Source organism: Arvicola amphibius, chromosome 11, assembly GCF_903992535.2.
Source record: "Arvicola amphibius chromosome 11, mArvAmp1.2, whole genome shotgun sequence".
NCBI lineage: Eukaryota > Metazoa > Chordata > Mammalia > Rodentia > Cricetidae > Arvicola > Arvicola amphibius.
The window spans coordinates 87007478-87151656 of record NC_052057.2 but is presented as its reverse complement, the minus strand read 5'-3'; positions in this window follow the sequence as shown (position 1 = coordinate 87151656).

Genomic DNA, 144179 nt, shown 5'->3' with positions numbered 1-144179 from the left:
GAACGGGAGGAAGCCCTTTAGAATAAAGAGATGAATGTGGCCTGGTTCCCCAGAAAGGTGCTTGCTTCTGCAAGGCAAAGCGTGATCCTTGGTCTTCTGTTATGATATCAGGCTTTAAGGGAGCCTGGTCAGAATACATTAACTGTCACAAATAAATCATGAAGTCAATACGTACATGTATAGCATTAAAATAGCTTAAAGGTTTTGACTGCCAAATTAAGATGCCCATAAAGCTAAATATATATATATATATATATATATATATATATATATATATATCCCTAAGTAATATTTTAATCTATATTTGTTGAAAGAGAAGGCATATTACAAGACAGATCATACAGTGCAAGTCCAGGACTGTAAGAAAACAGCATCTGTGTAAGGGTGGCAAAAATCAGAAAAGATATCCCCCAAAGATTAGCAGTGTCTTTTCAGGCGCTAGGAGCAGGGAGATTTTTGTTTTCTTCAACCTTACCTATATTTTTCTCCAGCGAATACATTTAATTAAGTAACAAAGGATATATTAGTATCTAATCTACCAAATATTTCTCAGAACTCTTTTCCTATGACCTTAGGATACACAATATATTCTTACTGGCACTTAATTATCTCCAATATGTATTTACATGTCCCATTTATTCACGTCTTCTGCTCTTATATTTACATATTTCCCAAATGCATTAATGTTTAGCAAGATATAACACAGTTAATCTTTAGTTTGTCTCACACAGAAGAGAGGAACTGGTGAGTTTTGAAACAGAAAACAAGGATCTAGTGAACAATGAAACAGAATTTAACTTTGCACATAGAGAAGTGAATATTTGAATCAATGTGGAGGGGTTGATATAGGATGTGACCTGGCTATATAAGAAGAAGAGAAGGAAAGAAATTCATAGGAGATACGTTTGGAATGTTAAGCAGGGGTGTAGACTAAGGGACCATTGGTGCTGCCTGGCCAACCTGGTCAGAACAGAAGCTGTGGCATTCATTGGAAGAACGACAGCAAGTCCCACAATATTCTGTACTGGTTTTAGAAGGCTGCTTTTCTTCCAGTGAGGAGAAAGCTTGGCCTGTTGATCTGCTTAAGGAGGGTTTATTTCCTTATTTTCATTGAAAAGACTAGCTTTTGGCAGAGGCAGTCTCAGGGAGCTTAAGCCTCAGACATCACATCAGCGACAGCAGCTCAACCACACTTACAAAAATTGAATGAGGTGGGTGGATTTGAGTGGCGATTAAGCATGGCTTTTCCATTGCTAGAAGGGGAAAAAAAAAGAAAAAAAACCCACCTCATCCAAACTATTCACTTGAGAAAAAAAAAAGAAACAACCCACACATATAGATACATGTAACACAGCCCTCTGTGGCATCTCTATTCTGGGTCAAACAGGGTCAAGCTGTAAAAGAAAAAGATTGCTTTCCTGGTTATTTAGCAGTTAAGCAAAGGCAAGGATCCGCTAGGTGTTGAAAGAAGTGCCATGGAGTCAAAGCTGAGGGAGGAAGCTGTGCTCTTGGTGATACAGCGAGTTTCCGTCTCCATTTTCTGATTAAACAAAATACTTTGGTGGGGGCTTTATTTTCTTATTTATTTCCTGGATAATAGATGCTCTTCCTTGGGACACGTGGAAAACAGCTTTTAGCTACTTGTGAACGATTAATTTTTCCATTGTAATTTTATTAACAGTGAGTAATAAATCAGCATTTCTATTTTACTTAGGGGGTCGGTTCCAATCTCTGGCTCTGATTTTTTTTTTCCAAATCCAAATGAAAATTTGTAAACAAACTTTATTTCCGATTAGTCCCCCACCTGACAATTGGAACTTCTTAAGACAAAGGTCAGAATGGTTTCTAAGCAGCAGCGAGACCCCGAGTTCCTGTGGCCCAAGGCTTTCTGTATTCTACTTCTTCATCTTATGATCCAGAGCTTGGTGTTTTCTTTTGATCTCCACCACTGGTCTCAGTGATTTAGAAGTTAACTGTGCGCTGATCTTCCAAGAGTGTGCTGGAGCCTCGGGTCAGCCCATCGTCCTCTCTGTGGAGCCAGGTGGCAGAGATTCCTGCAGCCCGGGTCTCCTAGTTGTGCAGCAATGGTACGCAAGGCTCCAACCGTCAGCTCCTTCCCGCACGGAAATCTCTTCTGTTCTCCAGTCCGTAGCTCACATCATAAATGCCTCTTCTCCATAAAGAGCCGAGGAGGGAATTATGCAGCCTGCGCTTACCTGAGAAACTAAAGACCATTAATTAGGAAGGTGCTGCTGGGCAACAGGAAGTGTTTCATTAGAAAGGTTTCAAATCTCAGAAAGTAATTAATTTCTCTTTGGAAGGCGATCACGTTCTTTCTTCTGGTCCCTTCACTACCTCGATTGAATGGTTGGAGGCAGCGCAGAGGGAATTCACCTCCTCTCTCATTAGCCCTCCTAATGTCTCCCTCTTTTCTGTGTTGCTCCCCTCCCCCGAACTTTCATTTTGGCATGAGTGGTGCCTTCTAGGGATTTGGGGGAGGGACGTTTTATTGCATTTTTTGTAAGAATAAGTTAAGGAATGTTTTAAAAATGTAATATGTAGTAAGTGGTATCCTTCCTCCCTTTCTCATCCTTTATTTTTCTCCTCCCTCTCACCCATCTTTCCCTTTTTTCATTATCTGTTTGGAGGGAGCAGTTATGACGATTCTCTTGCTTTAGTCTCCCAAGCACTGGTATTACAGGTGTGAGAGATGGCTCCTGAAGGAAGTAAGGCAGATTATTTTAAATGTGCATCCACTCTCCATAGGTCTTCAAAACCAAAACACCCTCATTTGTTAAAAGGATTTTTAAAAAATTGGTTACAAAGACACATTAGGAGAATTAGATATAACACACGTGGCAGATATATGAGCACCCATGCATCTGCTTATCCACACACATATGTATGAAGGAGACAGCTTACAATCTTATGAAAATACTTAAACTCCAATCCGCTTAAGAGAAAGGGGCTGAAGAGGTGGCTAAGAAGGTAAGAGCATCTGTTGCTCTTGCAGAAGACCCAGATCCAATTCCTAGCACCCACATCCCTACCACTCTCCTTATCCTCTCCCATCTGTGCTGTGACTCTCACACTTCTGTGTATTTTTTTCCTTTCACAGATAGCCATGGGTACTATGTTCATAACAGCCATGTCATACCTAGAAGACATCATGGCATAAAACCCTTCCCTATCCTCTGGCTCTTAACACTCTTCCTGCTCCTTCTCCATGCTGTTTCTTAAGCCTTTGGGGTGTGGGTGATACAGGTGTCCTATTTAGGGCTGAGTTCATAAAAGTCACTTATTGAAGCACAATTAATAAGAACTGAGGGTCAGAAATTGGGGTTCAACCTGAAGCTCCGAAAAGCAAAACATCCAGCTGATGCTTCTTACCTCGACCTCAGTCTGAAATGGCGATCCTGTCTCTAGGAATCCCAGAATGGGACTGTGTGTTGAGAGCTGTTTCCTCCGGTTTTATAATCCTCTTTAGGGCTGGGATCAAAAGGCGTGCACCACTTGATTAAAGACATGGACCACCTGCTTTCTATGGCAACTAGTGTGGCTACTGGGATTAAAGGTGTGTGTTGCCACAACCTGTTTTGTAAGGCTGACCAGTGGGACTATTTTACTCTCAGATCTTCAGGCAGTCTTTATTTATTAAAATACAATTGAAATGCCACTACAACTTATTCTCAGTATTTCGACCAATTGTGATCTTTGTCATTAACCATCTCCTGCTGCAAAAAGAAGCTTCTCTGACCAGGACTGAGTGTAGCTCTGGTCTATGGTATGAATATAAATACATAGACGGCCGTTTGACTGTGTGTCCCTTTAGCAAAACGCTTGTAGATACCAGCCCCCTCTGGACTTCCACAGCCCTACGCGTGGAGCAGTTTTACAGTATCTGGCATGTATTCCCTGCCATAGAGTGGGTTTCAAATCCAATCGGAACAAATAGTTGTTCTCATAACAGTCCTGTGGGCATATCTTGCCTGACAGTTTGCTACTGTAACCAGTTCAGAGGGTGGGTAACACTGTTGGTGGCTCTTCTCTCCCAGCAGTGTATGGCACCCTTAGTCTTTTTTACAGTTGCGATCTTTCTTGCTACAAGTGCTCCTGTCCCATTTAATAGATAATGGCATTTAGAGATGAAAATGGATATTGCATTAGATCCTTCCCCTTGCCGTGATGAAATACCATAATCAAAGTAACCTTTCGATAGAAAGAAGGACTTATTTGTGCTTACAGTTTCAGAGGGATGGGAGCATCATGGCAGGGAGTCAGGGTGGTGAGCAAAGGCAGGTCAGCTGGAGAAGGATGCTGAGAGCTCCCACCTTCAAACCCAAGCCTGAAACAGAGGAAGGGGTTTGACATGGAGAATGTCTTTCAACTCTGCCCCCAGCGACTTCCATCCGCTAATGGGGAAACACTTCCTTAACTACCTCAAACAGCACCACCAACTGGGGACCGAGTGTAAATGCATGCACCTGTGGGGAACATCTCATTCTACGTGTGTGTGTGTGTGTGTGTGTGTGTGTGTGTGTGTGGTGTGTGTGTGTGTGTGGTGTGTGTGTGTGTGTGTGTGTGTGTGTGTGTGTACTGTGATGAGATGCCTTTAGAAAACCTGCGTGTACGTGCATGTGTATATGTGTATGTTAGACATTGTGAGCTCATGGCGAGACCTAGAGTTTTAATCTGTATTTACAAATCTCTGTACAATTCTTCCTCCATTACATCTATGAGTGTCTTTTCAGCAGTGAGCCCTTTGACTTCTGGCAATGCCAACACATTTCGTTCCATTTGCTCATCGCTTCAGAGTGCACAAAATAGTTTCACACGCCTTTATCACTAGAAAAGCAAACCCACTATGACAAGTCTAAGATTTATTTGCTATTCTGGAATTCCTTAGCTAGTAGTTAAAAGTAACTTGAATTGGCTCTTCCTTTCACAGAGCACTCGCTCTGTTTACTTAAAATATAGTTTGGCTCACTTGTTTCTGTTTGTTCTCAGTGATAGATTTTCCGAGCTCCCTTCAACTTTGTTGACTGTAAACTTTCCAAGTCAGAATATCACAAAATGTGTGTGTGTAGCTTTGCTCTTTGCTCTGTTCGCTTCTCTTCACCACTGCCACCTCCACTCAAAATTTCTTTCTGTTGTTCTTTCTTCTCCACTTTGAGTGAAATTGAAGTCTTTCATTCGGTTACAAATGTTTGAAAGTCTTTTTCTTGGTGGATTGACTGTTTATGACTACTGTTTACTACAAAATGCACATTTATTTTAAAAATTTTCATTTTATATCAATAATATTTGTAATATATTGTACAGATTGCCATCCCAATTTGTCGTTTGTCCTTTGGTTTTTGCTTCTGGTGTTTATGTCATGAATAAATAAAATTTTTCAGGTTGTTGAACACAGGCCAAACATATTTTAACTTGAAAATGTGAAATATGAAGCAACCAAAAATTTTTGAACACCAGTGTGATGCCACAAGCATCATATCTAGCCATATACAACAACAGCTGCAATAAACAGTAAGTACTGCATAAAATTACTCTCAGGCTATATTATTATGTGTAAATGATACATGAATGAATTTTGTATTCAGGGTCTGTCCTACCTTCATTTCTGTTCTGTGATAAAATGTCATCCAAAGAGCCACTGATGGAAGAAAAGGACTTATTTCACAATTCCAGCTTAAAGTTCACTGTGGCTGGGAAGTCACAGTTGCAGGTACTGGGAACAGTAGCATCCGCAGCGAACAGCAGCGAATGAACGCTCACCAGCTTGCTCACGCTCACCTCAGTGTCTCTATTGAGAGTCTTGGGAATGGTGCCGCCCACAATGGGATGACTCTTCCCACATCAATTAATTTAACTGAGACCATTCCCCATGGGCGTTCCCACAGGTCAATGCAGTGTAGACAATATCTCATTGAGACTTTCTTCCTCAGGTGATTTTAGGTTGGATCAAGTTATAATTAATTCCAAACCGCCACAGAGTCCTAACTTGAAGATATCTCATTATTAATAGACTTTTGCCAAACTAACACAATTTCTATTTAAAAGGTTTACCTATTGGAAGACACAATAGTCAATTAGGATATGGTCTCAAAGATCATGTGGTCTAGAAGTGGTTACGCCATTCAAGTCTACTTAGGTTGTATACAAACAAGAAGTTTGAGCACTTATTTTGGATGACGGCATGTCAGGAAAGATTATACAGAGATTATATTTAGGCTCAGCTTTGGAATGTAAGCTCACTAGATAACAGTGAGCATTGTGAGTTAGAGAGGTGTGGAGAAAAGAACATTACATCTAGGGTCACCAGTTAAAGGGACTGACAGCAAACCAGATGGGCTCTTGGAACAATTCCATAAATGCCTATTGATTGGAAATCTCCAGAAGGAAAAAAAGAATAAATGGAGAACCAGAGGTATTGCTCTGTTGGAAGGATTATATGTAAGATCATAGTTCGTACACCAGAACGGATGTGGAAACCAGAGTGTGGATTGCTAAATAGAGAAGTCTCCTGATGTTTGTTTGGAAATTTTACATGCAGCTCACAATCTAGCCATTGCAGGTTCACATACATTCATTAGAAACCGCCTCTAGGAACTGAGTTGTCTACTATTGCCGGTGTATTTCAGTTTTGGACTGCAGGAGAGACTCACAGCAACTTCAAATCAGGTCTAAGTGTGAAAACAGATGCTGTGAATCTGTGAAGAAAGCAGCCACAACACGAGCCAATAAAGTGCTTAGTTAAACCCCTGGGTAGCAGTTAGGTGAGTTTGGAAATTTGAATGCCTCTTTGGAGTCCACAATTTATTTCTATTAGGTTTTTGGAGAAAAGAAACTTATCAGCAACACACCATCTCTTGCAATATCTGTCAACAAACACTTCCCTGTTTTTGCAATTATTGTTTAGAATCTTCATATTTTATGGGGCATTTTGAAGCAATTTAAATTATTATGACAAACATGCTGCAGAAATACTCTACGATTCTGTAAAAATTTCCGTTGGGCTTTCCCATTTTTGGTTATCTTTTACCTATACGAGAAAGTTTATTTCCCTGCCTTCTAAAAGCTTAGACTCGATCAGCTCAGCCTACACTCAGTATTTAAATTGAAGCTCTCATGGGTGTCAGGCAGGCTACTAAGGAGGATCCTAATTCGTATGCTGCGTTCTCGAAGGTGCAACCAGTGTCTAGACTCCTGAGAGCTGGATGTCAGCAGGCTTTAACACAGCAATTCTCAATGTGGCAAATGTGGGGGAAAGCCACATCAAGGTCTGGAAAATGAGGGGGGCAGCTGTCTCCTAAAACACAGGAGACCTAGAGAATGTGAAGTGTGGCAGAGACCTTGTGGTTCCCATCTGTTCACAAAAAAACTTGGGTGAATATTTTTTTGCTGGTTTCTATTCTCTGGTCTGTCTCACGATGTGCGCTTACTCTTCGCAGCATCCCCTCCACGTGCTGCATAGCTGAGCACACGCTGCTCCTCCCAGTTTGGGGTACGGCTGTATCGTTCCCATATGGCGTTAATAATGTCATCGTGTGGCTAATGTTTTCCACTTTACAAGATATTCTGCCCACATTGTTATATCTGATCCTTGTGAGAAAGCCTGCAACGTAGTTAAGATTTGAATTTTCCAGCAGGTGACTGATTTTACTAACGTCCCCCAACCCAGATTACACAGCCCGTGCATTAGAACTGGATCCTGTGCTTTTCACCCTAAGTCCAGAGATCTTTCTATTAGTCTTTAATTTGCATTATCATTTGTTAACAATGACTTTCGCATGTGACTTTGGTAAAAGGAAACATGGCAGCAATAAAGATGTGAAAGGATCGCATTTCGTGGGAAGATGAAAATGAGAGCTGAGAATTCCCTTCTGTTGCTGTTCTGGTTTCATTATAGTGTGGTAGGATGTGATAAGAAGTGAAGCAATGATTACATCATTGTTTTGTATTATATACACAGCCAGAAAAATCACCTGAGTTCTTTCTCCCTCTCCCTCTCTTTCCCCCTCTCTATCTCTTTTTTTGTGCTGACAATTAAATCTAGATCCCCGTACATGCTATAATCAGATGTCTGATTTATGAAATCTGGGAAAGAAAAAAAATACATCTGGTTTCTGTTTTCAAGTCGTGTGTGTGTGTGTGTGTGTGTATGCTTCTCTGTATGGATGAATGTATATCTTTTTACGACTGTGTCTGTGTGTCTGTGTTTCTCTCTGTGTGTCCATCCTAGTTTTTCTCAATATAATTCTTTCCAGTGTTTTAACTTTTCTCATTCTCTCATTGCGAAGTGTTGATGCCTGTCTACCCTAAATCCAGACTGATGCATTTAAGCCCACACACTTTGTTCATTAGATGGTAGTGTATGAATTTTACTGATAACTTTAGTTGGGTGCAGAGAATATTCTTGAATGAGTTCTGACTGCTGGCTACCCCTAATCACTGATAGTGACACAGTCAGTTGGCAGGTTTGGCTCTTCTGGGGAGAAAAGACAGAAGCTGACAAGAACAAACCCTTTTTCCTTGGAGGTGTGATTCCATGAAGAATTCTGTGTCACAAATGAGCCTAGCGTTCTTTATATTGTCTGCAATGTCATCAGCTCCAAGGCTGAGGTTTACTTCTCATTATTCATGTTTATTTGGCTTAAAGTAAATTAAAAATCAGACTAAAACATTGGATATAACACAGATTTTGCAGATGTATCTGTCATCTGTGCTACTGCCTGGGAACTGCGCGTTGATTTGTGCCGTTCGGTTCTCGGCAGCCCGGCTGTCTCAAAGGTCAGCTTTCCACATTCACAGCAAATGAGGGAAGTTCTGCACAGTATCACGGGTTGTCCAGCTCCAAAGATCTTAAGGACAGGACTTCAGTAGTTCGTAATTAGCACAAATACAAACAGATTAGCAACACCGAAGAAGCTCACGTTCTCTGTGTCGCTGGGCTTCTCCGCCATGTTCCCATTTCGCCCTGCAGTCGATGGAGTGGAACAGTATGGGATGGAGAGGGTGATCTGGGCACTAAAACACGGGGACCCATTGCTCTCTGATCTTGACATCTTGTGATCTTACGTCTTGTGAATGTAATGGGACCAGGCGCGCGCATCTGCAACTCCCTGCCTCAATGGACTGGAACTCGGTTTTAGTTACTGTTCTATCACCGTGATATACTGGGCTGACAAAAAGCAACTTAGGGGAGAACGGGTTTATTTGCCGACTGACTGGAGACTACGTGTTCCAGTACAGGAGCCGCTGGAGGACATTTCTCATGCAGACCTTGAGCTGTGAACCAAACAAACCCTTTATTTTTCAAGTTTCCTTTGCCAGGGCATTTTATCACAGCCGCCGTGGGGTAAACCGCGACATCCCCTTGTAGAAAAGGGTGTGTCCTAAGCTCCTGTGCGCCCCTACTAGCACCTAGTTTTATGCTATCTAATTGTAATTCTGAAATACCGCTGGAGCACCCCAAAAAGGAGGGGAAAATGGAAAATTGAATGCGAAGCTTCACAGCTTCCATTCTGGATTTCAGTTCTAAGTGTATAGAAGTTTATCAGGTTGTACCATCCATGAGTCTGGGTAATATAGGTGAATATCATTTTTATTTCTTGCTAAGGTTTTAAAAATAATACAGCTCAACAAATTTTAAAAAGTATAAAAAGATAAATAAACGAGGAAAAAGAAAAAAGTAACTTAGCAACTTTTTGAGATGGACTGGAATCTGGCAAAATTGTCCACGTGGGTAGTGTTAACACCGGAGATGGCTAAACGTGACTCTGCTTGGGGAGCCACACCCATGCTCTCTGATTTGTTGTATTTTCTTCAAGTGCCTCTCTTTCTATTAATCTTAATACTTAAAACCTATGTTTAAATAACTTTTAATAAACCCCACCTTGCTTTATACTGTCAAGTCCTAAAACTTCCTAAAACTTTTTTGGACTGAGGCCAGGCCTTGTTTCTTGCCTGAGTTGAGGTGCCTAGAAAAATCAAGGGAACTACTCAGGATGCTGTAGGTGACAGATGAAGTCATGTCTCAACCGCTACCACCACCGACAACTTGCTACTATCATTTTTAATTTGAGTCTGTAATCTTACTAGTTTGTCTGGGAAGTACCGAGCACATTGAAAGTCAAGTTCAGTTTTTAAAAAATACACAATTTGAAAGTGAACCGTAAATTGGATCTCTTGTATGCTCTACGAATCAGAGGTTCAGACAGACAATGTAGGCTTGAGTTGCGCTGTAGTCTTGGTTAAAAGGCAACAGCTTGTGCCTGGGAGTCATGTATGCGTCCACACTCTGTGTGCACAGATACAGCCCCTAGAAGGGCACCCTGCAGCCGCTGGAATCAGGCAGGAAACAAGGTTTTACTGAGCATCATGGGGCAGAAGTTTTCTTGTAGGGCTTGTCATGGGTGTTGGAGTAACTAGGAAACAAGAGCGGAAATAGGAGTGGAAGGTCACCGGAGAAGAGCCACGGGTTAGTGTTGCTGGACCGATGGCCGTGCTGCACAGGTCGGAGCATGGAGGACTCTGCACTGCCCCACTTGAGAAGTCAGGTGCCCCAGATGCCCACGTGGAGCTGCCGAAGGGTCTCTGTGGAGCCCGTTCCTCTCTGTGGTCAGCTTAGTGGCAGATAGTATATCTGGGTTACTGTTGGCCAGCAGAGCCAGCGGCTGTGCAAACAAACTGGATGAAGGGCAGAGGAGGGTGAGGACCATTGGGGCTCCACCAGAAACCCCTGAGTCTGACTGTGACTGCCTTCCAGGAGCAAGGGCTGCTGCTTTAATTCTGCCTTCTAAATCATGTGCCAGTTGGTCCTTTAGTCAGCTTTACTCTGGACCTTTAATGTTCTCCAGTAAATGCACAGAGCACAGGGCAACACTAGGTTATGAGACCCTGTTGGACTCTCTAGTAAGGGAGTTAATTCCTATGGTCAGAAGTAGCAGCACTGTTAGGAGTGTCATTTGGGGCCTGTTGAGAGGTTTGCCCTCTGACAAACGTCCTTTCTATCTCCCAATGAGCCTTCACTGATGCCTAGGGCTCACACTACTCATCTCTAATATGAGTTAAGATATTACATCTATAAAATTTTTCCAACTGAAATGGAAAATCTTACTGAAAGAGTCAATCTATTAAATCTGATTTGCTTGCTGTTTACTGAAGCATACCATTTCCTTGATGGCCTAGCATCTGCCACGGCTGTGATCTAGAAGACAACCAAAGTTCCTGTGTTGTTTCAGAGTGTGAGGCTGAGTGACTGTCCTGATGGAAGCCCACAGACACACGGAGAGTATAGGAACAAGAGGAGAGTATGCAGAAGTAGACGGGCCGAGACAAGGGGAGGGGATAGAAAGGTCACAGGTGACATGAAAGGTAGAAAGGAGCCTGGGAGCATGGCACAAGGAAGGAGGAAGAGTGGGGAAGAAGTGTGGGGGGGGGTAGAGAAACAAAACTAAAGTTTGATTTAAAATAAAGCCCTAATAAAACTCAGTTCGTTGTAAGTTAGCAACGACAACAACAAAAAGACTTTTCTTTGCAAGAGTGCTGAAGTTGAAAACCAGCCCACACGAGATGACACTAGTCATATTTGCCTTTGGGAGGAAACACCAGGATCATTTCATTTTGAGCAGGTGTATAACTGCAATCTTTTGTCTTTAGTGCCGGAAAACCCAACGTGCATTCAGAATTCTCACTTTTCACACACCCTCCATTGAGCTTTGCTTGCTCCAGTGATAACAGTTGGGATGGAACCTCGAAGGCCTGGGTGTTTAGTGTGTCCCTTCTTAGGCCTTTCCTCCCATTCCCTCCTTTCTGAGGTACCTCTTTAAACAAAATGCAATTCTTATTTCTGTCTCTGACCACTGGCAAAGTGGCTTCCTGTCAATCACTTTGAGTGCCCTCCTCTCAAGGGGTAGGAGTACTGACAGCGTGGGCATCTGCAGGCGTTTATTCATGTTCTAGTTACTCTCAGATGTGATGGACCAGAGCAAAATAATGTAAACATGAAAGATTGACATTTGGGGCATGCAAGTTCTCTTAGTTTAGACATGAGACAACACGGGGAATTAATAAGGGAAACTGGCATTCATTTATACGGTGGACATTTGCAGCCTTCTCTGCTAAGTTGCTAGCAGAAGGTCACAACTCTCTGCCACAGAGGTTGCTCGGAGTGAGTGGCCCTAAAACCAGTTCACTTTCAAGCATTGTTTAGATACCGTCAACTCTGTGGCAACAGAGGGGTGTCTTGTTTCTTCTCTCCCAGCCCTTCCCTCGCCTGAATCTTTAGCTCACTTTGGAACATGCACATGCTCCCTTTCTAAAAGCACGCAGAAGCAATAAATCAGCCAGTTAAAGAAGACCCAGCGAGTCCCACACAGATCGATTTCACAGGGAGGTCGATGGGCTGCTAATAGAATTACAACTACCTGTCAAAACAGGGAAAATATATCTGTGACGGTGACAAAGGGCAGATCAATTTGAGAAGAGGCTTTTTACTTCTAGAAACCTAGATGTGGAGTCCATGGATGACTCTGTAAGTCTGTAATTGTGGGTAGAAACCAAACATCTACCTAGACTCTGGGGCTGAGGTTACATCAATGGTTCTGGGAGAACACAGTCTGTTCTCTTTTCCTTAATGGAGTTTGTCTGATAACTGTAACAATTTGCCTTCTAATAGATTATATATAACACAGAGCAATTGCCTGAAAGCGTACTTTATTAACTCTGTTACCTAAATAAGTTGGCCTTGTCCATTAAATAAATTACATTCCCACAAAGTTAGCACTTCTACTCTCTTCAGACAGTGTGCATTGCCGAGGACATTCATCTGGCAGATTCTTGTCCTGTAAGTCAACTCGGTCATTTTCAGAACTTTATAGACAGTTGACAATGTTACTTTTACTAGGAGTCTCTTCTGTGTCCAGGCTCAGTCTCCTGCAAAGAACTCAATGAGGAGTGAAACTCACAGTCTGGATCCATTACGAATTAGCAGGATGTTCCTTAGGTCCAAGAACTGGTTTCTTTCTTTCCTTCTTTCTTCCTTCCTTTCTTCCTTTCTTCCTTTCTTTCTTTCTTTCTTTCTTTCTTTCTTTCTTTCTTTCTTTCTTTCTTTCCCTTCCCTTCCCTTCCCTTCCCTTCCCTTCCCTTCCCCTTCCCCTTCCTTCCTTCCTTCCTTCCTTCCTTCCTTCCTTCCTTCTTTCCTTCCCTTCCTCCGTCCTTTCCCTCCCTCCAGTCCTTCCCTCCTTTCTTCTTTTTCCTTCTTCTCCCTCTTTGTCTGTCTCTCCTTTCTCCCTCCTTACCTTTCTCTCTCTGTTTAAATTTCTTTAAGGATTAATTTAAAGAATTCAATATGCATTAATTTAGACTAGTACCATGGATTTTCTACAAAACAGACACAATCAAAAATAACCCTCTGTGACACAACAGTAATCACATGGGAATGAAAAGTTTGTGGGAATGTAATTTACATAGTGGACAAGACCAGCTCACCTAGGTAATGCAGCAAAGTGTGTTTTTAAGGCCACTGGTCAATTATAAGATAGTCTTCTCTTTTACCATAATCAGGAGGAGATGCAAGTGTCATGTTTGCCAAAGTCCAGGAACCCAAGGTACCCTAGTTAACAGGGCTGCTCCATCAGCGGAGGAGAGCTGCTGTCTGGCAGTGTAGACAGACATGAAGACACACAGCTTTGGAAGCAGGTACATCTGCATTCTGGTCCGTTACCTGCCTTGAGTCACTGGCCTGGAGTGAGCTGCTTCAGCCCTCAAGCCCAACTCTTCTCTGTTGCAGTGACATTGATGGCACTGAGTCATGTCTTTGCTATGATGTATTTACTATAGTGAGGGCAAGAGCTGGCATGCTAGACCAACTGTTTCCTGATACAGAAGGGGGGGGACCTACGACACTCCTTTGACCATTTCACTTAACTCTGCGGAGCTAGGCGAGTATTTCCCTGTGCTCTGAAGTAAGCCCACCTCCACGTCTTCATCCTCCCTTGTTATGCCTCTTGAGGCTCTTACTGCCTGGGGAGAAGGCAGAGGAGTGTTTGCTGAGCCACACTTGTTGCCTGGCCTCAGGGCCAGTGACCCAGCCTTGTGGTCCAGCCTGATCTTACAGACACCCACTTTCACTCGACTCCCACAGTGAGTGGCAAGGGAAGACACACGCAAGAGGATCATTATGCTTCAGAGTGTTAACTACCAATGGTACATTAAAAAGTTGTCTTTTATGAAGGCTGAAAGCTTTCAGACTGAATGAACCCCAATCCGCTGTATTCAAGGACTGTACTGGGTAATGAAAAAAAAGGCACTAGCTTTGTAGGAGTCTCCATTACCAACTTACATCTACATATGTCCCTTGTTGGGCCCAATCCCTATTCCTTGTTCATGTAGCAGTTTGATGCTATGTTACCCTCATGTCCCCAAATCAGAGCTATTGCATTAACACTGTCCCTTGGAACAAATAATTATTAACCATAGCCTTAATTTTTAATTTTTATTTTATTCTATCCCCCCCCCCCCCATCCATGCTTAAGAACTTATGTCTGAGCCGGGCAGTGGTGGCACACATTTTTAACTGCAGCACTCGGGAGGTAGAGGCAGAAAGATCTCTGTGAGTTCAAGGCCAACCTGGTCTACAAGGCCAGCCTGGTCTACAGAGTGAGTTCCACGAAAACCAGGGCTACGCAAAGAAACCCAATCTCGAAGATCCAAACCAAACCAAACAAAAATAACAACAACAAAAACTAATGCGATGACTCCATAGTTGGGACACTTTTGTACTGTCACCCTGGGAACCTGTCTTCATCATCATAGTGGAATGCCAAACCTCATTTTGAGATGAGAGGAGCAGCACGGTCTTCCGACCCTGTGCTGGATAGTTTAAGTACAAGGGAGCAGAGGAAGAGCGCTAGGTAACTAAGCTCCATGAGGGTCCTTGTGCCGAAGTTCTTTGTGCTCTCTTCGTCTATGCTCAGTTCGCTTCCGTTCCTGGGAGGTGACAACGTTGGAAGCAGTCGGTGGAGGGGTTGCCAAGGTATTAGCTTTGTGGCAGACCAGTCACCCTCTGGTCTCGCCTGAAACCAGAGTCGGAGGGCTTGTCACCGAGAAGAAAGAGCATAGTCTGGCTGGTATCTGAGCAGCGTGGGCTTCCCTCGTGTTTCTGAGGAAAGGAGGCAGGAGCAACGGAGGCTAGGGCTGGGGCCAGCTGCTGTCATTCACTTGCCGCTCCGTGTTAGTCCGGATGATGCTTGGTGTGCATCCTGCCCTGCTCTGCCTTAGGGCTGCCGCACAGTAAGCGGCGAGAACGGCTGCTAGGTTGCAAAGGGTTAAAAAAACACTCTCAAATTTAAAAGATGTATGGTGCAATTATCACTTTTTTGGATCAAAGGTGAGGCCCTGTGAGGTACCGTCACTCTGTAGCCAGTGCGATCATTTCCTTCCCTGTGGGTCCTTCCCTGCTACCTCCATCCCGGGGACCTGTTGCGGCTATCTCCTCTCTGGCAGGCTTCAGACTGCGGAGGGAACCCTGGTTAATTGCTGAGCATCTCATCAGAATTGTAAAGGTCAGTGATAATAGGCAACAACTTACTCATGTTTAAAAACAGCAGGATGTGACAAAGGCAATTTATCTTGATAAATGTGCTTTAGAAAGCCGCTGCGCGTGTTTCGTTTCCCTCGGGCTCTCTGTCCATCTTCATCCACTCCTTTCCCTCGCTCTTGGCTCCCCTCGGTTGTAAGGTCTTGATTCTGTACTGTCTGCTCTCCTACGGCTCTCCCTCACACTGTAACAATGCCCCTGCCTTTTGGTTTCCCTGTTAGGCCTCCTACCCCCTCCATCGTATCTGATTTCATTCTTTAACTTCTGTCTCGTATCTCAAACATTTAAATGCCCCTTTTCCATTAATAAAACTGAAGGATTCTTGGTGTTGTTACCATGGTTTCATGGCTTGCATTTCACTTGGTTCTCTATGACCTCCAGCTCCTCTTCAAGGACCTAGCCAATTATTTCCATAAAAACATAAATCAGAGAGAGCACAGGTGCTATCTCATGTGAGCTCACAAGCAGCCCCTCTGGGGTGCTTTGTGCCAGGCTTTCCAGAGTCACCTCTGGAGGCTGCAAGTGTCCACCGTGCCAGAGTGCTGCATGACCCCCAAGGTTCCTTTCTGCCTTGCCTAGTTCCCCTCAGAACCAAGGATATTGCCCTGTGCCCCACCTTGAACCATAAACTAAGACCAGAAGAGCACCCGAGTGCTGACATGACCCAGGCTTTGAGCGGGATGAGAGGGTGACAGGGAGTTTGGTTCTTCTGGTTCGCAGAACATTTGTGGGCACGCTGTTCAGGAGATAGCGCATCCAATGCTGCCTGCTGGCTCATGTGTAATAATTACACTGTACTAAATCATACTTTTAGATGTTGTCTGTACAAATGAGACCACTGAAGAATATTCATTTCCTTTGTAATGCAGAGACAAATCCCAAACCTGTTACATGTCTGTAGGGTCCCCACTCTCCCGACCTTCACACGCTCATCCTCTACCTTCCTTGTTTGGTGTTCCAGCCAAGCTGGTTTCCTAGGTATGGTCTTTGCTCCGGCTGGTCTATCCTCTGGGAGTCGGTCCTCCATCCCACCCCTTGGGCTTCTCTTTCCAAGCTTAACCTGTTTCTCAAGGTGCAGTACCATTTCCTTAGCACGCACACTCTGACATTATCTACATTCCCTCCATAGAAACTATGATAAGAGAAGGTAACAGACATGGACCAGGATCACTGTTTATACTCCTTGTCCCCATTCTAGAAGACCGCAAGGATCATGTTCTTTTTCTACATTCTGATCCTTCCCAGGCCTAGCATATAATAAAGTAAGTATTCCCTGTTGTCTGGATGCTACTTATGCTGTATGAGCCAGTTCAGTTTTCACCGTGATTCTATGAGGCAGGAGTTGGCCAAGCGCTGTTCCGAGGCCAGATCCCTCCCATTGCTCGCTGTCAACGGAGTTTCCTTACAACTAAGCCATGATTGATTAACATATTGTTTATGATAACGCCTGCTACAATGCTGGACATAAGTAGTTACGAAGAGGCTATTTTTCTTGGAAAAACCAAGACATTGAATATTGGGCCCTTTATGGAAAAAAGGCTGAGCTCTACCACAATAAAGTGAGGCAGAGACGTGAGGGTGACCTAGCCGTTGCTTTTGTCACCGTGTCGATTGCTGGGACTGATTTGGCTAATGTGTTGGTTTGAACCAGAATGCGTAGGCTCATGTCTTTAAATGCTTAGGCCCCAGTTAGTGGAACTATTTGGGAAGAATTGGGAGGTGTGGCCTTGTTGGAGCAGGTGTGTCACTGGGGTTGAGGTTTCAAAAACCTAGACCAGGCCCAAACCTGCCCTCTCTCTGCCTGCTGCTTGACAATCAGGTTGTGAGCTCTCAGCTACCGTGCCAACGCCATTGCCTGTCTGCTTCCCACCATGATGATAATGAACTAACTCTCTGGAACTGTAAGCCAGCCTCCAGTTAGATGCTTTCTCTTGTAAGAGTGGCTTTGGTCATGGTGTCTCTTTGCAGCCGTAGAACACTGACTAAGCCAATGTAGTTGATTGGGAAGGTTTTTCTTTGTTCTTTCACCGGTGACTCCATGTTCCTTCTTGAAGCTGTGAATTAGCTTGAAAAAGACAATCTTCCCCTTCAAAGAAGGACTGCTTCTCAGGCAAGAGTATACAAAGAGCCAGGCTCCCCTGATAAAACCTCCCAACACTCCAGGCAATGTAGCATCTCCATTGCATGGGTGAAGGTACAGAACATCTATGAGGGTACCTAGGCCTGAGCAATTGTAGCAATTGCTGGGGGAGAGGAGCCTCACCGATTGGCTGAGCTGCCTCCAAGTGGGTCAGGAAGCCTGGGGACCAGCTTTGCAAGCAGGGCTGGCTTTGGGGGATGCAGTTGCCTTTGGGTCATTCATTTACCTGTCATCTTCCTGAAAGCAATCTCAGACTCTCTGGATTTCTACGATAACTTGGGTGGAATTATTTCTTTGGTTTGTTCCCAGTGCCTTGCGTGGGGTAGATTGATACTTGCTTAGGCCTCCTGGGAGAAGTTACACAGCACTGGAGTTCAGAAGGGAGAACTGGCCGAGGGGATGGATCAGTGATATATTAATCAGGATTCTCTAGATGAACAGAACCCACGGATGAATGGCTACTGAAGAAAGTTGTAAGTTGGCTCACGTTAAAATAGCAACAGCTGCTGAATCACACCTGAGAGCTGAGAACTGGGGAATTGCTTGGTCCTTGAGGCTGGGTGCTCAGCAGTCCCAATCTAATGTCCAAAACCTGGAAAGTTCCCGGAGAACTGCTGCTCCTCTATCCAGGATGGGAGCCTGGAAGTTCTGCTGTCAGTGAAGGAATCAGCATCAGCCCGAGGGCAAATCAACTTGACTGAGAGGGAGAAGGCCAACGAGCAAAAGGTGAAATGAGATGAACTTCCTTCTGCTAGCCCCCACCCCCATTTTATCTTGGCTGCCATGAAAGTTGCTTCCCATACTTGTGGTAGGTCTTCCCATATCAATTAAGCAAATAAGACAGGTTTTCAGCTGAGGCTTTCTACCCGGATGCTTCTAATTTGTGACAAGTGGAAATCAAAACCAGCTGCAAGAGTGGGTGGAAGTGCAAATGTGCGGATCTGAGTTCAAATCCCTGTAACCAATATAAAAGCTGCACACATAATGCAGGTGTCTGTAAACCAGTACTTCTCTGGAGAACTGGGGAAGAGACAATAGAAGCACTGGACGTTCAAAGGCCAGCTTGCTAGAAGGATGCAGTAGGAAACCGGAAGGAGAGCCTGCCTCAAAATAGGTGGGAAGCGAGGAATAGCATGAAGCTGTCCTCTGATTTCATATATGTGGTGTGGAATACAAGTATCTGTTCTCATACACATGAGTACACACATGCACGCGCACACACATGCACCACACACACACACAACTGAGATTCAAAATCAACACACCCATTTTTCATTTCCCCCCAAAACTGAATTTCCTGGCTGATACAAGTCTAAGGGGGCAGAGTAAGTTTACACCGGAGAAGTGGTGTCTGGGTGTGGTCTTTGAGAAGGAGTGGGACTCTGTGATGGGAAGAGAGGATGGCAGAGCGCAGGAGGAAACGCAGAGGCTTAAGAGAGCTTTGCGAGTGTAGAAGAAAGCTAGTCAGGGTGACCAAAATGTGGCGATGGTAGCTGGGAGGATGAACTAGTAGAAAGAAAAGAGGAGCTGGAGTCGGGAGAACTCGCCCGAGCTTGACCTTGCGCTCCTAAGTCTTTGATCTCTGCTTTGCCTGCACATTTTCCTTTCAGGTAATTAGGTGGAACTTTTGTTATAAATATATGCTCCATAAATTATCTACATGTGTCATGGTATCAATGCTATTTTGTAGTCATCACAAAACATATAAACATGGGTGGGGTATAAAGTCAAGCTGACGGAAAAGTGACTTTCAAAGTATTTCTATTTTGTTATTAATGGTTCAACAAAACTTTTGGCTTCTGGGTAATGATATTAAATGGGTGTTATTTAGTAAATGTGCTTAAGTATATTTGAAATCTTGGTCTTCACTTAGGCAACTGTTCAAAGGTACATTTTTAAGACTATTTCTGTGAAAGGATGGCTCCAATGGTGTCCTAGCTGAATATGATAGTGCATGGATTCACACACAAGACATTCACCACTGACTTTTCTGACTTCTGAAGTCGCGATCTATCAGCCTATCAGTTATGTGAAGGTTTTTTATCTCAGTTTACCCACTGTGCTATTGCCCTTCCTGCTGCCAACTGCTATCTGTTGATTGACAAGTAGATTTGAAGGTAGTTTATTCTTTCACAATGTGTTCATCAACCCCCCCTCAAATTGTTACTCTGGAAAATGATAGAAAGAGCAGGAAATTGTAAGTTTCAGTATTAATCTTTGCCAGTGATCTACACTGTTTCCACTGACCAAGTTCCTCTAACCATAAAAATGTTTGTTTCTGATATGTTCACCTGCAAAGAGATTCTTGCCTTTGCCTGGCACTCTTGCCTGGGAGAGGAAGATTTTGCGTTTAGTTTTTGAAGGTAAACAAATCCATCCCAGTTGTGGGTCAGGCAGCTTCACTGTTGAATTTCACCTCCTCTTTGGGTAAGAGAACAATCTGTCTTGCCACTCATTGGTATCATAGCACTTTCTTTAGTTCTCTGCTTCTCTGAACGGTCTCTTTAAGATGCTTGTATAGCAGGTGGTGGCTAGTTAAAAGTAATACGCACAACCGGCCAACCGCAGTAGCATGTAAAAAAAAAACGTATGGCTGGGGGCTCCATGATTAAGTCCTCCAAGTTAGCATGTATGTTAAATAATAGAACTGTTTTCTTCTTTTTGTTTTTTAGGTAAATCCGAATAGAAGGTATCAAATGCTCTTCTCATTGCCCGGTAGTTTACCACTCCTCCCTTGGGCATGTTCTTATTATTTAGGAGATCACTGTCTGTGTGCAGCAGAGCAACCACACATTACAAGCGATATGATCAGCTCCAGTTTGGTTTTTTGGATTATATTTTTGTGCTTTGAGTCTAGACACTTTAAGCATTCCCTAAGGTTTTTACATATTCAAGTAAACAAATGTGCCGGTTTTGCATACTATCCAAACATCCTCTCTGAACCTCAGGAAGCCCTGACCTCATGGGTATCCACACTCTCTGGAGTTCTCCGGCAGCTCAGGGCCTTTGCTCTTTGGGTTGGAGAAATGAGATGCTTTGGGGATGAGGGAAATGTTGGGGTAATTTAAGCACCTCGGTGTGCAAAGAAGAGCAGTTGTGTTCTGCGAGAGACAGGGCAAATGCTTTTGTGACCCTATTAAAAGTGAAGACTTAAGGGAAAGAATTATTAGCTCTGACTCCATAGTTTAAAAAGAGGAAGAAGAATAAAGAAGATGAGGACCAACCCCAGGTTCAGAGTTGCTTGAGGAGTTATGCCCTTTGCAAATCTTAACGAACAATTGTTGTTTTGTCTTGAATATAAGCTTATGAAGACAAAGAACTAACCACTGACCTTGAAAGAAGGAGACAAAAAAAAAAAAAAAACCATATGGAGTTAGTCGCTGAGAAATAGAAGCTGTCAAAACAACCTCCCTTGGTGAAATTTAATGGCCATTTTGGATAAAAGTGCTGTGTTAGCTCAGCCTGCAAACCGTGTGCCCCATGCACTGGGGACTCCATTCTTTCCTTCTTAGGCTTATAGAATTGCTTTGGAAAGACTCTTCCCAATATTTTTAGAAAATAGTTACATCAAATTTATTATTTAATTTTACAATTCTCCCGAATTTTTGAGTTTGTGTGAGTTTAGAAGACAAAAATTTAGAAAATTTTAAGACTATTCCGTACCTGCAAATGGCTTATCAGATGGCAACTCCATTTAAAACCAGAACTTATAAATTCCTGAGTGGGTGGAAAATGCATTTTATGTCTCAGGAAAAGGAATATATGGCCATTATAGCCACTCAGAATGGTAAACTGGAATCTTAACCGAGGTTCCCAGGTGCGATTGATCTCCGACCCTGGAATGAGTTGTGAGGTCGAGCATCTGTTTGGAATTTCAAAACAGGTTGTCACCAACCAGTTTTATGACTCTTAAATACTGTAACACTGCACTCACTTTGAAGACAAAGTTGAAAGAGCAGGTATCCGTGGACAGATGTATGTGTGTGTGTGTTTCTTTGGAAAAAGTTTCTAGGTGGGTTGAGTTTTACCTCCTCATCCTATGAAGAGAGAAAGTTAGAAGGTAACTGCCTCTGGTATAGACATTTAATAAGTTCCCATGGGGAATCTTGGTATGTATTTCCTGCAGTTAGCTTGTCACTGGTGACCCATACATGCCTCCTGACTGGGGACTTGGAATGAGGACAATGGGCACTGGAAGAAGAGTCTTTCAGAGTCGTTGGGGGTTGGTCTATAGTTCTTGAGTTTGTTTAGATAAACAATTTCTGAGTATTTCCATTAATAGACATAGGCTTGGATGAGAGCTGATGTGGCCATGCCAGACTGTCTTCAAGAGCATTGATCATAAGCACATGACTCCTGAGCAGACAGCAAACTGCAAGTTACTGCAGAAGAATCCAGTTAACCAACCAATGTATAGATGCAAGAAGAACATCACAGTGCTTAAAAATTTCCAAGACATGCTCCCAGATGTGCCTCAAAAATAAGACTTTAAACACCAGTCTTCATGATCAAACAAAAGCTTTATCCGTTTCTCCTCCTTCCTGCTTTCCCAGCTTCATCACAGCAAGACAAGAAGATAGAATGCCGTGAAGCTTAGAAGTGTAGGATGGATGGGGTAAAAAGATGGGGCAAGATAATTTAAGTCTGTGCTCTTGACCTAAAGTATCTAGGATGTTTTGTGATTTGACAGGAACCTGACACTTGGAACGGCCCAAAGTTGCACTTGGAGAGTGAAACTTTCCACCATGGAACACATTTTTCAAATGTAGTAGGAGGCAGAAGTTAAAAAAAAAAGTGTGATTACAGTATCTCAACAGCACTGTTGATTCAATGTCCTGGTCACCAGGCCACTACTTAGCTCAAGATTCCTAGAACAAAAGCAGCAGAATGCAAGAGAGCACTGTCTTCCTGGTCCTGGGACCAAAGGGAAAAGGATGACTTGCAATTTTCACCCTTTTCTCTTAGTATTGGCAGTCAGATTGGGGACAGAGGGAATGAGCCAAGGATGCTAATTCTTTATATCTAAAAAGTTTATTTTGGTCTAAATGTTTGTGTTCTTTTAGCCTCTCAAATTCATATGAAATCCTATAACCAAAGTGATGATATTAGGAGATGCAAGTTTCTAGGGAGGGATTAAGTTGTGGAGATGTTGGCCCCATGATTAAGAGTAAAGAACTTCCTGTTGGTGGTGTCCTTTCCCTTACAGAAGCTTTTCACTTTCAAGAGGTCCCATTTATTAATTGTTGGTCTTAGTGTCTGTGCTATTATTGCTTTTGTGTTTAGAAAGTTGTCTCCTGTGCCAATATTTTTATGGCTATTTCACACTTTCTCTTCTATCAGTTTCAGTGTATATGAATTTATGTTGAGGCCTTTTATCCACTTGGACTTGAGTTTTGTGCAGGGTGATAGATATGGGTCTATTTGCATTCTTCTACGTGTCAACATCCAGTTAGACCAACACCATTTGTTGAAGATATTTTCTTTTTTCTATTATATAATTTTGGTTTTTTTTGTCTAAACTCAGGTGTCCATAGGTTTGTGGGTTTAAATCTGGCTCTTCAATTTAATTCCATTGATCTACCTGTCTGCTTTTATGCTAGTACCATGTGGTTTTTATTACTATAACTCTGTGGTACAGCTTGAAATCAGGGATGGTGATACCTCCAGTTCTTTTATTGCACAGAATTATTTTAGCTATCTTATTTTTTTTCCATATGAAATTGAGTATTGTTCTCTCAAGATCTATAAAGAATTGAGTTGTGATTTTTAATGAGGATTACATTGCATCTGTAGATTGCTTTTGGTAAAATGGTCATTTTTATTATGTTAATCCTACTAATCTATGCACATGGAAGATCTTTCCATCTTCTGATATCTTCTCCAATTTCTTTCTTCAAAGACTAGAAGTTCTTGTCATTATAGGTCTTTCACTTGCTTGGTTAGAGCTACACCAAGACATTTTATATTATTTATATTATATTTTATGAAGGGTATGAATTCCCTGATTTCTTTTTCAGCTTGTTTATCATTTGTACACAGGAAGGCCACTGGTTTTCTTTTTTTTTTCTGAGTTAATCTTGTATCCAATAACTTGACTAAATGTACTTATCAGCTGTAGGAATTACCTACATATCATATCATTGGCAAATAAAGATACTTTGACTTCTTCCTTTCCAGTTTATATCCCCTTTATTTCCTTTATTGCTCTAGCTAGAACTTTAAGTACTATATTGTATGATGAGAACGGGCAATCTTGCTTTTTTCCTGATTTTAGTGAAACTGCTTTGAATTTCTCTGTATTTAATTTGATATTCGCAAAAACAAGAGCCTACAGGATGGGAAAAGATCTTTATCAACTCCACATCTGACAGAGGGCTCATTTCTAAAGTACATAAAAAACTTAAGAAATAGCCGGGCGGTGGTGGCGCACGCCTTTAATCCCAGCACTCGGGAGGCAGAGGCAGGCGGATTTCTGTGATTTCGAGACCAGCCTGGTCTACAAGAGCTAGTTCCAGGACAGGCTCCAAAGCCACAGAGAAACCTTGTCTCGAAAAACCAAAAAAAAAAAAAAAAAAAAAAAACAAACAAACAAACAAAAAAAAAAAACAAAAACTTAAGAAACTAGGCAGCAAAAAACCAAATAATCCAATTTAAAAAGGGGGTGTAGATCTAAATAGAGAATTCTCAATAGAAGGATCTGCAATAGCTGTGAAACACTTAAAGAAATGTTCAACATTCTTAACCACCAGGGAAATGCAAATCAAAATGACTCTGAGATTCCATTTTACACCTGTCAGAATGGCTAACATTAAAAAACGTAAGTAACGGCCTATGCTGGAGAGGACGTGGAGTAAGAGGAACAGTTCTCCATTGCTTTTGGGAGTCTAAACTTGCACAGTCATTTTGGATGTCAGTGTGGTGGTTTCTCAGAAAACTGGGAATCAATCTACCTCAAGACCCAGATATACACCCAAAGGATGCTCTATGATACCACAAGGACAACTATGTTCATAGCAGCTTTATTTGTAATAGTCAGAACCTGAAAACAATCTAGATGTTCCTCAATCAAGGAATGGATAAAGAAAATGTAGTACATTTACAATATAGAGTATTACTCAATTGTTTTTTAAAAACAATGACATTAGCTGGGCAGAGGTGGCACCTGCCTTTAATTTCTGCACTTGGGAGGTAGAGGCAGCAGATCTCTGTGAGTTCGAGGCCAGCCTGGTCTACAGAGCAAGTTCTGTGACAGCCTGAGCTACACAGAGAAACCCTGTCCCAAAACAAAACAAAACAAAACAAAGACATCAAGAAATTTGCAGGCAAATGAATAGAACTAGAAAAAAAATCATCCTGAGTGAGGTAACCGAGACCCATAAAGACAAACATGGTTTATACTTACTTGTAAATGGATGTTAACTGTAAATAAAGGAGAGCCATGCTGCAGTCCACAGACCTAGACATTCTGGGTAACAAGGAGGGATCATGGGGGGTGGGGATGCCCAGACCTCCCTAGGAAGCAGGGAAACAAGAGATTTCGTGAGTGGACTGCGAGCCTTTGGGAATGGCAACGGGAACATGAGCGATCACGTTGTGGATGGATGTTGGGAGAGTACTGAAAGAGACAACTGGAAAGGGGAGCATTTGGGGGTCAGGAAGAAAACTTGACTCAAGGAAATCTCCCAGGAATCTACAAAGATGACCCCAACAAAGACTTCTAGCAATAGTGGATATGTAGCCTGAACTAGCCATCTCCTGTCACCAGGTAAAACTTCAAGTGGAGAGATTGGGACACTAACTCAGGTACATAACCTTTGACCTACAGTCCGTCCTGTCCGTGGTATGTGCTAGGGTAAGGGTGGCTTAGAGATTGAGGGAGTGGCCATCCAATGCCTGGTCTAGCCTAAAACTTATGCCAGGAGAGTAATCCCATCCCTGACACTGCCAGGAGTTCCAGGACCCACAGATTAGATGACCCAGAGACCTAGGATAGAACCAAACAATGGGAAAAATGTCAATGTAAAGATGCCTAACAGTATTCTGTTATACTCATAGATTCGTGCCTAGCCTAGTCATCAGAGAGGCTTCCTCCAGCAATTGATGGAAACATAAAGATCCATAGCCAAACATTAGGTCGAGCTTGGGGAATCCTGCAGGAGATGAGAGAAAGGATTGTAGGAACCTGACTGGTCAAGGACACCATAAGAAAACCTACAGAATCAACTAACCTGGTCTCTTAGGAGCGCACAGAGACTGAATTGACAATCAGGGAATCTGCATGGGACTGACCTAGACACTCTGCACATATGTTACAGTTGTGTAGCTTGGTCCTCTTGTGGGACTCCTAGCAGGGGGAGCAGGGGCTGTCTCTGACTTTTCCTAGCATCTGGGATTGGACCACCTTGCCCTGCCTTGACACATGGGGATATGCCATATTTTGTTGATATTCATGGGAGGCATGCCTTTTCCTGAACAGAAATAGAGAGGAATGGATTGGGGGGTGTGGACAAAGGGGTGGTGGTGATGGGCTGGGAGGAAAGGATGGAGGGGAACCTGCAGCCAGGATGTAAAATATATTAATTAATTGATTGATTAAAGATAACAGAACTTCAGTGATCCAAGAGAGCAACCCCAATCCTTTACCATGTGAGGACATAACTAGAAGTTATCATCTGTGTGGGCCGAGTCCCCAGCACCTTCATGTTATACCAATATCACCTTGGTCACAGCTCTACCACTATGAAAAACAGTTCTCTGCTGTTTGTGGGGTATGTATAGTTCCCCTATTTATGGTATTCTGTTACAGCTTCCTGAGCGAATTATTATAAGATGAAGGGTGTTGAGTTACATCAACTGCCTCATCAATGAACTGGGCTGGTGGGTGTTGTGAACCTGAGTGAAGCGGAGATTTCAGTGAAAGCACTATGTGTCTTCTCAGCTCTTCTGGATGCCGGGTGCAAGGATGGTGTCTTGGAGTTTCTATTGCTGTGATAAAGCACCATGACCAGGACCAACTTTCAGAGGAAAGGGTTTATATCATCTTTCTGCTTGCAGTCCATCATTTCGGGAATCTAGACCAGGAACTCAGGTCGGGAACTTGGAGACAAGAGCTGAAGGAGGCCATGGAGGAGTGTGGCTCACCGGTTTGTTCTTGCAGCAGCCAGGACCACCGGCCCAAGACGGCAACACCCACAGTGAGATTAGCCCTCACAAATCAGCCATCAATTGATTTGCCTGTAGGACAATTTAGGGAGGGGATTTCCTCATTCAGGTTCCCTTTCCCCAAACTAGCCAGCACAGTTTCTTGCCATATTCCCTTATATGCTGTTATCATCATCATGGTGTAAGGAACAAGATAATAAGCATTAGCTTGAATCCTGGGACCGCAGGTAAATCTAAACCTTGGTGTCCTCGTCTGTAAGAGGTAAGCACTGAATTCATTAGATCAGTGAAGAAGATAGTCCCCCATAGCATTTCTGCTGTACTTCTCGGTATTTGAGAAGTACTTACTAATTGTCTACCATGACTGTTGTTGTTTTTCTAATGCATGCACCAATATTATCCATAGTATTTATGTTCTCTTACATTACTCGAACAGTCAATTAGCATCTCCTAAATCATTGTTTCTGAATATAATATTGAGTTAAGGTCTTTTGAGCCTTTGGCCACATCTTTGTCAATGAATGAATAACCCTGTTTTATGTATGTTTCTGTTTAAAGACACCTTATTAAATAAGCATAAACAAAATATGTATTATTAGTTTACTAATTTTATACTCACCCTAAAACCCACATAGATTGAAGATTATCTAACACGTATGTTCTCTGTTCTCTCATTCAAGAAGCATTTCAGCATTTTAATTGGGGCCAATTAAAACAGAAAATCACCGAAACCCCAAACTACACTTTTGATATTATGAAGAAGGCAGTGTGTGAGCTTTAACCTTAGCTGGGATTCTGTTTGCTGGGTGAGTTAAAATTGTCAGAGTTTTGAAGAGCTGTAAAAATGATTGCAAGAGTTTCATAATATTCATTTGAATAGAAATACATTTTAATCAAATTTACCACTATCAGATCCATAAATAATGGTTGCTGCCTATATCGAGTGACCAACACCCAGTGATTGAAGGGCTATTTATCTGTGATGTAAAGGGAGAGTGGCAGAAAAAGCAGCTCATTCCCTCCTTGGCCAGAGCTTTTAGAGAGCTTGCCAGATTCTGCCCCACGGGACCTTGCAGAAGCACTTCAATATTCTCTTGAAATGACAGCTATTCATATCCTGGAAGAGACTATTGTCTCTCCCTGGACGGAACAGTGGGTTAAGCAGCCCCATTTCCTGTAGCTATTCTCCATATGAAAATGCTGTGATTGCCCTCCCTGTCCCTGCTGCCCTTCCAGAAGACTTTCAGTATTTCAACATCTTTTTTTCTTTTGCTTTTGAGATTATAATTACATTATTTCCCCCTTCCCTTTCTTCCCCTCAACCCTTCTCATATACCCCCTGGCTCTCTTACAAATCCATGGTCTCTGTTTTCATTGATTCTTGTTACATGGCATATATATGTACATATAAGTATATATTCAAATGAATATATGTTCATATATGCATATATATTCCCCACTATAACCCAATCAGTCTGTACAATGGTATATGGCTATATGTTTTCATGGCTGACCACTTGGTGTGTTATAACCAATTGGTGTGTTCTTCCTATGGGAAGACTAGTCCTCCTCCTCTCAGCCTTCCTTAGTTGCCTGTAGCTCTTTGTGTGGGCTTGTTGCCCTATGGTATTTTTCCCCATCCACTTTGGCATGTCTGTTGGGTGTCATTTTTGTTCATCTCATGTTCAAGCAGTCATGTTGTTGAGACTATGGGTGTGGCTTCTGACATTCCTAGGAGACTCAGTCTCACAGCAGACTTCCCGATCCTGGCTCTTACAATCTCTCAGTGTCTTTAAAAAAAGCTGGACTAAAGCTGAGCATATGAATGTCAGGTGACATTTGACCATATTTCCACAGAAAAGTGACAATTAACTCTCACATTCTCTTTTACTATTTTTTTTTTCAGAATTTGAAAGGAAGAGACTGTTGATGCCCAGACAGTAAATATTCATGCTCCTCAGCATTCCTGTGCCTCATGCATCTAGCATGACCACAGGCATGCATTTGCCTGTGGATCACAAGTGGCAAGAATGCTATATGCCCTTGGAAGCCTCTCTAGCGTCTCAAAAAATTCCCAATAGCCCCTTCGGGAGCAACAAGGTAGAAGCGGCCCTAAGTTCTGAGGGACTGGAGTTGGAGAGCTGAGCAGAAGGGCCATCTCGCCCGTCCTGAGACTTGCACAACTGAAAGAAACTCCAGTTTTTGCTTTCTTAAAACAACACAAAGCCTTAATTTGTATCACACATGTAACTCACAAAGCCTTTTCGATAGTCATAGTACCTATAGTACCCTGCTGATACAGCCACTTAGAGAAATGCAATGATTTTATTTTTTTTTGGATAGAAGTTCAAGTCTTACATTTATCTTTATTAGATTTTATTTCTTTATTTAGGGATAGCAAATCCCTTTCTAGCTTCTCTCTTCTCCCCTCCTTTCCCCTCCCCTTCTCCGCTCTAGGTCTTGTTTTTTGTTCCTAACAAGGGCTTTACTTTATTTATTTATTCAATATTTATTGAACAGCACAGAAGTATCACAAGTAGAAGGAATGAAGGCTATTTTACAGCAAAAAAACATTAACAGAGTTTTACAAGGGATTAAGTCACTGACTCTAATGGACCCCAGCAGACCCGTACAAACAACTGTATTACAAACACTGGTGTTTCCTAAGCAATAGCTGAATGTTGTAGTCAACATTTATCTTTATTAGATTTTAGTTTTTTAACTCCAGCAAATGTCTTTCCAGATCCTCAGAAACTTCTGCTATCTTTTCCAATCCTGTATCTTCTGCAAATGAATAAAATGGTTTAAACTCACAGGTAAGCACGTTATTACCCAATGCCCCACACTTGGTTATTTAATTTACAAGATTTGTTCCAGCATCTGTTGTTTCTGTTATCAACAAATGATTATTAGAACCCACATGCATTAACTTCGGCTGTCAATTTTCACTGCATGAAAATCCAAGGTAAATAAGGCCAACTGATAAATTGTTCTCTTAAACGCAAGTTAAACTAACCAGCTGAATCCACAGTAGGGCAGCAGTCTTAAGTTTTAAGAGACCTCCAGGTGTATTATTAAGTCTGGCTGCGACATCCAGCCACAGTTCCAGGCTCTTAGTATGAGAGATATTTTTATAATAGTACATGGCCACAATCTGTTTCCTTTTTCCCCTTTCCTATTTATTTTAGCCCCCTAGAAAACATATTTTCTCTTCTTGAGAAAGCTTTTGTCAACAGAACTAGAATATACATTCTGGATTCTGATGTTGGGGACTCAGGGATAAAAACCTGACTTTTTGACACCATCTACAAAGAAAAGTCCTTCACTAGTTTTTTCTAAAATTTCCACTGTTATTTTTTTTTTTAAAAAAAGGTTAAAAAACACTGTGATGTGCTGCTGTGAAACAACAGTCTGTACCCTGTTTTAAAATTTTGTTTTAAATAAACTCTGATTGGCCAGTAGCCAGGCAGGAAGTAGAGGCAGGGCATGAGAATTCTGGGAAGAGGGAAGTTTCAGTCTGCAGTCATCATGCAGACAAAGAGGAAGCCAGACACAGAGCAAGCAAGATGTGATTATCTCACCAAAATCATACCAAGCCATGTGGCTAACACAGACAAGAATTACGGCTAATATAAGTTATAAGAATTAATAAGAACTCTGAGCTAATAGGCCAACCAGTTTATAATTAATGTAGTAGACCTCTGTGTGTTTCTTTGGGACTTAATGGCTACGGGAACCGGGCAGGACAGAAACCCCAGTGGAAGGAAACCTGAGCCCAGAATTAGATAGAAGACACTGGTCTTTCCAGGGGTGAGTATTGGTTTTGGTAAAATGTCTCAGCTTTTATTAACACCAGGGATGCTTTATTTACTTTTGTTTTATTCGTTTCAAATAAATAAATAGGGATAATTTCTATCCTGGATAGTCCCAGGATTGTCTGATGATAGATGAATAAATGCCGTCCCAATGCTTAAACCCAGGTGGATATTGTGGTATGTACTCTATGGTCAAAGACATGTTTTATGTTTTTCCACAGGAGCCTGTGTCCCCTCACAGACCAGGAGATGTGGGTGGTCAGTAGATTTGAAGCAGTGTCTGTATCTCAGATATTATCCTGTCTACCTTTCTCAAGAAGGGAAGAATACTTCCCATAGACTGTTTTGAACCTAGTCTCACTAAAGTTTCCTTCCTCAAGGGCTGTGGCTCCAGGTTAGCACCTACTATCTCTTCCAGATGTTCCTTGAAAAGAATGCTTCGGGGTCTTAGGGATATCTTAGAGGATATCTTAGAGGATGTCTTTGGGGCATCAATGGCCAGATACCCTTCAACGAGTAATAATACATCTCATTTTTATTCTCTTTTTACAATTTAGATCTGTCCCAGAAGGGCTTTGACGAGAAGCAGCAGAGCAACGGTTTGAGTATCAACTTGTTTGCTGACTTCTCACATACTGAGAATAATTCTATAGGCCCTGTCAGTCTTCCAGGGATGCATGTGTCTATGTTCCTAAATATAAAGTAATCCCTAGGTTGAGTGACATCAAACAGCTATAGGGAAATGTGCAGCTTTTGTATGTGGCCCTGTGAACAGGCTCTAAAGCAGTGGTTCTCAACCTGTGGCTCACGACCCCTTTGGGGGGGGGTTGTTGAATGATCCTTTCACAGGGGTTACCAAAGACCAAACATAAATATTTACATTATGATTCATAACAGTAGCAAAATTAAAGCTATGACGTAGCAACACGAGATAATTTTATGGCTGGGGATCACCACAACATGAGGAGCTATATTAAAGGGTCACAGTTGAGAACCACTGCTATTAAGGCTGAAGGCAGGAACATGGGAGGGAACTGGAGAAACACAGCACATGATACAGGCACATGATACAGGCACAGCAGGTGAATTGGCAAAACTCAGAGGAAGGTGACGTCTATGAAGGCTATGATTTTTTTAACATGTCTTCAGCTTTCCAACCCACTCTCGTTTCAGGACTCTAGTGTAATCCTCAATCAGCTTTACCCGAATGAAACCACTGAAATCTTGAACACTAAGTTCTCATTGCCTGACAACAGCCCTTCATTTGCAATGAGGTTCCTTCCTGTGATATGCTCAACACGAATTTTGTGATGACATCCACAACTATTGCTTCTTAAGAGCTTTCTATGTATCAGGTGTTTATGTCAGTGCCCTCAGTCTCTCCAGCATCAATGTGAGCTGAGAACAAACAAGAGAAATAAATATCTATCAAGACAGAGCCAGTTCATGGTGAACTAAGCTCCAGAATCCAGTCTGGTCATCCCCCAGGCCATGCTGTTAACTAATGATTCTATATCGCCTTCTTTAGGAGAAATGATGATGATGATGTTGATGATGATGATGATATAATGATTTTTGAGACAATTTTTTCCTACGTATCTCACACTGCCTCAGACTCACTATTCTCCTTCCTAAGCTTGCTGAGGATTGGGATGGCAAGTGTGCACCTCTGCACTGGCTTTGAAGATACATTAGACGTCTAATGTGGTGGCACAGTCCTGTAGCCCTAGCGTCTCAGAGGCAGAAGGAAGAGGATCGCTTTAAGTGTGAGACTAGCCTGGGCTACTTAGTGAGTTCTGGGCCAGCCTGAGTTACACAGTTAATTTCAGGTTAGCCAGGGATATATAATAAGACCACCGTATCAGAAGCAGAAACAAACAAACAAGTAAATCCCTAGGTTACATTTATGTATTTAGAATACATATGTATGCATACACACACATGAAGCATGAAACAACAATTAATGAAAAAGAGTTCATGAATTTGAAAGAGGGCAAGGAGTGATACATGGGAGGATATGGAGGGTGAGAGGGAAGGGAGAAATGATGTCATCATATTATTTTCTCAAAAATTATATATTTCCCCCGCATCCCAAGACAGGGTCTTACTGTGTAGCTCTGGCTGGCCTGGAACTCACTATATAGATCAGCCTGTCCTTGAACTTGCAGAGATTGATCCACAAGCCTCTGCCTGCAGGTTCTGGGATTAAAGGTGTGCACCACTTTGGCCAGCTAAAAAGAAACACTAGACACACCCTCTCCAGCAGACTGACACTTTCAGTATCCCGGATCTTCCCAGTTTCTTCACATAATGCTGAACTGAGCTTAGTCTGCTTTGATTTTTTTCCTCCAAGGACATTTCTTCCTCTGTAGCTTGTCCGTAGGCCCTGCAGAAGGAGGCACAGAGTTACACAGATCAGATAGTGGCAGATGTAGGCTGACCCAGCTGACTCAGGCTCTTAAACAAATCAGCATCCTCAGGGTGGGTAACAGCAGGCACACTTCTGAAAACGGATGTCCAAGGTCAAGATGGAGATTTGGTGACTCCTGGCTTGCTTGCAAATGGCCACAGTTCTGTATTTTAATAATATCCTTATAGGGGGAGGGGTGGGGAGAGGATAGAGAGCCGGAGGGGGAGGAGGGAGAACTTCTTATTTCTTGTCCTACAAGAACATGCATGCCTCATTCACTTTAGCTCCCTCTGCACTTGCGGATGCTGATTCTCCACTTAAGCTTCCCAGTTCCCCCTGTAAAGTGCTATCTTATTTTCTCTCTGCTGCTTCTGCTTGAGCATTCGTTACCCCATTCCTCTTCCTGGTTTGCAGAGCCAAGACCGTAATTTCTGCTCTCTAATGCCTGGTGGGCCTCTCTTGACATCAGCCATCACTTCTGTGTTGGATCTGTGCTCACAGTCCTACCGGTGCTCCAACTATGCATAGCCACCTGTCTACAGCACGAAAGCTCGAAGGGAAAAGCTTTTAGATTTATTTACAGTAATAATTGCAGCAACGCGAGTCTTCATGCAACATGGAAGTTATGCTTTATATTATCTAATGTTGGGGACTGCGAAGCACCAGACCCTGAATTTCTTGTAAGCAACTTGTTTTCCTCTGCTCTGAGCAGCCTGCAGCTGCTCTCAGTATGAGACCCTGATGGCAGGGGAGTGGGTTCTGATGAGTCTGCAGCTGAAAGATTCTGAGAGCTGGGGCGTGGCCAGAGCCCTATATAAGCTGCCCCTGAGCACAATAAAGTGGGCATTCTTGGCATTCTTGTTGCAAGGACGTTCCCGTGGCCCCGTCTGTCTGGCTGTCTCTGTCTGTGTTTGTATGTTTTTAAATTTTCAGCCTAGTTTCCATAGCGAGTAGAGTGTGGAACGGAACCAGTGGAGTTTTACAACCTAATGCCTGCATTCAATCTGTATTAGCTTCGTACTTCTCTTTCGAAATGCTTTTCATATTTAATCATCTTGGGGGAAATTTCTAATAAGCAGGAAAGAATAACCCGCCAATCCACTGTCATTTACCTATTGATTTTACATGTGTCTGCTCCTTGGGAACTCTTGTTTAAACTTAAGAATGCAAAATTTGTTTTTTAAGACCCAAACTAGTTCTGGTCCCCTTTAGGGACCCCTGTTTCCTATTTTTGCAAATTGATAGTGCCAGGCATCTATCTTCCCCTCTGTAGTCAAGACTTCCTCATAATCCCATAAAACCTTTGCACCCACAATACTTGAGGTAGGATTATCTAATAACAATTTATCTCATAGTCCATGCCTGACCAGCTTTGAATTGAAACAATGAAGGCTCCAAATCTTGGATACAGTGATTAAGATTCTCTGAGAGCAGCAGAACGGATGGCGACCGACTTTGGTTTGCAAAGACTGGTGCTACGTCCTGGTAGCAGCCTTAACCTCATCCTCGGGCTCTGTCTCCTTCCGTTTAGATTGGCCACTAACTTCCTACAGTCTCATTCCTCCTCATTGCTTCCCGGGCTACCAGTGCACCAAGGTTAGTCCATGTGCTCTTCCCTGTGTGCCCCGTGAACTTTAATCCCCACCACCGAATGTTACCTCAGCACCAGGTGGGCTCTTCCTTCCTCCCTGTCAAAGCTTCCCGCTCTCCTCTGTGTTTTGCCTCTACTTTTCCATTTAGGCTTCTTTCTGTGTGCTCATATTTTATTTTGCTCTTGAGGACAATCATCTACCCCCTTTCTTTATAAACACAATGAAAAAAGCATTGTCTGATACCCATTTCTCCTGTTTTGCACATCTGTTGTAACTGCATCAGAATCATCTATGTCAGTGTGGAATTGTCCCCTGAACCCTGCATGGTTCTTAGAGTTTTGCCTCTCTAATGTGTCAATAATACTTTATGTCCTTTTAACATTTATGCAGTGTAAGCATTAGGTAAATGATAATGGATTGGCAGGTTGTTCTTTACTGCTCATTATAAATTTCCCCAAGCTGACACCTATCTGACTGCATTGCTGGTTCTTTCTTTCATTCACTTAAAAATGGGTTTGTTTCCACCTAAGAACTGGGAACTGGGTGCCCATCACAGCCATAATATTTGCATGCATTCCACAGATGTTACTACAAATACTTGGCTTACAGTGGAAGTTTTGGAAATCGGTTCTAAATGATAGGGTAGGGCTTAAAGACGTTTCACAATGAAGGCATTTAAAGTAAAAATGTAAATGAATGTATGAATATGCCTCAGACGGAGTCATGTAACCTTTCCAAAATGAATGGCAAAAATAAGGATTAAAATAATTTCTCGGGCTCTTACTGGTAAATTATAGTAAAGTGGAAGCGTTTAGATGGGGGGAGGTTATGGGCACCACGTTGTTAATTACAGTGGCCGCATTGCCTTTGTTTCTCTGCATTGTAATTAATGAAGATCTACAGCTCTGTGCTTTGTCTTGGGAAACACACACTGTTTTCCTAGGCATCAAGATAGCTATGCTATTCTTCACTTATTTCCCATGAGTGATTCTTTGGAGCACAGGGGAGCCTATTGTTGAGGCAGCAACATGAAAATCACTGCAAGATCTGAGCTTTGGTGGATCAGGGAGCAATTGGCTCTATTCATGAGTTCTAACCTTGTCTTGATACCCCACAAACGGAGGCTATAATGACATATGGGGCATTGTTTAGACTAGCCCAGTAATGAGTGAATAATCACAGCCTTGAAAAACAGTTTCAAGATCCCCAGATGACTTTGGGGTACAAGTGAGGAAGAGTAATAGCAATGGGGGTACATCAAAATGTATATCCCAGCCTAAATCTTGGTGTGGCCTCTGATTATATAGGCTTGCCAATTTGAGTTGAAGAATATAACACATTTTGGAGGGAAGGGAAGGAAAGGGGAAGGTGGATAACACAAAGGACCCCCCCAGTCTTAGCCACATCAATGTCTTAGGTGCAGTGAAATGGAGAAACAGCTCTAAAAGAGAATTGAGGGTTAGATTGCTACTTCCTGTTGGAGGCATTATATAAATGTAAAATGTCACAAGGAAGACTATTTCTGTATTTTCCCTTCTGTTTGATCCTGTTTGCTAAAATCCTGCCTGCAAAGGGCACTTGTTCTAAGAGAAGAGGCAATGACTGAACTTGTCGCCCAGAGGAAGCCTGTCAGTGATCTGTCTCCTTGTGGAATTTATGGACATCAGGGGCTTTGCATGGCTGGTATTTTTAAATACTCAGTGTGCACACAAGATTGAGCAGACAAATTGTGCTGTGTGCTCTTTTCGTTCTGCTCTGCAGGGACCAACAGGGAATCTTGTAGAGATACGGTTGGGAGAAAACCCCTTCCCCATCTCCCTTCCAAGTTTCCTGTTGGAGCGGGCATCCAGCCTAGAGGGTCTTGGGAATTGTTGACTAGTGGCCAGCACCTTTTTAACCAGGAGATAAGCTGAGGTAACTCAGTTTAGCTTAGAAGTCATGCCTATGTAGTACTTTACAGGGACACAGAATTCCCAAGGATGCAAATGAAGGGCCAGCATGCTGATGATAGTGGCAGGGAAATGGGCAGCTCCTTCAGCATAAGGGGGAAGTGGAGTCCTCTTTGCCTTAGGAAGGCAGAGCCAATTTTACTCTCTTGGAAAAATCCATAGAGAGCCGCGAGCAATGAGCTTCTGAGAGTTTCAATTCCTTTTTGAGCGCTGGAAAACCGAGCTGATTTTGATATTTTGAAAAGGAGTTTTAGAATTTTGTCTTAAGTACCACTTGGGTTTTTTTTTTTTTTTTTTTTTTTTTTAAGAAGCACTTTCCTGTTTATAGAGGAAAACACTCTGAACATCATATGAAGAAGAAAATCTCTCAGATCTGGAAACAGTTAATTGACTTTCGATTGTCTTATCAGAATATGAGCTGGTATCATAGGACTCCAGCAGCTTTATCCACTACAGATCTTTTACTTTAATTTATTGGTTACTTCACGGAATTGCCAGGCACATTACGGTCCTGCGTGTAGTGGGGAAGCACTATCGTCCGACTCTTGAGCAGATGTGCTCCAAGCGTCTTTTCATTTCCTTTCTTCAGCCCCAAGAATAATGGCACTGCAATATCATGTTGTGAAAAGAGCAATAATTTGATAAACATTGTCTTTCCATTAGATTAGAGCAATTAATCTGATTCTAATTTGGCTGAAACATTATCCTACCAGAGTCCCCAGAGCCCTGTGAATAATCTCTAAACACATTGGCAACGCAGTAGACAAACATTATCTCTGCTCGCACTGTTCTTCCATATGGTCTCTTCCCATGGTGATGGAGAGCACCCTGCTGTTTCAATCAAATAAATGTCAATTATCTGAGATAGATTTTTTGTTCTCGAGCCCGGGCTTGCCGTGCAGCCAGAGTGATTGCGTAGCATAGTCTGCAACTCTTCTTCTGCAAATGTTGCTTGCGTTTCAGGAAGGAGTCACTCCTCACTGTGTCACGCATCAAGCACTCCAGGGACTTGAAATAGAGCGGTGGGTCTCAGAAGCTCTCTGCTGTGTGTGAGAGCGCAAGGGTGTGTATGTGTGTGCGCGAGTGTGTGGTGTGCATGTGTGAGTGCAAGAGTGTGCGTGTGTGTGTGCAAGAGTGTGTGTGCCTGAGAGTCAGAGACAATTGCAGAGATACAGAGAGACAAAGCGAGAGACACAGGAAGACTATTCACCGTCTATTTTCAAATATTTTTATTTTGCTTCTTCTGGCAGTCAGTAATAAAACATAAGTAAAATAGAAATAAGGAGGGATATTTCTTTATCGCTGTGGTCTTGGTTCCTATTTAGACCATCACCTTGCCCCTTCATGGACATTTCTCAATTTGCAGCATCCTTCTTTGCCCCCGGGGACAAGTTGGACACACATCCCAAGGCAAAGGCCTGCTCCTACCTGCTTGCTCACAGGCCTTGCCCTGGGCCTTGTAGGAGGGCATTGGGCTGTTTTCCACCGGCCCTGTGTAGGTATGGGGACGGTTGGTTAGGGACAACTCTGAACTCCAGAAGCAAATGAAGGAAGGAGAGACAGGGCACATTTTCTTCCTGACTGGGAAATAACCCTGCTAGGTACCAGAAAAAACACAGAGTTTTGTTTTGATTTTATGGAGAGGGCTCTGGGTAGGAAGCAGGTAAAGTGGACAGAGTGAGGAGCTTTAGTGCGAGAAGGCTTTTACGTCCCCATGTCTCCGCAGAGCTCTGTATCTTTGGATGTCAATTATAGGGTGTTGGTTTTGTTATCAGACAGACCCTTGTCTCAAAAGCTTGTAAATTTGCCCAGAGTCCCAAGGGCCTCTGATGACTGTATGTCTAGACTAAAAGTACTGGGTCACCCTCCTTGCTGCTGCCACTGTGACAAGCTGGCTCAGAGAGAAAGGCAGTCCGTGGGGATCTGGACTGATTCACTGTGGCAATCTAGCAAATGTTGTCAGAAAGGATTTCAGCTTCTACACTGGCTCTGATCCTGAACCAAGGAGGGAAGCCATGGATGCTCAGGGCAAAAAAACTACAGCAGCCTCAAACTCAGTCTGTTTCTGACGTGACTTAATTGGAGACTGTCACCCACTGACTTCAAATGTCAAGCCCTGGGTCACCTACTGCATTTAGAAGGCAGGAAGTTCCTGGCTCCAGAGGTAGGCTCTGTGTGCCTGACCTTCCAGTCGGGAAGGTGGAGGAGGACGGGCGTTTTGGAATAGGTGGATGGCCTGCTGGAGAGAGTGAACAAGCATTATGTCAGGTGGACACGCCATGAGACGCACGAAGATAAGATGGATACGAAGCACACAGAGGTAACAGGAAATTAAATGCCCAGCTTTGGAGGGAGGTGGCTTAAGTTCAAATCCAAACACCATTCACTTAGTGAATGGTGGTGAGTCAATTGCTTATTTTATGGAATTCTAAGTCTCTTTATTCATAAGGCGGGGATTCATAGTAGCTCTCATACCCTGTTTGCTGTGGAGACTTAAGGACGTAGTTTAGTGCTGGCAGATAGTATGTGTCCAGTAAACATTTGCTTCTGAAACAGTGAAGGGGTCAGTTCACATGCCTTTGAATTAGGTGGCTTCTGTATGTTTTTGAGTAGGAGAAAGTGTCTTACGTGGTTGTAAACAACCACATGGTTGTTTTGAGGATCAAGTAAAAAAAAAAGTGATATTATAATGAGCACACACCAAAATGTTTGTGACGTGTACTGCAAAAATAGCTGTACGTCCCTATTGCGCTTACCAGGCAAGGGCCTTCTTCATTGTCCTACCTAGAAACCCCATTTAAAGTTAATTATCTCTTAAGACCCAATTTCCAAGTAAAGAAGAGAATGAATTTGTACCCTAAGGAGGATTTGGGGGAATTACACTGAAATGCCTTTCTTAAAACTCTAATTTTCTTTGATGTCTTTTTTTTATACTTATTTATTTTTTTGTGGTGGTAGCGGTGGTGATGCGCGCATGTGTGTGTGTGTGTGTGTGTGTGTGTGTGTGTGTTTATGTATGTTGGTACATGTACACCATCCATGTACATACAGAGGTGGTCAAAGGACAGCTTGCAAGGGTCAGTTCCCTCTTTCCACCATGTGACTTTTGAGGATCCAATGCTTTTATCAGCTGAGCCACCTCACTGGCCCTAATGTATCTTTTTTTTTTTTTGCCTGTTACAATGACATGGATGTGACATGATTTTCTCTGCTGTGCCCATGTTCTGTTTTTCATGGGAAATAACCTTTCTTGCTAGTGAAATTACTGATTAAATTCTGTATTATATAACACTAGCTAACAGAACAAATGAGTTCTCCCCACCCCCATTCTGAATCATCACATAATACAACCTTCCTTTCTGGAGCAAGTCTCAAACCGGTGTGTAGGTTTGTCTGACCCGTGAGAAGCCTTTGAGCAGAGGTGAATCACGAATTCTGAGCTGAGGCTTCTTCAGTCCTTTGCCAGGCCATCTATGTTAGCCCCACGAAGCTGCTGTGGAAAAGCACCCCAGGCTTGGTGGGCTAAGCAGAAGGGCTTTGCTTCTTAGTTCCAGAGACCAGAAGTTAGAGATGACGGTGTCATCAGGGTTGGGATGCTCCCGAGGGTCCAGGAGGGAAGGGTTTGTTCTGGCCTCTCTTCCTGTGTCTCTTTGCTTTGTCGTCTTCTGCTTTTGTCTTGGTCTACTTTCTCTCCATTTAATATGAGCCATAGTAGATGAAAGGCTCATTCTATTCCAATATGATTTCATTTTAACTAATTATATCAATGGAAATCCTATTTTCAAATAAGGTCAGATTCTGAGAGTTTGTGGATTAGAATTTGAACCTATTTTTAAAAATTTTAGAATTATGTATGTGTGTGAATGTTCTGCTTGCATATGTGCATCTATATCACATGTGTTCCTGGCTCCCCAGGGAAGTCAGATGAGAGCTTTGGATCCCTTGGAACTGGAGTTATGGATGGTTGTGAGCCACTGTGTATGTGCTGGGAATGGAACCTGGGTCCTCTGGAAGAGCAACAAGCACACTTACCCATTTAGTAATATCTCCAGCCTTCAACATGCTAAGTTTTTAGGTGATACATGGCCCATAAGTTTGACACTGGATTGTATTGAAATAGGGGCACTCTCAGCTCTATATGATTTGAACATCAATGAGGTCGGGGAAAGATTACTGAATTAGGCACCTTTGGGTTTGGTAAGCATCTGCACACATTGATTGAATGACCTTCCAGTGGTTCTGAACCTGTGGGTTGTGACCTTCTGGGGGGGTCAATCAACCCTTTCATAGGAATCACATATCAGATATCATGCACGTCAGATATTTATATTACAATTCATAATAGTAAGAAAATTAAGATTGCAAAGTAGCAATGAAAATAATTTTGTGGTTGGGGTTCTCCACAATATAAGGAACTGTATTAAAGGGTCACAGCGTTAGGAAGGTTGAGAAGCACTGTCTTAGACAGTGTCTCTGTTTCTTTTCTCAGCGTCTTCTTTCTGATGTTCATTTTTAGCATTTCAAATGACTTAAGTGCTTTCTACTGATCTGGTCCTCTCTCTGCCCGACCATTCATCCATCCCACCATCCCTCAATCCACCTATTTCCTCATTCAACCGATAAGCGTTTGCTGAGTATCTGCATCATTACTAGCACAGAGCCAATGTCTGGGAATACAATGACAGATGAGACACAATCCTTCCCCCAGGGCATTTACTAGTCTAACGGAAGAGACAGACAAGTAACAAGCAAAAACCTCTACTTTCTTTCTGCAGGCCAACTCCTCAGCTATGTGAGGAAAGCTCATACTTTCTGCTTTTCCCTTCTTCTTTTAGATTAAACATGCTCTGATTTTTTAAAAAACTTCTGCTTCCTCCTCTTTCATTGTTGTTCAATTAATTTTTTCCCGATTATTTATAACGAGTTATGTCATTGGTACGACGGACGAGAATCGAACTCGGGACCTCGGGCAGAGCAGGCAGTGCTCTTAACCTCTGAGCCATTCTATCTGGCTGTTTGTTCAATTAATTTTTGTGGTCTTTTCTAACCTTGTTCTTTAAACAATTAATGAATAAAGAAGAGCTGTGTGGTGATTAGACATCAGACTACAGTGAGATTTTGCTGGTGCTGGGACCCCATGCTGATTTAATCTGGATCAAGATAGGATGTTAAAAATCATGCTGGCATCCGAGATGACATTTAGCTCCCATTTTATTTTCAAGTTCCTCAAGCACATATACTGAACTCTCATTTATCCTGAGCACTGTGTTGGCAAGGTTACCAGACACCTTTTAGCCAAATGCAAAAATCCAGAGAAGACTCTCCTGCACCCAGCCCGTAATAGTCACGTGCAGGGCACTTAGTGAACTCACCGCATTTAGTTATTATACAAGCATTCTGAGCCATTCAGCATTTTGTGCTTGGGATGCCTAGCGCTGGAGGTCACAGGACTCATCTGGGGTCACCCAGATGGTCGGGGAGCCGGGATTTGTTCCTGGATGTCTTTGATTCTAAAGTTCGGCCTTATATTTTCCATACATCAAGATCTCTTTCAAGGCCCTTTCTTCAAATGAAAGAACCGGGGATTGTGAGAGATTTTGCATTTGGCTGCGTCTGCACGAGAGTTCCGTTGAGGGGAAGTCAGCTGACGGATCTGGGACGGCCCCGTGGGGAGCATACCTTGATGGAGATGTTATAGTCCTGTCTAGGCCCCAGCTTTTCCCTTTCCCGATCGCGCTTTTATTATTTTGTCAAGGCAAACAGGCTTTGAAGGATAGAATCTCTCTAACAAAATACAAAAGAGAAATGATTTATAAACCACGGCACCAATTTACCATGGGAAATAGAACAGATTTTTAAATCAGGAGCCTTTCTACAACCAGGCATTCCCTTGTTGTGGGGTCAGTCACTCAGAAGAACAAATAATAATTCAGAAGGTTGCTTGGTGAGCATAGAATTTACAACAAAGAGATTAGGTGTTGCCCAAGGGAAGTCTCCTCAGGCTAATATACCATGGACTTAATCCTTCTCTGCCCTACAGTTATTTCTGCCTAAATTACTAGAATCCATCTTCTAGAACCACAATGTAATTTTCCTTGGTCACTGCTACACTCAGCCACACCGACAGCCTGACCTCCCAGTTCTCTTTGGGCCATATTTATCTTTTGGAAGTATCTATTATCTGGCATCCCTTGTGACATTGTTTCATGTGGTAACATCCTAAATTATTGTTTACCTTTATTAGTTCACCCTGTAGGTTGCCTGCTCCTTAATGAGCCTTGGACCTTACCTTGTAGCTTACACAGAGGCTTGAGTCGCCCATGTCACAGGAACAACATGTTTGGAGCATTGGCTTGAGCTAGAAGGATGGACTGTAATCTAAAACTTCTCAGCAAAGTCTCACTCATGAGCCAGTGCCAGTCTGTGAATTAGGGAACCAGGCCTGTATTGTCTGCTGTATCTGTAAACAGAGAGATTAATCAAGAAATATGTTCAATTCCAATCTGGATAAATGAGACCTGGAGGTAAATTTAGGAGAGAGATGTGTGTGTCTGTGTGTGTGTGTGTGTGTGTGTGTGTTTATGTGTGCACACACGTTTGTGTACATGCATGTGGAAGCCAATGGTTCATGTTAGTGTCTTCCTCAATGACTTTGTTTCTTACTTTTTTGAAACGGGGGCTCTTGCTGAACCTCATGCTCACAAGTTCAGCTAGACTGGCTGGCCAGCAGGTTCCAGGAATTCTGCTGTCTCTGCCTCTTCAGGACAGAGCTTAGAGACACACACACCACCGTGCTCTTTACATGAGTGTTGTGCATAAAGCTCAGGTCCTCACACTTGTGTGGCAAGCACTTTACCCACTGAACCCCCAAACATCTGCTTTTCAGAGGGAGCCATGGGAAGAGTAGATACACAAAGAGCATTTGGAGCAACCATTCTTCCACTTTGAGACTACATCCCATGACCAAGGGAAGAATCAAGGGAGATGCAAGGAAGTGGGACTGAAATCTCTCACTGTACCAGGCCAAACCCACCTACGTTTAGACTTTAACACGTGCAACAAATGATGTTATAGGTGAGGTTCAATTAAATTTGGTCTTCCGGTACAAGTAGATGAAAGAATGCAATCCAAAGGTAGAGTCCTCAAATTAATTTCATATTCACAAGCTATCAAAATTTTTTTAGATAGACAAGTATATCCATTGTATGTATTTTTTGACACTCATTGTGATGGTTTGAATAGGAATGGACCCCTTCAACTCCTGTGTTTGGATGTTTGGCCCAAAGGGAGTGGCAGTAACAGAAGGTGTGACCTTGTTGGAGTAGGTGTGGCCTTGTTGGAAGGACTGTGTCACTGTGGAGGTGGGCTTTGAGGTCTCATATATGCTCAAGTCAGGCCCAGTGTGGCAGTCCTGTAGATCAAGATGTAGAACACTTTTTCCAGCATTGTGTCTGCCTGCATGTCACCGTGTTTCCTGCTGGGGTGATAATGGACTGAACCTCTGAAACTGTAAGCCAGCCCCAATGAAATGTTTTCCTTTATAAGAGTTGTCATGGTCATGGTGTCTCTTCACAGAAATAGAAACCATATGGCACTCATTTTAGTGGGTGATATTTGTCTTTATTCTTCTTTCATATAATAATCCTGACCACAGTTTCCCTTCCCTCCACTCCTAGTTCCTCTCCTCACCTTCCCTCTCCCCATATCCACGGTTCCTCCATTTTCCTTTAGAAAAGAGCAGGTCTCCCAGGGATATCAACTGAACCCAGCATAACAGATGTAATAAGACTGGCACAGACCTTCCTATCAAGACTGGATGAGGCAACTCAGTAGAAGGAAAAGGATCTCAAGAGCAGACAAAAGAGTCAGAGACAATGAGTGATGTTTTTAAAAAATAGTTGTTAGGTGGTGGGGCCCAATTGACCTTCCATGCAGTCACTGCAGTCTTTAATTCAGTTTAATTCACCATTAATTCAGTCTTTGGTCCCAGAAATACCAATATAGCCAGTTTTCTGAGTTTAAGACAAGGACCGGCCTGTATGCATGTCTGTGTCTCAGGGAAATGCTCCATTCTCCAGATCCATCCATTTACAAGCTCCAAAAGAAGAACCTAGACCTCATTCTGGTATTAATAGTACCCTCAGCCCAGCTAGACTTCCATACACTCTCAAAGCATTGGTTTGTAATGAAGAGGTCATGCCAGAGTGCATTAACATACTGCATTTTTCATAGCAGCAATTATGAGAAAGGCTCTACTACACAGCATCCTTTGTGACCTAATTAACTTAAGCTTCTGGAGGAAGTTTCTTGTATCGCTGACTCAGAGCACAGGGGATGGAACCTGGGGCTTGTGGAGTTAGGCAACCACTCTACACCTCAGCATTTCTCATCTTGCTATAGATAAAATATCTATCAATTGGCTATCTGATGTTTAGGCTTTACCTTGACTTCTTAAAAATTAATATTTTAAGATATCATACAAAGCAATGGGCTTCATTCTGAATCTTCTTTCTTTGTCTTTTAGTTAATTTGGTGAAAGGTTTTCAATCTTCTTGACTTTCTCAAAGAACCAATTATTTGTTTTATTGATCTTTGTTTATTTGTTTCTGTTTTATTGATTTTAGCCATGAGTTTGACTATTTCTTGCCATCTACTCTTTGGGGTGTTCCTTCTTATTTTTTTTTTTTTTTTTTAGAGCTTTCGTGTGTGTCATGAAGTTATGAGGTTTCTCCATTCAAATTGTGGATAGAAGTGGGAATTTAGAGGAAAGTTTGAGATCTGATTAAATACGAAGAGTAAAGTAGATGTCTTAAATGACCTCCAAATTATCCCTGCTTTACTTCCACACATCAACTCACAAATATTCAGTCAGTAAGTGCATGGGCTTTTTAGAACTGTGTTTGTTGTTACCCGAACTGAAGCCCACACTCAAAGGAAAATAGAAAAGATGAAGAATAGGATCTCTCAAGGAAATGGAAATTAAATACATTGTTATGCAAAGGGAAAGGGGGAAACTAGACTAAGAGATTAGTCTAGGGTTGGTATGGAAAAGGGTAAAGGACAGAATACAGAGAGGGACACTAACACTAAAGGTCATTTGAAAATCCATATGGAAACTTACTACTGTAGAAGCCCTAAAAGTATATACATATATGAAAAGAATATCAATGATGTCACCAAAAATGGAGGAGAAATGCCCCAAAATAGACACCTTATGTCACTAAGAAAAACCTCAAGTTCCAGGAATGGGATGAATCTTGTTGAGTCATCGGCCAAAGGAGCCCCATGATAACTCCCAAGCATCACAGAATATTTTTGAAACTATTGATTATTCCAGAATCTGATAGTAAGGCCTTATTGCTGAAGATACTTTCATGTGGCATCAAGCAAAGAAGTTGAGCTATTGCCTGCTTAGATGCATCATCCCTACTGGCTAATGCTCATGGTTCTGAAAGGTGCTCTGTAAGTTACTAAAACACAAAATTAGTCGTCAGTATCTCCCAGCTACAAAACCTGTGACCTGTAATAGTGTCCTGTCTGCAAGATATACTGATGCAATATTGCACAAATGTTATGAGAGGAACCAGATACTTTCTGACTGTGTTTTTTTATTGATATTTATTGAGCTCTACATTTTTCTCTGCTTCCCTTCCTGCCTCTCTCCTCCCTGCTTTAACCCTCCCCCAAGGTGCCCATGCTTCCAATTTACTCAGGAGATCCTGTCTTTTTCAACTTTCCGCTTCCCATATAGATTAGATCTATGTAAGTCTCTCTTAGTGTCCGCATTGCTGTCTAAGTTCTCTGGGATTGTGGTTTATAGGCTGGCTGTCTTTGTTTTATGTTTAAAAACCACCTATGAGTGAGTACATGTGCTAATTGTCTTTCTGTGTCTGGGTTACCTCACTCAAAATAATGTTTTCTAGTACCATCCATTTTCCTGCAAAATTCAAGATGTCGTTTTTTTTCTGCTGTGTAGTACTCCATTGTGTAAATGTACCACATTTTCCTTATCTTTGGCCGAGGGGAAATTAGGTTGTTTCCAGGTTCTGGCTATGACAAACAAAGCTGCTATGAACATAGTTAAGCACATGTCCTTGTGGCAAGATTGAGCATCCTTTGGATATATACCCAAAAGTGGTATTAGTGGGTCTTGAGGAAGGTTGTTTCCTAATTTTCTGAGAAATCACCACAATGACATCCAAAGGGGTTGTACCAGCTTGCATTCCCACCAGCAATGCAGAAGTGTTCCCTTTTCCCCACAACCTCTCCAGCATAAGTTGTCATCAGAGTTTTTGATCTTGGCCATTCTTATAGGTGTAAGATGGAATATCAGAGTTGTTTTGATTTGCATTTCTCTAATGGTTAAGGATGTTGAACATTTCCTTAAGTGTCTTTCAGCCATTTTAAATTCCCCTGTTGCGAGATCTCTGTTTAGGTCTGTACTCCATTTTTTTAAAATTGGATTATGTGTTCTTTTGGTGTCCAATTTCTTGAGTTCTTTATATATATTGGAGATCAGACCTCTGTCTTATGTGGGGTTAGTGAAGATCTTTTCCCATTCTGTAGGCTGTCGTTTTGTCTTGTTGACCATGTTCTTTGCTTTACAGAAGCTTTTCAGTTTCAGGAGTTCCCATTTATTAATTGTTTCTCTCAGTGTCTGTGCTGCTGGGGTTATATTGAGGAAGTGGTTCACTGTGCTAATGTGCTCAAGTGTACTTCCCACTTTCTGTTCTATGAGGTTCAGTGTGGCTGGCTTTATGTTGAGGTCTTTGATCCATTTGGACTTGACTTTTGTGCATGATGATAGATATGGGTCTATTTTCATTCTTCTACATGTTGATATCCGGTTATGCCAGCACCACTTTTTAAATATGCTTTCTTTTTTCCATTTGATATTTTTTGCTTCCTTGTCAAAAATCAGGTGTTCAAAGATGTGTGGATTGATATCAGGGTCTTCTATTTGGTTCCATTGGTCCTCCTGTCTGTTCTTATGCCAATACCAGGCTGTTTTTAGTACTGTAGCTCTGTAGTAGAGTTTGAAGTCATGGATTGTGATGCCTCCAGAAGTTCTTTTATTGCCCAGGAGTGTTTTGGCTATCCTGGTTTTTTTGCTTTTCCATATGAAGTTGAGTACTGTTCTTTTGAGGTCTTTAAAGAATTTTGGTGGGATTTTGATAGGCATTCCATTGAATCTGTCTTCCTGGCTGTATTTAAGGATCAGTCTGAGATGGAACTCAGACCAGACACTGCTTAAGATCTAAGAACTAGAAAGTAGATAGCTCATTGTCCTAGTGGAGAGCCTAATACTATTATTTTATGAAGGAAAATAACAAAAAAAATGACTTCTAAAATATTCTGTTTTGCCTGTAAATCAGTGCCCACCTCAGACCTCATCAGAGAAACTTGTTCCTCTTGCCACAGAAAGGTCCCAATACAGAGACCTACAACTAGACAATGTGCAGAGAGTGTGAGACTTTGAAACACAGTCTCAAATGTGATGCCTTCATCTTTCTCTCAAAGCCCAGGGATCTATGCAGAAGAAAAGGTGGAAAGATTGTGAGAGCCAGAGGGGATGAACGACACAAAGGAAACCGTGTCTTCCAGACACTCCAGGGTTGGCACACAGATGAACTCACTCTGTAACTGTGACAGCATTCACAGGTTCAAACCAGACAGTGCCTCAGCACTGAGACGGGGATGTGAACAAGGGCTATCACCCTTAGCCAAGAAACTATCTGCAATTGATACCTGCTGGCAGAGAAAAATATAATTTTCTTCAGTGGAATCTCATTGTGTACATCAGCCACACTTCAGGTCAGGCCCCATACCCAAGTGTAGTTGGCCAACATAAAATGAATTAATGGTACATTTGTAGACTTTTTGTCTGATTTTCTTGGAGCTTTGTTTTTGTTGTCTTATTGATATTCTGCATGCATATTTTGATTTCTGTTTTTGTGTAGGTATTTCTTTTTTGTTTTTTTTTTGTTTTTAAAGAAAGTGAGAGAAAAAGGAACATGAAATTATGTAGTTAGTAATGTGAGAAGGATTTGGAGGAACTGGGGGACAAAAATACATGATCAAATATCATGAATGAAAAAATGTTTTTATTTATCCTTTGAGAATGTCACACAATATATTTTGATTATATTCATTTCTTCTGCTCCAGCTTCTCCACAACCCTCCTTCCACCTCTGTATCCACCCAACTTTATGCTCTTGATATCTCTATCAAAATAAAACCTGTGGAGTCCAATTTGTGTTAGCTGACGACTCCTGGAGTATCCAGCTTCACACGGGCAGTCTAGATGACATCCCTCCCATCAAGGCTCAGGATTTTACGTGAAAAAGGGAGCCAAAAGGTTGTAAGAGTCAGACATGGTGGATGACGCCAAGGAAGCTGTGTTTCCCAGACACAACAGGGCAGATGTGTATATGGACTCTTGGAGACTGTACCTGCTTCTTCTAACCTTATTTGGGTTTCTATTACTGTCTGAAGTATTGGCACTTTTGTCCTCTGTAGGACATAGGCAAGGACTCTAAACCCCAGAAAACAGTAGCAAGAATTGGCAAATGGTATTGCTTGAATTTAAAAGTATCTACTCATCGAGAGAATCAATGAACAGAGCAAAGAGGCAGCCACAATGAGAGAAAACTCTTTGCCAGCTACCTATCTGTCAGGAGCTTAATAATCTTAACAAACAACTCAAAAACTCATAAGTGCCAAAATACCACAAGTTCCCCAACCAAAAAGTGATCAAGGTAAGCGAAGAGTTCTTAAAGAAGATGCACAAATAAATATATGAGAAATGTTCAATAGCCTTAGCCATCAGGGAAATGCAAATCCGAAGTGTACTGAGGTTCTGTCTCATCCCAGGCAGAATGGCTATTATAAAAAGAGCAACATAAACAGTAACCACCACCCATGGCTGCTGAGAAGGACCTGGGGAATGGAATTTTTATACAATGCTGGTAAGAATGTAATATAGCATAGCCACTATGGAAATCAGTGTGGAAGTGCCTCAGAAAGCTAAAAGTAAAACTACTGGATGATTAACTAGACAACTCCTGGTATATTACTCAAAGGAATGAAAGTCAGCTTTCCACAGAGATGTAGGAGCATCCACTTGTATTGTGGCACTATTTACAATTGTATAGATGCAGAACCACCAACAGCTACAATGCTAGAGAAAATGTGGTATATATGCACAATGGAATTTTATTCAGCCGTAGAAGGGAGTGAAATCATGTTATTTTCAGGAAAATGAGTGGAAATGGAGATCTTAAGAGAATCAAGTCAGACTCAGTAAGAGGAATATTTTTTTTCTATTGTATGTGGATCATATGTATGTGTTTATGTCTGTGTGCAAGTGTGTGTGTGTGTGTGTGTGTGTGTGTGTGTGTGTGTGTGATAATGCAGATGGGAAAAACAAGAGGAAATCTTTTTTTTTTTTTTTTTTGGTTTTTTCGAGACAGGGTTTCTCTGAAGCTTTTTTAGAGCCTGTCCTGGAACTAGCTCTTGTAGACCAGGCTGGCCTCGAACTCACAGAGATCCGCCTGCCTCTGCCTCCCGAGTGCTGGGATTAAAGGCGTGCGCCACCACCGCCCGGCTTCAAGAGGAAATCTTAATGGAAAGTTTAGGAGAGGGTAATGTGGAATAATCATGGTCAAAGTGCATGATCTACTTGAATGGAAATGCCCCTATGAATCCCATTATGATGTATGATATAGTGACTATACATTAACAAAGCACCTATAGTGTTCAAAATGTTTTTATGATAAAGAAACTGAGTATATAGTACAAACATTTATTTTACTGTATCTAAGTATTCGATTACCTAACTGCTTACTTCTAAAGGCTTAAAATTTGTCAAGAAAAGACAAATTATTTCTAAATGATGTTGGAAAATTGTCTAGTCTGTAATAGATTCCCACATGGAGTAAGGTGCCAGGGGATGAATATTTATATAATATTGGGCTGGGAAAGGCTTTTGAATAAACATAACATAGACATAAAGCTAAAGATTGATGATATACGTAAATGCTTTTCAGACTTTGAATTTTATACATACTCCAACCACGTAAAGTAAAAGACAAATGAAATCTTGGTCATTAGGATGGCTGCTAATTTTTTCAAAGGGCAAAAAATAAAGTGTTGTTGAGGATGTAAGTGTGGAAGTTGGAACCCTTGTGCACTTTTGTGGGAGTGTAGAATGTGTCGAATGTTATAACCACTATAGAAAACACTGGAGGCTCCTTAAAACATTAAAAGAAGACCTTTCATCATATAATCCAACAGTTTTTTCCCATTCTATATATATATATATATATATATATATATATATATATATATATATATACAGAAGTACTGAAAGCAAAGGCTTGAAGTGTTATCTGTAAACTATATTCTTAGTAACATTATGTATCACAACAATGTGCTGACCAACCCAAATGGCCATCAACAAATGAACAGACAAGCTAGGTGTGGTATTTAAGTGCTAGGGACTGTGAAGGAAACACACTCTGACATATGTTACTTCACGGAAAACAACACTTAGGGTATTATAGTAGGTGAAATAAACCAGTTGTAAAATACATACCTCAGAGGAGGTATGGAGTGTGCTAAAATTTATGGAGACATATTGTAGAATGGTGATTGCTAGGGGCTGAGAGGAAAGGGAAATGGGTAGTGATTCCAACTTAGGTATGTGAAATGAGGTGTAGGGCAGAGATGCCTGCACTACACTGTGAGTGTGCTTTTGTTGCTAATCTCTTTAACTGCACATTAAAGATGATGGAATGGTTAGCCTTCATTACGGACTGATGCAATCTAGAATCACCTGGGAAGGAGGAATCTCCATGAAGGGTTGTCTGGATTGACTTAGCCTATGGGAGATTATCTTGATCCACTGAGGTAGAAAGACCTCTCTACTGTGGGCGGGACCATATCCTGGAAAGGAGATTCTAGGAAAATAGGGAAAGGCAGCTGAGCGTTAGCATACACACACGAAGTCATTGCTCTCTACTCTTTACTGTGGATGTGAGGTTGACCAGTTGTACTCTCACTTCCATAAAGAGGAATTGGAGTCTGGAATTTCGATACAATTAGCCCCTTCAGCCTTCTACCGCATTTGTCAGGGTAGTTTATCCCAGCAGCTGGAAAGGGAACCAACAGTTAAGATGGTCATCATCGTGTTTTGTGTTTCACAATAATCATAAAATAAAAGAGAAAGAAGAATAGGGTGCTCACAGTCAAGAGCACTGTCCAGAGTCAGACTCGCCGGAGCTATTCCCACTCCTCTATTGGTATGGATGAATGAGCTTTGGCAAATTCCTTTATGTATCCATGCCAAACCATTCTCATCTCAGGCCTTTGAAAACTCGTTGTGATAACTCCTTTGAAGTGGCTTTGACAGTGCATGGAATTAAGTTACTGCTCAATGAATGCTGCATGATACTTGTGACACAAGCCCAGCGATGGGAAGATATAGATTTATAGACTCCATATATAAAGGGCTCTAAAGAGCTAATGTCAAAAGACAAAGACCCTTAGAGCTTACAGATGACAGATATTGCCCCTCTCCTTATATAGTCCAGGCTTGCCTCAAACTTAATGCCGTTTCCATGATGGCCTAAATTTGTGATCAAGTTGCCTCAGTCTTTCTTTTTAAACTTAAAAAAATTATTTATTTTTATTTTATGAGCATTAGTGTTTTGCTGGCACGTATTACTGTGTGAGAGAGTTGGGGCCCCTGGAACTGGAGATTTAGACAAACCTGGGTCCTCTGGAAGAGCAGTAGGTTAATAACTGCTGAGCCACCTCTCCAGCTCCATGCCCCAGCCTTCTCAATGCTCAGATTACAGGCATGCACCACTATACCTGGCTTAATAGCTGCAGTATATTCTTACATCCTGGTTGCAGGGATGGAAACCAGCGCCTTGCACAGGTTAGGAAAGTGCTTTACCACTGAGCCTACCCCACCAGCTATGCTAAATATTTCTAATTTCAAAAAGGGAAGACTTTGGGGAGACAAACAACTGAAGACATTTTGAAAGGTAAATTAAAAAACTAAGTTCTTAGGGAAACTAAGAACTGAGGGGATACGGGCCCTTAGTGACTCTGGGAAAGCTCATGGTGGCTGTGGGGAAGGACACACTGGCTCTGGGGAGGACCACAGTGGCTCTGGGGAGGATCACAGTGGCTCTGGGGAGGATCATGGCGTCTCTGGGGAGGGCCACAGTGGCTCTGGGGAGGATCACAATGGCTCTGGGGAGGATCATGGCGGCTCTGGGGAGGGCCACAGTGGCTCTGGGGAGGATTACAGTGACTCTGGGGAGGACCACGGTGACTCTGAGGAGGATCACAGTGGCTCTTGGGTAGCTCACAGTAACCTTTCCATGCCAGCCTCCTTTATTAACGTGTCTCTGCTTGCTTAATATCGTTCTCTTTCTTCACATGTAATAACTCACTGCCCTTTTCCTTAACTTGTTTTATCTATATTACAGCATTTTCTTACTCCTGACTTGTGCTTCCTTGTAATAGCAATGTGCCCAGCACGACAGTTTGCTGCAGGGCCTAATGAATCTTAGTCAGAGAATCCTTCAGATTCGTTTTTCACATTGAACTGTCTGCTTTTTCTTCATTTACCCAAAGCAGACTATTAGGGGTGGACTCTGATGGGAACTTACCTATTTCTTGGCAAGAATTGCCTTTGTCTTTGTGTTTATGAGAGCTTTTGGTGTCTGCCATCTTGATGCTCATGGGTCATGTGGTTTGTATCTGTGATGTGACCAGCCGCGTGCCAATTAACTGTGATCTAGGTGTATTTTCTGTGTGATACAAAACAGGATTATCTGGGGCTCCCTCTTTAGAGGGTGTGTTTACACTTTTAGAATATTCATTTTCTTAGTCAACACTGTAATGACCAGATTGTTGAATTTTCCCATTAAAGGTCTGTCAACACTCTCTTTTACATCGGTTTTGCTTAGTTCATTCCTAAATCTTCATATCACTTTATTCACAACATGCTAATCAATTATTGGGCTCTAGTCTGAAAAACAGAGCAAGGCAAAGGTCTAATGAGATGCTAAGATGACCACTGTAGAAAACCACACCACCAGCCTTGATTGACAGAAGGTTGGTGAGCTCTGTGGTGAGGTAACCTGGTGTTTTGCTTTTCTGACTTTTTAATGCAATACATGGTCTTGGCTTGGAGGCTTTCGGGGACTTATGCTTGCGTCTGAATTTGAAGGTGAGGTGGCTGAGTCCAATTGTCAGGTAGAGCAGGCCTCTTGCTCTTCTGAGCAGCTGTGGCACTTTTATTCCCAGTCTGTCATATTGCTTTATGTAGTTGCATTGCTCCCCCCTCTGAGTGCCTTCCCCTGTAATGTTTCTTTTTCAGTAGAAAAATAAACCACATTTGCTTGTTATCTTTTGGCTAAAGTGGGGCCGTCTTTCAGGGAAAACAATTAAAAGTAGGATAAAGCTACGGCGTTGAAGTAAGATGATCTTTTTATGCAAATAGCTCCTTTGCAGTTTCTAACCATCTGCTTTTAATTGAGCTTGTAGGCTATTAGCCTCGTTGTCTCAGAGAAGACTAGTTAGGTGCCTGCCAGAGAGCTCAGAAAAGCAGGGATCAACACCGTGCATGTCAAAAGAAAGTACTCAAATGAAAAATTGTACCCCAGCTTTTGCATGGAAAGCGGGGCTGAAATCAAAAACAGCTGCTGGCAGCTTCAGTAGCAAACTGTGAACGGCGAAGCCACAGGTGCTCACGCAGGAAGACACGCAGCTTTCACAACAACATGTTATTTCTGCTGATTCTTATTTATTGTGAACTGAACTTTGAAGAAAGATCTCCCAAAGATCAACATAGCATTCTTCATCTCACCTCTTTTGGGGGAGCCATGTCTTGCAAAGGAGGATTCTTGCTGAGAATGTCTTGAATGGGTTTTGGACTTTATGTGGCTGGCCCGTGGTGAGAGGCCGGGACAAGGCGGCATTTAGGAAACCCAGTGCAGAGTTGGGAAGAGGCTGGAGTCAGAGGTCCTGCTTGGGCCGTGTGACTTATGCACACACGGTCCAGCAAATGCACAGGTTGGCGGAGGCAGGGCTATTGGTCTGACTGCAGAGAAGCAACGGGGATGAGTCTCTGTCTAAGCAGGAGTTTGTTCTGCTAAGTTCTCTCTTCTCTGCTCACCACAGACAGTATGAGAAGCAGAGAGCTGGGAGGACTTGGAAAGTACAGGGCCTGCATTTTGGAAAGGGACAGGTGGAGCTTAGAGAGATGGGTAAGTTAATAGGGGAAGGGCAGCCCATCCAGGGCATGGTCAGCAAGCACATCTCCTTTTAATGCCCAGCTCAGAGCTGGGCATATGGAGTCGTTGCCCCTCTGGAGCTCACTTTCACAGTGCACTCCAGAAAGAACTCTTCAAAGGTCGTTACTATGTCTCAAGGTAAAGTAAGTGCTTTATTTTTTAAATCTGTCTTCCCCGCCCTCCGTTTCCCTCTTCTCTCTCTCAGCCAGCCATGATGGCCCTTTTCATACTTGGGCACAGGATGCTGAGGGAGCCTTCTTCCTGCATGTTTTGTTAATTGGCCAGAGGTTGGACACAGTCATGCTGTTGGGCAAGACACTTCCTTGTGTCAGGTGAAAAGGAATGTGGTTTTGTATTCATCACATGTTAATGACCCAAAACTGTGACTAAAACATCTGGACTCCGGTCCCACTTCTGCATTAATTAGTGGTGTGCTCTGGGTCTTAATCCTCTCACCAGACCAAGAAAGCTTCAGCTAAATAATCTCTAAGATCCCCTTGAGTTGAAGTATTATAATATTCTAGTTCAAGGAAGTTATAGAAACTTTATGCTCATCACAAGGCTGTAATGGCTGTGTTTTAATTTTTTTAAATGCCTGTCTTCTTTGCCACAAAGCAAGTCTTTGATTTTTATTTCACACTGGCTTTTATGTTCTACTTGAACTGTCAACAGTGAGGTGTACGCTGAGGCTGGAGATGTGGCTCAGCCAGGAAAGAACCTGCTGGGTCTGAGTCTGGTTCCCTAGTACTCATGTACAACCCAGGCAAGGTGGTTCAAGTAATCCCAGGTGTAGCAAGACCCAGGCAGGCAGTTATATGGAGCTGATTGACCAGCAACTGAGTCAGTGAGCTCCGGGTTGAGTGGGAAGTGTTAGCTCAAAAACTAACATGAATGGGCTTGGAGAGATGGCTCAGTAGTTAAGAGCACCAAGTACTCTGCTAGAGGACCCAGGTTCAATTCCCAGCACCTCATAGTGGCTCACGACGGTCTGTAATTCTAGGACAAGGGAATCTGACATCCTCGTCTTTTGAGGGCACTGCACACACATACCACACAAGCATAACATACAAACAAAATATCCATACACATACAACTAAAAAAAAAGGCACAGAGTGGTCAAGGACAGCACTGTTGGCCTCATACACACGTGCACACACGTGTCCACACAGACATGAACTTGTATCCCCCACCCACTTACCATTATATGTGCATCATAGCCACACTGAGTGCAGACTCTGCCTGTGAGTGGTGGACTGCCAGGCCAATCTGGCTCTGCATGCATCCTTTTATTCTGTCTGTAATATTTTCTACAATGTCTTGACATGGAGAGTTCCCAGTCATTAAGGCTCAACTCAAGTATCACCAACAGAGACACATCCTGGAGCCATCTCAGTTTTCAGTCAAATCAATTTATCCATCACCTGTAGCCTGCAAAGCTTCCTGTAAGCAGCCGAGGACAAGTACAGACAGCTCTAGCCGATGGGTTAGTAATGCATCTGCTACTTTGATGCCACTTTTATCACCAGAAACAGACAACGCACAGGAAACAGGGCCTTGTTTGGGCTCATGATTTCAGAAAGCTTAGTCCAAGGTCACATGCGTGTTTCCAGGCCAATCGTGAGGTAGACTACCATGGTAGAGGCTGTTCACCTCCTATCAGCTGGGAAGCAAAGAGCAAACGCAGAAAGAGGACAGCCCCAACACATACTCCCAATGACTCAATTATTCCAGCTAGACCCACTCTATCGCTTTATCCCTTCCACTATTGCCTTCATATTGGGAGTCCATCAGGGATTCCATTTATTCCTTGGGTCAGAACCCCAATGGCCTAATCATCTTTGGAGATGCCTTCACTCTCACACTCAGGTGTGCTTCATCAGTCTTGTAGGCATTTCCCCAATCAAGTGAACAATTAAGATTAGAAGCCATAGTAAGGAAGATGGATATGAAGCAAATAATAAGTGTAAGAGAGCAAAGGGACTGGGCATGGTGATACATACATGTAATTACCGTACCTGGGAGGCTTGGGTAGTTGGATTATAAAGTGAAGGTCATGCTATGAAAGTTTGAGGCCATCTGAGCTGCAAAGCAAGATGCTATCTCAAAGAATAAATAAATGAGCAGACAGGTGAAGTAAGTAAGTGTGATGCTTTGAAAGAAAATGACCCCCAAAGGAAGTGGCCCTATTAGGAAGTGTGGCCTTGTTGGAGTAGCTATGGCCTTGTTGAGGAAGTGTGTCACTGTGGAGGTTGGGCTTTGAGGTCTCATATATGCTCAACATATGCCCACTGTCCCAGTTCACTTCCCGTTGTCTGTGGGTTGAGATGTGGAATTCTTTAGCATGTCTGCCTGCTGCCTTTGGATCAAGATGTAGAATTCTCGAGCACCATGCCTGCCTTTCCACCACCATACTTCCAGCTGCCATGATCCCTGCCATGTGATAATGGACTAAACCTCAGGAACTGTAAGGTGCCACCTCAGTTAAATGTTTTCCTTTGTAAGAGTAGCGGTGGTCATGGTGTTTCTTCACAGTGATAGAAACCCTAACTAAGACAGAAGTAGGTACCAGGAACTGGGGTACTATTGTGATATGTTTGACCATGCTTTGGTTTGAAGAACTATGGACCATGAGACTGTTGATTAGAAAAGCAGTTGAATGCTAAAAGTACTGCTTAATAAGCCATCCTAGTAGAAACATGGAAGACAGTGGTGTTGAGTCTGATTTGAACTGTGAGTGCCTACATCAAGAGGTTTCAGAAGAAAAGAATGTTAATATGTGGCCTAGAGACTGGTCTTGTAATATTTTGGAGAAGAATGTAACTGTTTTTTGGCCCTTGTGTAAAGGGCCTGCCTGAGGCTAAAGTGAAGAGAGCTGGATTAATTCCATTGGCAGAGGAAATCTCAAAATAGCTTAGTATAGACTCTGTCATGTGGTTATGAGTGTTCATGCTTACAAAGATTTGTAATGGAAAGGAGCAAGCTGAGCAAGAAAAAAAAATACACCATGTAGAACAATTTGAGGAGAAAAGGAGCACCAGGAATGGAGCTATGTAGATTGAAGTTAAGTCTTGTGTTCAAGGAGATGAACAGATTAAAAAATGGAATAAAAGTATAGACTCTGCCTTGTGGTTATTACTGGTAACTTAATAAAGTTTTATAACAAACACTAGCAAGCAGAGCAGGGTAAATTACAAAATAGTTTTATGACATTGTTAATATGAATATCTATTGAGTTGGATGCAGGTACAATTTGAGGAGAAAAGAAGCTTTGGGAAGTAGAATAGAGCTCAGTACTGTATTCAAGGACAAACAGATTAAGAAACGGAATAAACGGAATGGTGACTGCAGGACGAGATCCTACCCAGCTAAGTTTGATGAAAGGCACCAAGCCATGTGGCTAAATAGACAAGAATTATGGGCTAATTTAAGATGTAAGAAAAAGTTACCAAGAAGCATGAGTTACTAGGCCAACCAGTTTATAATGAAAGTAGGCCTCTGTGTATTTCTTTGGGACTGAACAGCTGCGGGACTGGGTGGGACAGAAACCTCTGTCAACAATTTGGTCTTGCTGTGGTCTAGTATTTCCTCACTATGCTCCCTTCTCTACATTTTGGAATGGTGATGGGTATCCTGTCAATTATATGTTGGAAGTATGCGATCTTCTTTTTAGTTTTAATTTTACAGGGGTTTACAGTAAAGAGATTACATGAATCTCAGAAGAGACTTTGAATTTTAGATATTTGAATAAGTTTGAGACTGTTCTATGAGGCTATGGGACTTTTGAAGTTGGAATAAATATAATTTTGCATTGTGATATGACTACAAGCCTTTTGGGGTCAGGGAGGGGAACATCCTGGTTAGAGAGTAAATGGCCGTCAAAGGAAGTGACACTATTAGGAGGTGTCTTGTTGGAGTAGGTGTGGCCTTGTTGGAGGAAGTGTGTCACTGTGGAGGTGGGCTTTGAGGTCTAATACATGCTCAAGTCATGCCCAGTGTCTCAGTTCATACCCTGTTGCCTTTGGACCAAGATGTAGAATCCCCCAACACTGTGTCTGCCTGCACAAAGCCATACTCCCAGCTGCCATGCTCTCTGCCATAATGGATTAAACCTCTGAATTGTAAGCCACCCTAATTAAATGTTTTCCTTTATAAGAGTTGCCATGGTCATGGTGTCTCTTCACAGCACTAGAAACCCTAAATAAGACAGTAAGTAAGCAAGACAAAGTAACAACTGATTCACAGAGAGGAAATCCCTGAATACCCACGGAAGCCCAAATGAGCTGACCTCAGAAGAGCTCCCACAGTCCCTTGTTGCATACCCTTACCATCAAACCAATTACATTGTATCATCAAAAGTAATAGAACCATAGATCCTCATATCTATCTCTTCCTGTGATCTGTGTGGTCTAACATGGTAGCAATGAGCCATGTTAATGATAATGTTAAGTAATTACAATAAAATTAATATTTGATTATTCTTTCATGCTAAGAATTTAGAAGCTGAATGTTGTTAAGTGGTCTCGGTATTGGGTAACATAGATGACAGCATTTCTACCAGTCCAGAAAGTTTGAACAGTGTTGCTCTCATTGAAAGCTCTCACTCTCCCCTATATCCACATGGCAGGGACTTTTACTACACAAGAGCGGAAGCAGGGACTGACTGCTTTTGGCTTCAGGAATAGCCAGGGCACTGTGTGAAAAGCCTTCACAGAAGGAGACAGAGATTGTAGGGAGGAAAGCAGGGGCTTTGGATTTTGTTCTGAACAGTTGGGAGAAGCTGGGATGTGGTGAGCAGAGGAGAAAGGAGGCGAGACTCACATTTTAAGTATTAGTGTGGCGCTTTGCTGAGAGCAGAAAAGGGAGCCACATCAGAGTCCAGTTTCTGGCCTCACCGCAAATGAAAACCATGGCTTGAATGGGATGGGAAGGCCTATGTATTTTGAATGCAATATGAGGGAAAGAGGAGACAGGGATGTGCCCCAAACTCTCATATACACAAAAAGCAAACAAATAAGTCTCATAAACTAACAGTGTTAACTTGGAGGTTGCAGGATCTGTTGAGATGAGCAATTTGTATCTAGAGAAGAGAAAGAAATAAAGATCTGAGAATCCAAGTAGGCAAAGAGTGCATATAAGCAAATAAGGTCAACTAGTTCTCTCAAGAAGCATGTTAAAGAGAGATTTTAAGAAAAAGCCCCAAATTTCTCCCTCACAGCTGAAGGGGGAAGGTAATGAGTATCCTACGGTTGCTATGACACAATTGAACATCTCACAATAATTCAAATTTATGTCTATCTTCTGTAAGTAAGAGACTGACAAGTCCTTCTGGGCTAAGATCAAGGTGTAGGCAGGCCCACATTTCTGGAAGGGGTAGGTAGAATCCTTTTCTCTCATAGAATCCCTTAGTCTAACTCCCCAGGCAATCTTCTTGGTTCTGAATTGCATCTTGATTACACCAGGCCCAAATGTCTAATCCAGGATAATCTCCCCATCTCAAGGTAGTTAGCTGATTAGCAACTTTAATTCCAAGCTCATTCCTCCTTGCCATGTAGTGTATCGTGTGCACAAGTTTCAGGGATTAGTTGCAGATAGCTGTGGGGGGAATGTCTTGAATTTTTCATTCTTTTTTTTGTGCCAAAGGATCAATATACACTAATAAAAATGATTGAGAGGATGTCTAGAGTATACACAAATCCAAATTAGACATCCTCTCAATCACTTTTATTATTGTTTATTGATCGTCTGGAGCTAAAAGAAAAAAGAAGGCTGAAAATGCTAAGCAGAAGAGGAACTTAGAAGATCCCCCATTTATACAAAGTCATGCACACATTCTGCTTTTAATTAACCTTCATAATATTTATGGTTTGTGTAAGAACAAACCCAGATTTAGAATATTGTGTTAGAGGGTGTGTGCACATGAGTCTGTATGCGTGTGCCTGAGTGATTGTTTCATATAAATTTTTATTGGTTATAAATCTTATGTGAAAGTCACATACAATGACTATTGGAATATGTTCCCCACTACTTTCAGAATTTATCTTTTGGCCTTTATGGATATCTTGTATTTACAACTGCCATATTTTTTTTGAAGCTGCAGTCTGTAGAATGCAGATGCCCTGTGGGTCAGAGGGTTGAATGTTCAGAGTTGAGACCTGTTGGAGTGACCGACAAGTTTGCTTCATCTAAGAAGTGCTGGGTCTTATTCTGTAACTTCTCTCCCAGCTGTCCCCACCACCATTCTTATGACCTCTTCTCCAAACTAGGACAAGCCCAGTGTAACAGCTTCCTGAGCGGCCTCACTGGGTGTGCCCGAAAGGCAGGAGAGCCTGGTGGTGACAGAAGGGTCTTTGGGATCAGCGAACTGGAATCCAGTCTTACTTGGACCACTTCCCAGACAGAGGCTGTGGGCAAGTTATTCCCTCCTGTAAGCTCCAGTTTTCTGCAGAATGGGGGAGACGGTGTTTTCATCCAGCTGTTAAAGGTTTGTATTGAAGAAGGAGGAGATGAACTCCCTGTGTTTGAGGAGCAGAAAGGCCAATGTGAGCGATAGACATAAGGTCTGAGAGACCGTGCAGGGCGCTGACAGCCTTGGCAACCGGTTTGGACCAGAGGCAAGAAAAACACTGTTGAAGTCCAGGCTTTGGGTTTAAAAAGTGACCTTGGGCTAATAATACCTTTATAATATTTACAATAAATAAAGGTATTTATTAAATAATACCTTTAAGATGTTTTTCTTTTCTTTCCTTTTTCTTTTTCCTTTCTTTTTTTTTTATGTGTCTTGGGGAAAGGAAGGGAGGAGAATGAAGGAAGGCCCAAGTTTAGAAAGTCTAGAGTACTTTCATGTTTTCTGCTTGGGAGCTAGGGAGTGGCAGCAACTATTTTGTGAGACTCAGAATACAGAGCCAGCGGACTCAGGGGAGCAGACAAAGCTGTTGTTCCGAATAGGCCTTTTGGTTCCTAGAAGCTGCTCCACTGCAGATGCGCACAGATGCCCATGCAGATGGGTGTCTTAGCAGAGTCTTGGCTAAAGCTGTAGGCCTGAGAGTCACTGGAAGGCTTGCGTGGCTGACAGAGGGAGCAAGCATTCAGTTATGATAAAACAGTAGACGGACCTGACGTTTTCTCTCTGCCTAGCTCCCTGTCCACTCCACTGCTAAAATGCAAGGAAAATGGCTACAAGAAACCAAAAAGAGGCTTCGATGCTCTCTGCGGTTTTGTCAGGAATATAAATAAAGTATATTCGTGGAAATGAAAGGCACACACCTCTGTTATGCGCAGATTGGAGGTCTCACACTCATTCTTCCTGTATTGTGTGGGAATCCTAAACTAATAGGAATTTAAAAATGACCAAAGAACCTCCCAAGATCTAGCAAAAGCAATTTTTTAAAAAAGCTCAAACCCCTTAATTTCAATAAAATTTTCTAAGAAAAAGGAATCATTCTCGAGGGGGTGAATTAAAAATAAAGAACTGACAGATCACAAGAGAAGATGTCCAAGCACAAGAGAAAATCAACTGATCCAGGAGCGGAATGATTCTGGGGTGCAACTGATGCAATATTAAACTTCACCCATAGAGGGTGCTAGAGGAGCCTTCCAGTGCTCAGTGGAGAAGCCCATTCCTCTTCCAGTATTTGGTCTTTTTTCTTCCTCCAGAACTCTGACAAGAACAGGGACGTGCTGTTATCCCTAAGCCCTGTACATAGGGCACTCTGGCCTTGTGTCCTCAGCTAGGCCTGGTGTTCACAAGGTTCCACAGTTTCACAGAGCAACGCCAGCAGTTGGTGATCAGGTGTTCCAACACATGAGTCCTGGCGTATTTGCGCGTTCAGACCACAACGCTGTCACGCCTGTCTCAGACTTGAGAGGTGGGGGCAGCTGTAGACAGTCCGGCTGCTTAGTGAAGCTCTTTCTTTAAAAACAATTGTGAGGCTATGCATCTAATGAGGCAACATTGTATGTTTACACGGTTTTAGTTAATACCTGTTTCGTAAATGGACTCTTCTTTCCGGTCATAGTTTTATGACATTGTTAATATGAATATCTACTGAGTCAGGTGCAGGTACTGAGGTGAGCCTCTGCAGCACAATCAGCTATGATGAGCTCAAACCATGAGCCAACTAAACGTTTATGTTGCTTTATGTCAGGAATTTGGTCACAGTAATGAAAAAACTTAGCCAATACAGCACCATACCAGCCTTAGATGCATACTCTTAAAGCTAAGGACATTTTAAAAATGTCTGTTTGGATGTCTGATCATTACTGTCTGGTCATAGGCAGATCAATTTAACACAGAGAAACACAGGGAATGGGAAATATGCAAACACGTTGTACCCACACAGGTCCTTTAATCAGATTTGAAGTTCACGAGAATACTTAGCAACTAGTAGAAATTTCCAGAGGGTTTATCAAGACTGATATCTGATAGAAGTGGGCAAGTATTTGTTCTTGTATCTAATGCATTAAATTTGAAATATACCTAAAATGTTTTGTTCTTCATAGCCATAAAGCTACCAAAGTATATGTGATTAGATTTGACATAATATGTGAACTTTGAGAAAAATAATGAAATTTAACATATTCACAGGCTTTAGTAAATGGGAAGTTATAACATATAGTCAGGCGCTATGATGGTAACATTCCATGTTAATTGGCTGAGTACAGAATCATGTATGAGATGGACCTCTGTGTGTGTCTTTGAGGGCTTTCCAGAGAGCTTTTGTTAGGTTGCAAGGGTTACTCTGAATTTAGGTAGCATCATCCTATGGGGCCAGCATTCATCCCTCTGTTTCCCACTACAGATGCCGAGTGACCAGCCGCTTCATGCATCTGATTCCACAGCAACATCTACTCTTGGAACCCATACCCGTTATAATGGGTTCAAACTAGGAGCCAAAATAACTCCCACTTTCTTTAAATTGATTTTAGCTGAGAGTTGCTCACAGTGTAGCTAGAACTAATTAGTGTAGGCAGGTAGGCTCAGTATTTTTTTTTTTTAAAAAAAACAACTCTGCTATTCTCAAAATAATGTATAAAATCAAAGGGAGGTCAATCTAAACCTCAGGGTTTCTCAGAATTCTGACAAACAGTTTCCAAAATTAACACAAATGAATCACATGCAAAGATTAGTCAAAGGAAAGAAATAAACATTAGAAAGAACAAACTTAGTCAATTATCAAAGCTTATTATAAAGTCATAATAATTAACTTGTTGGCAAATCAATGCAGGTTGCAGTTTTGTTGAGGCAAAAGTAAGCAATGGTTTGTTTTAATTAGATTTCATAAAACAGCGCTGTGTCTGGATTGAAAAGAAGGTAACACTGAAGAGAATGTAGGCTTTGAAGTGTCCATTTTCCTGCATTTGCTAACCTGCAGAGGTTAGTTACCTAAGACCTTCAAGGCGTGAAAGTTTCCTGAAAGTTTTATTGGTTTATTGACTAATTGATTGACTAGGGAACTTAAGGATGCATTAAGTGCTGTTGTTGGGGATAAATCATAGGCCTCATTTATACTAGATAAGCTCTGCACCACCGAGTTATATTTCTAGCCCTAGCTGTTTGGTTAATGTGACCAAAAATACTTGCAATAATCAACTTATAAGGAGGAAAAAGTTTCTCTTTTTTTTTTTTTCCATGAACAAAGCATTTAATAGGGTTTACACTCTCAGAGGGTTAATAAAGTCCATGATGTCAAAGTGAAGGAATATGTCAGAGCTTACATCTTGACCCACAACCACAGGGGGAAGCAAGACAGACGCTGGGAGTGGTGTGAGACTTTTGAAACCTGAAGGTTCACCCCCACCCCCGCGTGACACATCTCCAACAAGGTCACACCTCTTAATTCTTCCCCCAAAGTTCCACTCCCTAGTGGCTAACCACAAATATATGAGTCTAGGAGAGTCATTCTCACTCCAACCACACCTGCCACAACCTGGTCCTCATAGGTTCAACTCCACAATGAAGTACAAAGTGCATTTAGCCCAACTTCAGACGTCTCTAGAATCTTTCACATTCTCAATGCAGCTTAGAGTCCGAAGTTCCTTCCGAGACTCAAGGCAATCTCTTAATTATAACCCCTATAAAATAAAAAAGCAAATTATGTAGTTCCAACGTATGATGGTACAAAAACACATTACTGTTACTAAAGAGAGGAATGGGGGCACAGTGTGCTAATATTGGACTAAAACAAGACTGAAAACCAACAGGGCAAACTCCAAACTCCATAGCTCCATGTCTGATGTCTGAGAGCTTAGATGGCCCCACCCTTCTGGCTTTGCTTACTGAAACACATGTCTTTCTCTTGGGCTGGTTCCATTCCTAGATGTAACTTTCCCTGGCAGATGTCTTCATGGCTCTGGTATCCCCAACATCTTGGGGTACTCAAAGCAATCCAGGCTTCACTTTCAGAATGTGTCTTAATTACTTTTCTATTGCTGTGCTAAGACACCTTGACCAAAACACCTCATAAAAATAAGCATTAAATTTGGAGCTCATGGATCTAGATGGTTAGAGTCCTTGACCCCCATGGTGAGGATCATAGTAGCAGGCAAGCAGGCATGGCACCAGACCTGTAGCTGTTGGCTTACATCTTAATCCATAAACATGAGGCAGAAAGAGCTAACTGGGAATGAATGGTCTGTGATTATGAAACCTCAGGGTCCACCGCTGGTACCACCGGTAACACATACTTCCCTCAATAAGGCCACACCTCCTAATCCTTCCCAAATAGCTCCACTAACTGGAGACCAAGTATTCAAATATGTGAGACTATCAGGGAGGGACATTGCTATTCAAACCACCGCACACAGCTTCATACAATAGCCTCTCAGGATTTCCATGCAGGGTTTCCTCTGCTACATACCCGACATTAGCAATTCTATCCAACCATGGAGGGAGATGCCACAACCCCCTTACTCCTGTGGCTTTCATAATTCTAAAGCCAGAACCACACATACAACACTATCAGAGTTGACTGCCTGCTTGGGACAGGACTCATTTTTTTTTAGAATCTCATTTGCAGAAGCTTTCCTTTGTTGTTGCTTTCTAGGACCAGACATTTCCTCAGGCCACCCATTTTTGTAAGTTGGATATGGATGGGGTCATTCCCTAAGGGCACCCCCTTACTTTATTTCCTTTGGTATCAGTCCCCTCCTTGATCTCCTTTTCTCTTTCAGCCAAAGCCTTGGCTCTAACATTAAATTTCCTGATGCTATTTTTCCTCTTCAAACTGTGCATTTCGTTCCTTGCCCCACTTGTTCTTTTCCATTGTGGACCTTATGAAAGTGACTACTAATAACCATATGACAGCATCAATATTAGTTTGTCTTGAAAACTCTTCCAAAGAAAGAAGGAATCGAGTCTATTGCTTTTAAATAGAGCCTCAGGCAGATTCTTGGGATAAGAGCAGAATGCATCTGTATCTTCTGTCAAAACACCACAAGAATGGTTTCTAGCACAGTTGCTACTACTCTTTCCCCTCTGAAAACTCTTGATCTGGGCCTCCATAATCCATATTGATCTTAACTCTATCGTCTTTCAAGCTCCTATTAGGATGGCCCACTAAACCCTGCTTACAGTGTTAGACCGCTTTCCAAGTCCAAACTTTCAAACTCTCCCATATACCTCCCCAAACCAGCGTGGTCAGGCCTATCACAGCAATAGTTCACTGCCTGATACCAACTTCTGTCTTAGCTTTTCTATTGCTATGATAAAACGCCATGTATTCATAAGGTAACTTATAAAAAAAGTGTTTAATTTGGCTTCAGATTAGGAGGGTTGGAGTTCCTGATGGCAAAGAAGAAATATCTGAGAGTTCACATCTCTTTTTTTTTTTTTTTTTTTTTTGATCTTGGAAGACGATATTTACAAATCACATTTCCAATGAAAGATTTTTTTTTATCTAGAATATGTCAGACCCCCTCAGATCTGAACAGTAAGAAACAATCAGATTGTAAAGTGAACTAAAGAAGGGCATGCATGGATGGAAAATAGCTCATGAGAAGATATACAATTTCATTAGTCATTAAGGAAAGGTAAATTAAAATCTGTAAGAGTGGCAAAATAAAAAAATACTGAATACCATAGCAGTGCAATGGCTAGAACTCTAGGGTTCTGCTGGTGTGAGTGCAAAATATCTAGTCACTACTAAAAAACAAGGCTTCAGAGTCCTTAAAGTTAAACATGTTTCTACCACCACATCCAGCAGCCCTCGTCTACCTATTTACCACAGAAAAAAATAAATGTTCCCCAAAAGTACATACCAAATGAAACTGTTCCTAAATGTTTATAACTGCTTCTATTCATAGTTACCCCAGATAGGAAACAACATAAATATAAATGTCCTCCAAGGACTGGAGAAACAAACAGTGGAACATCTCACTTCATGGCATTCTCTTCAGCACTGTGCAGAACCAGCTACTGAATCATGCAGAACCTTGGATGAATCTCAGAGACATTAGGCCAAGTGAAAGGAGCCTAACAGCCTCACAGGGTGGATTCCACTTAAGAGAATGTCTCTAGCAGTCAGCACACCACAGCTAGGCAGCAGCCTGACCTGGGTTCCCTGTTAATGCTCAGAGGGGAGACATGGGGGTGGCTTTTGTTTTGTTTGTTCAGTGCTTTGGTATTGAGGCAGGGTCTCACTGTGTCTAGCCCAAGGTTGCCTTGGAACTGGTGACGCCTGAGTTGTTGGAGTGCTGGGATTATAGGTGTGTGCCGTTACACCCAGCCCAGAAATATATATTTTCATGGTATTGGTTGTAATGGGAACTGCACGAGTTCCTTTTTTATTTCTTTTCTTTTTGTTTAGCTGCTTTTAATTTTTTAATTTTTTTAAAAAAGATAAAGCAAACTGTCTTTTTCCACCCACTATATGTACCAATCTAAGTTTCCACTCCCTTCCCTCCTCCCATTTCTTCTACTTACCTCCCACCCCACTTCCCATCTCCTCTTTAGATAGGGAAAAGCACATTGCTTTGGGGAAGGTCCAAGGCCCTCTCTACTATATCTAGGTTGAGCAAGGTATCATCCAAAGAGAATAAAAAAATTCAAAGTTTCAAAAAAATCCACTAAAAGTAGTAGGGATGAATTCTGGTGCTATGGCCAGTGGCCCCACAGTCTGCCCCAGCCATGCAACTGTTAACCACATTCAGAGGGGCTAGGTTGGTCCTATGCTGGTTCCTTCTCTGTCTGGCTGGAGTTTGTGAGCTCCCATTAGCTCAGGTAGACTGTTTCAGTGGGTATCCCCATCATGGTCTTGACCTCTTTGCTCATATTCTCTATCCTCCCATTCTTCAACTGGACTTTGGCGCTGAGTCCAGTGCTCCAATGTGGGTCTCTGCTTCTGTTTCCATCAGTTGCTAGATGAAGGTTCTATGATGATACTTAAGATATTCATCAGTCTGACTACAGGGCAAGGCCAACTCAGGTACCCTCTCCTCTATTGCTTAGGGTCTCAACTGAGGTCATCCTTGTGGATTCCTGGGAATTTCTCTAGAGCCAGGTTTCTTGTTAACCCCATAATGGCTTCCTCAATCAAGGGATCTCTTTCCTTGCTCTCATCTCTGTTCTTCCTCCATCTCAACCATCCCATTCCCTCGCCCCTCCCCTTCTCCCCTTCTCTTCCCCTTCCACCTTCTCTTCTCCTCCCAACCTTATGTTCCCAATTTTGTTGGGTGATGTTGTCTATTTTGACTTTCCAGGTGGATCTATATATGTTTTTCTTAGGGTTCACCTTATTACTTAGCTTCTCTAGGATCTCGAACTATAAGCTCAATATCCTTTGTTTATAGCTAGTCTCCACTTATGAGTGAGTACATACCATACTTATCTTTTCGGGTCTATGTTACCTCACTCAGGATGGTGTTTTTTAGTTCTATCCATTTGCACGCAAAATTCAAGATGTCATTTTTTTTTTTTTAACCACTGAGTAGTACTCTAATGTGCCACATTTTCCTTATCCATTCTTCGGTTGTGGGGCATCTAGGTTGTTTCCAGGTTATGGCTATTACAAATAATGCTGCTGTGAACATAGCTGAACAAATATTTGAGAGTTCACATCTTGATCTACAATCATGAGGGAGAAGGGGAGGGAGAGGGAGAGAAATTGAGAGCATTAGCTAACTGGGAATGACCTGGGATTTTGAAACCTTAGAGCCTGTCCTCAGTGACACAGCCACCTTCTCTAACAAAGTCACAAATCCTTAAATCCTTTCTAAGCAGTTCTGCCAACTTGGCATCAAGTATTCAAATATATGAACCTTTGGAGTCTCATTCAAACTACCACAGGCTTTTATATGGCTTATAGTTTCAGAGATTTCCGTTGATGACCGCTTGGTACTTAGGGGTTGATCTTTAACAGCACAGTAAATGTTAGAAGATCATAGTAGAAGAGGTTGTTATTTACTTATGGTAGCTAGGAAGCAAAAGATAGAGGAAGAGGCTAGGGTCCCTGTACCCTCTAAGAGGGCATATCCATAGTAACCCAATTCCTTCCCACAGAAAATAGTGCTAAAGACTGACAACCAAGCCTCTACTAACTGGCCTTTGAAGGGGACACTTATCTAAACCACAATAAACACATAGAAGAAAAATTAAACAGGAAGGGAATGAGTTAGAGACTAAAAGCTGTCAGAACTGGGGACATGATGCCATGGCTCCTGGCTTACTGAGGTTAGTTCTAAGAGTGGCCCAGTCATTTCTACATAATAGATATGAAGTCATCATGGATACTGATAATGTTTGGAAAAGGAAATTTTATGGTATTCCTATTTCTTGACAAGGGAACCCATGTGAATAGACATGAATGTGTGTTTATTAATATAAATGTGCACATTGACTTGAATGTTAATTTTAACAGATCCCACAATTTGAAAATGATAATAAGAATATCTATGACATTTTCCACAGTCAATTATAATAATAATAGTAGATGTTTAGTTAGAGATACTTATCTGTATGTGTCACTATGGATTGAATTCAGGGTCTTGTATGTCCTAGGCAAGCGTTTCACTGTTGAACTACATCTCCAGCCTTTGATTCTGTGACACAGGTTCTCGCTCTGTAGCTCAGGCTGGTCTTGAGTTTGCAATCTTTCTTCCCCAGCTTGTCAAGTATTGGGATTATGCCCAGCTGTGTGCTATTTATCTTTGCTATCTTGGGTGGCTTCTGGAAGTGGAAATAGTGCATTGAAAATGAAAGGGTGTGGCTGGTAAATATCTCCTTGCTGGAATCCGTTTCTATGTAGTCTCATCAAGATTAGAAATCTAAAAGTTTAGTTTTGTGTTTGTGGTTCTAAAGGGATTTGAAGAATGGGGCATGGCTAAAGGGCACTGCCCAATGGTTCAGATACTTGTAAAGGTACCTTCTGCAAATAAATTTCAATGTAGAAGGAAATTTTCAGTGGGGCTAGGGAGATGGCTCAGTGGATAAAAGAGGCACTGGCCACTCTTCCAGTGAACCCCAGTTCAATGACCTAAAGGGCTGCATGCAACCCTCTGTAACTCTAGGTCCAGGAGATCTGATGCCCTCTTCTGGTTTTCTCAGGTACTGCATATGCATGGTATCCATGCCGGCAAGACACCCATAAGATATATAAAATAAGAAAAAAATAAATGAATCTTCAAGGAAGAAGTTGACTTGTTTCTAGAGTACTGAACCCCACAACTCCTGTTTCTCCAAGACAGCAATAGAAAGGAGGTCAGAGGTCAGAGGTAGCTTACCTCCTGACTAAGGTTGATGCCAGGAGCAGCCCAACAGTTCCTGCTTGTTAGAACAGCAGCAACCATGGCTGGAGAAAATACGTAGAGAAGTCCCTTCTACTGTACTCAGATTTGGTGACCAAGAACTCTAAGCTCATCCGACTGCGTTGAATCATAGAATTTTAGAACCCTCTGCTATTAAAGCCAATGAAACCTCAGAAGCTTCTAGTTCAACCTTTCCATTTTTCTTCTATGGCAGGGACACTTAAAGCTGTGTCTAAAGGGACAATTGGATCAAATCTCTCCTAACTTACCCTGGCAGTCATAACAGACAAACCGGTTGTGAGCAGAAAGACATAAAGACAATTTCAAACAGGGTATTAACCTCTTGATACATGATTTTAAATATCAGCCATAAAAAAACCAAAGTTTAGAGACCCAGATTAGGTTTTATATCGCCCTGAATATTTTAAATGCCTTAGAATTGAATTCTAAATGCCAAATCTATGGGTATCACAGAGTGACAAATCTGTCTTAAACATACAAGGACTATGCTATTTATAACCTACAGATACCATGAAAAACCTAATTTACTAACTGCAAAAGTGTGACAGATGGGATGAAAGACAGTGCTTTGCTTGATTTATAAACTTCAAAATATTAAAATAAGGCATCCCCAAGCAAGGCCTGCCTCTGAGCATTCAATGAGCATTTATCTGACGCTGGGCGCTTCCTCGGCATAGGTGGCCTACAGTTATCATTAGCCTGCTTTTGAAAGCACCCAGAAAACCGTCTCTAGCTCTGGCTCAGCAGTTCACCAGGTGGGGAGATCTGCCAAGATGAAAATCTAAACTCGTTGTACTTTTCCTAGGAAAAGACGTGGAGAGAAACTTCTGGAGATGGTGTATACGAGGCAAAGCAAGGCTTTCAGGGACCAGATGCTTCCAGACTTCTTGGCCCATTTTGCAGTTTTGAGGGGGCACAGAGTACAATAGAACTGAATGTGGCAGGGTTCCATGGGGGAGATGCCCATGAGAGGAAGTGGAGCGGGAGTCTGGTAGGGCTGGGAGAGTCATCGGAGCGTGAGGTAAGTTTGACAGGGAGTGAAAGAGGGAGATTAATTTCATAGCAGTGTCCCGATTACCAACCAACCCCAGTTTAAGGAAGGGTTGACAGTGTCCTTGAGGATTTCTTGACCCTACTGGGCTGTGCAAGACTCCCATGTCTCCCAAGAACATGGACCTGTCTGCCTGAGTGTCCCTGCTGTCCTCAGACCTGGGAAGGCAGCTGACTGTAGGATGTGGAGTCTTGGGATGAAGGCGGGAGTAGCCGGGGACCTGTGTCAACTTCATTCTCTGTAATAGATGTTTGCAATGTGTATCCTCATGGCTGCTCCTTCCAGCCATGGGCCATGTTGGGAAACAAGCAATTATGTCTGCGTGGCCTTCGTGTCTCACCACATCTCTTTTCTCTTCTTATGTAGTTCTCTCCACCCCCACTCTCCTTAGACATGTGCATGGAGAGGTTTAAGCACTTTTTATTTCCTTTAAAGTTATTGAAATTATTTCAATTATATGTTTTTGTTTTGGAGGGGAGGTATGTAACATTGTATACAACATTGTTAACACCGATTTTTTCAACTTGATAGGATCTACAGTCATTTGGGAGGCAAGCTTTTGGAGGTCTCTGTGAGGGAGTTTTAGATTGCATTAATTTAGGTATGAAGACCTACCTGAAATTTGGGAGCACTGTTCCATGGGCTGGGGTCTGGACTGAATAAAAAGACAAAGGAGGTAAGTAAGGTGTTAAGTGTAAAAGCACGTGTTGCCAAACGTGCCTGCTGGAGTGAGATCCCCAGAACCACATGGGAGGAAGGGAGAACTGACTCCTAAAACTTATCCTCTGGTCTTCACACATGTGCCCCCAAACAAACAAACAAACAAACAAACAAAATGCATAAATACACAAACAAATGAACAAAATAACAAATGAATAAACGATGGTTAAAAATAAAACATGAAGAGCTGGAGAGGTTACGAGCACTGGCTGTTCTTCCAGAGGACCCAGGTTCTATTCCCAGCACCCATATGGCAGCTCACAATGTCTATAACTCCAGTTCCAGGGGATCCAGCTCTTTCACGAAGACATATATGCAAGTAAAACACCAATGCAATAAATAATTCTAAAAATTAAAAAATCGAGAGAGAAAGGAAACTTTGATTGCTCCCCACTTCCTAACTGAGGATGCACTATGACCTGCTGCCTCATGCCACCATGATAGATTGTATCCTTTGTTAAACTGTGAGCCAAAGCAAAGCCTTTGTTCATTAAGCTACTTCTTGTCAGGTATGTCATAGCTATGAGAAAGTAAGTAATATAAGAATTGGTATCAGGAGTGGGGTTGTTGTGACAAACTGTTTTATAGGCCTTTGTACCTGGTTTGAGGGAAGAATGTGGAAGAGTTTTAGACTCCAGATTAAAGTAGCCTAGAATGCTGCAGGCAGAGTTTAAAGACCATCCTCATGGCAATTTGGAAGAGGAGACTGTGGACAGAAGCACTAAGAGTGGAGGCCTAGCTCATGAAGTTCAGAGACTTTATACAGAGCTTGATTCGAGACCATTTCAATTACATTTTGACAAAGAGTTTGAATGTTGCCCATGTCCAGAGAACTTCAATGGGGCTGACTTTGAAATCAGTGGACTAGTTCGTTTGATGGAGAGAATCTCAAGAGAGGATGCTGTCTATGCTATGTTGTAATTACAGCTCAATGCTCGTACCCAAGTCTACATATTTTACATTTAGCACTGCGATGGTCGGTGTTGATTGTCAACGTGACATGATCTATAATCACCCAGGAGACAATCTTCAGAGCATGTCTGTAAGCGAGTGTCTAGACTGGATGAGTTGAGGTGGGAAGATCCACTGTAAATGTGGGTGGCATCATTGCTTGGGTTTAGGTCTGGTCTGAATAAAGAAGAGAAAGGAGACCAAGGACCACCGTTTGTGCTTTCTGCTTGCTTACTGAAGATGCAATCCAGCCAGCTGCCACAGTCCAGCTGCCATGCCTGTCCCATTGTGATAGATGGTACTGCTTATTAAACTGGAAGCCAAAGCCTTTCTTCCCGTAAGTTACTTATTGTCAGACATCTAGTCACCGCATGCATAAGAGTGACTAATAGAAGCATAATTCAATACATGTATATAAGGTATAAGGATCAAATTAGAGCAAATCCCCACAGTAAACCTCTTTTCTTTAAAAATTCTCAAATATTCTAAAGTAGTACATATTTATGAGAGTATATTGTAATATTGCAATTTATGTTTATGCTATATCAATAAAATAGGATCATTAGCATTTATGTCTTGAAATGATTTAGTTGTGCAAAGAATCTGATATTCATAGTGTGGTGAGCCATGGCTTTTGTCTCCTCTGTGTTTACTAAAAGACTTTAGGAGACAGTGTGCGTTCACAGATCTGTAGCTGGAGGGAAGCTTGTTTCCAGTATTTGAAAGCTTATAAACCTTGTGAGACATTGCCTTTCATCCTAGCTTCCACACTTTGCACACAGAAAACTTTTACATGGTGTCCTATAGCTTGTAATAGCATTATATAACGTCTTGTATATTTGTAAATGTCTACTTTTAGACGTATTTGGCAGTGATAACTAAGCAATTTGGCACTTAAATCTCAACTATAGTGCATTTAAAAGATGTAGGATAGCATAATTAAAGATGACGTACACAGTCATGAATTTTTATGTAAAGATCTACAGAGTTTTTCCATAATATTTCTGTGGATCTTGAGAGAAAAGCTCTTTTCTAAGATTCGATCAAAAGGCAAAATTTTGTTGCTCATTGTACAGTATCAGAGATTCAAGGCAGTGACATCTTTGAGAGAAGATCCATTGGGAAGGCCTCCAATGATGAAGGCCCAACACAAGACACGTGGGCACTTTGATTAGGGCTCCATCCGCTGCTATTGTCCCAATTCCCTGACATTTACTAGACAGCAGTGGTTCTCAACCAGTGGCCACGTAAAGCATTAATAAAGATTAATAAAACTCAGAGAGAGAAATTGGAGTGCAATCTGAGGTCATGAAAAGCAAAGCAGCCACTTGCTGGCTCTTACTTTGACCTCAGTCTGAAAATGGCGATCTTGCCGTCAGGTTTTGGAATGAGACTGTGACTGAGAGCTACCTCCTCCCATTTTATAATCTTCTCTAGGGCTGGGATTAAAGGCGTGCACTGCCCGGTTTCTATGACAACTAGCGTGACTACTGCGATTACGGGTGTGTGTACCACTGCTTAGTCTGTAAGACTGGCCAGTGGGGCTTTTTTACTCTCTGATCTTCAGGCAAGCTTTATTTATTAAGATACAAACGAAATGCCACTACAGTCGTGACCCCTCTGAGGGCTGAACAACCTCTTCACAGGGGGCTCCTAAAATAAGCAGAAAACACAGATATTTACATTATGATTCATAACCATAGCTGAATTATAGTTTTGAAGTAGCAACAAAAATAATTTTATGGTTGGGGAGGTGAGTCACCACAACACGAGGAACTGTATTGAAGGAGCACAGCGTTATGAAGGTTGAGAACCACAGTTATAAAGCCTTAGTATAGATGGTGATGTAGAGGGATCCTCAGACTTACTTCTTGGGGTGTTGGTGGGGAAGGTTCCCACCCAGCCAATTCCTACTCAATTGTTAGGACATAATTTACTCTGTTGTCTTTCCTCCCAGTGTTCTGTGACATCCGCTGAGCTCTTCTAGAATCTCAATGAGTTATTTGCTATAGATTGACTGTACATCTTCAAATTTCACCATGAGCAGGAACTGTTGCCTGTGTGGGAGCTGATATTGTCTGTCTGTCCTTTATTGTGACCCACTGAAAAGTGAGTTGTTTGTTTATAATGTGTTCAAGGTTTCTTTTAAAAAAAGATGTGTTTATTTTGATTTTATGTGTACGAGTGTTTTGCCTGCATGCATATCTGTGCACCATATGTGTGCAGTGTTCATGAAGGCCAAAAAAGGGGGTCGGATCTCCTGGAACTGTAGTTACTTAGAGATGTGCCATGCCGTATGGGAACTGAGGTTGGGTTCTCTGCAAAAGAACCTGGTGCTCTTAGCCACCGAGCCATTTCTTTGGCCCTCAGAGCCTTCTTAAATTTTTTAAACAGGGACATTAAGCAAAAATGTTTCCTTAATTTTACTAATCTAGGAGTGCATCACTGCCTGCTGGAAATCTAAACCTCATGGCCACTTTGGACCTAATAGCGGAGCCGCCCTAAGCACCCACTCTTCAGTTACAGTGTTCAAATTGTCACGTAGGTTTGTTCTGGCTGCCGTTTACCCAGAATACCATGCTGTCATTTGGCTTTTATCTGTGGCTCAAGGATATTTGGGCATTTTCCTCTATTTTCCACAAATGCAGCATATTGCTATCACAAAGCTTATAGACTAAGCTTTTGTTTGGGAAAATGATCTGACTTTTCAATTGCGTGAGATTCGGTGCCACTAATATACTTTAAAATAACATTTTAAAATTGCCTTTTCTCCCTACTTAGACATTAAGTTGCTTTTCCAACATACAATTTTTTATGGATGAGATTTCCATTTAACATCACAATTTAGATTAAATTACTTTCTTAAAGTCCCATTGCCCCCATAGCCTACTTAGTTTTCTAATTCCCACACGCTGCACGGTTGCTGGAGAAACTTCATCTATGTAATGTGACTGAAGAGGCAGCCTTCCTCCACAACACAGCGCAACCTGCTAAAGGAGTAAATATTACCCATTTCTATTATTAGAGCCGAAATGAAAATTTCTGGTGCTGCATTTTCAGGATGGGACATAATTAGACAGCAAGCCTGGGAAAGTCAGAAATAGTCGAAGCGAGGTCGGACGTAGTGGGTGGGAGTGATTGCCATCAGCCACAGTAGAGCCGGTGCCGTCTGCTCAGCCTGGCTCCTGCCTGGCTCCCACAGAGCCCCAGGCCATCTCGTTCTCTGTTTGAATTATAGGGTGCCACGCGAATTCGCAGGCAGTGGGGTAAGAAAGTATGGAGCAACGGTTTCAATTCTATATTGGTTTTCTGGCTGAAGGAGAAAGGGAAATTCTTGATTGATGTTTCAATTCTCCTCAGCCTCCTGCAGACACACCTTTCCAGATCTGAAAGCTCGCCGAATGGCTCTTCGTGTTGTCAAGAGAGGCTTCTGCCTTCTTCTTTCTTGGCTTAAATTAGAATTGTAAAAGCAACAGCAAAATACTATATATATATATATATATATATATATGCATACATATATACATGCATACATATATACATGCATACATATGACTCTCATTCTTGCAAAAGTGCTATTGAAATTAATATTGTGTATAATTCCTGGCAGAAGTAAGAGAAGAAAGTGAGAGAGTAAGTGTGTATGTGTGTGTGTGTGTGTGTGTGTGTGTGTGAGAGAGAGAGAGAGAGAGAGAGAGAGAGGTTTGTGACATGTTTGTGTGTGCATGTGTGTATGTGGTGTGGTATGTGTGTAGAGTGTTTGTGGCATATATGCCTATATGTGAATGCATGTGTGTTTGCGTGAGTGTCTGTGTGGTGTGTGGTGTGTGTACACTTACAAAAGTAGTTGGTGAGAAAACAGGCTAACTAGAGAAACCTCAACTAAGATTTTTTTTAAAATGTGTGTGCTTTTTGTTTGTTTTGGCACAAAATGTTCTCTTAGCTCTAAAGCTGGGAGTCAGATTAATTTTGAATATCTACTTCTCCAAGGACACACTCTCCATCGTCAACAGCCTGCTAATGTGGTTACCAAGTTAATACCGTAATGGAGGGCGTGTGTGGAATTAAACTCAGTTTTCCTCATTCAACTTGTGCATAATCCCTGATGCTTCACAGCCTGACTCTTCCCATTGCGTAAGCAGCTTTCCGCTCTCCTCTGTGCATATCAGGCCACAACATGCTGAGGCTTCCAGAACAGGCTAACAGGGCAGCACCGCACATGCTGTGCATTTTCCTGAATACCGGGTAAACTGATGACTTCACTGAAGTGGGCTGCCTTGCACCCAGTAGAAAGCCCCCTGAGTCCTGGTCTTTTGATTTAAAGGGATGCTAACCTCTGTCTTTATTGCAAATCACATGTGGGTTGTGGAAGGGACTGGAGGGAGATCAGGAGCGACCTTGTTAATGTCAGCTCTGCTATCAGTGAGACTCTGACGACAAGAGAATGCTGGACCTCTCTGGAATCCATTCCCTCATGCGTAAAATTGTAAGGGATTCATTTCTTCATTGTTGCGGTTTATGTGTGTTTGAGAGCTTATGAGAGCTAGACAAGAAATGCTAGCGGAATGGTTTGGTATGTTTGCTACTGGCCAGTGGATCTAAGCAAACTGTTTTGAGATCACATCTCTTAGGCAGATGGGAAATGATCCTAGTGAGAAGAGGAATGGCTGAATGAAGCCTTTTCTTGTTTGTTAAGACACCTACAGTATACCAGCCGAGAGACGACGGCATTAGCTGACATGCCAGGAGCGTTTAAGTGACCTCTTTCTCTTTGTTAACTGATTGTGATTCACGCACAGGCCTGACTTTTGGAGCAGCTGTCAGTAAAGAGACCTGACAATATCATCCCAGATCTTGTGCTTAAAGGTACATACCCTTACGCTGTTCCAGAGCCGAGGGTAAACCAGCTCTGAGCACTTTATGTCTGACTGTAAGATCTCACTTCTAAAGGGACGTGCTGACATCTGGGGATGCCCACATTTCTTCTTTGTCAATAATATTGTACTCCAAGCCTTCACGAGCCAAAGACATTTCATAATGTTTATTTATGGGTCAGGCATAAAGGCAGCTTAAAGTTACAGTCATGAATATAATGTTGTACAACAGGTTACTGAGATTCCCTGAGCACCGACTTTGGGCTGGGTATCATACATTATATAGGCGCTATCGTCTATAGACGATTTTCACTTGGCATCTTGTAAGCAATTTTATAAAGGAGGCAAATATGGCATTAATTTTGCAGATAATGTAACTGAGGCCCAAAGCAATGAAACAACTTCTTCAACTCCAGCATAACTAGGCATCATTAAAAGGAGAACTCAGATAGTTCATTTTACCTAAAGCTTTGATTCCACTGGTCCTGCCTATTCCACTGAGCCGTATGTATTTATTTACTTCCTTATTTTGTTTTTTCAAGAAAGGGTTTCTCTGTGTAACAGCCCTAGCAGTCATGGAACTAGCTTTTTAGACCAAGCTGGCCGTGAACTCACAGAGATCCGCCTGCCTCTGTGTACCAAGTGTTGGGATTAAAGGTGTTTGCCACCAGACCCAGCTAACAGAGTCCTTTTTAATTTGCCCAGGTAGCAACTCTCACCTTTGTTCATAAACAATCTTTGTCTTTGTCAGCTCAACGATGTGTTCTTCACACAAGCACGCTTGGAAAGGAAACTGTTCCTGCTCCTTTGTTGCCCTCCAGTGTAGAGTCAGCAGACACTGGCAGGGAATTTGCAAGCCCTGATTTATGCAGGTAACTTGTTAGTTCCTAAATTTAAGGAGCTCTTTCAAAGTATAACTCACCCTCTTTCTTCTCGTTGAAAATAAAAGTGCCTCTCAGCCCACACACGAGCAGACTATTTCCCCAACAGGACCTTGAAGCTGGAGGTGCTTGAGAAATGAACGGAGATTCAAAGTGTTTTTGTAGACCACTTACCCCTCTGGGAGACATCTGAGCACCATACCAAGAAGCATCACTTCAACGAATTAACCCAACAAGTTGGATTTTAAATATGTTAAGTCGCTGGAACAAATGCCATGCCATTTTGTGCTATTCCATTCCATACCCGAATGAATGGTATTTTCCTGTCTTCTAACCTATGCTGCTAGGACACTGGTAGGCTTCTGTAGTGCCGAGCACCTGAATGTACCCAGAAAGATCATCCTCACCATGTAATGCATTTGTAAGTCGCAGGATGCTTCCCGCAAAGGTATCTGTATCCTTGCAGATAAGGAAGCTCCCGTTCAGATAAACTGAAAGAAAAACAAGCCTGACAATGGATGGAGCCTTTAAAAAAATAAACAATCTGATTTTCAAATAGCATTCTATAGTCGCCGTGGGAACAGCCGTCATTCTGTCAAAGCGAGGTACCATCTTAAATGACAAGGGCCCAGCGTGTGTTTTAGAGTCTTGGTTGAGTCAAGGCTTTGGGAGGCACATAGAGTGTTACACAGAATTTTTTTTTTTTTCTGTAAGGATGTGGAGTAGCACTGTCTGTCTAGTTTACTGGAATTTCTTCTCCAGCCCTTGCTAAAGCTTTGGTGAAGGTAAAGTGGTGAGAGGCACCCCTCAACTTCGTTTTGATCCCCCCCCCGTAGGTATATGTGTGCCTAACTTCTGATGAGGGTGCCCTGGTGCATTGCCAGGCCTCCTGACTGCTGGCCCCAGGACGCTGGGTAAGTACCTCCCCTGCCATCTCTGCTCCTTATGTGTTCTAGAACATTCCTTTCATCTAGGCCTACATTCTCCCAAAGTGACTGAGGTTAATGTGATAAACTAACGACTGAGACTGGGGGGACAAAACAATCGCTTTTACACAGGGTCCTCTGAAAGGGGCGGGCTTTGCTGGAAGGGTCTTCAAGGGAGCACGCTCACACAAGCTGACGAGACCAGGGCAGGGACAGTTTTGTCAGACGGGATTTTGAGGTTGTGAGCCCTCTAGTTCCAGCCTTTCTCTCAGTAAGGATTTCTATTGTTCATGGCAGAATCTCACCAGCTTTCTCAGGACTTTGACATGAGTGCTTTGACCCAAGAACATATCCCCCGTTCCTCGACAAGCCCTCGTTTTCTTTGTCAGAGGGGTCTACTGTTCTCCAAACTGCTCAGAGAACCTCTTCGGCAGTTGGGAAGGAAACATCAAATCCGTAGAAAAATGGACATTTCCCAAAGGCCCCAAAATCCCATGCCTCAGCTCGCTCAGCTCAGCTTAGCTCTTCCGGCACCCGGAGATCTGCGCACAGAGGTCCTGAGACACTTGAATTCCAGTCTGGGTTCCTGAATGAGATGTGTTCAATTCGACCAGTCAGGCTGGTGTGTAAGGCTTCACTGTCCTGTGTTAAGTAATATCCACGCTAGTGTTCTGGGGCAGGGCTCAAGCCCTAATCCCAGTCATCTGCTTCCCCTGAAAGAGGAGAAAGGCAGGGCTGCCGCAGCGAGGCAAGGATGCCCTGGGAACTTGGGGCCTGTGAGCAGTGTGACAGCAGCCTTGGCTCTAGGCTGGCCGCGCTATCTGTGTTAACGTATTCAATGTCCCTCCTGGTTCTTTAGATAAAGATGACGAGGGTGACATCTGCTCCAAAGCTGCCTCACTGAGTGGCGATTCTGATGACTTAATACCTTTTCAGACATGTGCCACTGCTGGTCCCTCTTCTTTGGTTTTGATTTTAAAGGAACTGAATGGAATCTCTAAGCCTTCCTTATGCCTGACTTTTTTTTTTTTTTTTCCTTTTTATTCTGAAGAAATAATTCAAGACACGTCAAGGACAAGTGCTGTCATCTTAGAACAAAACAAAAAAATGTGATTATATTATAAAGCAACCCCCCCCCCCAAATCTTTTAATTTCTTTGATGGTTTGGAAGTAGCTGTGTGGAACCATGGTGCCTGAGATGAGGGGCACTTTATAAACGAGAGCAAAGGACAGAGTGCTGAGACAATGTGGCTTCTTGTTGGCATTGCCAGGGACTCCAGAAAGTGAAAGAGGACAGCAAAAGTTTACCAGACTTTGATAGCCGCCCCTCTGCAAGCATCCGGGTGAAATCACAGCCAATTACTATGTACAGCTTGTGCCTGCACTTCCTCACCACATCCCCTCCCCCAGCCTCCAAATTCCGCTGGGCTTTAAACCCTTCACCCAGAACAAAGATTTCTAGGGTAATGACCTGATTTAGCTGTAAAGAAGAAGTAAATCTGGCAGCTGGAACAAGAAGACATAATAATCTCCAAAGTTCGTGCCAGCCTTTGTTTCCCTCTTTTATAAAAAAAAAAAAATGAATGCAGTAAGACCAAACACACACACACACACACACACACACACACACACACACACACACACACACACGAGGGCTCTATATTTCAGCTCAGATTACTCTGCTTGAGAGAAAAGGGCAAGGGAGAAGGGCTGGAGGTGCTAGAGAGAGTTGAAAGAAAGACTTTTCATCCTGAGATGGAACAACTGAAGGGAGGGAGAGAGAGAGAAACAGAGCTGAGCTGGCTGCCCCACGGTCTGCCTTGCTGCAGGACGGTGCGGGAAGGAGATGGGTAGACAGCACACACTGAACAGAAGGGGCACTGGGGGCATCTGGAGAGGGCTTCTGATCTCCCAGGCACAACTCATGCCCACGATTCACAACGTGGTTTCGGATACCAAGTGGATAATTATTTCGCTTTGCAGTTTCAGGTTTGATCCCCGGCACCCCCTGACCTCAAGTGAAGAAGCACCCAACTGTGTAGTGCAGCAAAGGCAGGGTGGGATCCAAGTCCTCTGAAGCAGTCTGACATCTGGACATGTGACCTCATCAATTAGGTGTCTTTGTGTTTCATTATGGATGGAGCACTTTGTGCTCACTTTCCCCTTCTGCCTTTGTTCAGTGTAAAAATGCATTGTAAAATTATAAAATTATCAGAGTGTGGTTCTAACAGTCCTAACTTCTGTTCTTTAAGAGAAAAATAATGCGGGAAAAAAACAAAAACAAAAAACCCTCAACAAAGAAAGTGAGGTAAGCGTTGCCTGGTGCAAAGAATATTGATTTAATATTCACACGTAATCCTGTAAAATTAGTCCTGAAACAGACACTTATTTTAAATAGTGCTACCATTAACATATATCTCTGCTCAGCTATGCGGCCAACAGACTTGAGTCCTGGACAGGGAACTGAGAGGCCCATGTGTCCTTGCCGGTCTGAAGTTGCTGCGTGGGTTAGTGACAGTTTGAGTACTCTCGGCTATAGGATTGGATTCCTAAGCAAATTCTCTCAGCTCCCAAAGAACCAAGTGATAAACATCGCCTGTCTGTGTTTTTTTTTGTTACTTCCTTTGGGTCTCGTCGGAGAGTCAGTTCCACCATGAGCAAATGTGTTGAGCATTGTCGGAGATCTGTGCTAATGGACAAAGCCTACTTTGAAGGTCATAAAGTATTTCTCTCACATGGGTGATGAACAGAAGTTTGGAATTTCCTTGGCTCTGACTCGCTGTGTGCTGTAATGGCTCAGTGTTTTTCAGAGACTGCCTATCTTGGCTCCTTGAACTAAATGAAAGGCAAAGAATGGAATTTGCGGCTAGGTTAGGGTCTTGCAGTACTTGTGAAACTTTCTCTGGTGAGGTTTGCAAATGATCGTTAATGTTAGAACCCAGCTATTAGTTCTAACTGGTATTCAAAGTAAGCTAGCATTGAACCCAGGGAAACCGGCAGTTTTTTTTCCTTTTTCCAGTTGGTTTTTTTTTGTTTTTGTGGTAGTAATGGGTCTGAACTAGAGTGCCCTGACTGGGGGGAAGCAAGCATTCTCCCCTGAGCTATAGTCCAAAGCCCAAGCAGGTCTGTCTGTTTCTTTCTTTCTTTCTTTCTTTCTTTCTTTCTTTCTTTCTTTCTTTCTTTCTTTCTTTCTTTCCTTCCTTCCTTCCTTCCTTCCTTCTTTCTCCTTCCTTCCTTCCTTCCTTCCTTCCTTCCTTCCTTCCTTCCTTCCTTCCTTCCTTCCTTCCCTCCTCCCTTCTTCCCCTCTCTCTCTTTCTCTCTCTTTCTAAAATACACTAATGGTTTTATCAAGGACTTGCATCTTCCTTCCTTCCTTCCTTCCTTCCTTCCTTCCTTCCTTCCTTCCTTCCTTTCTTTCTAAAAAACTCTGATAGTTTTATCAAGGACTTGTGTGACAGAAACAGGAAGCCGCACTCACAGGGCTCATGCATGTCCACAGAAACGCAGGAAGAGGCAGCAGTGTGAGTGTGCACTATTGGGCTTTGTCAAATCACACTGCTAGACTGCGGAAGCAGAAAACAGAAAATGAAGTCAGGTGACGACAAGTCATGCTCATGCCTTTACGCAGAAAACAGTGCATGTAAACATCAGGTAGGAGCTAATGGCTGGGACCCATTTCCAGCAGAAAGCGTGATTTGGGTTTGTAGCAAACTTGTTCTGCTGTTTCCCAGCACAGCATCCTGTCTGCCTAGCCTCCTGGTGCAGACGTAGTCAGCAGGCAGCCTGCACTTTAAGGCGCTGTGTGTTTTCTCACCTCTGCCCTCGGCAGAAGTGAGGGTGGTTTGAAGGTATGACTGTGTGAAAATCCACATACTGAAGACTGACAGTAGGCCGAGGCTATGGAATCCACAGTTATGAGACATTTGGGTCGTTTAATGTAGGGCAAACAGGATGCTTATCGAATGCTCCTGGGGTTCCTACTATATTAAAGCTTAGCATAAGAATGTGTTATTCTTATAATGCTAACACAGGGATCGTGAGAATGTTAAATGTTTGGCAAATGTTTGGGTTCCTAAAGAATCAAATGTAATCTAGTGGAATTTCCTGTTTTCCAACGACACTGGATAAATTTATTAACCTTTCCAAATATTACTACACACCACACACACAAACACACACACACAGACACACATTTATTTAAGCCATAGTACCAAAGTAAATGTCAGTGTGGTGCTGTGTAGTCACACAGTCTAAGGTAGTTGGGACTAAATCCATAGCTAGACAAAGATGGCTTTAGCCATCTTCATTGCTTCCTGACTGTATCTGCTTCCATCTTTACACAATTATATATCTTATAAAAGTTGAAGGCCTGCACAAGAAATCAAAGGGGAAATCAATCTTGTGTATTGCAGAGTGGGCAGGAGCTTGTGTTTGGAATCTAAGAAGTAGAAAAAGGTGAGTTTTTCTTAGCTGGTTAAACGATTCCCAACTTGAATCACATTTGAAAGAGAGATTTTACTTTAGAACCTCGTTTGAAAACAAGGATTGCAAGCAACACAGAAAGAAATCAAAACGCCCAAATCAGACCTCGTGTTTTAAGGACACTGTTTCCTCTGATATGCTATTAGAGCCATTCCTCACTGCCAGGAAAGCATCTGTCAAACACATCTGTAATAGGATGTATAACCGTGGTACCACAGTATGTGTTGCAAGTGCCAGTGATTATTCATGGTCACAGCCTCCCGGAGTTCCTAGGTACTCTGGTGCTAACCACACAAATACAGTTTGTCAGATAAAGACAAACTGTGCTGGCGACACGGGTCGAGGGATATGGGGTGTGTATTCGCACAAAAGGGGCCTCTTCGGTGCCGCTGCAGAGAGAAAGCACTTTCTCTTGGCTTCCTCGTGAACTTGACAAAATTAGCAAAAGAAAGTCAAATCTCAACTCAGTCAAAGCCAAGGAAATCAAAGAACAGAGATGCTCCACACCGGGCTGCTCGCTTTGGCCACAACCCCAGTGCAGACTGTCGGCCTGTGGATAAAAGCCTCTGTTTTGTTCTGAACCACAAACATCTTGGAATTGTGTGTTGGGTCATGTCCATCCATCTTCTCTTGGTCCATTTGAAACTTTGCTAATGAGTGTTCTCGAGGAGGTGAGTGATCTTTTTTCTGATCTGCTGCTAAGTGTATCTTCAAAGCAGAGGTTGTGAACATCCCTAGGAAAGGAGCACAGAGCAGAAGAGCTGTTTGATTGGCTGCATGTTCTCCTCAGGAACCGTTCTTTATGAGTAGTCAACAAACATTAAATAATTAGGGATGTGGCTATGGAGGCGCAGCCAGAGGCTAAGTGGCATTTTCAAGGTTTTAAATGCATTAGAAGGGAATCTGGAATTGAAATTCAAAGCGCTTAGCTTCTTCCTGATGACTGCCACCACGCCACTCTATTTCCTTAATCACATAAAGCCAGTGGTTCTTGACTGACCCCTAACCTATGGCTCCACCAGGCAAAATTTGGAAACCCCCAGGCAGTGACCTGCTTTTCAATGGGAGAACTTATTTACTTCCAGCTGGAACGCATCAAGAAAAGCCATTTCTCTGATAGCCTCTTTCTTGCCAAAAGACTGGAAAATAACTTATTAGAGAGCCGAACATCTCGGGAGCCACAACAGCTGCACTGAATAGAGATCGCACAGAATGACCGGACACTGTGAAACTGGATTGACGGAAACTGATGCGGTCTTAATTCCAGGCCCCACTTTGATCTTTCTAACAGAGGTCATCAGAGGGGAACTTGAATGCCTACATGACCGGGCTGACTTAGCTTGTCTGCTCATGGGTAAACTGCCTTTGTAGTCTTTGTGTATGTGGTACTTGAGGTCACAGTTAAATTAATAATAGGGGCTTGTGGCTGAATGTTATTTTTAGACTCTCTTTATAGTTCACATTGCAAGATTCTTAATTAGACCATGCAACCTATTGGGGAGATAGACCCAGTTAAAAATATATGTGTACACATATGAAACGATGCTATTCTATAAAAATTAAAGGGTGTCAGGTTCAAATAATGCAGTGTTTGCAATATGTATTCCCATCACACTACTGAATAGTTTGTAATGCAATGAATTGAGTAACTTAGAAATGGCAATATTTGCCAAATACTTGAATTTAGTAATTATTGTTTGCACATAGTGATTGTTATCCTTTAGCAGGCTGACAGTAGCTTCAGTGGAAAATTTCCTTTGTACCAGAGAGTTACAAAACTTGCAGCATTTTGTTTCTGCTCCTTTATAAATTCAGTGTTAGGACCGGAGGGTGACAAAGTGGGTAAGAGTCTTCATCAGTAAGTACAAATGCACTGAGCAAGGTTGGGATGCATGCTGCTTAATGCTCACTTGCCTGAAAGATGGGTGGGAGGAGGAGGAACGCTATGGACATGAGCCTATATGTAGTTTGATTCTTAAAAGTGCATGGATACTGGCTTTGGGGCACTTAGCTATTAACTTGTTTTAATAAAGCCTGCAGTGTGGAGTTCTATCAGCATTTTTACGGAAAAGATAATTTCTATCTATTTATCTATCTACCTATCATCTATCTATCCAATCTATCATCTATCTATCTATCTATCTATCTATCTATCTATCTATCTATCTATCTATGTATGTATCTATCTATGTATCTATGTATCTATCTATCTATCTATCATCTATATCTATCTATTATCTATCTATCTATCTATCATCTGTCTATCTATCTATCTATCTATCTATCTATCTATCTATCTATCTATCTATCTATCATCTGTCTGTCTATCATCTATCTATCTATCTATCTATCTATCTATATCATCTATCTATCTATCTATCTATCATCTATCTATCTATCTATCTATCTATCTATCTATCTATCTATCATCTATCTATCTATCTATCATCTATCTATCTATCTATCATCTATCTATCTATCTATCTATCTATCTATCTATCTATCTATCATCTATCTATCTATCATCTATCTATCTATCTATCTATCTATCTATCTATCTATCTATCTATCTATCATCTGTCTATCTATCATCTATCTATATATCATCTACCAATCTATCTCTTATAGAAATACCTTGCAATTTAAAAGACTGAGTCAGTGGCCACACGAGTGTTTCAATACTCTGTGCAACACAGGGGATCTTATGGAAGGAACATGAAGCCGAGCTTGACAAGGCTGAGCAGTTATGTGTATTTTACCAGTGGGGAGTAGAGCATGGGGTGGAAGCTGAAATTTTCTTATTTTTTTATTATTTAATGATAATTTATTGTACTGAATATTAGAGAAATCCAGGCAGAAAGACATGCCTTTCAGTCCGTAAAAGTGATAAGACTGCCCTATCGCCCCACCTGCTCCTCCTCTGTTTCTCTTCAGACAAGGGCTGACCTCCTGTGGATAACAGCCAGCCAGGGTATATCAAGCTGCAGTGAGACTAGGCACCTCCTCTACTGCTAAGGCTCCATGAGGCGATCTGGTAGGAGGAATGGGTGGAAGCTTTCTTTTCAATGGCAAAAAATTCTTTTGTGGTGTGCTAGAACCAAGCAAGAATATTAAGTTGGTTGTAATTCTATTAATAATCTTCATTTACAGCTGGGTCTGGAGTAACATCACACTGATTAAGGTTGCGAGGTTATTTATAAGGTTATATCTATCCTAGGAGCAGGCTGTGATCTGGGGACAGTGCCTCCCACAGGTGAGGGCGAGTGCCTTGCTTTACTTTGCCTAACAAGAATATTGGCTTTTTCTTGTCTGTTGACTGTGATCTTTTTAGGTGTGACATCACTAAGAAGACACACAGTGATTCTTGTGGTTCATAGGGTGAACTGTGATCCTGGTTTAACAGGCTCTGAGGGGTTTCCAGGGCATAGGCGTTTCAGGACTAAAATTAGTAGACTCCTGGACAATGGGTCACTATATTTTAAGTTTTAATTTTGAAATAATTATTTCTTGTGTCTTTTATTAATTATTTGAGAATTTAACACATTCACTTTGATCCTGTTCTTTCCTGACTTCTCCCGCAGCCCCTTCCGGTTCCACCCTCCACCTCCCCATCTGCTTTCAACCTATTGTCTTCTTCCTCGTTTTTCAGTAACTCAGGGTCCAATCTGTGCTACCCATAAGCCTGTAAATGTGGGGTCATTAATGGGGTGTGCGCCATCTACTAGGGTCACATGCTTAAAGAAAACTTTCCCCAGAAACCACTGACCATGCGCAGCTCCTCAGCTATAGGCTGGGGCTGGGAGCCCCTCCCCACTCCCGGCCACAGTGTTAGTTGGCTTGATCTAGTTCAGGTCTTGTGCCGGGAAACATGCTGCCCTGACTTAATGAGTACACTGGCCCTGTCGTGTCCGGAGGATTCTGTTCTGCTGCAGTCCTCCAGGACCTCTCTCTTAGAGCTGAAATAGTTCTATTTTCACAGGGAGTTGCCAAACAGATAAAATCTATGGAGGGGCACAGGTCCTTCCCTGCTCTCGAGGGTGACAGTTGAGTAGTGTAGTGTGCCAACCTGTTTCAGCATCGGGGTCAAATGCCTGCAGGAGCATTCAGCAGGAGTTGTTGGACGAATGAATAGGCGATCAAAGTCCTAAGTGCTTCTCTGTTGCTAGGATAAAACTCTGTCCAAAATCACTGTGAGTGAGGAAGGGGTTTGCTTTGCTTACAGGCTACAGTCCATCATCCAGGGAAACCAAGCAGGAACTCAGGCAGGGGACCTGGAGGCAGTGACTGAAGCAGAGACCCGGGAGGCGCTCTGGTTTTTTTTTTTTTTTTCCTTCCCTATCTTACTCAGCTACCTTTCTTACCGAGTCCAAGTCTACCTGCCCAGGGATGACTCTGTAAACAGTGGGGTGGGCCCTCCTTTGTTAATTAGCAATCAAGAAAATGCCTCACAAATGTGCCTACAGGGCAATCTGATGAAGGGGATACTTCCCTTGAGATTCCCTCTTCACAGACACATCTAGATTTGTGTCAAGCTGATAAAACTTAACCAGCACAACCAGAGAGTACTGATGTCAGCTGAAATATACTTGTCATGTTGTTATACCCTTCCCTCAATAAAAACAAAGCATTCAAAGCTGAAGTGATTATGTAAAAACTATAACAAGAGTACTTCATTTAGACTTAGGAAAGTGAAGAAAAGTATAAAAACCTTTAAACTGACCCAGGAATTAAATAGACTGAGGTTATACAATGGACATATGTGTATAGCAATTTCCTCCAAGACTGAAACATTCAATCCTGCAGGGAAGCTCATTAGAACAGGAAGTAAGCAACTCGAGATAGCTTCAGGAAGTCCCTGAAACTAACCAAATTCACAAGGCCCTTCCCTCCCCAAGAGGGTATAAGCAGTAAAGACTATTAAACGTCACTCCCAGACAAGCCAAACTTCCTGGAAAAAGCATAATTGAATCTCGAAACCTGGAGGAAGCAGAGAAACCAACCAAACACCTTAGGAGAGAAAGAACCAGTCAAACTACCAGCAACAGGCTCAGACCAACGGGGGTACCCGGACAAAACACTCTCCAACCTGTTGAGCTGTCTACAGGTTATGCAGTAAGCCCCAGGTTCCCAGCTACTATGAGCTATCCCCCATACTTGGCTGGATTATTATGATGCAGCTGTCTCTGAATCATTTCTGCTCCTGTAAGAAACCCCTCATCTGTATTTCTGTAAGTAACCTCAATAAGGCTCATTGGTTCATCAAGTTAGACTTTGGTGGTCACCTGTACTTTGGTCTGTCATCAATTCTCTATTTGGGGTGAGTAGACATTTGTTTATGTCTCCCCAGGAATGGTTGAAGGGAACAGTATCGGCTCAGGACTTCCAAGGCCAAGTTCTCAGCACAAGGGAGACTTATTTGCCCCAGAGGGACAGAGGGCAGGGATAAGAGACAAGACAGGAGATAGAGGACTAGGGAGAAGGCAAGGGGACTAGGGAAGAGGGGCAGAGATATTTGTCCTGGAGGACAAAGGACTGTCTCTGGATAGAGGAGACAGATGAGGCACATAGGCAAATGGCTGTTTATAAAGGTACAAGGGGAAACTCCGTGTTAGAATAAGGTGTTTAATATTAAATGGCTGAGCCAAAGGGGGCTTTTGATTGCTGGACTTCAGTGCTTTGATAACTGGACAGCCTCAGGAGGAGGGATTGTTCAAATAAGGGAACAGACCTTGGTGGCTAGCTTTAGGAATGTAGTCTAACAGTTTTTAGCAAGACAGAGGGAGAAGGCCACGATCTGCCAGAGCCACAGGTTAGTGTCCCTTCGATAGTGTCTTACAACAAACATATAACTGTGACTTTTAGAAGAAAGGTGTGCCCTAGAGCTGCCTTGGATGATGGTTAAAGTCTGAAGTCAAAGGCTCAAACCTGTGGCTTTTCCTCAGTTCTTAGGCAGCTGAAAAGAGGAATTCTAGGAGGACCGACTCTGAAAGCAGGAAGCTAGGAAGTTCTGGCAAGCTGCTCCTGAATCATCAGGTCTCAGGCTGGGGTGGCCCAGCAGGATGCTCTTTTCTTGGTAGCCTACTCCCAGGCTGAAAGTGAGCCAGGGCACCCTCACCCCAATACAGACAGGTGTTGTTTATTTTGCTCTGCTGAAAATGATCAGTTTGGAAATTATTAATGTAATAAAGGCATGAATCAATGATTCAAATGTAAGGAAAAATAGTTTTATCTCTCCTAAATCATCAGCATTTCTCTCTCTCTCTCTCTCTCTCTCTCTCTCTCTCTCTCACACACACACACACACACACACACACACACACGCCACCTACAGGCTATCAGAGTTTGCTTAGAATTTAGACAGTGCCCGGGAGAATGAGTTAGCTAAAGAAAAATGGTCATTTCCACCCCCCCCACCCCCCACTTATTCCTCTTGTTTTTCAACATTGAGTTTCTTTATCTGATTTCAGGTTCACTCTAGAAGGAATTTAAAACAAAATCTCAGTTACCGAAGCGCTTAAGACATTCTGTCTTGTCTTTGACCTCATAGTCAATCTTTACCCCACAACTATCCATGTCCCCTCGCCTTTCCTGCCTTCCTTTGCCTTTGTAGTTTTTCCTTTCCCCGCTGTTGCATCAGGAAGGACCCACCTGCTCCACTTTTGTTATAAGCCTTCTCTCCAGTTTTTGATTAAACCTTTCTTTGAAGTCTGTGAAATTGGATACTAAATGACCTGTAAGAAATTAAAAGGAACTGTATTCCATTATACTGCTGCCCTAAACGATACTCCTTTTTAAACCAATTAGGGGAAAATTTACCTCCCACTAACAGACTCAACAATGTGTTTTCTACGTGCTTCTGATAAATAGGTTAACAGACTGTCTTTCTTCTTGGAATCTGATTAATGTTCTACCTTGCCACATCATGGATTTGATGTGTGTTGGGGGAGGGTGCAAGTGGGGTGGTAGCAACCCTCCCTCCAGACAACGTCAGCAAACACACTGCCATTAGGTGCTGGGCATTGTGCCTCAGAGAAGAACAAAGTCATAAGAAAGAATAGCAGTTTGCCCTAGCTGGTACACTTCTCCAGTGAAGAGTCAGATCTTCACTGGGAAGCGGGAAGCATGCTTTCAATCTCTGCGCATGCGCCACAGTGAGCGCAGTTAATGGAAAACCAAGCCACACAGAGTAAGACAAGAACTTCAATGCTGAACTGCCTGTGGCTGATGTTTGCACCTCTGTGCTTCCAGTTCTGTCCTGCACAGTTGTGCTTCAAAGGTTTAAGCAGCTGTCATTGTTCAGCCCCGTGTTTCCCACCTCTTAGGACCCCGATGGTGTAGCAGTCCTCTGTGATTAATGGCACCCCACGCCCTGCACCTGGGGGTGGCCCACCTGCAGGGAGATTCCTGGATCAGAGGGACACACAGGCAGCTTGTCTCCTTCCATACTCCTGGGAGGGTTGGGACTCCCAACTTCCTTTGTAAAATGAAAGAGCTGAGTTGATTTACAGGACAAATAAAATGTGAGAGGAAGTGGGGTTAGCTGTTACTTATGGCTGAGAGAGATTTATGAGATTACATAGTAACTGAGCCTACGCTTTCAGCTGTAGACATTATGGTCTAGAGTTCCATACCTCATTAGAGGGAAGTAGGTCCCGAGGATGGAGAACAGTCCTCCTGTTGAAAATGTGTCTGCTTTTGGTGCAGATACAATCTGCAATCAAAGGAACACGGGACATCTTGTAGAGCATCTTCATAAAGCAGGAGACTGCAAATCTTAACAGAGTTTCGTGGAAAATCCTATTTCATGTTTGGAGAAACTGAGGCTTAGAACATCCTGCACGCTAAGGTGCATGATAAAAACAAATGCCTGAAATGATAACACCTGGAAATTTTTAGTTCCAGTCTGGTTTTACCTCTGAGAAAACCTTCAGTGACGAAGGCGAGAGGAGAAGACGGGAAGCCGTACTGCTTCGTTGACATGCCCAACTACTCCCCATATTCAATTCCATTTCAGAAGCGTTTCCCCCTACAGCGGTGATGGATTCCATAGTCTTGAAGCTAGTTGGGAGGCTGAAGGGTGCTTGTGGGTGCTGTGAGCTATTTTGAGTGTGCTTTTTGAAAATTAAAATTACAGGAGCGAAGTCTGTAAAAACTCAATCATATTCGTATTCTACAAGAGGAAGGACCCTCATAAATCCACAAGTATGTGCCTTATGATGTGGGCTTAGTTAAGAGGTCTTTCTGTAGGCCATTGCCACCTTGACTGCTAACGCTTGTTGTTCCATCTACCAGCAACATCAGCACCACCTGGCTGATGATTGGAGTTGCATGCGGAACGCAAGTTCATCTCAGATGTACCTAACTTCAGCATGTCTTAAAGTGGCATGGTCATTGTGCAGGCATAGAGGAGGGGGTCAGGTCTGCATTCCATGGGTAGGGTTCCTCCACTGGAAGGCATTTTGCTATGGCCTGGAGATTGACACATGGAACAGGCAAGTTGGTCCTACCAGGGATGCTTCCCTTTGTATGCTGGAGGAATTTCCCGAAGTGAACATGAATACTTGTTTGGTATTCAATATTATTTTATTTTTTTTCCCTGTGTTGAGGATGGAACCCCAAACTTACTCTATGAGGCAAATTCTATATCTTAGCCCAATACTGGTGCTCTTGGTCCATGCAAACTTCTCTGTTTTCCTCGTCTCCATTCCAGTTCACATAGACAGGGAGCTGATAGCAGTTTGCTTGTGTGTACTGCTATTGGGTCTCATGAGAACGAATGTTTTTAAATGATCTTTGAGAGATACTTAAGTACATAAGTTTTAATAAAGTACAACATTTAAGGCTCCAATGTAGTCTAGCTCCGGACAGTGTGCCCACTAAAATTATGAATATTAATTTATAAGGGAGGCTTTGTTTCAGAAGGATTAGCACTTTTGATTTGGGGCATACTTAATTGCCACCTCTTTCCACTCAGAATGGAGTCATTCACATTTTAAATTGCAAGTGAAAATTTAATCCTAACCCTACATTTGCCACTTCATTTTATGTAATTGCATTTAATTTCGGGGAGAGAAATGGTGTGTGCTAAGTATGCTCCCATTTTACACAATGTTTTCTAAGTGTCTTTGTCTCCAAGTGGAGAGAGATTCAATCATGGACAACCGTAGTCATCAGACTGACGTAACACATCTGTCTGGAGGCTGAGGAAACATGCAGTTCCTTCAGAGACTGGATTCCTTTAATGAGAGAAGTTCAGAGTAAGTTTTGTCTCTTTATGTTCTTTATAAATGTGTTGTTTAAGAACAAATACAGGCTACGATTCTGTCCGTGTATCTCTAGCTAAGGAACAGAGGACATGACATTGAGTTCTGTCTGTGAGCTCTGCCTCCTGAAACGGCAACTTTATCTAGATGAGGAAGCCCTGGAGGTTTTATAAGCAGGATTATGATTCACGCTGAAAAAGTAACAAAGGCCTTTAAAGGAAAGGGTTCAGTGAGGTGTCAAGTGATGGCAGGGAGACAACCCTATCGAGCACTGCCTTTTCCTAGAAAAGTGTCAGAGGTGCTGGGAGTATGGAAGATGCAATGATTTCCCATATGATGAAGACCTGAGTCTACGTGATCCTTCTTCCCCTTGGCTCTTTTGGGAAAGGTGAGAATACCGAAAAAAATTGCATTTACTGTATTTTGGTTGCTGCCATTACTACACCCTAAGTACTATGCTCAGGACTTGAATGTACACAGTCCTCTTCAGAAGAGCCATGGTAAGCGATTTGCATGCACACAGTCCTCTCAAGATACCCCAAGGACCATGGCAAGCATTGGCATGCACACAGTCCTCTCAAGATACCCTAAGCACTATGCCACACACTTTGCACGCACAGTTATTACAAGAATGTTACACCGTTGGTCTCATTACAGTTTCATGCTCATTTTAGAGTTGAACAAACAGTCTCGGACACTTGTAACTTTTCTGAGGCAAACAGCTTGTAAGTGACAGAGCCCGAACTCAAACACTGGTGTTCTGGGTACCAGAGACCCTATTTCAAATACCTGGACTAGTCCAGGAACTGAAGGACAGAGATGGAGTTCTCAGCACGTGCCCCCACACTGGCAAGCCATTTCCCATGGTTCTCTCTCCACAAGTTAAAGTGGTCCCTGTTTGTCCACCAGGTTTTGTGCTGCTGTAGCTCTACGTATATCTCCTTGTGGTGTCTAAACTGTCCACCCACATATTCAGAATCTCTCCTGAAGGTCTAACATATCTCTCCTTTTATTCTTTTACCTTGTTCTCCCTTCATTTCTCTACATCAAGCTAGAAACGAATTGAGAGGCTAGATGTGAAAGCATCTTGGACAGTTAGAAGCCAATTGACCATACAATATCATGATTATTTCAGAAACAGCCTTCTACATCTGTGTGATAAAACCATCCTCTTTCCAATCAAGACACTTAGCAAAATTCCTTCTGGAAGTTCCAGAGGGCAGAAAAGCCAGGAATGAGTCGTGCGAGCTGCCAAGAAGTCCCAAGTGTCAAGTCGCCTTGTACACGTCAGTCCACCTTAAACCCAATGACGGGCCGCTTCCAGGTCCAGGGTCATGGGGAAACTTTGGCAGAGTGTGTTCTAAGGCACGACTCAGCAGCTATTCCTGGGCCAGGAGGTTAAATAGTCCTTTTGCCAAGGCAAATGAATGGACTGAGAATGACAGTAATGGAGACTGGATAAAATTAGGTGAACGAGAAAAGAAAGTGATACAAAGTACAGAAAATAGTCAGGAATTCTGTCTCAATGGAAGCGGTCTAAAGTAAAAAAAAATTAAAGTTTAGAAAAATTAGTTGTTAAACTAAGGCTCTCTCTTAGTGTGTATAACCGACACCAAGAGTCTTTTGTAAATAATATGGGAGTTCTAAATGACTGAAGATTAACTAAATTCTTGTAGTGAGTGGCTGTGAAATCTCAAATTGGATGCAATTTCTGATTTGTCTTCTTAAAATGTTACGCCCAGATGGGTTCCCTGTGAGTCACGCCAGGCAGATCATCATCTAGATATTCTCAGATTTCCACTCCGGCCCAGCTCAGAGCCCTGGTGTTCCTTCTGGAGTTAACTTTTAGTTCTGTTCGCAGGATGATTTACCAACTGCGCAGCCACAGAAATCTTCAGTGCTGCTCAGCCTTGAGCCCAGGGGAGGCTCTCCTCCGTCTAGGCCCACGCTCCCAGAGTTCTCACATCTTCTTTGTTTCGGCTATTAGAGAGCAAGAGGTCTTGGTCAGTGACATAGTCCAAATGGCAGGGAGTGTTTCATGAAATCTTGAATTGACTTGTGATGAATTTACTTTTGAAAAATAACCACTTAAAAAATAAACACCTAGTTACGAGGCATGAAGAAATGGAAGCTCCCTGCTACATTGTGAATGGGAGGCCTGTCTGGCGTCAAGTGGACCGTGAAGCAGTTGCTATGGAGGCTCTGTTCTCCCCACCCTTCTTTCTAATCCCCTTCCCCCCATCCTGATGGCCTAGTCTTCCAGAATCCTGGTGGTGGATTTAGGAGACATATGCATTGGTATCTGCTGGCTGCATTATGATGATGATTAGATCAATTATAACCAATGAGATAATTTAACTTACATAAACCTTGATGAATATGTAATATTCTATATCATGAGGGAAATTTAAACTGAGGGAAAGCTGGGAACAGCGAGGCTTGTACATATGAATGAATCTGAAATCGTGGCGGCGAGGACCAGGGCTTGTTTAAGCTAGTCTTGAATCAAATTTCCATTCCTAATCTTGTCTTTGGGTAAGGAATACCTGAAAAGAAGCCGAAGAGAAGGAGCCTAGAAATAATAATGTTTCAGAAGTGCTAATATTCTGAAACCTCTTTTTAAAAGAAGAGATATGATCCAGAGACAACAGACTGCAGAGAGCTTGTGCAAAGCCTGTGGCTGCCTTTGCCCAGGATTCCTAGAGAGCAGAGATGAGGCAACTCTCTAGTGCTTTCTGGGGGCAGCGTGGGAGAGTACGTGGCTGCAGACAGAAAGGGGAAGGAAGCAAGGGATACACCTTCCTGAGGACAGCTAGGTCTGAGCTGTGTCACTGAAGGAGCCCTGCGTGGAAAGTCAGTTGCTTGGGACAGTCTTGCTGAATAAAGTATATGTTTACCCTCCTTCCTGCCTGCTGCTCATACAGGCTCACATTTATTCCAGGGTGTACCAGATTTTCTGCATTGTTACTGGAGGAGGCCTGAGATAGACCATGAAATGCTTCCGCTAACAAGAGACTGAGGCCCTGGTTGTGGGGAGTAAGCGTGCCCGTTATGGCACGCTTATATATCTGAGGGACTGTTGTGACTTTAGACATCGGCTATTAGTGCTTACTACCCCAGGCAACACAGTGCTGTTGACGAAAGAAGAGCAAACCCATAGAAACAACATTTAAGTGACCTAAACACAGATGGGAAAACAAATTGGATAGCCATGGACAGCTCTTCAGGGTAGGTTGGGTGCTGGGTGCCCAGAGAGAAGAAAGGGACATGCAGGGCATAGAAATGTGGCTGCTCTGTAGATTCAGCCATCATTGGTGCTGTCTGCCTTGGCTTGAGACTAATGCCACCCTGGATGGGGTTAGTTCTTTGTAGTTCTGTAACCTTGGGCACTTAGCATATGCTCTACTTACCTCTTGGTTGAAAACCAAGTCTCTCCTTGGCCAACAGCCGTAAGGGCTTTGCTTGTCAGTGCCTGGACTTTCTAGAGAATGAAACCTCCCTTAAAACTGTCAAGACACCATGTTGCTTGGAAGAAGGTATAGTGTAAGACTTAGAATCAGACAGAATTGGATTTGGATCCTGGATCTGTCACTGCGTATGCCAAGAATGCCAATCTGTGGGATTATTTCTTTAGGGAGGTTGTCATTCTGCAAAAAGACAATTGCTTAGCTTTATTACCTGAGATTGCACGCTCTTCATCCCGTGGAGCACAACAAAAGGATGGCGTATGCCTTGCCTGGTAAATAGTTCAAGTTATATTAATATTTATATACTTCTCCAAAAGAAAGTGAGGTGGTACAAAAGCACTGGGCTGGTAAGCCCTGGGAAATTACTTTTAAAGCTGTTTCAAGTTTCAGTGTTACATGAAATAAGAAATTCTAATGAGTTAAGTGGTTTCTGTTTAGGAGATTGTTAGCTGTTCTCATGACTTACTAAGTTAAACTGAAAGGAGACAGTTGTATGGATGTGAGCATGAATTTGAAGATTTTTCCTGTTTTGTATATCACCTTCATTACTATTCTCCATTAACAAGCATAAACACACTGACCATATGTGATTACTCTCTAAATCGTGGCCTTCTGGCTTTTATGCTCATCTCTTCAATACACACATGGTAAAACATTTTTTCCCTTACCAGTAGCAGTTTTCACTATAAATTTAGAGGAAAAAAATAATCATGCAGTGACTATTCCAAACCTATGTGGGAGTGCCAGCCTCTGTTCCGTCAACAGAATGAGGTAGAATCCCAGCCTCAGCCAGTGCCTGTTCGAAGCAGAATTGTAGACATACCGCACTAATTTGCTCCACTGTCCACCCTTACTCTTGAGGCAAATTATTATTTTTCATTTAATTAAGATTTGTGCCCTTACAGAGACGAGGCCACAGAGCAAGTCTTCCTCGATCTGGCTCCTGATTGCGAAAGCAGAAATCTGTTCAAAGTGAAAATCCGAGAGGAGAAACAAAACGAAAGTGCACATAGCAACTTCCGTGTAGTGCTGGGTTTTCTAATCGAGGCATCAGCTCCTACTTAAATCAATAAGGCTTTAGTTCTTTAAATGAAGTTAAAAATAGCCAGAGGCCACAAATATGTACTCGGTTAAGTAGTTTAGTGTAATGAGTTCAAACTGTCTCCTGGGTGTACCAGGTGTGGAAACGGGCTAATAGGCAAATTTTTACAAATAATAAGAAAAAGTAGAAAGACCAACAATCATATGTGTGTCCTGCTTTCCTTTCTGTTGATGTGGCCAGACACCCTGCGCAAATGGAATTTAGTGGAGAAAAGGGTTTAGGTGGTTGACAATTCCAGGCTACAGTTCATTATTGCAGTGAAGTCCGTGAAAGCGGAGAGCGGGAGGAAGTCAATCACATCACATCCGCAGCCAAGCACAGAGAGACTCAGAACTCAGCTGCCTGCTGCTGCTGCTGCTCCTGCCCAGCTTGTTTCTTTAGTCTTCCACAGGTCAGGCCCCAACTGTGAAATGGGCAACTCACATTTAGGGTGGGTCTCCCCAGCTCAATTAACAATCAAGACATCCCCCTGCCTATATGCCTACAGGCCAACCTGAACTAGATAATTCCTCATTAAGATTCTTTTCCCATGGAAAAGAAAAGACATGAAATGCAAAGATTCTTTTCCTAGGTCCATCTAGCTTGTGTCAACACTAGATTATCCTGAGATTTTGGGCTATTGAACAAAACATACAAAATGAAATATTCTGAAAAAAATAGGAATTTAGAAAATATAAGCTGTAAGTTGTGTTCTTGTCTGTAAAGAATATTGTTATACAGAACACACTATGTAAGAGAGACTTCTGTCTTTTGTGTGTTTATTTGCTGAGAAAACTGTGTATGTTTTATCAAGTGTAGAATTCAGTATTAATTGCATTTTGATTGAAGGATCGTGGAATATCTAGGTATCCCTCACCCTGACTCTCTCATTTATTACCCTAAACGTTGCCTGGGGACTTACATCTGCTGTAAATTTCTAGGAAAAATGTAACACTAAGATAAATTTTATCCAGACTGTTGAGCACAAGGTACAGCCAGGGAAATTAATGTAAAAAGATTATGCAACTGGGATTTTCTTTTTTTGTTGATTAGTAATTTGTACCTTGCAGTGAATTAAAGAGAAAGTGATCTAGTTTAAGGCCTCTACTCTGGGGATTTGGTAGCAGAGAAAAATTCTCAGCTCCATTATGTTGCTGACCTTCCGAAATTAAGAAATAAAGAAGTTATGGGATTTGGTATACATAGCAAAGATTGCATTACAATAACCTGATAAATAACTATGAAAAGTTTATTAACTCACTTATTAAAAAATGGCCCTCTCTCCCATGCATACCGCAGTGGTGATAAAAATGAACAATATCAGAGTCCTGCTTCCCTCCCTTCAACAAACGGATCCTCAACTTGCATGAGAAGGTGAGCGGTTATTTCTACTTCTGTCTTTATATACTATTGACATTTTATGTTTTTCAGGTATTTGAAATTCTAATCACAAGTTTTACATATCACGAGTATATAACTAGAGAAAAATACAACTACCTACTGGCTGTTGCTGATGTACTTGACAATGGTTGCATTTAGCACAGAAAAAAGTGCTCTTCCCATTCCTCAGCAATGTGTTTGGACACACAGTTTCTGAAGGAGGGTCACACTGGCTTGCTGAAGAGGAGAAATTAAATCACTGGCTATGAACTGGAGCAGCCGAAGATCATCCCTGCACACCACTCTTCACTGGGGGAGCCACTGGCAAAACTGTTCAACCCTTCTTCAAACTGACTCCAGCATCACCACATTCTGATGTTTCCAGCTCTGACCAGATGATTCCGTTGGTGGACTTCAGCCCTCATAAATCACTATCTAATCAGTGATCTCTGTCTTGCCCTAGGATGGAAAATTTGGAAAATCTGTAATCATGATGTGATTTAATAAAATTGTGGATGTTTGCTTGGGAAACATGTAGAGTTCTTATTGCCTGAAACACACACACACATACACACACACACACACACACACACACACACACACACACACGAGAGAGAGAGGGGGGAGGAAGGAGGAAGAGAGGGAGAGAGAGAGAGAAACAGATACACAGACACTTAGAGCCTCAACCTAATAAGAGCTTAACTGTTGGACTGGAGATATGACTCAGCAGTTAAGAGCACTGAATGTTCTAGAGGTCCTGAGTTCAATTCCCAGCAATTACTTGGTGGCTTACAACTATCTACAGTGGTATCTGATGCCCTCTTCTGGCATAAAGTTGTATGTGCAAATAGAGCACCCGTATACATTAAATGAATAAATAAATCTTAAAAAAACTAAACTGTTCTTCACATCAATATGTTCCTTCCTTGAAAATTAAGAGTAAGGGCTTATGATGAAATTATTGCTGATATTTTTATCATCAAGCTGCCTAGTATTTCCAAGGTAAGATTTTGAACTATAATGATGCCCAGGGAAAGGGCTTTGACTTTATGTATTTTTTAGACATAAAAATAGGTATTTCAGAAAAGACACTTCTTGGATAAAAAGCGTATGTGGGAAATTTGGGTTGCCACACTAATTGGCAATTCCTGAATACCACCCGGCAGGGCTTGAGGGGGTCTTACAATAGCAAAGTCCACCGCAAGCAAAACTCAAATAAAAATGCATCTTCAGCTTATTTTTGAGTCAGCCCTCGATGTTCAGAATATGGGAAGCAGAGAATGGATGCCGGAATCACTACTGTTGATTCAGTGGCAAGCACAGTTCTGTGGAAATTGTAACCATTCTAAATATGGAATATATACACTTTTGCTATAACCTTATGCTTTTCCACAGAAATATATGTGTTAAAAGATAGTATAAGAACATATAGTAAGGTTTGCAAGAATATCAAAATAGAAGTTTCTTTATCTGTGGGATTTTACTACTTCCCTGAGTGAATTGGTTTTTTTTTAAAATTGATTTTTATTGAGCGCTACATTTTTCTCTGCTTCCCTCTCTGCCTCTTCCCTCCCCTACAGCCCTCTCCCAAAGTCCCCATGCTCCCAATTTACTCAGGAGATCTTGTCCTTTTCTACTTCCCATGTAGAGTCAATTGTTTCAATCTTAGAAATAGTAAAAGCTGAAACACCATAAAGCAATTCTAACATATCCATGCAAAGGAACCAGAGTTTGAAAGTCTATGACTCTGTGGCAGGATCCTGTGGCCCTTAGCCTTTGTCCTAAATCAAAGTGTGGTTTGCTAAGGCCTTCACTGCCAGGGTGACAGTGACCGGGTAAAGAGTAAACAACAATTTGGACCCACGTGGACAGGTCCAGTGATGATGCTCCAGAGCTTTTGTCATTTGTCAGTAGGATGATGGCCACCTTGTTTGTCTCCACTGTGGGTGTTGACTTAGGCATCTCACAGCTAGGTCTTAGGTCTTAGGACTCGCCAGCCATAATAGATACTAAATGAAGGAAAATTTGTCTTCCACAATGGTCACAAACCAACATTCAATTCTTGATTGTAATGCAAATATGAGGTATAGAAAGAAGGCTGCTAACTTGTTCCCAGCTGCTTAGCCCCAAAGTAATCACACAGAAACTATATTATTTAAATCACTGCTTGACCCATTATCTCTAGCTTCTTATTGGCTAACTCTTGCATATTATTTTAACCCATTTCTAGTAATCTGTGTATCACCATGTGGCTGTGGCTTACTGGCTAACGTTCTGGCTTCTGTCTCCAGTGGGGGCTACATGGTTTCTCTTTTACTCCACCCATCTTTCGCCCAGCATTCACTTTAGTTTTCCCCGACCTAGCTCTTTCTGCCTTGCTCTGCTATAGGCTCAAAGCAGTCCTTTATTAAAACACACAGAGGAGAATCCTATATCACCTCCCCCTTTCTGTTTAAATAAAAAGGAAGGTTTTAAGTTTAACATAGTAAAATTACATATAACCAAACAGGTATCAAGCAAGAATTACAGTTACAATATTTATATCTACTTTATTTTTTATTATAACTAAGGAAAACTATAACTATAAATTCTTCAACTCTATCAAAGATTCCAGAAGGATATAATATTACCTAAGAAAACAGTAAGTTCATTGTAAGCAACTTCCAAAACTCTAGAATTGACAGAGACATCACTACCTGCATAGTCACTCCAAGTGCTTCTGTACCGTTGGGGTATCCATCTTCTTTCAGCCTAGAGGCCCAAAGTATCCAGCAGACTTTTCCATGAAGCAGGAAATTACAAAGACAGTTCTGCATATATTGGCAGTTTGTCAGTCATTTTCTTCTGTGTTCTGCAGAATGTCTGGCAGGTTCTTTTTGTTCTTTCATGAAGCAGGAACTCCAAAGAACAGTGATCTCACCTTTAGGCAAGTTCAGCAGTCATTTCTCTTTGGATCCTGCATTTCCAGTTCATCAAGTAGTCCAGGCAAGAGCAGTTTCTTGCCCGAATAGGTAACCAACTCCATAAGGAGCCTCTTCAATGGCCATCATCCTCTTGAAGTAGATTGGTGCTTCCAGGAGCAGATGTGTCTTATTGTCATGATAAGTCCTAAATTCTTAAAACATTTTAAATGTCATATTCTGTAGTCTTTGAAAGTTTTGAAGAATGCCTATTTGTCTGAAATATATCTCTGTACATCTAGAAAATCTAACATGACTACAAGTTTGACTATTATAGATGATTATCTATTAACCTATATTTCTTAATTATACATTACATTTTTTAAATGAACTACAAAGTCACAATACCTTAATCAAGAGCAGAAATTGACCTTAAAGTTGTATCAACAAACCAAGATCCATGCCAATGCAAATCTCTATAACATCTCCCCCTTTAAATGTAAACAAACATTTATAAACAATATTTGGGAATATGGGCATAGTTTTTCTAGACTACTTCCTGCTGATTGGGGGTGCTGTTAATCAGGCCTTTCATGGTGTATCCTGTGTGCTTGGTTCAACTCGGTCACCAGTTGGATGAAATAATTTTTTGGCGATGTTCACAGCAACCTTTCAGAGGGTCTTAGTCCATCAAACCACTTTAGTCTAGAAGAAATCCACAAGTTCTTATCCTCTGTGGAAAGAAAAAAAGAACCTCTTTTCCAAAGCAACATATCCTTAGACTCAATTCTGAAGTCAAGATTCCTTTATAATATATGTGCTGGTTTAGCTTAGCAGTCCATACAATGAAATGTCTCTCTGTACTTAGCTCCTTCACAGTCAAAAAATTCAAAGAAGACACAATAATATACAGAATCCAGACTCTCTGTGTATATTCTATCTTTTGTGGCTTGTTTTTCTTTATTCCTTTTAATTTTCTTCTTTCTCCCAAGCCTATGTACATTTATCCAAAACTGTGACTCATTTGGAGGTCTTTTATGTCTGAATCTTTCCCATTTTATATCTTTACTGTCCAGGAATGCTTCTTAAAATGCTAAGCACTTCTTAGAAACTTAAGCTATGGCATTATCAGGATATATATGGTACTTCCTGCTTGCCTTGCCCAGTCCAGCATGGCAGAGCTGCTTGCCGCCTCCAAGAGCCATGCACAATGACCCATTTCTAGGCACATGGCAAGTTCATGTTGCCACCAAGCAAACTGTAGCTTGTTGTTCACAAAGCCCATTCAAATGCTCGGTCTCTGGAAAGAGCCAGAGGTGGTGCTTGCAGCACTGCCCAGAAAACAGTCATTTTAAAATGGCTGCAGCTTTTCTTTTGCTACTGCTTAAGAGAGGAAAACCTCTCTTAAGGGAGCTGCCATCAAGCAAAGCCCATTCGGGGAAAAATGTGGCTAAACTTTGTTTTTTAGTGTCTAGAATTCCTTTTCAAGCCCTCTCAGGTTTTATGTGGATTTAGTCCACATAATTGGCATCAATTTGTAGTAAGAAGGGTGCTATTTTGTTCCTGATCACTTAGCCCTGAAATAATTACACAGAAACTATATTATTTATATCACGGCTTGGCCTGTTAGCTCTAGCTGCTTATTGGCTAACTCTTACATATTAAATAAACCCATATCTATTAATCTGTGTATCGCCATATGGCTGTGGCTTACTGGGTAAAGTTCTGGCATCCATCTCCAGTGGGGGCTACATGGTTTCTCCTTTACTATGCCTATCTTTCTCCCAGAATTCACTTTAATTTTCCCTGCCTAGCTCTTTGTGCCCCTCTTTGCTATATGCTTAAAGTAGTCCTTTATTAAAGCATACAGAGGGGAATCCCACATCAATGAGGTCAATGTTCTAGTTTCCCAGTAGTGAGCAACATGCATGCTTAGTTAATCTTCACTCCAAGATGAGAAATGTTATTTTGACCACTTTTATTCTGAAAACTGGAACCAGAGATCCCACAGATGGTCCTGGAGATGATCCCTTGAATTCAGAAATTATGCTAACCTAGGTGAAGGAGTATCTCCCAAATTGTTGAGATAAATGAGTTAAGAAATGCAGAAAGCTAAATAAACTCAGACTCAAATAAGTATTAGAAATAAAAGAGATACAAAGGAAAGATATGTAGCTGAAGAGCACAATGTAGTTTTAGTCTATGCTCGATGCAAAAGTGGTGTTGCAGCCTCAGAAATCAGTGTCTTGAGAATAAAGTGAGTATTAGTTATCTACCTACAACTGGGTAGGCTCATCCAAGAAAGAAGTCTTAGACTCAGAACCACCAACCAGAATGGGGGTGGGAAGATTTGGGGAGCTGGTTTCAGGTGTGTGTGCTGACAAGATGATCAGCTGGCAACTACAGGACTATTTCTGGGGGAGCAGAGTTATCCCTAGCAAGGAGCTGGCTTTGGAAGAAATATGGCATAGTTACAAGGAATCTCAGCAAATAGAACAACAGTATGTGATATTCTAGGTATGACATGCAACAGATCTCAAACCCTGTTTGGGGGGTGGGGGCTGTGGGAAGACCAGCAGAGTCCCCGAGTGGTTGGAACTTTGACCAGGAAACAAGTAAAATCTCATTAATAAGAAGTGATCACCAGCCTTGGGCACTGTGCTAAGAAGAAAGCATGAAAGCACTGCCTGATAGTGATGTCTTTGCTTTCTTGGCAGTGATTTGTCATAGCCAAGCCACAGAAGCAACTGGAATGTTTGCTGGTGATCAGATACAATTTGACACATACACACTCAGAACAGTGCTCGGCTCTAATACTGAATGAGCTTTTGCTATTTTCCATGCTGCTGATGAGTCTGTTCTATGCTAAATGAAACAAGCCAGATATAGAGAGACAGGTGTTGAGTCTCTCACCTGTGTGAAATATACATAAAAATAAAATATATTGAAATAGAAATGAACTGTGGTTATAGGTGGGGGAAAAGCTTGGGGACAAAGTTAGAAGGTATATGGCAGAGGGTATAAAATAGCAGATACACAGGACAAACAAGGCAAGAGTTCTAAGAAACAGTGTGGTAACTATAGGCAATGAATTTATGTTGTGCTCCCTCCCCTCCCCTCCTCTCCTTCCCTTCTCCTTCCTTTACTTCCCTCCTCTCACTTTCCATTTCTTCCCTTCCCTCCCTTCCTATTCCCCCTGTTTCCATTCCTACCCTTCCCCTCCTCTTCCCCCCCTTTCCTTCTTTCCCCTTCCCTTTCCATTTTGCTATATCCCTGGTAGGCCTAGTACTTTGTAGGTCAGGCTGATCTTAATTTTGCAACCATTTTTTTCTCTACCCCCTGAATGCTATGATTTTAGGCATGGCTACAAATATGGCTTGTATTTGGGATTCTTGCTAAGTAGGTAGATTTGGCAGCTTTTATTTTATACACAATCACAACTATATGAAAAGATGAATATATTAATTTGAATTGCCATAGTGATATTTTATATATCATATAAACATATAGAATGCATATATGTGCAAACATCTATAATATTTTGGCTTAAAAAGATCAATGAGCTAATGAGCAAAGAAGTCAGAAAATTGGTATGAAATACAGAGCTATCAGATACCAAGAAATAACAGAATTTTACATAAAAAAATCATCAAGAGCCAGTGAAAAAGCTCATTAGACAAAGAAGCTTGTTGCCAAGTCTAATTATTTGAATTTTCTCTTTGGAACCCATATGGTGGAGGAGAGAAATGGCTCCTACAAGATGTCCTCTGACCTCCATCTATGAGCTGTGGCATACTCATGCATGAGCACACACACACACACACACACACACACACACACACACACACACACACAGAGCCTATCAGTTAAATAGCCAAAAATTTCAATGTTGAAGAGACGTCAAGGGTATAAAAACCCAAAATAGAATAGCTGATTTAACAGGTGGGTATTAATTATATTTAAGAATTATTTTAGAGTAATGATTATGTATAGAAACTATTACATTTTCTGACTTAAGAAACCAGTATGTTGGTCACCTTTTTTGGAACTGTATTGCACATGTGACCATTAGATGCCAGCAACACCTTCTCCAACTCTGACAAGAAAACACAGGGCGCGCGTGTTTTTGGATAACCTCCTCAAGAGCACTGAGGTTCAGGGGTCCCTGTGATTTTGATTTTCTAAGGTTTAGGTACTTTTCTGCCATTTTGGTAATCATACACCATTGTTTCTTGCAGAATCAATTTCTTCTAATATTCTCTACCTAATTGCTTCTAACAGAGTGGACTGTGGCCTGAGCAGTCCAGCTGGATGCAGTACAAGTCTAGTTATTTTCTTACCTGTACAGTTAATTGAGGGATGGGCAGATGAGCCAAGTCAGGGCAAGACAAGTAATCCTAAATTCCACCCTTTTAATTGAATAGCCTGAAGCTCACTGATTTTCCCACCATATGTGAATTTGGAAAGAGGTAAACCTGGAACTGTTGATGCACTTAGGTTTTCCGTGATTTTAAGGTAATCAAGTCCTTTCAGTGTAGTTATGCGGGCAAGCCATTGTGATAGTCTCTCTCTCTCTCTCTCTCTCTCTCTCTCTCTCTCTCTCTCTCTCTCTGTCCCTCCCTCCCTCCCCTTCCTTCCTTCCTTCCTTCCTTCCTTCCTTCCTTCCTTCCTTCCTTCCTCCCTCCCTCCCTCCCTCCCTCTTTCTTCCTTTCTTCCTTCCTTCCTTCCTTCCTTCCTTCCTTCCTTCCTTCCTTCCTTTCTTTCTTTCTTTCTGCTTGTCAAAACAGAGATGTCTTTAACTGATACCCAAGGAATTACAGAATTTGGGGTTACAGGTAGATGATCCCAATGTGTAGAGCCAACAGGGTTTATTATTATTATTTTTAGAGTTAAGTAGAGGACAGTAAAACCATTTAGTCTATTAAAAAAAAAACCATTCTTTTAAATTTGTCCTAGGCTGTATACATGGAAGGGTGTATCATACAGGAGTAAAGTGAGTAATGAATATGCCATTTTAAGAGTCGTGATAAGGTCCTGTGCTTGCTGAGGCTAGGGTATTAAAGTAGAAAGAAACCAGGGAGAAAAATGGAAAGATTCAAAACTCAGTGGATGACTTGCTGTAACTTCCCGAAAGCCCTACTAAACAGAGAGAGCTGAGACGGAAGGAAATGTTTCTTTGTCAAACTCCTTTCCTACCACAATCCAGGGTCAAAGACTATTACAGTTTGACTTTCAAACTTGGAAAATCCAAATTATCTGTCTCAAGTTAAAGAATTCCCAGAGTTAAGGTGGTCTGTCCAGGCAGAACAGTGGGGAGCTCAGCACAACGTGAGACTCATCCCAGGAAAGAGCACTTCTAAGTCTTCTCAGTAAACTGCTCTGCTTCCCTTCCAGAAAAAAGGCCAATTTTCCTATCAGAGCTCGAGACAGCTTTGGGCACAGGGAAACCAGGGACTGGGTGACCGATGTACTCAGGCAGAAGCCAAAATGGGTGTGCTTAGACTGAGCCTAGAGAGGGGGCTGAGACCTACCTTGCAGAGGAAAGACAACATTCCTAGGCGCAATTCTAGATGAAAAATACTGTCTTAGTTAGTGCTATTGGAACTGGCTAGAATCAAGAGACCAAAAAGCAGGAGCTCTCAAAAATGCTAATACCAGAGCAAAAGTGATTCTAGTAAAACAGCACTAGTCACCGCAGACCCTCATGTCTCCAGCAGCACGTCTGCTCGGAAGAGATATTAGGAAGCTGGGTTCTCCACTCACTCAGCCAATGTTTATTCAGAAGGTGCCAAGAGTCATCCAGACCCTGTGCTGCGTGTGGTCACATGTTTGTTTAAAAGAGATATTCCCTCACATATGGAGCTGAAATTCGACAGAGGAGCCAGTCAAGCGGCCAGAAACCCAGCGAAGGAACAGATAGAGTGATTATGTATTAGTGAAAAGTGTATATATACATATATATGTATATATATTATATATATATATATATATATATGAGAGAGAGAGAAAGAGAGAGCATTACAACAGAGTTTTGATGTGAAGTGATGAAATGAAAATTTGGAAACTCTCCTTTCTTCTATAAAGTATTAACAGGCTATTTTGGCCTTTCTCCCAAAAAGCACTGAAGTGCTAAATTAGCTTTGGCTTTGACACTCTACTTATCTTCCTGAGAGGTCCAGATCTTTAATATTCCTCAATTACATTTCCCATGCACCGGGAGTGGAGGATGGACGGAATCATCAGGGTATCGGAGCAGTTATTCGTAGAAGACCATTGTTGTCGGGCAGAGGCGGCAACCTGAGATGCAGCCTGGATGGCATATTCCCAACCACCTAATGAATCTACTCCCTCCCAATCGGGATCTCTGGTGCAGTTACTCATCTTCAACCAGTGTAATTAAAGATGAGAAGTGTAACACTGATGTATCCTTCTCTGGGGAGGGAGTTGTTTTAATTGTAGACCCATCAGAGGAAAATGAACTATGTTGGAGAAAGATCAGGCTTAATTACACACCTGTTGGTAGTATCCACTGAAGCTGTTTGCCTCGTGCTGCAATAACAGGGAGCCATCTAGAAAACCTTGGCAGTTTGGCAAAGCTCAAAATGTCACCTCATTAGAGCTTACAGTTTCTGCCTCTTTCAGTCACTGCGTCAGCAAATGATAGGGGAAAGGGCTACCAAGTCATCCATTAATTCCCGTCATTTAGAGAAGAGAGAAATATAGTCTGTGGACTTAAATAATTTGTTCAGGATTCTACAGCTAATTTGAGTGGCATTCATTGATCATCTTTGCAGATTGCTTTTGTCACCAAATGCTCTCTGCCTGGATTTAAAGGTAGACGGAGTGGATGGTAGAGGCCACTGAGCTCTCAGGTAAAGTTTAGATAGCAGAAGGAGAAAAGGTACATGTTTTTAGACAATATTTCTATAAGTGTGAGATAGAGACAGAGAGAGCTGTCGATAACCCTTCATGTTAACACCCACCTGGAGTTGTAAGTCACTGTTATAGATTCCTACAAACTATAATATATGGTAAGAAGGATAGAGAACTATCCATATATATCCATGTATGTGTATAGTGGTATATTACCTGTATTTTAATAAATAAATCTTACCTGAAGACCAGAGGCAAAGCTAAGGCCACCAGAGGTCATGTAATGGTGACACACAACTTTAATCCCAGAATTTGGAAGACAGAGGCAAACGGATCTTTGTGAGTTGAAGGCCACCCTGGATTACACAAGATCAATGCAGAAACAAATAGAGGTGGTGGTGGCTCACACCTTTAATCCCAATACTAGGGAGTCATACCTTTAATCCCAGCTCTAGAAGGAGTGAGAGGCTTAGTGTGCTTAGTCTGCTTAGTCTGCAGTCACTCAGCCTTGAAAGAGGTGAGACTTCTCCAGTGGTTTAGCTGCTTTACTTTTCTGGTTGTCATACTGAACCCCAATACATGACTCTGAGCTTTTATTATTCATGCTACATGTGTGTGTACACATAGATAATAGTTTTTTTGTAGGAAAAAACTATTGTATAAAGGATAGAGTTCTCCTCCATCTTTATACAATATTATCAAATGTCACATTAGATTTAGCATTCAATTTCAACTTGACTTCTGTTATGGAGACTGTTCTGAGGTAAATGATCTACAAGTCTTTATTTTCTATCTTGCTTCATCTTGGACCACACTTTATATCATGTTTTCTTGAGAACCTCTGGAATCTGTTGGTTTTTCTAAGGAATCTTCTTCCAAAATACAGAGTATATCTAAGTCCAAAAGAAAAGGATAGCAACCAAACTCTATGGTGAATGGTAGCAGAAGATCCTGTTTCCACACGTTAAGTGTGTCTACACGTGAAAGATGGCCGTATTTATGCTTGCGTGACTCTGTCTCAATGTGTGGTGAGAGACAGTTTCATTGATTTTTGCAACAACCTTTTCAGAAGCCTCTGCTGGGCTAGGAGCTCTGGTGGTTTTAGGTGTAAAGACATAAACTAAACAGGGTCACTTTTTTGGGAAAGCCAGAACATTCAGTCATACCGCTCGTATTTTAGACCCAACAATGTGGAGGGGCTGTTTTGGGGACTATAAAACACGGAACAGAATTTCTTCTACCCACTAGATGCCAGTAGCAAACCCCTGTTGGGATGATCAGAAGGTCTCCAGATGTTGCCAGATGTTTTCTAAATAGCAAAACTGTACCTAGTTGAGGCCCATTGAACTAGAGAATAAGCAAATGATCACACACAAATAATTACAACAATATCTAATTTCTTTCTGTTCTATTTTCTGGTTGGTTACTTTAGAACAGTGCTTCTCAACTTTCCTAATGCTGTGACCCTTTGATTCAGTTCTTCATGTTGTGGTGACCCCAACCATAAAATTATTTCAATTCTGCTTTCTAACTGTAATTTTATCACTGTTCTGAATCATGATGTGAATAACTGATATGCAGGATATCTCATTGGCATTTCCAAAGCTGTCATGTCCCACAGGGTGGGACCTGCTGCTTCAGAACATGGTACAGAGGAGAAATACTGTCTTTTGGAGACAAACCTGTGGAATACAAGACTAGCCTTCGAGACAAACTGCCACCATCTTCATGCATTTAGCCATGCCCTATTGTAAGAAATTGTCCCAGCTTGGATTGTTGAGTGTTGATGTTCTGCATAGAAGGAAGGGGTGGGAGACTCAAGGGACCCTCACTTGAGCATTCAGCCACGCCTCACACCAGTTGTAAGCAATTCTGATCTAATCGCATATGGCCTCAGAGAGGGACAGGACTGGGGAGAGGACTCCATCTACAAAGCCATGGGGGAATCATCACCTATGGCAGGTGTAAATCTTTTCAATGTCACCACCACACATCATCCATTGCCCTTGAGTAGGCTAATAAACTCACTGCTTGTGCTGGATATTGATACAACTCAGTGGAGAGGAGGGGATCTCAGTTAAGAAAATGCCTCCATAGCATCAGACTGCGAACAAGCCTGTAGGGTATTTCCTTAATTAGTAATTGATGAGGAAGGGTGATACCATTTTGGGTGATACCATCCCTGAACTGGTGGACCTGGGTTCTCTAAGAAAGAAACCTAAAAAAGCTGTATGAGGCAGGCTAGTAAGCAACACCCTACGATGTCTTCTATATCAGCTCCCGCCTCCATGTTCCTGCCCTGTTTGAGTTCCTGTCCTGGTGTCCTTCAGTGGTGAACGGTGATGTGGAAGTATAAGCCAAATAAACCCTTTCTTCCCCAATGTGCTTTTTATTATGGTGTTTCACTGAAGCAATAGAATTCCTAACCAAGACACTGAATCTTCAGAGTGAACTTTGGTGGAATCAGAACTCAGGTTGGGTTTTTCTTTTTTCATCTTTTATACAGGTATATGACTTATACTCAAAGTTCAAATCACACACACACACACACACACACATACATGCACGCACGCACATACATGCACGCACTCACATACATCACAAACCAAACCAAACCGAAAGAAAAGCATGGAGTCATTTTATGTTGACTCCTGGGCATGGACCTGCCTTGAGTTGCGGTAAATATTCCCAGTGAGGCTCACTGGAGGAAATGGATTTTTTTTTTTTTGAGCAGATACCAATTGCAGATAGCTTCTTGGTTAGAGGTGGGAGCCTCTGTCCACTCCCCATTGTCAGTGTTAGGACCCTGTTTGGCTTGATCCTGTGCAGATTCTGGGCATGCTGTCACACTGTGAATTCATGTGCACATCGGTCCTGTTGTGTCTGGAAGACACTGTTTCCTTGGGGTCATTCAACCCATCTGGCCCTTACAGTCTTTCTACCCCCTTCTCCTTATAGATCCTTAAGCATTGATAAAAACATGTCATTTAGGAGTGAGTGTTCTAAATTTTCTCACACTCTAAACATTGTCCAGTTGTTGATCTCTGTGTTAATTCCTGTGGGGGTTCTGAATAAAAATGGCCCCTTAGTTCCATTGGAAGTCACCTTATTGGAGGTGTGGCTTTATTGGAGTAGGTGTGGCTTTGTCAGAGGAAGTGTGACACTGTATGTGTGTGTGTGTGTGTGTGTGTGTGTGTGTTAGGGGGGCGGTTTGAGATTTTAAACCCTCAGGCCAGGCCTAGTGGCTCACTGGGTCTGCTGCCTACAGATCCAGATGGAGAATTTTTATCTGTAGCTCCAGCACCATGTCTGCCCACATCCTTCCTACCGTGATGATAATGGACTAAACTTGAACTGTAAGCTACACCTGATGAAACGTTTTCCTTTATAAGAGCTGCAGAGATTGAGGTGTCCCTTCACAGCAATAAAACCCTAAATAAGACAACTCCCATTTGCTGCAAGAGGAACCTTCTCTAATGAGTGATGAACAAGAAACCTATCTATGGGTATAGTCCTTAGGAGTCACTTAAATTGCTCTGTTCTGTTGTAATGAGTCACGCATTCATTTCCTGGCTGCTTGGCAGCTCAGGCCCGAATTAATCACACAGAAACTATATTAATTAAGTCACTGCTTGGCCCATTAGCTCTAGCTTCTTATTGGCTAACTCTTACATATAAATTTAATCCATTTCTAGTAATCTGTGAATCGCCAGGTGGCTGTGGCTTACTGGCTAAAGTTCTGTCTCCTGCAGGGCTACATGGCTTCTCTCTCACTCCACCCTCCTTTCTCCCAGCATTCAGTTTAGTTTTCCTTGCCTACCTAAGTTCCGCACTATCAAGAGGCTAAGGCAGTTTCTTTGTTCACCAATGGTATTCACAGTATACAGAGGGGAATCCCACACCACTGTTTCTTTAGCAGAACAATAGTAGGTTTTCCTCTAGACCCATGACCCATCTAGTCACACGTTTTGGCCACTTCAGCAGTGTTAGATATGGGGTCCATCTCATGGGTTCAGCCTAAATCCATTGAGAAAGTGATTTTTTACTCCTATAACTTTTGTGGCACTATTGTACCAGTATATCTTGCAGTCAGATCACCATTTTAGGTCACAGTGACTTATAGATATCATACCAGGGAAATAGTAATGATTACCTTTCTCTTCTGGTGTGGGAGAAGTATCTTCCCGTACCTTGAACATGAGTCAGTAGGAGTGAAGCTTCTATGAGGGTACAGGTTCAGTCTTCCTTGTTTGATAACATATATAACGTCTTAAGCAGTAGGGCTTTACCATCAGATTGTAGAGAATAGCAAATAGCTCTAGCAATAGTCTGTGGTGTTTGGGGGTTTCCACAGGGCCCCTTTGGCCAATGACTCAACAAGATGTAACTCATTCCTGGAACTGGAGGTTTTACTTGGTGGTACAAAATATCTAGTTGGATCATTGTCTTCCCTATTATTTGGTGACTTCATTTCAGGTTCCTTTTAGTTCTTAATATATTTTAGATATTAACCTTCTATTGTATATATAATTAATTTTTTTATTCTGCAGGCTGCTGTTTTGTCAAAATTATGATGCCCTTTGTCATGCAGTTTTCCAGCTCCATGAAGTCCTACTTATTAATTGTTGATTTTAGGGCCTGCACTATCGGTGTCCTGTTCAGAAAAGTTTTTCTTGTGCCAGTGAGTTCAAGCCTGTTCCACACTTTCTCTTCTATCAGACTCAATGTATCTGGCCTTAAATTGAGGTTCCTTATTGATATGGGATTCCCCTCTGTATGCTATGAATATGTTTTATTACCATTGGTTATTAAAGAAACTGTTTCAGAGTAGAGTAAAGCCAGGTGGGAAATCTGAGGGAGATATAGAGTGAAAGTAGGGAGAGTCAAAGAGATGTCATGTAGGTGCCGAAGGAGAAAGACACCAGCCAACAACCAGAACCTTACTGGTAGGCCACAGCCTCGTGGTGATTTACAGATTAATAGAAATGGGTTAATTTAAGATGTAAGAGTTAGCTAAAAATATGCATAAGCTATTGACTAAACAGTGTTGTAATTAATATAGTCTCTGTGCTATTATTTAGATTTGGGTGGTCAGGAAATGAATGAGAAGTCTCTGCCTACATTTTATCTATTTGGACTTGAATTTTGTGCAGGGTGGCAAACTTGGATCTACTTGCAATTTTCTACATGTAGTCGTACAGTTTGATCAGTACCATTTTTTTACATGCTTTAAATTTTTCTTTCTTTTCCTTCCTTCCTTCCTTCCTTCCTTCCTTCCTTCCTTCCTTCCTTCCTTCCTTCCTTCCTTCCTCTTCTTAAAATGTTGTCTTTTCTCCCATGTGTACTTTGGCTTCTTTGTTAAAAATCCAAGTGTCTACAGTGTGTGAACTTATATCTGTATCTTCACTTTGATTCCATTGGTCAACAAGTCTGTTTTATGCAAACACCCTGCTGTTTTTATTACTATAGCTCTGTAGTACAATTGAGATGGGGAATGGTGATACCTCCAGCAGTTCTTTTATAGTTCATTTTTTTTGGCTATTCCTAATTTGTGTGTGTGTGTTTGTTTCTATATGAAGTTGAAAATTGTTTTTTTCCAATATGTGAAAAATTGTGCTAGAATTCTGGTGGTGGTTGTGTTGAGTGTGTAGATTGCTTTTGGTAGAATGGCCATTTTTACCACATTAAACCTGATCCATGAGAATAGGAGATCTTTCCACCCTCTGGTGTCTTCTTCTAATTCTTTTTTTCCTCATTTTCTTAAAGTTTTATTATACAAGTCTTTGTTTGGTTAGGAGTATTCCAAGAAATTTTATTTATTTATTTAGGGTTTTTTTTTTTTGAGGCAAATGTGAACGGAACTGACTGTTGACCTCATTTATCAGTCTTCTTGTCATTTTAGATAGAAAGGCTACTTCTGTTTATGCTGTTTTCTTTTGATATGTGTGTTAATTTTATATCCTGCTGCTTTGTTGTATAGTGTTTATCAGCTGTAGAAGTTTCCCGGTGAAGTCTTTTGTGTATAAAATCATATCATTTTCAAGTAATGAAACTTTGCCTTCTTCTTTCCTACTTGCAAACTTTTCCTATTTGTTTACTTTTGGTCCCCTTCACTTGTCTTAGTGTTTTAGCTAAGACTTCAGATACTACACTGAGCATGTATGGAGAGACCATCCTTGTCTTTTTCCTGATTTTAGTGCAAATGATTTGAATTTCTCTGTGTTTAGACTAGTATTGCCTGTGCGCTTGCTGTAAGTTTGTGGATCACTAGTCTTTCTAGTATTTTTATTGTGAAGAGATGCTGGATTTTGTCAAAGGCATTTCTGCATCTTATGAGATGATCATGTGTTTTTCGTTTACCAGTCTCTTCATATGGTGGATTATTGATTTACGTATGTTAAAGTTTCTCAGCATCTCTGGGATGAAGGCAACTTCGTTGAGGTGGACAATCCTTTTGACATGTTCTTGAGTTCAGTTTGCAAGTATATTTTTCACTGACAATATTTGCAACTTTTTTCATGGGGATGTTGGTCTTTCTTTTCCTTTTTTTGTTGGATATTTGTGCAACTTTTTAATCACAGTAATAGTGTCCTCATAAAAAATTAGGAGATGTTCCTTCAGTTTCTATTTTGCAGAATTATTTGAGGAGTATTGAATTAGTAGAATTCTGCACTGAATTCATCTGGCCCTGAGATTTTTTTTTTTTAAAACTGAGACATTTAGTTACTGTTTCCATTTCACTATGGTATGGCCTAAATATATGTTCAAATTGTTTGTCCAATCTTGATTTAATGTTTGTAGTTCATATATATCAAAAATTATCCATTTATTTTTTTAGGCTTTCCAGTTTGGTGGTATACAGATTTTTGAAGTATGTCCTTATGATTCTCTGAGTTTCTTCAGTATCTTCTATAATGCCCCCACTTCATCTCTAATTTCATTAAATTGGTTCTTTTCTGTCTTTTAGTTAATTTGGCTAAGGGTTTGTCATTCCCATGGACTGATAAACAAAAAAAAAATCAATATTTTTCATTTCACTGATTCTAATTTTGTATATTTCATTAATTTCAACCTTTAGATTAATTATATTTTCCCACTTACTCTTTTTGGGTATTATTTATTATTATTTTTTCTGTAAATTTCAAGAATGAAATTGCTCCAGTTTTTAATACATGCACGTGGTGCTTTACCTGGCCTCCTAGATCTGTCTCCATTGTGTCCTATAGATTTGAGCTTCTGCGTTTTCATTTTCACTCAGTTTCTAAAAGTTTTAAATTTCCATCTTGATTTCTGCTTCACCTAACTTTCATTTGATGGTGACTTGTTCAGTCTCCATGAGTTGTATACTTGCTGCCATTTCTATGGTTGTTGATAATCAGCTTTGATCCATGGTGGTTAAGTTGGATAAAAGGTGTTATTTCAGTTTTTTTTTTTTATCTGTTTGAGACTTGGTGTGTGTCTTCCTATGTGGTAAATTTTGGAGGAAGTTTCTTGTACTCCTGAGAAAAGAGTATATTTCTTTAGTTCTAGATGCCTATTCTTCCCATTTGACGTCTGCTGATATTTGATTTCAGTATTTCTCTGTTTAATTTCTGTCTGGATGGACTATCTATTGGCAAGAGTCTAGCATTGATGTCTCCAACTATAATCATGATTTTAAGTGTAGTAGTGTTTCTTTTATGAACTTGGGTGCCCTTGTACTTGGTGAATAAGTGATTAGAATTGTAATTACCACTTACTGGATTTTTCCTTCAATCTATCTGTAGTATTTCCCCTACCTCTTCTTTTAGTTTTGGTTTGAAGTCTATCCTGTCAGATATTTTAAAAATTGTGTGTGGTGGTTTGAAAGAAAATGGCCCCCAAAGGGAGTGGCATTATTTGGAAGTGTGTCCTTATTGGAGGAATTATGTAACTCTGGAGGCGAGCTTTGAGGTTTCATATGCTCCAGATACCACCCAGTGAGTCAGTTGACTTCCTGTTGTCCATAAGATATAGCACTCTCTTAGTTCTAGTGCCATGTCTGGCTGCACACTGCCATGCTTCCTTCATGATCATGATGGACTGCACATCCGAAACTGTAAGTGAGCCACCTCAATTAAATGTTGAGTTGCTGTGGTCATGGTGTCTTTTCACAGAAGTAGTGAACCCTAACTAAAACACTATATGTGCTTGGTCCTTGTTTCCATTTTCTTGGAATATCTTTTTTTATAGCCTTTTACTGTAAAATGGCATCTGTTCAGAATGGCATGCTTTTTGAATGTACAAAAAATAGATCATGTTTTCTAATTTAATTTGTCAGTCTATATATTTTTATTGGGGAAACTGGGAAAATTAATATTAAGATTCATTATTGACGAGTGTTTATAAATTCCTGTTAATTTGTTTATATGGCGTCCACCCTTTTTGATTAACTGCCCTAGGATTATTTACATCTTAAATTCTCATGGTTGTAGTTAACATTCTTTTCAGACTGAAGTTTCCTTCCAGTACCTTCTGCGCTCCTGAATTCATGGAGTAATTTGTTTTCATTGTGAAATCTTTTCCTTCCTCCAATGATTGTGATTGATGGTTTTGCTAGGTATGGTCATCTGTGCTAGCATCTGTGGTCTTTCAGAGTTCTAGAACATCTGCCAAGGCTTTCAGAATCTTCACTAAAAAGTTTTATTTCTGTGGAGTTGTCTTTATATGTCATTTTGGTCTTTTTCCCTTGTAGTTTTTCCTATCCTTCCTTTGTTCTGTGTGTTTGGTATTGTGATTATTATGTGTCATGTAGAAGTCCCTCCTGCTTCTGATCTTTCTCATTGTTCTGTCTTTTTACCTTGATAGGTGTCTCCTTTTTTAGGGGTTCTTCTACGATTTTGTTAAAAAAATATTTTCTGGGCCTGGCGGTGGTGGCGCATGCCTTTAATCCCAGCACTCAGGAGGCAGAGGCAGGCGGATCTCTGAGTTCGAGGCCAGCCTGGTCTACAAGAGTTAGTTCCAGGACAGGCTCTAGAAACTACAGGGAAACCCTGTCTCGAAAAAAAACCAAAAAAAAAAAAATTATTTTCTGTGACTTTGACCTGTGTTAGTCCCTTTCCTCTATACCTATTACTCATTGGTTTGATCTTTTCATAGCATCTCAGATTTTATATACGTTTTGTGCCTGAATTTTTTGGCAAAATAAAATATAATAAGATAAAACAAAAATCTTCACATGAAGGCTGGACAAGAAGGAAAAGAAGAATAGGTACCTGAATTAGAGACCCAATTGTTTACATGCCCAGGAGTCCCATAAAACCACTAAGCTGAAAGTTAAAATATGTATGCATATGGCCAGGTGCAGACCCATTAAGGCAACGTTCTTTCTATTCTATGAGCTCATATGATCTTTGATCAATTGATTCAGAGGGCCTTGTAATCCTGGTGTCCTTCATTCCCTCTATCTCTTACAGTCTTTCTGCTTACGCTTCTATGGAATTCCCTGAGCTCTGAAAGGAAGGATTTGATGGAGACATCCCATTTAGAGCTGTGTGTTCCGAAGTCTCTGTCTATGCTAATGTCTGTCTATGGATCTTTGTATTTGTTTCCCTTTGCTGCAGGAAGAAGCTTCTCTCACGATGGTTGAATAAAGCACCCATCTATGAGTTTAGCAGAATATCATTAGGAGTCATTTTATTGTTACTTTTTTTTCTTTTAGACCATTAGTGTTTGGTTTTACCATGGGCTACTTAGTCTTTGGTTCTTGGTCACTCAGACAGTATGAGGTATGGGTTCCATCCCCCAGAGTGAGCCTTGCGTCAAATCATACGTTGGTTTATTACTCCCACAAGCTCTGTGCCACCACTGCTATAGCATAACTTGCAGGCAGGACATCTTGTAGGTTAGAAGTTTTGTGACTGGTTGGTGTTTATGTTTCTCTTTTGGTAGATTGTAGAGTACCTTCTAGCACTAAAGACACTAGAGCAAATCAGTAAAGGATCCGCGTAGGCTCTAGCTCGACTTCCCCAAGTTTGTTGAATTGTGTGGATGACAATGGGTACCCCAAGTCAGTTTGGAAAGAAGAACCCCTTGTTTTAGCAATTGTCTGGGTTGTATGGAAATTTCCATGGGAACCCCTTGGCCAAAAACTCAGTTGAATGCAACCCAGTTCTAGTACTGTTTGTGACACTTGTTTGGTGACAAAAGATGGCCAGTTGGGACTCTATCACTCCTGATATTAGAAGACCTCATTATGATTGTTTTCATATATTTTAGGGAGTTTCCACTGTACTAGGTTTTCTTTTTTTTTATTAAAAATTTCCATCTCCTCCCCTCCTCCTCCCCCTTCCCTCCCCTCCCTTCTACCCATACCCCCACTCCCTCCCTCTCCAGGCCAAAGAGCCATCAGGGTTCCCTTCACTATGTTAAGTTGAAGGTCCTCCCCACTACCCCTAAAGTACAGGAAGGTGAGCAACCAAACTGACAAGGCTCACAGTGAGCCTGTCCATGCTGTAGAGTCCGAGCCCATCGCTGTTGTCCTTGGTTTCTCAGTCCTCCTCCACCGTCAGCCACATTCAGAGAGTCCAGTTTGGTCGCCTGTTCTATCAGTCCGATTCCAACTGGACTTGGTGGTCTCCCGTTAGTTCTGTCCGACCGTCTCAATGGGTGAATGCACCCCTCACGGTCCTGACTTCCTTGCTCATGATCTCCCTCCTTTTGCTCCTCATCAGGACCTTGGGAGCTCAGTCCGGTGCTCCAATGTGGGGCTCTGTCATTTTCTCCATCCATCGCCTGGTGAAGGTTCTATGGTGATATACAAGATATTCATGAGTATGGCAATAGGTTTTCATACTGTCCCTCCAATGCCCCCCAGTTCCCAAATTCTCTCCCTTAACTCCATTTCTCCTTCTGTTCCCCCTTCCATTCATGTTCTGCCCGCTTTGAGTTTACCCATAAAATCTACTAAATTTTCCCCTTCCAGAGGGATCCATATGTACCCCCCCAGTCCCTTGTTCTATATTTAATTTCTCTGGGTCTGTGTAATATATTGGTTACCATTTATTTAATGGTTAATATCTACATGTAAGTAACTACATACAATATTTAGTTTTCTGATTCTGTGTTGCCTCACTCAGCATGATTTTTTTTCTAGTTCCATCCATTTGTTTGCAAATTTCATGATGCCATTTTTAGCAGTTGAGTTATACACTGTTGTATAAATGTACCATATTTTCTTTTTCCACTCTTCAGCTGAGGGACATCTAGGCTGTTTTCAATTTCTGGCTATTATGAATAGAGCAGCAATGAACATATTTGAGCAAGTGTCCTTGTGATAGGATGAAACATCCTTGGGTATATGGCCATGAGTGGTATAGCTAGATCTTGAGGTAGATCAATTCCAAACTTTCTGAGTAGCCACCATATTGATTTCTATAGTGGCTGTACAAGTTTTTATTTCCACCAGCAATGGATGAGTTTCCCTTTATTCTATATCCTCGCAAGCAAGAGCTATCACTTGTGTTATTTATTTTAGCGACTCTGACAAGTGTAAGGTGGAATCTCAAAGTTTTGATTTGTATTTCCCTCATGGCTAGTGGTGTTGAACACTTCTTTAAGTGTTTCTCAGCCATTTGAATTTCCTCTATAAATAATTCTCTGTTTAAATTTGTATCCCATTCTAAAATTGGGTTATTTGATCTTTTCATATCTAGGTTCTTGAGTTCTTTATGTATTTTGAATATTACTCCTCTTTTGGATATGGAGTTGGTAAAAATCTTTTCCCCTTTAGTAGGCTGCTGCTTTCTCTGAATAGTGGTATACTGTGACTTACAGAAATTTTTCAGCTTCATGAGGCCCCGTTTACTAAGTATTGATCTTAGTGTCTGTGCTACTCATCCTATTCAGGAAGTCTTCTCCTGTGCCAATGATTTCAAGGCTATTCCCCACTTTCTCTTCTATCAGGTTCAGGTTATTTGGTTTTATGTTGAGGTTTTTGACATATTTGGAGTTGAGTTTTGTTCAGGGGAATAAGTATGGATCAATTTTCATTTTTCCTGTGTGTAGATATCTATGCTACGGAATAATCCTATTTATCGTCTCTGAAGTATTCTTCTTTGCAGGATTCTTCTGAGCAAAGATTCTTCTGATTCCAGTTTGTCTAGCACCATTCTCGAATATTCTTTCTTTTCTCCATTGTGTATTTCTGGCTTATTTATTAAAAATAAGCTATTCACAGATATGTAGATTTGGATCTTTAGTTCAGTTCCATTGATTAACATGTCTGTTTATGGTAATATTGTGCAGTTTTTATTACTATAGCTCTGTAATACAACTTGAAACTGGGAATGCTGAGACTTCTAGCAATTCTTTAATTCTTCAGGATTGTATTAGTTATCCTGATTTTTTTTTTTGTTTTGCTTTTCCATGTGATGTTGAGAAAGTCCTTTCAAGGTCTGTGAAGAATTGTGTTGGAATTTTAATGAGGTTGATCCTCATTAAATTGAATCTAGATTGCTTTTGGTTGGATGGACGTTTTACAATGTTAATCTTACTGATCAATAAGCATGGCAGATCTTTTCATCTTGTGATATCTTCTTCAATTTCTTTCTTCAAAGACTTGAAGTTTTGTAATATAAGTCTTTTGCTTGCTTGGTTAGAGTTACCCCAAGATACTTTATAGTACTGGAGGCTATAATAAAAGGTGTTGGTTTTCTGATTTCTTTCTCAGTCTGTTTGCCATTTGTATATAGGATTGTATATGTTTTTTTTGAGTTAATCTTTCTTCCCAGCTACTTTGCTGAAGGCATATATCTGTTGTAGAAGTTCCCTAGTGGAATTTTTAGGATCACTTATACATCATCATATCATTTGCAAATAAAGATTTTTGGCTTCTTCAATTTATGTAGCTTTGCTATCCTTCAGTTGTTTGCTTTGAGTTACATTTTTTTTTTAAATTTGATGTTTCATATAGGCTTGCTGTAAACTGTCCTTAATTATGTTGAAGTATGCCCCTTGTATCCCTTGTCTCTCAAGGACTTTTATCCTGAAGGGGTGGTGGATTTTGTCAAAGGCTTTTTCAGCATCTAATGAGATGATCATGTGTTTCTCTTTCTTTTAGTTTGTTCATATGGTGGATGATATTTATCTCTGGGTTGAAGCCTATCTGATCATTGTGGATGATCTTTTTGTTGTTATTCTTAGATTTGGTTTGCAAGTATCTTATTGAGTATTTTTGCATCTACATTCATATTCATAAGTGACATTGGTCTGTAACTCTTTTGTGTTGTATCTTTATGTGGTTTGGGTATCAGAGTAACTGTGGCCTAATTAATTGAATTTCACAATATCCTTTCTGTTTCTATTTTGTGGAATAATTTGAGGAGTATTGGCATTAGCTCTTCTTTTAAAGTCTGGCAGAATTCTGTACTAAAACCATCTGGCCTTGAACTTATTTTGGTCAGGAGACTTTTTAATGACTTCTGTTTCACTAGGTGTTATATGTCTGTCCAAATTGCTTATGCAATCTTTATTTAACTTTGTGAAGTGGTACCTATCATGAAAATTATCATTTCTCTTAGATTTTCCAATTTTGTGAAGTACAGATTTCTAAAGTATATGTTTATGACTCTCTGGATTTGTATCTGTTGGTCATGTCCCCTTTTTCACTTCTGACTTTGTTAATTTGAATATTCTCCTACTGCCTTTTAGTTAGTTTGAAAAAAAAGTTTGTCTCTCTTGTTGAATTTCTCGAATAATCATCTCTATTTCATTGAGTCTTTGTATTGTTCTCTTCCCCCCTCTGTTTTGTTTTTATTTCAGTCTTCAGTTTGATTATTTCTTGTTTTCTACTCCTCTTGAATGTGATTATTTCTTTTGTTCTAGTGCTTTCAGGTGTATTGTTGAGTTGCCAGTATGAGATCTCTCCAGTTTTTACTTATTTATTTTTTATGTTGGTGCTGCTTAAACTTGCCTCTTTCATAGTTTCCCATAAGTTTGGGCATGCTATATATTCATTTTCATTGAATTCTTGAAGTCTTTAATTTCTTAATTTCTGTCTTGACCCATTTTTCATCCAATAGAGGGTTATTCACTTTCCATGAGTTTGTAATTTTCTGTTGCTTTTGTTTTTGTTGATATTCAGCTTTATTCTATGTGATCTGATAAGATGAAAGGGGAGGGCATTTTAATTTTCTTGTACTGTTGAGACTTACATGTGTCTGAGTATGTTGTCAATTTTGAAGAAAATTCTATGAGCTGCAGAGAAGAAGGTGTATTCTTTTGTGTTTGGGTAAAGGTTTCTATACATATTGCCTGGATCCATTTGGTCAGTTGTTGTCTGAAAGACCTGTCCATTAGTGAAAGTGGGTTATTGAAGTTTCCCACTATTAGTACGTGAAGGTAAATATGTTATTTAAATTGTAGTAGGTGTTTCGTTTTCAAACTTGGGTGCCCTTGTGTTTGGGGCACAGATGTTAAGAATTAAAATGTCATGTACATTTTTCCCTTGATGAATATGTAATGTCCTTCCCTATTTCTTTACACTAATTTTGGTTTGAAGTCTATTTTGTTAGGTATTAAAATGGTTATGCCAGCTTGCTTCTTAGGTCCGTTTGCTTGGAATTTCCCACAATTACATTCCCACATTCCCACAATTACATTCCCACATTAACAAAAGTTAATGTCTGTACTTCATGTTGAGGTGTGTTTCTTGGATGCAGCATATCATTGTTTCCACATCATTGTTTGTCTGTCTTTTTATTGGAAAATTGAGCATTGATATTGAAAGATATATCAATGGCCAATGGTTGTTGATTTCTGTTATTTCATTGTTGGTGGTGGCGGTGTGTGTGTGCTTCCTTTCTTTTCTTTTGCTGGTGTGAGATTATTTATATCCTGTGTTTTTATCAGTGTAGTTAACCTTCTGGAGTTGGAGTTTTCCTTCTAGCATTTTTTCTAGGTCTGGGTTTGTAGATAGATATTGTTTAAGTTTGGTTTTTTTTTTTTAATCATGAAATGTTGTTTTCTCCTTCTAGGGTGATTGAAAGTTGTACTGGGTATAGTAATCTGGTCTGCCATCTGTGATCTCTTAAAATTTGTAGCACATCTGTCCAGGCCCTTCTGGCTTTTAGAGTTTCCATGTGAAGTCTGGTGTAATTCTAATGGGTCTGTCTTTTTATATTACTTGGTCTTTTTCCCTTGCGGCTTTTAATATTCTTTCTTTGTTCTGTATGTTTAATGTTTTGATTATTATGTACTGAGTATGTATGCTCTATGCTTCTTGCAACTTTAAAAGCATCTCCTTCTTTAGGTTAGGAAAATTTTATTCTATGATTTTGTTGAAAACATTTTCTGGGCCTTTGAGGTGGTTTTTCTTCACCTTCCTCTCTTCCTATTATTAGGTTTGGTTTTTTCATAATGTCCCATATGTCCTGGACGTTTTGTGTCAGGAAGTTTTGGATTTAACATTTTCCTTGACTTTAACATTTCCTCTATCATATCTTCAACATCTGAGAAGAATCCCTTCTATCTCTTTTATTCTATTTAGGAAGCTTGCCTCTTTAGTTCCTATTTGAATTTTTAAAATTTTCAAATCCAGAATTCCCTTGGTTTGTGCTTATTTTATTGAGTCTATTTCCACTTTCAGGTCTTGAATAGTTTTATTCATTTCTTCACACTGTTCATCTGGTCCTTGATTTCTTTAATGGATTCATTTACTTCCCATTTAAAGACCTCTATCATCTTCATCCAGGTCTTTTTCTTGTGCTTCAGCTGTGTCAGTATATGCAGGGCCTACTGTGCTAGGATAGCTGGGTTCTATGCAGACATTGCTTTGGCTCTTATTTATCATATTTTTATACTCGTGTCTAGGCATCTGTGATTAGGTTGATTGTAGGGCTAGGTGCTGGTTGCTGGTTTCTGGATTTGTCTTCATTGGGGGGGGTGCTTGTTGCTTGGTTTCTGTTTCCTCTTTGGATTTTCAGAGGATGGTTGTGTGTTGCCTGTTAGGATATTTTTCTTTGGATTTGATAGCTGTGGCTATTGGGGGTTCCAGATAATCTGTGTCTGGGTATTGGGAACTGACAGTAGAAATAGAGATAGATTAGGGGGCTTTGAGGGGGAACCACAGAAAGGAAGAGATCAGAGAGTGCAAGAGAATGTGCTTATTTCATCTCCTTGGACTGGCGCGGGGGAGACAGTGCAGAGAGGTCACAAGTGTGGATCCGTAGGTTACTACTTGTTGCCCTGACTAGAGTGGTCCTTGGGTTAGTAAGGAATGTTTGCTGAGGTTGGGAGCTAAGACAAATCAACGAGCAGAGGAAGGATGTTTAGAGGGAAAAGGTCATAGGAGATAGGAGCAGGGGGCAGGGCAGGTTGCCACAGGTGTTCTGCTATGGAGCTGGGGATGAGACTGAGGCGTTGGGTCTGTGGGAGAAGAGGGAAAAGAGGGGATCTGATGCCTGAACATTTTCTTTTTATATTTTACTCTTTCTTTGACTGAGCTATCTGTTTCTTTTACTTTGTTTTGCAAGACCTGAAATTCTCTCTTCCATGTCTTTTAATCTGCTGGTGAGGTTTACTTCTGAGATTTTTGCTTGACTGCATGAGCTTTTAATTTACAGTTTTATTTCATTTTGATATTTCTTTAGTGATTTTGTTCTTTGTTAAATTCTACTTTAGAATTTTGAATTGTTTTTGTTAATTCATTAACTGTGTGTTCACAATCTTCATTAAGTCTTTTTTTCATATTCTCTTTATGGCCCTTGGACATAGTCATAATTGCTATTTTTTGAACAACCTTGCTTGTGTTTCAGCTAAATTATTTTTCTTGAAAACTTTTACAATAGGGCTGCTGGCTTCTGGAGAAGGCATATTGTCATCTGGGTACTTTTATGTTGGAATGTAGACATCTAGAGTTAGGGTGCTTGAGATGTTTCTTGGTGTAGCTATCTTGTCTTGCCCTTATGGGGTGGGTGCTCTGTTCTTTGGTTGTTGTTTCCCCAAGAAGTGTGGCAGCTGTGGGCTCATTTGTAGAGGGTGGTTCTATGCATCTGTAGGGAGTCACTAAGACATGGAGATGGGATAGAAAAAAATGGCTGGGCCCCAGGCAAATGTAACACTGTGGGTACTCGGTATAAAGAGCAGTTCTGGGTCCCAGCCTATTGTGGTGCTGTGGATCCCTAGTATAAAAGTGTGCTGGGGGTTGGAGGATAGTCACAAAGGAGTGGAAATGGGCTACAAAGGCTAGTTAAGTGGGTGATTGGAAATAATTAGAGGGACCCTAAATCTTCTCCAGGAGTCCCAGGTGGTTGGAGTTTGTGCTGGGATGAGCAGCTGAAGTGAGCAGGCATCAGCCAGCCTAAAAGTAGCTGAAAATACCTAAAAATGCCAACTGTAAGACATTTTCTCATTAGTGATCAAGGGGAGAGGACCCAGCCTATGGTGGGTGGTGCCATCCCTGGGCTGTTGGTCCTCGGTCTGTAATAAGGTGGGTTGAGAAAGCCATAGGAAGCACGTCAGTAAGCAGCACTCCTCCATGGTCTCTGTATCAACTCCTGCCTCTAGGATCCTGCCCTGTTTGTTCCTGCCCTGACTTCCTTTGGTGATGAGCAGCAATGTGGAAGTCTAAGCTTAATAAACCCTTTCCTCCCTAAGTGGTTTTTAGGTCATGGTGTTTCATCTCTTCAAAGGAAACCCTAACAAGGACAGAAGAGACGGAGGTTCAAGGTGGCTTATCTGATTCTCAGTCAAGTCTGGTGGCTGTGGGTTCCCTGAAAGAGCTGTTCTCTGGGTCAGCAGGATGACTCAAGGAATGGAGATGGGCTAAAAGGAATGGCTGGAAAGTGTGACCAGGCAGAACTAGGGGTGCCCTGAGCCTGCACCAGGAGGCTGAGTATCGGGAGGATTTGTGCGGGACTGCTTATTCCGATAGATCCCCAGGTACCCCATTAGTTGTGTAGTTGAGATCTTCCTAATTTTTAAATATAAAGTCTGGTGTGATGACTGTTTCCGCTCAGTAATTTCATGATAGCTAGTTTTATCTTCTGAAAACTTTAAAAAACTTTATATTCATCTCTGGCTTTCACTAGCTTTATTATGACATGTCTGGGTATGATTATCTCACTGATGTGCTTAATATCTGTTAATTTTTGAAAATATTTGAGCATAAGCTCTTTAAATTTTGTTTCTGTTCCTTCTTTCCCTCTTTCTGTGACGGTATTTCCATACTCTATATGAAACTTCATTCTGTATCACATGCATTTTTCCTTCTTCACTCTTCTAGCTTTTCATTCTCTTGGCATCAGCCTTTCTATTTCTTCTGACCTTTCCCAGTTTTATAACCTTTGCTCCTGTAGTAACGAATCTTATTTTAACCCCAGTAATTGAATCTTTATCGCTTGTGTGTTTTTCAAAGTTATCCATTGGTAATATTTTAAATAGTAGATCCACATATTATAATGCAATATCTACATTTTATTCATTTTATTTTATGTTTATGTGTATTTATTTTGCCTGCTTAAATGCCTGTGCATCACAAGCATACGATGCCTGTGGAGGCCATATGAGTGTCTTAGGTCTCTCAGAACTGTAGTTACAGATGGTTGTTAGTTGCCAAGTGGTGCTGGGAATTGAACCTGGTGTTCTTAACTGATGAGCCATCTCTTTAGCCCCTTTTATGTTTGTTTTTAACTTTTCCTTTGGCATATGATTGATTGTCCATATGGTCAGATGGCTTGATGCTCTTCCATGAATAGCAAATTTTGAGCATGTGTTTGGGAGACAGTATCTTTTATTTTAGTATTAATTTGAAATTATGTTATTAGAAAAATTTCGTGTGCTCCAGAAGAGTAAATTAGGATATGTAGAATATTTATCATTTATCTTTCACACACCTATGTATAGGCACATATCTACCTACACACATATATATTGTGTATAAAAATATATAATAAAAGAAAGGGGACAGTGAGAGAGAGAATGAGAGCAGAGGGAGTGGAGGAAGGGAGGGCCACAGGGAAGATCCAGGACAAGCACAATGACACACATATTTATCAGTGACTTAACAAAGCCTGATGTTTTGGATGCTACCTAAAACAAGTTAAAATTCTTCTGGCACATCTCTAGAAAGCTTTTTTTTATAACATAGCATCATCCTTTGACATAATTATAGATGATTGCTGTTTAATCAGCAACTCTGTTTTGTGCAGACAGATTTCCGGTGACTGTCATCGGGTAGCAGTTGTTGCAACTATCTTGTATCGAAGGAACCTTGATTACTGGTCCCAATTGTCTCAAGCCTTCCACTATTTCCAGCCATATTTTCATAGTTTTTTTTAGATTCATTGTTTTCCAAGAATTTTATCATAGAATATTTCAAATAGATTTGTGTTAAGCATTAATAAAGAATTAAATGTCTTTCATTGTAGGTCTGTGCTTACTTCAGCCAATGCACTGAGTCTCTGTACCCGGTGAAGATCAGTGTTTTTCTCTTTATAATTGAAAGGCTCCCCCTGCCCTACTTTGTACTCCTGTTGGAAATATAGGAAATTTGGGTTCTTTCAAGTATAGCCCGGCTTTTATCTCCTATGGTCGTCGTCTATTACCAGCTGCATAAAGTTTAAGCTCAGCTTGCTTCAGTGGTTCCCAAAAGGGACAATCCAACCCGTCAACCACCATGGATTTCAAACCTTTCTTTCTGTTAGGAACATCAACGCTCAATTTCGAAATTCAAAGCCAGAAGTGTTCTTATCTTTCCCCACCCTTTTGTGCCCTGTACTCTATTATCAATCTCTTAGGCACTGAATGACAGTGAAGCGATGAGAATATCCAGGCGGAAGGGACTAGAAGAAATACGGGGTCAAAGCTCTGGAAGTAAAACACATTTACACTTAATCCCATTCCGTGGATCTGCCTTTACTCGAGAATAAGGTTGTCATTTTCTTCTGTTATGAATAGGCCATACAAAATCATACTAAAGATTCAATTTTTCCAATCAGCAGAAGTCACTCTGTAGCCATTCCCCAGGCCACTGGCACCATTCTGTTGCTTCATTCTCTATGCCCCATGCAACCTAGATATAGATGTGATGTACTACATTTGCTATTCCATGATCTGATTCTCTTTTTAAAAAAACAACTTTATTAAATACTAAATAGGAATTCAATGATGTTTTCAAAATTAGATTTAAAGAATAATACAATAAAATCTCACATAAATCCTTGTTCTTATTTATTTATTTGGTGGGCTGCTTCCTGAACGCACCTGTCATTTTGTTTAGGGTCTAAGGTAATCTCTGTATCATTCCAATTTTAGCCAATGTGATCCTGAGGCAAACGCTCGCCCTTCACCAATTCCCTTCATCTGTTTCAATCATTTTTGTTAGATTCCAAAGAATGACTTATTCGGAATCTGCTGCTTATTTGCCTTGTTTTTAGTTGTAGTTTTCCAGAAGTGTATATCCATAGCCAATAAATTAGTAATTAACCGATAAATTCAGTGTGCTGCATTTTAAATAAAAAATTATATATAGAATCATATTTTTATATACTTTCTACTGATGTGGCATACCCACTCAGCATTTAAATCTAGACTCTCCGTGTTGTTGTGTGCAGTACAGTTCATTCATTTCTACTGATGGACAGGGTGTCATTGTGGGCTACACCATAATTTACTCATCTGTTTTTCTTTTGATGGATACTTGGGCTCTTTAGAGCCTTTTGGGCTGCGATAAGTCCTCTCATACATGTTGTCTAGTGTGATTCCAAGTTCTCTCGGTTGAACATACTTTAAAGAAACAAACAAAATGGAGTCATAATTTATAGGCCATCAAGAGTTGGCGGTTGCTTTGGTTCACTTCTCTCAGTTGACGAGTGTAAATGATAGTTTCTTTTGGTTTTAGCTTTCATTTGGCTAAACATTTATGAAATTGAGATACTTTTATTACCTATTGAAAATGTATATTGTTTTACATTGTTTTTTCTTCAAAGGATTTTGTTTTAAGCAGTGGGAATGGAACCTAGGTTCTCACACACGCCAGGCAAATGTTCTACTAATGAGCTATATCCTAGCATTTATTTTATCTTTAAAGTGAAAAAAAGATGCATAACAGTTTACATATTTTTGTTTGGTTTGTCTTTTTCTTATTAGCGTATAGGAATTCTTCATAAACTGTTTTTGATTTGAATTTCTTATTGATTGTAATGTGTTTTACAAATATCTTATCTCAGTTTATGTTTGCATAACAAGACATACTTCAGCAATTACACTGTTTTCAGAGTTTTGATAGTAACTTACACCACTGTTAATTTTTTAGAGTTAGAAAAATTCTTGTATTGAGTAAGTCAAATATCAAGAGTCCAATTACTTGATCAAAAGATATGAATAGCTTCACAGCCTCTAAATAGTTTGCCCAATTGTTGTCCAGCCTGTCCTAGTGTGCATGACAGAACTAGTCAAAGACATAGCAATCTTACCTTACGCTAATCTGCTTAGGTTTGGTCACTAAATATTTTGGCTATGCTAATGTGCTTTTTGTTTCTCAGCATTGGTTTAATTTGCATTTCTTGATTGCCTGCGTGGGTGAACATTTTCCAAGTGTTTGTTTACTAGTAGCATTTTTATTTAAGTTGTGTATTTTTTTTAAACCTTCAGGACCTTTGTTTTATATTATGCTAAAGTAGTAAATATAGGTCTAACAAACGAGGAGTAGAAAGTGATTTCCTGCTTTTAAAATGATTACAGAAGACTCCTAAGCTCCGAGTGCCTTATATACCGCTATTTATAGAGACTTGATAATTTAACAATAGTAACTGTGTGTTCAGTCTTGGTGGTACGAGGTAGAGTTTGTTCTTTCCTTTAAAAAGATTTCAGTTTTTATATTAATCTGAGAATGTTGGGGGGAGTCCTCCTGGAACACAGAGGACGATTACTGAGATCAAATGGGGTTCTAAAGACTTTCCAGAATGGTGATTTTGAGGTAGATGAGCAACAATGAGGGAGAGTCAAGTATCAGGGAGGGATGCTGCAGACAAAACAGAGTGCCCGTGCAAGGGGGCAGAGGTATGGAAAGCTGTGTCTCTCTCTATGATTGACAAGCTGGCATTGTAGCAGTAGGCTGCAGACACTCATGTCCACACTACAGAGTTAGACATCAGTCAGAAAGTGCCAGAGAACCTCCAAAGACTTTAAAAGAAATGTGTACAATCTCTTAAATAGCATAAGAAGACAGAGAGTACATAGTGATGGGGAGAATAGTACAGATACTTTTACCAGTAAACTAGAGACAAGAGAGAGGGTGGCCACGTGGGGCTATAGAAGAGGCAATGGATTCAGAAGTTTAGCAATAGCTGAAAGAGATTTCAAGACTTAAGCCAGATGTGCCATGACACAAGAAGATGAGAGCTCTTTGTACCATCAGGAGTTTGAGGATTGTATCAGGGACAAGGACACAGGCCCTACGCAATCTTTTCCCTTTCATCTGATGCTCTACTCCTCACTATAAGAAGCATCCTCTGCAGCTGTGTTCAATACTGTTCCAGTCACCTCTTGAGCAGTGATAGCTGAGGGGCTGCCTAGTGGCTCCATCTGCCCTGGGGAGAAGTGAGGCAGGCACTAAGGCAGGCTTCAGGCTACCAGACAGCTCCAGATGAGTGTTCTAAGAAGGAGCAGAGTTAGGAAGGAGAGAAACATGTAACTCAGATACCTCTTTTCTTATGGGAAAGTGCCTTGTTGGAAGAGAACAAGAGAGGGGCCACTTTGTCTGGAAAAAAGGCTGTACTTACGCATGGTAGGATCTTCAGGCCAGCTTGTCTCTGGTGATCAAGCCTGGGATGTGGAGTCTGTGGGCAGCTTTTGTGTTGTGCACCAACTCAACTTTGAAGATCTTACAGCAGTAAGAACGCTGAGCAGCCCTTCCATTTTGGGGATTGTCTTAATTAGGGCTTCTCTTGATGTGATAGATCACCATAATAAAAGCAATGTGGAGAGAAAGGGTTTATTTCCCTTATACCGGGCTCCATCTAAGGAAGTTGGGGCAGGCACTCAAACAGGACAGGAACCTGGAGGCAGGAGCTGATGCAGAGGCCATGGAGGGCTGTTGCTTACTGGCTTGCTCCCCCAGCTCATTCAATCTGTCTTCCTAAAGTACAGAGGACCACCAGCCCCAAAAATGGCAGTGCCCCACAATGAACTAGACCTTCCCACAGCAATCATCAATTAAGAAAATGCACCCAGGCTTGCCTGCAAGCCAATATAGTGGGGATGTTTTTCAATTAAAGTTTCCTCTTTCCAAATGACTCTGGCTAATGTCAAGTTGACATATAAGCAGCCAGCAGCCACTTCTGCTTAACTCTAGTTTCATGTCAGGTTGCCTAAGGAAATAACAGCGATAGAAAATCAATATTTATGTAAAGAATCTCCTTTGCCATGCATTGATACTTCCAAATGTTTGTGGGTAGGTATGCTCATTCTTAGTGTAATAACTCTATTTACAAATGGACTTTTAAAATGCTCAATCACAATAAATATTCATTAAGAAAAAATTATGTGTATGGTTGGGGAGATGACAGAAAAATCTGGCCTTTCTGGGCTTAGGTTTTAGTCGACGATAGAAAATAAAAATGTGGACAAGTGGGTATATGACTTGGAATGTGATAAATGCAGGAGAGAAAAAATAAGGCAGGGAATGGTAACAGAGGAAAGGAAGACTTTCTGAGGTCTGAGTTTTTATTCCACAACTTTCCCTACAAGGTGATTTTTAGCAATACTGGGTGCTATGTGCTAAAAGTCATCTTGACCTTCTTGACTGTCCTTGTTTGCTTTTTATGTCTGTGATAAATACCAAGATGAAAAGCAACTTGGGGAAGAAAGGTTTTACTTCACCTTACTGCTCAAATGCCATACTCCATCCTTGAGGGAAGTCAGGGAAGGAACTCAAAAAAGGAATGTGGAGACAGGTACTCAGCAAGGAACCATGGAGGAATGCTGCTTGTTTGCTTGCTCACTATGGCTTTCTCAACCTGATTTCTTCCTTCCTTCCTTCCTTCCTTCCTTCCTTCCTTCCTTCCTTCCTTCCTTCCTCCCTCCCTCCCTCCCTCCCTCCCTCCCTCCCTCCCTCCCTCCCTCCCTCTCTTCCTCCCTCCCTCCCTTCCTTCCTTCTTTCCTTTGTTGTTCTTTTTTTGAAAATTAGTTAAGATGTTCTCTTTTTCTCTTCCCTCCCCATATGCTTTCCAGCCACCCAACCACAACTCTCACAGGTCCTCTTTTTTTTTTTTTTAAAAAAAAAAGAAATAAAACTTAGGACTACCTTTCCAGTGGTGACATTGCCCACAGGAGACTGGGCCCTCCCACATCAATCATTAATCATGAAAATGCCCCCATAGACTTTTCTACAGCCCAGTTCCCTCTTCTCAGATGACCTGCCTTATAAAACAACAAAACCAAAAAAAAAGCAAGCAAATAAACCAAACCAAAGGAAAAAAAAATAAAGCAGCACACTGATCTTCAAATCCTGTGCTCCAAGTGCTGATGTCACAGCACCAGTCATGTCTGTAGTCCATGGTTCTTTGTATGATCATCTGAAATCATGTTCTCTGCCAAAGATTGATCTGATTGGACAGTGCCACGCTCTATGTAGCATCCGGGGACCAGTAACTAGTCTGCTGTTTGCTCAGTAAATACAGACTGGTTTTATAGCAGACAAGTATTTGGCAGGTTTTAAATACTAAATTAGTGCTCTGTGTATTTTTCTGGTATGTTCCATGATTAAGTATGCTGGACAAGGTAGACACAGGATAAATGTCTCATTGGAGAACATGAAAATTTCAGATTAAATATATAGTGAATATAAATAATATATGGTCCATGTTTGAAGTTGGTCACTGGATCATTTCTACTCAGGAATGGGGGGAGAAATGCAAGCCAAGGCAAGGGATCTCTTGCTGAAGAGTATTTGAACTTGGGCAAGATTGAAGGCAGGAAGGTTGAACTTTGAACAGAAGCTAGGCAGAACTAGACATGAATGAATAACTTCGGGATCATCAGGGCAGGTCTGCTCATCACTCTGGAAATGTTTGTGGAAACTCAGGTCAAGTAAGTAGCCATTTCAGAGCAAGCACTTTGCGTATAGTGTGAATTCTGTAAGTGCCGTTGTGAAGTAATGGGGATGTCTATGCTTTCTTCATTCTTTTTTTTAATGATTTATTTATTATGTGTACAACATTCTGCCTCGATGTATGCCCGCATATAGATCTCAGTACAGATGGTTGTGAGCCACCATGTGGTTGCTGGGAATTGAACTCAGGACCTCCAGAAGAGCAGCCAGTGCTCTTAACCTCTGAGCCATCTCTCCAGCCCTGCTTTCTTCGTTCTTTAGTTAAGAAAAACACAAGAAAACGTAACTAGAGGAGAAAGAGAGAGAAAGGAGCAGTAGAGGCTAGCATCAAAAAACAAAGTGAAGAAAGACTTTGGGGTGCTCATCCACCAATGGGACATCTGTATCACAGTTGTGTCCTCAGGTCTCAGGGATCTATGTGGTAGAGAGAGCAGAAGGATGGTAAGCACCAGAGGTGGTGAGCGGCTTCCCAGAGACAGCTCTGCTAGACACAACAGGGCTGATGCACACGTGGACTCGCAGAGACTGGGGCAGCTTGCAGAAGACCTGCACAAGCCCAAGGCAGATGAAATCCCAGCATGGAGAGGGGAAGTGGCCGCACCATCCCACCCCTGGCCACAAAGTTATTCAAAACTGATAGCTGCTTGACCATAGAAAAGCAGTTTTCTTCAGTGGAGCGATCCTGGCTCTATCAACCACACTCCAGGGCAGACCCCGGGTTCAGGAGTAGTCAGCCAACACTAATTAGACCCTGTGGCTTGTTTTTTCTTTCAGTGAGAAAGAGCATGAAGTCGGGTGAGCAGGTAAGGGGAGGATCTGGAAGGCACTCCAGAGAGGGGAAGCTGATCAAAATAGATTGTCTAGAATTATCAAAGAACAAATAAAAACATTTTGAAAAACAAACAAAAAAAAAAACGGTGCAAAATAAATTGTTGAGACAAAAAGAACAAACAAATGGGGGAAGGTCATTGGTTCAGGAGAAGGTCAGCTTTGACAAGCTTCCTGCATATGCAGCACAAGTAAACGTGAGACTTAAGTAGTTCCTATCTGGGGCTCTTCCCCAGTAACCTTCCTTCTGGAGGAAAGGTTTGGTGGGAGTAATGAACTCTTGGTGGCTTCTTTTTTCGGATCCTGGGAGATAGTGATTAGAATCCACAACAAATATGCCCATAATACGTCTAGACACTTATATTTGTGAGCTTTGGTTCACACAGAGCCTGTCTCTATTGCTTCTGTCTTGTATTTCTAGGCTCAAGTGAAGAAGTAGTTACATTTGAATGAGCATTAACCTATGGTCTGCTTAGCGACTGTGAGTTCACTTGCCTTTTCTGGAAAATGGGACCTTGGATTCTCTTCCACTTCTAACATTTTGCATTTCTGTCACCTACCTAGAGGCAAACCTTTTCTTACACATTGGGAAAATTCTAAAATAGTCAACAAACACATGGGTCACGTGAGATTTTGAAATTCTGACAAAGAAGGGACTAGATCTGAGTGGGCTGGTCAGGGTCGAGTCGGCTAGGGAGAGAGCGAGCAGGTAAGTGTGGCAGCCTTGGAAGCTCTGGTTAAAGAAGGATGCAGATGAGTGTGAAGATGCGTTCAGATGGTATGGCAGAATCTCCTATGATCTCTGAGTTGTGTCTGTCATTCTTATGGCAACCGGAAATAATTGCATTTCATGTATACACAGCCTGGGGCAGGCACTGAGGTCAGTGGTACCCACAATCAGCACTCCCTGTGTTCTAGACACAGGAGAAGTGGTTGGGATGAGATCTGATAGAGCCGATTTGAATATGCCTCCTTTTGCTTTACCACTTTCCAATCATGAGACTTTGGGCAGACCCCAAACTGCTAAGCACCCCCATTTCTTCATGAGGTTATTGTGAAGAAGAAGTCGTCTACTGTGGGTGCCGCAAGAATACTGAAGGGCCAAAGAGTGAGTGTATCCCCAATGAGGTGTGTATCCAGCTCACACTCGTGCACAATCAGTACTGCCTGAGCCTCGCAGACATCAGAAATTCTTCCAGAAGACATCTTCCATTTCATGGAGCCTTCTGGGCTCACAATATGACATTGTTTTCAAGACATTACACCACAGAGTTTCTCGGCAGTGTGTCCCCCCCCCACCACCCTGAGTTGGTCATGAGTGGTGGGAATAGACACAAACCTAGATGCGGGACAGTCTGAGACTTTGATGCAGTCCTTAAGTGTCCCCTCCCACCTCCCTTGGTTGAAAACCATTCATGACAAGATACTGTTCTTTCTAGGGACGAATCACAGCAAGAGGAAATGGTAGCCTAAACCCCAAGCCTTCAGGGTGGTTGTGATAGCTATTCTTGACTACATCTGGAATTAACTAAAACCCCAAGCCACTGGGCACACCCTTGAGGAAGTTACCATTAATTGGATCATTTTAGATAGGCAGCCCTACGTTGAGTCCAGGTCACTTGAGGTATCAAGACTCACCCTAAATCTTGGCTGCACTGTCTTGTGGCAGCCTAGATAAAGGACAAAGAAGAAAGAGTTCTTGGCTTTTTGCCTTCTTGGCCCTGCTCTCAATTCTGACATTAGCACCTACTTCTTTGGGATATGTTTCCTGCATGTACTAAAACCAGATGAGACTTCAGCCTTGTGGACAGAACGACCACTAGATTCTTCTACTTTCCCTTGGGCGACAGCCATTGTTAGACTAGGTGGATGACAGTCTGCAAGCCACTCTAATAAATCCCACATACACATAGATTCGCTCTATCAGTCCCGTTCCTCTAGAGAACCCTGACTAATTCAGTGGTTTTGTACTATTTTGAAAGCAGTGAATTCAAGGCTAAGAGTCACTGTGGAATAAGAAATTCTTGGATGTCTCAGAGCTTGCCTGCCAAAAGCCAAGCTGGTTGTTTCAGTTGTGGGGCCAGAACAGGTCTTGGCCCAGCCTCTGAATTCTTCCATCCCCCATTTCCTCCTCATTCTTTAGGCTTCTACACACAGATCTGGGTCACTGGGCTTCATCATAATTTTCGGTCAGATACAATGACAGTTTGTAGTGATTACAGATTTATTTGTAAGAGCCAACCTACTGACCTTTTTATGAATAGTGGTTTTTGAGTTCCAACTCAAACATGTGTGCTTGGCAAAGGTTTGGATTTGGAAATGATAGAGTGAGCTAAATACTCTGCTCCCATGTGTCTCCAGTTACTATATTGCTTCAAACAGTAACGTTTTTATACACTTAATCAAATTTACTATCTTTGACAAAAAGGCAAATTCTTGGAATATTAAGTTGTTTAGGATGAGAAGTATAAGTAATTTTCCCAAACTTGTCTAAAAATGCTTAGTGGTCAGTTCTGTATTTAGACATACTTAAATATATGTAAATGTGACATTTTGAACACCAATTAATAAAATAGCTGTAATGTTAATCTTGGATTTTTCTCTCCCCTTCTGGCTTTTTAAGGTTCTGGGGTATCATTTAGATGACTATTCCAGTTTTCAGGGATTTTGAATATTGCTTTCTGGAACAGAAAAATATATTGAATGAAAACAATTTTGTTAGAAACTTTTAAGGTGTGTATGTATTCATTTAAAACAACATTTATTCGCACTGCGTTGAAAGTATAATGTGTTTGTGTAGTCACTGTGACAAGCAGTACTTTTGTAAATAAACTTTGGTTATTTATTAATAAGTTTATTCCCAAATGTTCTTGGAAATTCCTGGGTTTCTGGATGCATTTATTTTTTGCTTATGTTTTTTTCAGCAGTGTTTATTTATCACAAGTAAGTTCTACTCATTGAGCAATCACTGAACAAAGTGCCTATAATCTATTTACCTATCATCTATCTATCTATCTATCTATCTATCTATCTATCTATCTATCTACCTATCTATCCATCCATCTACCTACCTACCTACCTACCTACCTATCTGTTGTCTGCCTGTCTGTCTGTCTAATTCTAGAGCCTGGACATGAGAGAAAGCATGCTATTTGTCTTTCTGTATCTGACTTATTTTGCTTAATATGGGACTCTTTGATTGTACCATTTCCAGAGTGTTTTTTTTTTTTAACAAATCACTTTGAGCCTTCCCAGACCTTGTTTTTCTTATCTTAAACGTAAAAACATTGTGACTTAAAATAAGTAGGATTGTATCCAGCTTTACAATCGTTACTCAGAGTTCTCTCTTCTTGAGAACACATGGGGATTATCTTGACTACCCGGGAATAGTTATCTATTTAAACATCCTGTCTGAATCATTTCTGAGCATGTTTGATGTGATCTATGTCTTAACCTCCATGGAACTGGATACTTTGTTTGTAATTTCCTTTAGCAGTTAAAAGTCCCATGTAAACAAAACCTTGATAACGTTTGCCACAACGTGCCACAGTGTAGCTGTGGATGTCCCAAAGCTTCTCTTCCCAGCTAGGTGCCCTGGGCAGGTGGTGGGAAGCTGAGAGGGGCCTTTTAGGAGGTTTTCAGTCCCTGGAGATGTGCCTTTGGCACTGTGGGACTCTGATCTCCTTCCTCCATTTTATTTGCTTCTTGGCCCACTGCTGAACGGCTTTGCCTCATCGAATACTCCAGGCAGGATGTGCTTGCCTGATAACCAGCCTGGCCGCAGTGATTGTGAACCCACTCAAGAAACCAGGAGTACAAAATAAATCTTTTATCTTTATGTTTCTGGTATTTTGTCAGAGTCATAGCAAGCTAACAGGGTGAATTTTCTCCTAACCAAGTTCATTTTCCACCTAAAAGATTATAAAAGTACGTAGTCACTTTTCTTCTGTTCTGGCAGTCCATTGTAAAGACTGAAATCTGAGCTTATTATCTTTTTGAAGCTTATGAGTTGCTAATGCTTATTTAAAACTTTGATGAAGTTAGTGACAGAAATGTGTGAAGAGTATCTTTGGTGCTCATCACCCCTTTTCATCTTCTCAGGCCTAGGAAAATGCTCAGGTTGGGCGGGGCCTATGAAGCCCCGCCCCTGACCCATCACACAGTAGCTGATGGATGACCCTGAACCCTCTTTTCCCAGCCATGGCAAATCTGGAACCTCAGTTAAAAGGATAAAGACTTAAAAGAGTGGCGTTCTCACAAGCAGCATCCTGAGATGGTAGTAGTGAGCCGAGTCCCCTCTGCTCTCCCGTTGAGCGGGGACAGTGAGATACAGTTAGGAAGTAAAGACCTATGTAAGCTTGTTTTACCTAAGTAAGCTTGTTCCAGTTAAAGCCACTGATTTTAAAAAAATAGCCACAGTGTGACATTAGCTTATTCCGTTTCAAGTTGTAAATCTAATGTGAGTAATTTTATACTTATTAAAACCATAATAAAATATTTTGTAAATTGAAACGCTTTCCATTTTGATGAGCTCTCAATCGCTGGGTGGGAAGCTCAATCCAGACACCCGAGTAACATTTAGATCAGCTTTCACACCTCCTTTCCTAGGGTGAAAGGGGATAGGGCTTTTGATGCAGCTACAAAGTACATTATTAAGGAAACAATTTCAGAATTATGTTACGGTAGAGATAACTAAAAACCCATGGTTGCTGGCAAGTGTTTGGATGCCTGTTGACTCAAAGTCACTTTTTTTAGAAAGAGGCTCAACCACTTTCTAAATTTATTGTCATACTTGTTTGACATCAGTGAGTTTCAAGTCAATTAAAAACAAAACAAATGTTAATGTGGAAACAGCTGCATTGAACTTTAAGGTCTGAAACACAGATCTGAAGATTTATATTCTGAAGGCATTATTCAGACAACATTTTCAGTGGGAGCCAGTGGAGGGGGAAGGAGAACACTTGCCCACAAAGGTGGTGGACAGGGGTGAGTGGGTGAGAGCAAGGGTGGCAGCGGCAGCTGAGGGCAGCAGGTGGGAAGGGTGGCTCTGTGCACAGCACGGTGAGGCCTTGCCAAGTAAAGATTCTCTTGCATCATTTTTTTCCCTTTAAGGGAAAATACTAAAGAGACAAAATAATTAAGAAAAGCCTGTTTGTGTGCCTATTGCTGCCTTGTGTGACTCCAGGGCTGGATGTCAAAACTCAGGCCCCAGGTTTACCAGTCACCAGTCTTATGGCCTTCAGCTCCATATTTTCTTTGTGGCTTAGCTTTCTTATCTGCTAAGTGGAGATGCTGACTGTAAATCTTGGGGCGTACGTATAAAACAATATGAAGATTTAGCATAGTGCTGACACTGACTATCCAGTAACCAGTGTACTCTCTGGGTAGCTGCTCAGGAGAATTCTGTGTAAAATGTTCCCACTAGGAAGATTACACTATCGCGGGGTAAACACATCCTCGTGTGTTTGTCTGGTGTCTGGCTCCCCTTTTGTGCAGGACTTGGTTTTCTATTCCTTTCCCTATTGCCATATTTCCCATCTTCATAGTGTTACCTCTGAACTACTATTTCTATGACCAATTCTCTTAATGCTATCACAAATCTATGCTAACTTATGTATGTTTTTGAAATCATAAAATTTATTTTTGACCCAGAGCCCATATTATAGATGAAACATTAGTTAAGACGAAACACTAGGTGAATAAACACTTATTAATGTAGTCAACATTTGGGTACATACTGTTGGAAATAATATAGACACATAAAGACAGGGTTCCTCTGTGAGGAATTCACAATTTGGTTTGTGAAGTACAAATAGTAAATACGAAACTAAGACTTCCATAGACAGGTAAGGAAGATATAATTGCGTTCATATAAGTGACTCAGGGATGATGAGAAGGGATGTATTAAGGTAGGTTAAAGAATTCTTCAAAACTTTAAGAAAGAGCTGTAACACCGATATACCACATAATCTATTTAAATTTACCTTAATTCCTACTGATTCTGTTTCATGGAAAAGCAGTAGAAATTTAAGGTAATGTTGAGTAACAAAGCACAGACCATAAATCTTAGGAGTCTCCAGTGTTATTGCAAATGAACGGATAAGAACGACTTAGACGGAATGGGGCAGTGTTTGGCACAGAAATATATTGAGTGAATGTACGGTTTTAATCCAGAAAATCTTGTTGCTGGATTTGGGTACAGAAGTGATGTCATATGAAAGATTATTGGGAGGGAAGCTGGCAGCTATAGACACAGCTGATGACTAACGGTAAATACCTTGGGGTGGTTTGAATGAAAACAGCTCCAATAGGCTCTTAGGCAGTGGTACTATTAGGAGTGTGGTGTTGTGGGAGTAGGTGTGGCCCCACTCGAGTAAGTGTGTCACTAGGGGTGGGCTTTGAGGTTTCAGATGCGCAAGCCAGGCCCAATGTCTCATTCACTTCCCTCTGCCTGCCAGTCTGGATGTGGGACTCTCAGCTATGTCTTCAGCACTATGTCTGCCTGTATACTGCCATGCTCCTTGCCATAATGATAATGGGCTAAACCTCTGAACTGTAAGCCAGCCCCAGTCAAATATTTTCCTTTATAAAAGTTGCCACGGTCATGGTGTCTCTTTACAGAAATAGAAACCCTAAGACAAACCCCAGCTCTCCAGGTACTCTCTGTGGCTCCTGTATCACAGAAGAGATATTCTGTCCTGGGTCATTGTGGTGGCTTGAGACACTTGTTTGCACATTAAAGTCCTAGGTGGTTTTGCACTGTAAAACAGGGCCATTGTACATGTGCTTTTATTTGTGTGTTTAAAACGTACATTGGCATTCAAGAACTAAAGCACTGTAGTCTTCTGCCATAAACTGGTTGAATCCATTCTTGGTTGGTGGCTGCTCTGGATGATAGTAAGTCCTGAAGAGTTATATTCTGAAAGCATTTTTCAGACATTTTTGGTGAGAGCTTGTTGAGGGGGAAGGAGAAGAGTCACCTGCCAAACGGGTGTTAGTGGGGAAGTGGGGGAGGGCAGTGGTTGGGGGCAGCAGGTAGGAAAGGTGGCTGTGTGCACAGCAAGGCCTTGACAAATAATGATGCTTGCATGGTCACTTGATTAGCGAATCGGCAAAGATATTTTGTCGACCATTCAGAGGGTGTGGCAAGAGCAGCAGGCATGCGATAGGCTTAGTGGAGAAGAAGGGAGCCTGAGAACAAAGGAAGAGGACAGAAAAGTGAAAGCAAATGAACCCCATCTTCCTGGTTCTGGAGAGAGGCATGGCAATCCTGCGTCCCCATTTCGCACCCTAGCTCCAAGACACACTTACAAAGAGGGTCCCACACACGCTCAGCATCCTGAGCATGACCATGGGCGTTCTTCGCTGGCTTATGCAGAATGTGTTGGCAGACCCCTAAGACGGTGAGTCCACTTTGTTTATAAACTCCCTCTTGGAATCTGAAAGCACTGCTCTGAAAAGAAAGCATCTATGGTCAAGGAGATATGTATGCATCTATTCGTCTGTTCAAATGCATCAAAAACAGCCACCAACTGATAGCACCTCTGGTTCTTTATTTCTCACCAAACTCATAGTAGCAGAAGCAAAGGTAAAGAACCAAGGGCTGCTTGCTCTGATGATTTGCTCTGGTAGGCTAACGGCAAAATTCAAGGCTGCATTAGCCTTGCCAGCATGGGCTCTGATTGTTGGGCCCTGATGGTAGAAGTGCTAAGTGGAGGTTGACGGGAAGCTGGGTGACCTGAAACTCCTCAAACAAGCTCATTAAGTGCACCATCAACACAAGTCTGCGCTTCACTCCCGTGCAGCAGGGTTGCTAATTGGTCCCTGCTGACTTAAGGAGTTGTAAGAGACACACAACACATCAAAAGTTGGGAGATCCCCAGAAATATCTGAAGATGAGCCTCGGTTCTCATCTGTTTACTGCTTGCAGTTATAAGTCAGTTCTGTCTTCTGATCATGCCAGGGATGAGGTCAAAGTTACCCGGCCACTCAATTGCAGTTTGATTGCAATGAAGGGGATTCGCAAAAAGATGACAGGAGCTTCCTAACTGTGATTTCCTTTTCATCCACTTTACGTAGGGATGATTCTGCTTTATTTTCTAAGACAAATCTCTTCCTCCCCACTTCCTAAAACACTTATAGCTTGAGTTTGGGCTGTCAGGAAAACATCTGTTTGCAGATGTGATAGGATTGTCACAGCAAAGTTATCTGTGTGGTATATGTAGAACTGCTCGCCTTCTTCTGGCTAGCTCTGAATGAGTGAGTGAATGCATCATTGCTATCAAAGGCAAGGCTGCCACTCATTCATCCTACCCTTTTAACAGCACAGCGGTAGGCTCTCTGTGCATTCTCTTTGAGCCTCCGCAATGGTATTTTTTATGCACCTTTTATTGAATAAGAACTGTGTCACGTCATGTTCTGAATAATGACCCAGAATTGCAGTCCAAGGCCACGGACTAAAACACTGGACTTTACTTTGGAACTATACCCAAGTCCATGTTTCTGAGTATGTGGCTATCATGGAATTAATTTTTGATTGGAGCTTACTGTTGTTGTCAATAGCTGTTGAATGTGTTGACTTCTTCCACTCCGTCTCCATTCACTTTTCACATTCAGAACTGGAAACCAATACAGATGGGAAGAATACAGAGCTTCGTTGCTGGTAGAAATGGATTGAAAGCAAAGCTT